This window comes from Cheilinus undulatus, linkage group 1, assembly GCF_018320785.1.
Source record: "Cheilinus undulatus linkage group 1, ASM1832078v1, whole genome shotgun sequence".
NCBI classification, from domain to species: domain Eukaryota; kingdom Metazoa; phylum Chordata; class Actinopteri; order Labriformes; family Labridae; genus Cheilinus; species Cheilinus undulatus.
Genome location: NC_054865.1, coordinates 30,174,176 through 30,299,934, shown reverse-complemented (window position 1 = coordinate 30,299,934; position 125,759 = coordinate 30,174,176). Strand labels below are relative to the sequence as shown.

At 39.6% G+C, this 125,759-nt stretch overlaps 4 protein-coding genes across 12 annotated transcripts; 1 reads left to right on the top strand and 3 right to left on the bottom strand.

Moving 5' to 3' along the window:
• Positions 1-45,824: 45,824 nt before the first annotated feature.
• On the bottom strand, positions 45,825-86,665 carry LOC121509998 (protein mono-ADP-ribosyltransferase PARP6). 7 transcript variants are annotated; one of them, XM_041787864.1, is made up of 25 exons: positions 86,569-86,665; positions 84,812-84,931; positions 83,151-83,248; positions 81,573-81,730; positions 80,433-80,510; positions 75,093-75,202; positions 74,776-74,836; positions 74,497-74,587; positions 74,258-74,324; positions 70,266-70,415; positions 66,119-66,269; positions 65,667-65,798; positions 65,235-65,330; positions 64,896-64,988; positions 64,623-64,748; positions 63,752-63,817; positions 63,384-63,451; positions 63,005-63,053; positions 62,769-62,881; positions 61,298-61,370; positions 58,480-58,549; positions 55,157-55,236; positions 54,332-54,395; positions 50,455-50,539; positions 45,825-49,699 (listed from the first exon to the last, which is right to left on the bottom strand). In XM_041787864.1, exons 4-25 carry the CDS (start codon positions 81,573-81,575, stop codon positions 49,597-49,599), a joined length of 1,929 nt encoding a protein of 642 aa, XP_041643798.1. In that variant the 5' UTR covers positions 81,576-81,730; positions 83,151-83,248; positions 84,812-84,931; positions 86,569-86,665; the 3' UTR covers positions 45,825-49,596. The 7 variants fall into 7 exon arrangements, 6 of the variants coding, with proteins under 6 accessions (XP_041643798.1, XP_041643806.1, XP_041643823.1 ...); XM_041787872.1 differs by having other exon boundaries at positions 63,752-63,814; XM_041787889.1 differs by having other exon boundaries at positions 65,667-65,720.
• A 234-nt stretch (positions 86,666-86,899) lies between these two features.
• On the top strand, positions 86,900-104,003 carry pkma (pyruvate kinase M1/2a). Of its 3 annotated transcripts, none has more exons than XM_041808020.1 (11): positions 86,900-87,051; positions 94,015-94,199; positions 94,640-94,731; positions 96,596-96,727; positions 96,837-97,023; positions 97,149-97,419; positions 97,591-97,741; positions 97,993-98,145; positions 101,033-101,199; positions 102,109-102,290; positions 102,697-104,003. In XM_041808020.1, exons 2-11 carry the CDS (start codon positions 94,043-94,045, stop codon positions 102,801-102,803), a joined length of 1,599 nt encoding a protein of 532 aa, XP_041663954.1. In that variant the 5' UTR covers positions 86,900-87,051; positions 94,015-94,042; the 3' UTR covers positions 102,804-104,003. The 3 variants fall into 3 exon arrangements, with proteins under 3 accessions (XP_041663954.1, XP_041664033.1, XP_041663877.1); XM_041808099.1 differs by lacking the exons at positions 86,900-87,051; positions 101,033-101,199 and adding exons at positions 87,170-87,189; positions 100,490-100,656; XM_041807943.1 differs by lacking the exons at positions 86,900-87,051; positions 101,033-101,199 and adding exons at positions 89,218-89,489; positions 100,490-100,656.
• Positions 104,004-104,158: 155 nt separating this feature from the next.
• On the bottom strand, positions 104,159-110,537 carry dhdh.2 (dihydrodiol dehydrogenase, tandem duplicate 2). Its single transcript, XM_041808227.1, has 7 exons — positions 110,409-110,537; positions 108,901-109,012; positions 107,983-108,146; positions 107,625-107,877; positions 107,063-107,187; positions 106,677-106,827; positions 104,159-104,432 (listed from the first exon to the last, which is right to left on the bottom strand). Exons 1-7 carry the CDS (start codon positions 110,496-110,498, stop codon positions 104,323-104,325), a joined length of 1,005 nt encoding a protein of 334 aa, XP_041664161.1. The 5' UTR covers positions 110,499-110,537; the 3' UTR covers positions 104,159-104,322.
• Positions 110,538-113,041: 2,504 nt separating this feature from the next.
• On the bottom strand, positions 113,042-117,521 carry LOC121513714 (trans-1,2-dihydrobenzene-1,2-diol dehydrogenase-like). Its single transcript, XM_041793647.1, has 7 exons — positions 117,432-117,521; positions 117,206-117,317; positions 116,962-117,125; positions 114,612-114,864; positions 113,890-114,014; positions 113,539-113,689; positions 113,042-113,151 (listed from the first exon to the last, which is right to left on the bottom strand). Exons 1-7 carry the CDS (start codon positions 117,519-117,521, stop codon positions 113,042-113,044), a joined length of 1,005 nt encoding a protein of 334 aa, XP_041649581.1.
• Positions 117,522-125,759: the final 8,238 nt, after the last annotated feature.

Here is a 125,759-nt window from a genome sequence, read left to right as displayed (position 1 = left end):
GTCCAATATGTTTTCAAAGCCTCTGAAACTAAGTTTCCTTCCTTCCTTTGATTAATTGACCCACATTTTTTATCTAGTAGAAGTTTTATGTGAGTAACAAAACCAACATACCCACACAAAAATGTGCTTGCATGCACAGAAAGTTGAAACACACCCTTCAATACTAGAGAGACAGTTTTACAACAATTGCATTGCAGTTAACTAACAAAGATCATGCCTCAGCAGAAAGCAGTTAAAGCTTTATTGTTGTGTGAAGCAGACGGGTGAGAGGAGGTCAGGGGACGATGGAATGTGAGGGGGAAGAGACTCAGGGCGCCAGCAAAATCTGAACCCTGAGTGAAGACTATGGAAAGAAAAAATGAAGGCAGTGGAAGACTTGTTAGATTTTGGCAATCAAAAGCTGATGTTATGCGCCTTCATTTAGGTTGCAGAAAAAGTTTGGCACCTGTAAAAGTAATGGTGGTACCACCAGTTTTATCTTATAATCAGAACACCAATAATAATAACAAATAATGAATAACTAAGGGATTTTTTGCAGTGATAAGGCTCACAATAAAAATTTAAACTGATTTATGCCATTTTAATGTAATAAGATCAGTTTCAATCAGTTTTACTGTTGTAAAACTGACAATAATCACAAATTTCACTATTGACACTTTTTTTAAGAAGTTTTTCTTTATAATTCCACCAGAAACGTAAGGAGTATCACCAATATTAAATATCTAAATTAATTTCAGCAGAAATAAGGCTCACAGTAAAAATCTAAACTAATATTATATCAACCACATATGTATAACGAAAAATTTATAGGGCTATAAATTATACTGACCAAAAATCACATCTATATTACTGTTTTTACCTTGAAAATATCTGTCAAATGAAAAATCCCTAACCCCTGTAAAAATTACCACATCCAACTACATTTGAGTACTGTTATCTTACATTGTGATAAGTTATTGTCAAGAAAATACCCTTAGTATGGTTGCTAGATGAGTTGACCACATAGACACATTTTACACCCGTAAACTGGTATACCTTAATGTGGTTCCTCCATTTTTCACACTAAAGTTTTAGTAATTGTTAGCCATCCTACGCAAACGAACCTATCATGACAGGTATCACTACTGTTCATCTCTATAAAGTGAAGGTTTCATCAACTTATCATGATTAATTATGATTTGAGGGCTGTTTGTTTTGGACCAAAGGAGATGTTAAAAAACAGGATGTTTAAGATCCTCTGGGCCATTGATGATTGGTTGAATGTTGTGGCGTCACTGATTGGCTGAGAACTATCATTTTGGTTCTATTATATCTCAGAGAGAAGGGGGGAGGCCACGAGGGAAATCGTCTGATGCAGCCATATATGGTTCCTTGCCCCATAAAGGGTTAACAGTGATTGGCTATTTGACTTGTCAGCCATTAATGGAAACCTGGTATAAGCTGTTTTTTTTAAGCTGAGCATATTTGAACTTATACTGGATTGGTTTACTATCTGTAATACTCTTAAGATGAGGTAAATCAAAATGTCCTTTTATTTTTCTACATGTGGCCCTCGGTGAAAAATGTTTGGACATCCTAGGAATAAACAAATAAGCCACTATTTACAGTGCATTATGATTCGTCCATAGGCTGCTTTTCTGCCTGTTTCCAATCTTTATACATAATTAAGGTTAAGGGCTGGCTCTGGCTTCATTTATGCACTTGAGAATGATAATGATCTTATAATCTTACTCAAACACAGAAAAAGGTTTTATATTTAAAAAAAAAAAAAAAAAAAAAAGCTCAATGAAAGCAAATTTAGCTAAGCTAAAAAATTGCAAGCATATGTTAAAGCCTTGGTGATGTCTGTACAGCTACAGGACAATAACTCATCAACATAAGATACAAAAAGCTGTTATAGTTTGAAATGCAGAGTCAAAAGAAGGTCTGCACAACAGACTCCATAAATGTCAGAGCAAAAGTACAAAGTATGCATAAAGTTTATGAACCACATTCCTATAAGTGGTTATGAAATCCCACTTTGTGTGTGTGTGTAGAGATGTTATCTGATCTGAACCCACCCCAGGAATGACCTTTATTTGACAGAAATACAATTGAAGATTTAAATATCTTTCTGTTGTTGTAGGAAAAGACAACATAATGACTATACGCACTATAAAAGTTATTGGAATTTCAACAGCTTGGAAAGAGAAGACTTTTCAGAGCTGTACCCAGAATTATCTTTAAAATAAACACCCCTCTGAGCTTGTCATTACACACAATAACATCAGCCCGATGTCATCAGCGTCTCAAATCATCAGACTGAAATTGCTGTTTCAATTTGCACTAGCTTGTTTGACAGATGTTTTTTGTATACATAAAATTAGAGCTGACTGAAATACACATGCACTGCAGTGTCCTTGGATTTCACATCAACATAGCCTAGCTAAGGAAGGGTTCCTGAAAGAATGGAGACCATTAACATTATGGAGATTAGTATCACTTATCTGTTCATAATCATCATGACACAATAAAAAATCTAATTGTGCAGATGCGTGATTGAAAGATTAGCTTGGTACAATGCCAGTAAAGAGTCTGCCCTCGTGCTTTAATGGTAAAAAAGTAATGTTCTTACCATGGTGACAGCTATTTTTCAGTAATGTAGACCCAGACTGCAAATAAATGTACAGGGATTTGTCTTGGTGACATTGGTGCAGAGACAGTGACAACTTACACAGCATCATGGTGCATACTGAGACAACAATGGCACAAGGACAGCTGGACTCAATGCACTGTGCAATGCAAAAGACATTGAAAGATGAACTTTGGAGAGTAGAATACAAATGGGTCATTACAGACTTGAAGAGTACAAGAATAATGGAGAGAGGAACGCTGCTGCTGAGGCTGCCTGTATCCATGAATTAGCTTCAGTTGTGATGTTGAGACCAGTGTGCAATTGGTAAGTTGCACAGTTTAGTTATCTTTGAAGGTTAGATAACTCAAAACGTTGACCATTACATGTCACATGCGTATTAGATAGCACTACACAGACTAATCTAAGTGATTGAATAGCAACAGGGGCATATTTGTATAAAGGAGATATGTTTTCTTTTTCTTACATAAATGTTACATAATGAAGATTGAAGATCGTGGTTTGAAACTAGAAAAAATTAGCTTTAACTCCAAAGTTGCCTAATCCACACTTAGAAAAACAACTTCCCCTGGAACCAGATAGTAAGATCAAGGTGCAAAAGCATTGGAAATAGTACATGCACAACATCTGAGGTAGTTTTCCTTTCCTGTTTTGGACACATTATATTAGGTTTATGTGGGGTTTTGAGTTTATTTGTGGCCACTCTGTGTCCCTGTGTAGCCATTTGCTCATATTCTTAATAATTCTGTTGCATATCTTTTTGGTCTTTTTCTTTTCGCTCAGTGTTTTTGTCCACCTGCCATCTTGTTGACTTTTCAAAGAGATATTTTTAAATATCTTTGATAGAGAGGCCCTGGTCAGATGCTTGTGACTTCATGTCTGTTCATTAATCAATCTGGAGAGCCATGATCAGAGTCTGATGGGGGAGGGGGCACACCAACAGAGGGTGTCAGATTCAACGCCTCTGAAAGCCAGATCAGACCACACAAATTTAGACAGATTTTAGCCCAATTGGCACATCATCAAACACTGGGCCTGAATATGAGCATTGCGAGTGACAAACACTATTCTAGTGTTATGTTATTTGTAATGAATCCAGGACCCCAATTTAACAAGACTGCAGTTAGACAAGACCTGCGTGTCAGGATTTTTCTTGCATCTTTGAATTAGTTAGACACCTTGACCTGAAGAGATGTTGCTGACCAATAGGTCAAACATATACTAGTATTTAACTGAGCTAACTGGGCCATTGTTCCTGTATTTACAGTAAACTGCGTTTTTAAGTTCTGTTTGAAGGATACCCAGTCCATGATGTCCTCTTCCTGACATACACGACCAACCTTTTTGTTTTTTTATCATTTTATTTTTAATTATTTAACCTTTGAGCTTCCACAGATGCAAAGACAGCAGATACCTGCATTTGTCGGGATCACACTTGTAGTCTGTTGGCCGAGGCAGGACAAGATTTTTGTTGCGTATAGTCTTATATGTTGTGATGGTAAAAGACAAAGATATATATGTAGCCTAAAGCAGCCACCGTAATAACCCCATGATGAAAAATGGTCTTGTTCTCAAACTGATATTAAGCTTTAATTTGTAAAGAAGGTCCTTAAACACACCATGCTGAAACACTGTAAGAGCTAATAGAAAACAACAAAAAAAGCATTTTATACATGTATAATGACAAATATATTAATTTAGCTCTTATAATGGTATTAAATGTGTAAACCTTGACTTTAATGTTATGTATTATTAACCTTTAACAGCAAATATGTTCAGTCAGGAACACTCGTCATTTTTTTCATTGCATAATGGATACACAGTTTTACTTGGTGAAGAAGGCTCTGCTGAAAAGATGCTTCTTTGGTTAGTCAAGCAGCATGCTTTCACTTTCCAGGGAGTGCATAGATGGAAACATAACTGACAATGTGTACTAATTACAATGAAATTAGTTCACAAGCAATTAATATATAGTAGCATAAATCTCAATATGAAGGAGGAATGAGCTTTATACTATAAAGGAGGGGGCTGGGGTGGAGGAGGTTAAGCATTGCCAGCAGCAGCATGATGCATCATAAGAATGGGCCACTGTGTTGAAAGAAAGAGCTGTGATTGGCTGTGGGAGCTAGGGGGCAATAATTGGGATCAGCTGGCTGTCAGCTGATCACGCTGGATGTATGACTACCATGTCCGAGAGTGTTCCTGACTGAAGTGGATTTATTTTTCAATGTCTACACCAATGTAACAGATGTGATTGAGTATTTGGGAAGTGATGGTTATATCGTTGAAAATGCACAGGTCTATTTTTGTACATAGCCCCATTTTCCACTGGTCCCACCCACGGACTGTATAAAATAGGGATGTAGTGTTAGTTATGTCACCTGTTAGTTTCTAAAGTGCAGTGTTGAAGCTCATCAATGGTGGTCAGCATGTTGGAAATTCTGTAACTATTGGCCAACCTGGTCAAGGCTAAAAGCTGGAGCTGAGGCATGCTTCAAGTCACTGTGTTAGAACTGTGCATTAAATCAAAACAGGTGAGTTATTAAAGGATCCACCCTGTGAAAAAAAATAGCTATTGTTAATTTCTGCTGGCAAAATGGGTATTTTTGAATGGGCGGTTCCTGTATGCGATATTGCAGCCAATGTCAAGTGGACACTCGAGGAACTGCAGTATTTTTGCACCCCCACTGGCTTCATGCTTTAATCACAAGGTTGCTGCTTGGTCACAGCACCACAAGTTGCCCTTTAATTCCTAAAAAATAAACAACACAGACTCAAACCTTTCCAATTTCCCACATTTCTTGCACAATATTTGCCGTATTTCAGTGAGTCAGATGAGGACATGTTGGATCCTCATGCTGTGCAGCTTGACAGAAAAAGTGCCGTGAAGCTTACACAGCACTCAGCCATTGTCAGGCTCAATGCCATGCCTTGCACCAACAGCTTGCACTCTGTTTCCATCAGATGTAACACACAGTCTGGAACTGCAGCCAGTCAAACCCTGTTAGTTGCTTTAGCCCCTGTTTACAAAGACTGGGCATTTTGTCATGTTGGATTTTGTGCATCTTATATGCAAAAGGGAACGTTAAACCAAAGAAGGTGGGTGTTGTTGTTGTTGTTGTTGTTTGCTGTAGGCTGCAGTGACAGCTTGAGGTGAGCTAAACTGGAGCCACACATTGTTAATGGGCGTCTTTACAGCACCAAAGAGTTGTCATCACAGTCTATTTTTACTTTGGTGGAGACCCGGCAGGATCAGCAGCGTGGCATTTGAAGCTCACGCCCGCCGTTGACTCATAAACAGCGCGGCTTCACAGAGCCTACACAACTAGTTCACAAGCTGTTCTGTCGCACATGTTGCCTTCCATCACGCCGTTTGGAGCGGCTTAAATAAAGTAACATGTTCCCTTCGAAATCTATTTTTCATTAGCTTTTAGCAGTGTTGTGCAAGCTGTTTGATTTCAGCAGTGATGCCTTTGGAGCTTTGGCTCAACACATCAAAACATCTCCCCACAACTCCTGAAACCTTTGGAGGATCCTGTTTTGTATTTGGGATCAGAAACATGGAGTAGACACAGTGAAACCCCAAAGAGACAATTTAATAAAGCAGGTGCATGTTTTGGTTCAGAGCTACAATAAAAATGGAGTTAAATGGGTATAAGGTTTGAATGTGAGAAAATGAAACTTATTATTCAACCAATAATAAAAAATGCGTACGACATTAATGCAAAGCAAAACTCTTGTTTTTCACCTCCTGCACTTGTCCTCACTTCTTTCCTCCCGCTGAATCTTTTTCAATATCCCCACGGGGCTCTGTATGTCTGAGTGTGTGCGTGTCTCTATATGATCCACACACACGCCCAAGTGTGTGGCAGAATCGAAGCCCACCTCTCTTAAGATGTCTGAGGACCTCAGGGGCTCAATATAATATTGTTGTTTTCTACTTATTTTCTAAGAATGTTCCATTCCCAGTAGTGCGCTTCCATCCAATATAATGCTGTTTATTGTGCTGCAAGGACAGGATGTGTTTGTTTTGCTGTCTAAAGGATGTGTTTTGTGTCTACAAGCACTCAAGGTTGTACATTGAATACTGTATAACAGTGTTGACACAGGGAACAAATAAAGGTCTAACTGCTGGATGTTTCATCTCATAAACTTTTTATATATTTAACTCTTTATAAAACCTTTTTCTTTTTATATTCTCAAACCCCAATGGAGACCGCAGAGCAAAACACACTGTTTTATAATTTAACTCTACTTGTCACACAAGTGTTGCTAAATTACTTATTGTTATTACTCGTCTTATATCGAAGCACATTGTCTCAGCAGCAAATTAGAGACAGATTGTTCCGTTGAGAGCTTTATGAACTGATCAGCTAATGCTGACCTCCGGCAAAAGCTGCATTACAAATAACATTTAGTTACAATTCTGTTCTTGAGTGAGTACTGTTAAAAGATGTTATTTTGTTGAGCAAGCTATTTGAGAACTGCAGGCTTCTCCTTTCAGATAGTTTGAAGCTGTCTTGAACTTTCAGAGTGTGGGTCAAACATCCTGTACATCCTATTCAGGGGTTTTTCTCTCTGTATGTGCCTGTATTTTTGAGCAATTTGAAGATAGAGGAGACCGGGGCAGCTGCAACAAGTCTAGTATCTCTAATAAAAAACATGCTATAGAGATGGCACTCATTCTGCACCTGACCTTATGGTCAGGATGATAGGAAATACATTCAGGAAATGCTGGACTATTAATAATGTTGCAAAACAGATGACTTGCCAGACACCATGTCTGTCATTAGGCAAATCTATATTACAGCTCCAATCTGCAAAATTTATGCCAGACTTGAAATCGTTTCAGACCAATCAGCTTTGTTTGTGGAAAGATGGTGGCAGTCCCATTTTCAGGCTTTGTGTCCCGAAACTTGACAAAAATCTACAACATGCCAATATGTCCCACTTTTTAATAAATTTTACAGATTTTAGCCAATGGAAAGAAGGAAATTCTAAAACATTGCCACATGCCTGCAACACTTTCTCTGTATTTGTCTGTACATAAATATAATTGTCTGTATGTATGTCATAGCATACTACTGCTCATCCCACAAATGCATGTTCCTTTCAAATGTGGTACATTTAAAAGGGAAATAAACAGGCCCTCCAATGGTATAAGATTTATTGCCAAGAAACATTGTTACAACAAAAAAATAATCTACCAAACACAGATTTCCTTAGTTTTTGTGAAGAGTTTATATGGATCCATGTCTATGTAGGACTTTAGTTCATTCTAAATACTTTGCCACGATTCATGACCCACTGAAAATGTCTTTGTGACCAACTTTTGGGTCAGACCCACCAGTTGAGAACCACAGGCTAACAGGACATGCAAAAACAAACAAAACTGACAATTAAAAAAATGCATATTGCTGACGTCCAGTCAAAACCTCATAACTCCAAAATCATCACTTTTAAGGAAAAGGAAAACACAGCATTTTTTAAATATTTGACACTGAATGTTCATAGTCAGCATCTTTTTGACACTTTTTATAGGTTTAAAGTTCATAAAGTGCATAAAGTATTATGCACAGTGAGACAAAAAGAAAAAAAAGTTCATTAACCATATTTAATGTAATTGATTGAGTCATAACCTTCCTTAATAAATGTCGCAACTCTCTTCAGTGGTGTGGTAAGTACCAACATCTGTCTACTTTGATGTGAATGAATAATGGGAAAATATTTAAGCAATAAGTTATCTTTAAACAGTATCAACAATCAGCACACACATCTACGTATAAATGAACAAAATTATAATATCTTTAAATCTGGATAGTAAAGCTAAGCTGGTCTCTGAGTAACAGAGATATGAGAAAAGTGTTGCACCTGTCCCCAGTCTCCCCTTTATTTTCCTTCAGTTGAGATCGGAGTGAAAGCAGAACAATGGGAAGAATAGTTTTTGATATTGACCTCTATACATCCATCAAAGTTACAAACATTATTCAGGGGATGCAAATATCAACAATTAGTATTTATTTGGCCCTTTTCTAGAAAAAGAGATGCTCACTGCACCATACTATATATAATGCTGAAGAACGTTACAGGAATGTATAACTTCTTAAAAAGGAATGCCTCCCAAAAATCTCTCTTCCTTGTTTTGCTATCTCGCTTCATCCTACAGACTCAGAAGGCATTAGTGAAACTGTCAACCGGTGAGCTGAATTGCATCCATTGTTCTCCTCTGATGGATCATTTGCAACAATCCAGAGATAAATCTGCTTTCTATTTTTGGGCTCTGACAGCTTCTACCTGTATCCAGCCGTCTGCTGTATCCCCAACCCAGACAGTGACTGGCCTAATGTCTGGTCGCAGTGGCTTCCTTGAAGTGCTCCTGCAAGTTAATAAATTCTGGGCCATCTGTTTCCATACAGCCCCTTTCCATTACCAGGTGCCCCCCTTCCCTGGACCTCTATCTAATTAACTTTCCTCTCTCTGCCTCTCTTTGTGCCCACACTCATACTGTGGAAAAAAAGAGAGGACAGAGGGAGTGAACGAAGGGAGAGGTAAATTTGTTTAACCTGATGTTTTGAAGCAAAGCAAACAGTGCGGTAACCTAGTTTACAGCATTGCTTTTTTGTGCAATTTAGACATGATGTTATTAATAAGTGTGTGCGTCTAAAGGGTACTTAACCATGCAATAAAGAGATGGGGCATCGAGTGCCACTGTTCTGCAGTTTCTTTGGAGAGCAACACTAATTGCTATTCGGGAAATCTAATGAAACCCTCCAAACAAATGACAAAGCAGACAGTCAAGAGTGTACCGAGCAGAACAAAGGGAGGAGAGCAACATGACAAAGACTTAATAATAATTATAATAATAATAATTGTAATAATAATGATTATTATAGATGCTGTTAAAGGTTGCAAATAGAGTCAATCAAGGAGCAAAACAACTGCAAGCCATGTGTTAAAAAAGATATTTGAAACCATTAAAAAAGCATGATCCTAAGGACAAGAAAGGTTAAAAAGATGAAGCATTTCTGCAAGAGATTTTAAAGCTATGAGAAAGGGACATGAAATGATCTCATTTTATCACTGGATGGCTTTCCATCAAATAAACACGAGCAACATGTTCTCCTCTCGCAGATTTTGTGTCCTTTCTTTGGATGAATGCTGTTTTCAAGAACAGAAAAGGCTGCGGGAAGAAAACAGCTCTCAGACACTGAAAAGACTGGCGATGCTTGCAGCAACATAACGCTCTTAACTACTTCTTGCTGCCACAATCTTACTGAAAGCATCAACCATCGAGCCATTAGGGTGCCAGAGTGCCCCTGCGGTTTTGCCATTAGCTCGTAATATATTGGCAACAACATGGCACAACAGTACTAACATGCATGCACTGAGGAAAAATTTGGCACATAAACAGCCTAGCTTAAAGAGCTCCTCACAAGGTTAGGATACCCCGTTGTTGAGGAAATGTAACTTATGTGTCCACATTAAGCAGTAATGTTTTTGGAGAAGATGATGCTACTTTTTTATGGAAAGGCTGTTGACTATTCATGAAATCATGAAGGTGGCTGTAGGAGATTAGATTCCTGCTGTTGCACGAAACCCTCGTAAGTCCAACTAGTAATTTTCATGTTTCTACCTAGTTTATGTGGTTCTTTATAGGAAGTGCCAGCTGTGTGACCCCAAGGCCCACAAAATCTATTCATAAACTACAATATGGATGCATGGTTGTCAGTAGGAAAATAAGGCTGCTTTTCAAAGATACAAGCTTCCTACCCAGTGGCAGTGATATTTCTGACACATTTCTATTTGCATGAATCCCATGCATATTACATCTCTCCGACCTGTTCGCCACCACAGGGATTGTCATCATCGGTTGCAGGCAATAATAGTAAGTTACTGCTGCTTGTCATATGCCATCCTGCTTCTGCCATAATTTATGTGCACGGGACCATTGTCTTCCAGCCCACAGGGCATTTTGTGCGCCTCCGATTTCAACTTTATGACGCAATGAGCCGAGAGCCTCTGCCAATGCCAAGCGAACCAAAACCTGGCACATGCCGGGAAGCTCCTCTCCAAATTAATGTTTCCCCTCCCTTCCCCAAATTGAATCTGTGAGATGCAGAGGGAAATGCGTGGCCTTCCTGTAACTTCCGAAGGAGAGCGATCAGGATGGTTTGCATCTCTGAGGGGCTCATCAGGAAGGGCACGTCCCTCATTACAGCTGTTTGGAGAGAGGTCTCACTTTGCCAGCACACTCCTCTGCGTCAGGTAGGTTAGGGAGGGAGAGAGAAGTATCTGACATGACCTCCAGTGAAGTGAGCATGTCGGGAACCGCTGGAGATTTGGGGGCGGAACCAATGTCGAGGAGAGAGAAACACATGCCTCGCAATCAGCCATGAAATTCAACCTGGCACCAATTGGACCGGGCCTGCTGGGAATCTCGACAAACCAGCGCCTGCTGAACAACGGGAGAGAGAGAGGGGTGGGGGGACAGGTAGGGGGTGAGGGGTTGTGGGGTGCGAGGTCATTCTGCCTCACAGGGTGCTTTATTAATGTAATTAAACAAGGGCGAGCTCTCTGGCTCTGCATCATACCTGACCTCCGCCACAGCAGAGGGAAGGGGGCGAGGGAGGGAGAGACACACGGATGAAAAAGGGAGGTCGAGAGAGGAAAAGGGAGAGAGGTAGGGATAACAAGGACAGGAGATTGGCAGGATAAAAGGAGATGAAACAAGAGAGGACAGGGCTAAGCAAGAGGGATAAAAGGAGATAGATGCAGTATGATGCATGAGTAGGAGGGGAAGACGTGAGTTTAGACAGAGAATTAGTGCATGGGACAAGACAAGTGAGCCATGGAGGAGTCAAGGCCAGGGCATCTGAGGAAACAGAGATCAGCGCCAGGGCAGAGGAAGGCCTCTGGGTCTGGTGTGAAATCTAAGGAATGTCTTGTAATCATATTAGACACAGTTCAGTGGTCTAGCCAAACACATAGCTGCTCTCTCTCTCTGCATAATGGCAATGTAAATGATCTTCTTTTAATCTTGTTTTAGTTAAGGTTTTTATATTAATGAAAGGGATCATGTTCTACCTATTGTACATATAATGAAGAGAACAAAATAACCAAGAGTGCTTTCACATGTAGATCGTACAAAGAGGTTCTGAATCAAGTGGGCATTGCCTCTTTGGTCCATGTGGACATGTGTGAACAATAAAATCACACTGTTTCAGGATGAAATGACAAAGCTGAGATAGCTCAGAAGAGGTGGTCTGGGCTGGCTTTCATTTGAACCCTGGAGCAGTTTGTCCACAGTAAGAACACAATCAGGTAAGCAACTGTAATAACTGGCATTGACAATCACAGTATTAGTAGTGGTCATACAGCTACCAGGCAATTTTGCTTACAAGTGATAATAAAAAAAACAATCTGCAATCAATTAGGGTCTTCATGCGGCGTCAGTGCTCCAGCATTAATCAGCATCAAAATAGCAACAGGATGACCAATCCGTGTATCATACTTTCATTTAGTGTTTGATTGATAATTGAATCACAAATAAATGAAAAATTGCTCATTGTTCACTTTTCTGTTTTAAAAACCTAATCAAATAATGAAAATACTGTTCATTTTGTAGTTTTCATTTCTGAAACGAAATGAAATAAACAGGAAATGATGTGTCTTTTTCACTTTTGCTATTTATGTTGGGATCAAAGAATGTAATATGAAAAAATGGGCGTAAGCAGTCAATTTGATTGCAATATTGATTTGTGTAACATCGTGCAGGTGTTGTGCTCAGAAAAGCATCCTGAGAATCACATGCCCATTGCTGAGGAGTTCACGCTTCCTGTAATGATATACAGGAATGCAAACGCTGGCACAGAGTTAGGTTGCACTCACAAGCAATCTGTACTGTGCCTGGGTACGTTTGAGCCTAAAAGTCCAGTACATTTGACCAGCATGAGTGCGTCAGTGCTTGGATGCAGCATGCTACAAGGTGGACCAAAGCATGGCACAAATGCAAATGAAGGAGCACAACTGCAGGAACATGACTTAACTTGGTGCCGGTGTTTGTGTTCCACTTATCATTCCAGGAAGCGTGAACTCCTCAGCAATGGGCATGTGATTCTCAGGATGCTTTTCTGAGCACAACACCTGCACCAGGTTATGCAAATTAATATTGAAATCATACTAACTGCTTACACTCGTTTTTTCATATTACATTATCTGATCCCAGCATTAATAGCAAAAGTCAAATAATTTTTTCCATTATTTGTTATTCAATTATCAATCAAATATTAAATGAACGATTGATGCACGAAAGATTTTCGTACTGTTGTACTTTCTGTCTTTTTATTCAAATATTTCTCAACCAAATTTAGATTGGTTAAGGTGCTTGATCTTAACTTATATTTGCTGAGTTCTGGGATAAATAGTTAATAACCAAGTGTTGGTATCCTGTTACATTCTTTGTGAAGACAACCTAAAAGGGCTTCATGGGTTCATACCCAGTGTTGCATTTCTACTGCTCATGCTCATGAACACAGAGTCTGCTCTCATGCACTGTCAGCTGTTGTATAGTATTATTATTGTGGCTTCAAATACGTTATAAGTATAGGTTTTCAGTTAACAAATATGATATAAAGATACACTATATTGCCAGAAGTATTCCCTTGCCTGCCTTGACTGGCATATGGATTTAAGTGACATCCCATTCTTAATCCATAGGGTTTAATATAATGTTGGTCAACCTTTTGCAGCTATAACAGCTTCAACTCTTCAGGGATGGCTTTTCACAAGGTTTATGAGTGTGTTTATGGGAATTTTTGACCATTCTTCCAGAAGTGCATTTGTGAGGTCACACACTGATGTTGGACGAGAAGGCCTGGCTCTCAGTCTCCCAAAGGTGTTTTACCGGGTAGAGGTCAGGACTCTGTGCAGGCTATGGAGAAGCGCGATTTGTCACGCCAGAGAAGGCGTCTCCACTGCTCTACTGTAGAGTCCAGTGGCGGCATACTTTACACCAAGCCGTACATCACCAAGTGCATCCGACCCTTTGCATTGCACTTGGTGATGTACGGCTTGGATGCAGCTGCTCGGCCATGGAAACCCATTCCATTAAGCTCTCTACACACTGTTCTTGAGCTAATCTGAAGGCCACATGAAGTTTGGAGGTCTGTAGTGATTGACACTGCAGAAAGTTGGCCACCTCTGCGCACTATGCGCCTCAGCATTCGCTGACCCCGCTCCGTCATTTTACTTGGCCTACCACTTCGTGGCTGAGTTGCTGTCATTCTCAGTCACCTCCACTTAGTTATAATATCACTGACAGTTGACTGTGGAATATTTAGGAGTGAGGAAATTTCACAACTGGACTTGTTTCACAGGTGGCATCCTATCACAGTACCATGCTGGAATTCACTGAGCTCCTGAGGGCGACCCATTCTTTCAAAAATGTTTGCAGAAACAGTCTGCATGCCTAGGTGCTTGATTTTATACACCTGTGCCCATGGAAGTGATTTGAACACCTGATTTCAATTATGTGGATGGGTGAGTGAATACTTTTGACATTATAGTGTAGCATGTTTGTATGAATCTTCTCACTTCAATAAGAACAGCTGATCAATTGATTACATTAATACGCTGGTTTAACGTGGATGTTTGACCATATTCTTTTGCCTAAAATTAAATTCTAAAGCAACAAAGGTTTTTGAAATGAAATTTAGATGAAGAAAGGATCAACAATACTTTTGCAACTTAAATAGGTTTTTTTTGTTTGTTTGTTTTTATCTGTCACGTTTTTCCTTCCTTTGGCATGATTAAGTGATCACACATCAAACTTTTTTTAAAAGCACGTCTGTTATCTTATTGTCATCACATCTGTCATCTCAACTGCTTTTCATTGCCAGGGTGCAAGGCTAGAGTCAATCATAATAAATGACAAAAGAACTTACTTATTGTAATTTTCTTCATTTCCTGATAATGACCTTTAGAAGAAACTTAGAGGCCACAGTCCTTCAAAAAGTCCCTGGAAAGTCATCCAAGTTCCACAGGGTTGAACCAAAACTGACAAGTGATTAAAAACAGATGCCCTCATGTGTCCTTAAAGACATTAACATTTCTGATTTAAATGGGTTTTAAGTCTAGCTGTGAACATGTTTATTTCTGCTGTCAAAATTGATCCTTGTGCATGTTACCTCCAGTGTTTCTACAGCCAGCTTCAAAGTGGTAACTACAGTTTTTGCACTTCCTCACTGGTTTCATTTTTTTAAACCATGCAGGCTAATTTTTGGTAAAAGCAAGCCCCATTTCAGTATGTTTCTCCCTCAAAATACCCCCTCTGATTTTAATACAGGCCACTATCTTTTATGGAAGATTAACTGACATTCAGCTTACAGGCAGGAAGAGGCTCTTTTGCCTCGAAAGTGACGGAGCTCTGTGAGAGGTGAGGACTTTTAAAGAGTGGTGCTGTAAAGAAGAAAGGTTGGCGCGAATTCACTACTGAATGTGACAGCTTGAAGCACACCCTGTCACAATCCATTCCTCATCTCCGTGGCCCGCTGTAGACGCCTTGTCACAATAATTACATTTCTCTGTATTAATTGATGACTTATAATGGAAATAAGAGCTGTCGGGGAATGTATCAAACTACAGCAACAATAATAGCAGAGGCAATAAGCAAACAAATATCAAATGGACAAGTGAGGGAGAGCATTAGACGTGATTGATGAGGGGAGCAGGCCCAAACACACACAGACACACACACATATGTGCTGAGAAACTTCTGCTGCTGTTCATCTGATAGGCTTGCTTGGCTCTGTGTGCGATGTGTCTTTACATGCATCATGTATTCACTTTTATTTTGGACTGCTTGCAGGAAAATTATATCAACTAATAGAACAGGAAAGAGGAATTTGTAATCCTTGTCAGAATTGAATTACTGTCCAATAATGCTTATTTCAATACACAAAGACATAATCCCATTCATCTGTGCGCTTTCCTATTGTCATCAGCGTTTACACAGCAGAATATCAATGCAGAAGCACACAATCATTACATTATTGATATGAAAGCTCATTCCTCCTTTGCCCCTTAAGTTCAGCATGGCTTAATGAGGTATATCTGTTTTTCAGGTGTAAATATTTACAGCTGCTGCATAATGGTTCTGTGCAGAATGTCATTAGAAAGTATGCTTTCCTCAAGTGTAATGAACTGAGAAACCATCACACACAGTTAACGATGCAAGCACAGAGCGGCCATGTATACAATTAGTAATGCTACAGTGTGCTGTGATCGCACGCTTTGAATTGGCCATTTATCTTTTTTTGTCTCTCAGAGAAACATCTCACAGCTGACATGAAGAGAGGAGGAAAGGCAGTCTAGTGTAGCAAAAGACTGACAATAAACCTGACATGAAAGAGCACTGACCTTCCTCCCATAAACCTTTCTTTTCATGTTATCCATGAAACTGCAGTCTTTATAAAATGGCTGTGGTATTCTGTAGAATGTGGGATTTACAAATTGCATATATCTCATAGTCATAATAACCAATGCCTGGACTTTACCAAAGTCTGTTCAAAAGTTTCAGTTTAATATGTACAGACAGAAGCATAATTTATCTTTTTGGACATATCTAAGAGTGCCAAACTTAATGGTGCCATTTAGGGCTATGCAGTTACTTAAGTGCTGTGACTGGAACAGAAGAAAATGTTTGCAAATTGACCTCTCCTGAAATTGCTCTGCAGATAACATGTGAAATTATACTCTTATCTGCATCAAAGGTTCACCTCACTCCGGCAGAATGAGGAGCATATAATCAAATACCAAACATTTGAAGCCCTTAAAGTAACAAAAATTCTTTTAAACCTGTATAGAACAGGAAGCTAAAAGTAATGGAAAGAAGCTTTAAAATCAGAGCGATCTGCAGAGAAAAATGTGTTTTATCCTGGAGATTTGGAACAGGGTTAAAGATCACTGTATGTGCAAGTTACAAGACAACAGTATTCTATTAAACCCTAATTAATAATTATTGGGGAATACAATCGATAGGTTTTGTTTTGCAAGTTTCAACGTTGCTTTTGAAAAATCCAAGCATTACAGCACTGTATTTGTTTGCATCAGAGGTCAAGGCCAATGCATAGTGCATATGTAGAAGAGGACCTGTGTCACACAAACATCTCTATCTAATTTCTCTTTAAAGAGCTGTAACTTTTAGCACACTAAACCTAAACTCTTTCTCACCACTGGCAAACCAGACAAATACAGACAAACAAGGCAGTTGCCCAAAGTAGCACTGTGGGAGGGGCAGCTAATATGCATGAGAATAAACTACACTTTGACCTGATCCAACTACTGAACACGGAGGAACACCAGCTTGAAGTGTTAATATGAAATAAAAAAATAAATATGCTTTCCTATGGTATAACATTTATTACCATTGTTAGAGCAACAGTACAAGATTTATTTCCAAGAAGCATTGTTACTACTACAAAAAAATCTTCCAAAAACAAATTTCCTTACTTTTTGTGGTACTCTTATAGTAACCAATTGCAATTCAGCCTACTTGGCAAAGTATGCATTCTGTAAGCACAATAAACAGATAATGGAAATGTCAATCAGTCTGCATATGTAGCCTCATTGATCCCTGCCACCATCTCCAAGCCTGTCCAATGCATGTCCAAAAGATCAAAATTATCTGGAAGTAAGAACAAAAATTGAATTGAATTGACTAACTTCCTCCGTGCCATTTTGAGGATTTAACTTCCCAGCTTCTAGTGTCTACTATTTTTTCTCTCATTTCTCAGTGGCTGCTCCATATGGTAAAAGACGTGGACATCCAGTTGCCCCTTAGATAGTCGTGTGGGTTGTTTATGTGCTGCAGGTTAACTCCAGTTTTTCCTCCAGTTTATAAGTGATTTTGAAACATTGCAACCCTGTCAAAGCCCAATTGAAAATGATTCAAATCAACATGAACATCCAGAATTTTCCACTCAGCGAGACTATCAGTTTATTGGAGGGGCATAATCAGTATTGTATAAGGTTGTTCCAAGGTTATACAAGACTAAACAATCCATCCATGAAGAAATCAAGAAACAAATCTGAAATAACATTCATTTCCTAAGACAATGGAATGGAAATGGAAACTGCAATTTCTCAGATATGCAAATACCCTACAGCAGTTTGTACAGTTTAAAAAATACCCTTTCCAAAACTGTTGGAATGAATTTAATTTCAAAATTGTACAAATTTGTATTTTTTCCCATGCTGTAAGTATCAAGGTCAGACCATTTCAGCAGCCCACCTAAAATATCTGGAACTCATCCAGATGAAAGAGAGCTGTTTTGAATAGAAAGCAAACCAGGGCCTACAGCCCTCATAACCTCTTTGAATAAATTTTCGGAATACTATCGAGGGGACGAGAGCCTCATATGTGACACAATCTCAGCCTAAGTATGCAAAGAAATAAGCCCAAAGCAATTCCACAAATTGGGCAAAGGAGGTCCGCAGCAGAAATTAGAGGAGTAGAAGGAGTGATATTAGTCCTTCCTCAGACTGAGCAAACCTGGGGAAAATATTTCAACACTCTTTTCATCTCCATCAGATAATGCAAATATTTGGAAGTCATTTCAGGGTCCCAGGGGTATCGCCAATATTCTGCACTCTCTCTTCTCACAAATTAAGCTGCACATGCCATGTCAAGGGGTGGATTTTGAGTATATGATTGGTGGTGATACATTAGCTTGGGTTAGGGTATTTACCCAGCAACCCAACAACCTATTAGTACAGAAGCACTTAAAGGACATTTGTCCTCATGTATTTTGCTTGGTGTTTTTTCCTGGAATCTCAAAAAATGAACTATCACAGGAAAATGAGCATTGCTATCTAAGATTGAGATCTCTAGAAACAACCACAAGTTACCCATTTTCAAGGGATAGCGTAGTAACAAAATATGTACGGACGCACAGCAGCTCAAGGCATTTTTATGTCAGACCCAAGAGAAATGCATAGAACAGAAATGTTAAATATTTTGAACTGTTTAAGACCTCAAAACAGCAGCCAAAAGAGAACCTTTAATTAGTAACTATGCTAATGAGATAGTTTTATTTCACTTTAGCACAGTGAACAACAACTGTTGTTGTTTCTGGTCATAATCCTGGTTTCAGTGTTGTGTTTGAAGAAAATTCAAAGCCTTGTCATCACACAGAAGACCATCTGTACTTCAGTCCACAAAGAATCTTGAGGATTTACTGTTCGTTCATACTGAATTATTTTGCATATCTGCTAATTAACGGCCATTGCCAGTGTTCAGTGGCATTGTATAAAGGTGCTTTAGCTCAAATCTATCCACATTTGACTGGAATATAACACAAAATGCTTCCTTGTTTATTGCTCTTTTATGAGACAGTAAATCTGTGATACATAAAGACCCAGTCAGGGAAGCATTATTCATAATTAGAGAAGTGGTGGCATTTCTTTCCATGAGTACTTTTGATTAATCCATTAGTTTAACATGCAATATTTTAATGGGTGAAGATAATTATTTATTGAGAAGTGATAGCTGTGGAGAAGGAAAAGTAAGAGCTTTTAAGAGAGGGAGAGAAACAAACAGTTTAGGCCAGCTCAACAGGTCAGTGACTGTTTGTCCAGTGCAAAGTTTGCTCAGAAATTCAATGCCAAACAAAGTTTGGACAACTTGGTTAGCCCACGTATCACAGTGCCGTTAACATATTTAAAGTTGATAACAGGCTACTAGTGCTTATTTAATTTGCAAGAGGCTGAGGCTGCTCCTTCATTGTGGTTTCACCCCCTTAGATCTGTTGCACTTTAATTGCTTTTATTAATCAATCATGGCCATATAATGTGGCTTTTTTGACAGAAAAAAAGTACAAAAAACCCTTTAATGTTAAAGTGAGAACTGACAATGACATTACTTTTACAAAGTAATGTCAATTCAGCAAAAATATATAAAAGTGACCACATAAATATCCTCCCCCTTCATGTAATACATTTTCCCTTGGCTGCAGTGGCACTGAGTCTGTGTGGATAGGGCTCAATCAAGCTTGCACACCTTGACGCTGCAATTTTACTCCATTCTTCATTGTAAAACTGCTTAAACTCTTGTCAGTTTGTACAGGGATCAGCTGTGCACAGCCTTTTTCAAGTCCAGCCACAAATTCTCTATTGACTCTGCCACTCCAGAACATTCACCTTGTTTTTAAACCATTTCTGTGTAGCTTTCACTGTATGCTTCGGTTATTGTCTTGTTGGTAATTAAATCTTCTCCCAAGTTGTAGTTCTCTTACAGACTTAATAAGATTGTCCTCCAGGTTTTCTCCTTATATTGCTGCATTCATTTTACCCTATATCTTTACAAGCCTTCCAGGGCCGGCTGCCAAGAAGCATTCCTACAGCATGATGCTACCACCACCCTACTTCACAGAGGGGTTGGTGTGTTTTTGGTGATGTGCAGTGTTTAGTGTTGGCCAAACATAGCATCTTTTGACTGCCAAAATGCTCCATTTCAGTCTTATCAAACCAAAAAACTTTCTTCCACTTTAACATTGAGCCCCCTACATGCCTTTTGGTGAACTGTAGTTGAGATTTTTAAGATGAGTTGTCATCAACAGTGACTTTCTCTTTGCTCCTTTCCCATAAAGCTTTGCATGGTGAAGCACCCGGGCTACAGTTGTTGAGGATCTCAGCTGCTGAAGCTTGTAACTCATTCAGAGTAGTCAAAGGTGTCTTGGTGGCCTCTCTCACCTCCTTCTTGCACAGTCACTCAGTTTGTGAGAATTGCCTGATCCAGGAAGATTTACACATGTTCTATATTCATTCCATTTCTTGATGATAGCTTTAACTGATCTCTGGGAGATCTCTGGTGCCTTGAAAATTTATATTGTATCCATGCCCTGACGTGGACTTTTCATTAACTTTTTCTCTGATTTGTTTTGAGTGTTCTGTTGTCTTTATGGTGTAATGGTAGCCAGGAATACCGATTAGCCAGTGACTGGACTTTCCTGACACAGGTGTCTTTATACTCAAATCACTTGAGACACATTCAGGTGATCTCAATTTCACTAATAGTGACACTACTAGCACCAACTGGCTGGACTTCTGTTGAATTAGGTCAGTCATTTCAAAGGGAGTGAATATTTATGCAGTCATTTATTTTACATGACAGATTTTGTTGAATAGAAATTACTTTGTAGAGACCTGTTTCCACTTTGACATTAACAAGTTTTTTTGTGTGTGTTTTTTTTTTTGTTTGTTTGTTTGTTAAAAAGGCAAATTATATTGATCACTTTTGATTTATAAAACCAATAAAGGGGTTATATACCAAGAAGAGAATACTTTTTATAGGCATTGTACAGATGAATATGTAATTTAGCTGGTACTGGCCTTTTTTCTTTTAAACATGGAGTCTGACCATCCTTAAATTTACACAATACTTTGTCTTCAGTTATTATTGCAATGAAGAGTTAATGCAACAGTTTGTGAGATCGTATAGAGTGAATAGCAATGCATAAAACCCCTTCCCTTGTCGTAGCAGGTGATGAGCTCCATAATAAAATGTGCTTTGTATCATGTATATTGCTCAGTTATTATTCATCCATCTTGCGTACCTTTACCACCCAATGGCATGTTCCATAATTGTTACTGCCTACAGTGCCACTTAACAGTATGGCTGTTTTACTACATAAATACTGTTGTGTTGAAGGTTGGAGCACACAGGTGGGAGAGTGTAAAATCAAAAAGAAGGTTAATATTTTCTTTCATATCCTGGATCAGTATGTTGTGGCAGTAAATAAAACTACACTCCTATCTTGACCTTAGGTGTGACCCCATTTGGTGGAATATTCAACCTGTTATTGCAAAAGAGCCTCATTCGACTGCTTGGCTCACAGTGGAGCACCTGCTTATGAAACAAGGATCATTCCATTCCAGCTATATGGGGGTGTTAAAAGTCTAATTATGCATAGATGTGTCTGTTTTCTCCAAATAAATCATGACTCATTACCTAACTTGGTATAAATATCAACTTATTAATACTTATTCTCTGAGGTTTATTTTCAGGCTTTTATGCCTTTACTGTAGAAACAGAACAGTGGATCAAGTCTAAAACTAGGGACAAAAAAAATGGTGGGGAATGGCATGGGGGGGCTATCCCAACTGTCACTGGGTGAGAGGCAGGGTACACCCTGGACTGCTCTCCAATCAATCACAGGGCTCTTGATATTTATTAGTGCAATTATTTAACACTTACTTTATTTATCATTGATTTGGCAATTCTCTTTTCGTGTAATCCAAAATGCCATTGTGCTTTTTATTCCACTTTGACTTGTTGTTGCTCTATACTTAATGACATAAAAATCATGATGTTTATTCCTCATTACTGTTGGTGAATAAATATAATATGTTAAATTGATGTCTGACAACTCAATGCACTTTTGCACTGCAGGTCATACGTACCCATTCATTCCACATTCACACACTGATGGGGAAGCGAAGGCTGCTATGTGACCATCAGTTTCAGCTTATCCCATTAATATGCATACAGACACATTTACACACCAATAACACATCACTGGGACCAGTTTGGGGTTAAGTGCCTCGCTCAAGGACACGTTGACCTGTTCAACAGGAGTCTGGGTCTTTTCGAGGTTGTTGCCTGTTAAAGGAGTGGTTTTTCTTGCCGCTGTAATGTTGCTAGTGCTCACTGTGGATTAATATTGGGTCTTTATAAATAATATATCAGAAAGTATAGTCTAGACCTGCCCTCTTTGTAAAGCGTTTTGTGATAACTTATTAATATAACAGTTATTAATTGGCACAATACAAATAAAGATTGTATGATTAAATGATTTATTGCAAAAGCTGGAGATTGAATCCCCAAACTTCCAGTTGTGTTTCAAGTGATTGTAGTACAAGCATGCCTGTGTCTGGAAAGTCCAGTCACTGGTTAATCAGTATCCCTGGCTACCATTATACTATGAGGACCACAGAACACTCCAAGCAACTCTAGTCTAAGTCAGGGGATGGATAAAAAAATCCAAGGCACCAATGATCTCCTGAAGTTCAGTTAAATCCATCATCAAGTGACTACAAGAAGGAGACTAGTGAGAGAGACCACAAGATACCCATAACTACTCTGAAGGAGTCACAAGCTTCAGCAGACTCAGTATACAACAACTGTTGTCTGGGTTCTTCACCAGTCACAGCTTTATGGGAAAGAGGCTAAGAGAAAGCCTATGTTGATGACAACTCATAAAATCTTGACTAGAGTTCACCAAAAGGCATGTTGGAAACATCAAACATTGCACATCACTGCAAACACATCATCCCCGCTTTGAAGCATGGTGGTGGCAGCATCATGCTGTGGGAATGCTTCTCATCAGCCACACCTGGATGGCTTGTAAAGGAAGAGGGTAAAATGAATGCGGCAAAGTATAGGAAAACCTTGGAGGACAATCTTATTCAGTCTGCTGGGGCTTGGGAGAAAATTTATTTTCCAGCAGGACAATGACACAAAGCATACATTGAAAGCTACACAGGCATGGTTTAAAAACAACAAGGTGAATGTTCTGGAGTGGCTTAGTCGAAGCCCAGACCTCAATCCAGTAGAGAGTAGAAAGGACTGTCCACGTGTCCACGCATGATCCCTGTGGAACCTAAAAGAGCTTGAGCAGTTTTGCAGAAGAAATTAGTAAAATTGCAGTGGCCAGATGTCCAATCCTGATTGAGAACTATCCACACGGACTCTGCTGTGATTGCAGCAAAAGGTGCATCTACTCAATAATTACTTGGGGGGGGGGGTGTTATGCAGTCACTTATTTTACATTGCATATTTTTGTTGAATTGACATTATTTTGTAGAAATTTGTTTTCAATTTGATAGAATTTTTTGTCAAAAAGCCAAATTATATTGACCAAAAAATATATCAGTAAAAGGGTAAAACATCTAAGTGGGTGAATTCTTTTATAAGCACTACATAGCATCAAGGGCTTTGTTATAATTTGAAGAGATCCGAGGCATATGCAAGCACGTTTGGGATATTTGTTTATTTTACAGTGAGAGGTTTTCTACCTGTAGTTAACAACTGGTCAACTATAGACCAAAACTGACCAGTCAGATTAAACTTTGACAAACCTTAGTTAGAGACAACTGTTCTTGGCTCATAAGTGTTTTTCATTTAAAATTATTTAAAAACAATAGCTTTGAACAGAAGCACAAAAAGTATACTCGAATCTATCTTGTTGAATACATTTAATGCACTGATGCATTATTTATGACACAAACCTCAATGTAGAGTTTATTAGATGACTGATGATCAAATGTCTTTTGATTCTGGCACTGTTTCAGATACCTGAGATTGCAGGTCATTAGGTTGTCGGCATGGAAATTTGAGTAGCTCACAAACTCACTGTACAATTGGGAGGCTGTAAAAATCAATATTTACAGGAAGAAAATCAATACAAAAAGAAAGCAAGATGTTGGCAAGGGATACATCAGACTTCTGGCAGCAGTTGGATACAGTTACAAAACAGCGAAATTCAACACAGTGCATAAAAAATGCTCATTACCAGACACAAAATTTCTCTTCAAAATATGCATGAAAATTGTATGTTTTTGTCATAGTGGTTGTATCTTTTTATGCAGTCACTGCTGCAGAATCCACTGAAAACACATGAGGAAAATAACACATTTGCATGTATTGCATGGATTTTCTCTTGAGACTGTGGGCCAGCACTCTCTGTAAAAACGGAGTTTGACAACTTGAACATCTGGAGAGCTGAAGGTGACGAGGAGACAAGTTAGGAGTTAGAGGGACATCTGTTTGGCTCTCCTTCCTTCCTCGTTTCCTTCCCTCCCCAGCCCCTCTCTTGGAGCAAAATCTCTCCTTCTTCCTTGTTTCTGGCATCTTTATCCGAGGAAGACAGATGGATTTGCTTCTCCCTGGATACATCCTCAATGACACGCACGCACGCACATACACACATGCATGTACTGTATATAAGTAATACACAACCAAAGGCAGAAGTAAGTTACAGGGGGAAGGCGTAGTGACTTTGACAAACAAACAGACTCCAGCGGGCACACACTCACACACTCAGCGCTTGGGAGACGGACAGCTGTGCAAATATGCCCGGCCCTCATTCTTGGGATCTGTGCGACGTTCCAAACACAACAGCAAATATTTCCCCTGCTGTCATCTTCTCTATTTTCTCTCCCTCATCCATCGGACGCGTGCCCAGGAAGTGGCAGGAGAGGTTCAGGAGCTTCTTTGTATGGCCAAGAACCAACACATCCCTTTTTTTTCTTCCTCTCTTCATCCTCCAGGAGCCAGATGCTGATTGGTGGGGGACAGTGGTGCCGAGGTGGGACCCTACCTGTCCCCTGGGGAGGATGAAATGTAAATTTTGCGACGTGGGCTCATTTGCTGCAGTCTGGAGCTGTCTGATAGGACCTGACTGGAGGCTTATTTGATTAGCTTAATTCCTTCCTCGTGTGGACCACCACAGCAATATTCCTGGAACATTTGTTGGAGCATTAGGCGCACACTTAATGAACAATTTGTTCCGTTGAGCAACGAACCTCACGAGCAATCATGGGACGTCCTTACGCACTGAAGGTTTTCTTAGTTGTGACACCTGCCAAGAAATTAAAGTGGAGAACTTGTGACTGTAAAAAGTTCAGGCTTATTAATTTTTCTGTGTTAAGATCATGGGAAACTGCTTTGTTAATTTCTCTGTGCTTGAATGATGCCTTGATTTAATGTCTTGTAATATTTCAGGCCGCTATAATAGAAGTCCAGTTTTACCATCACCCTGAAATTCTTCTAATGACAATAAAAATGTTTTTTTCTTTTTCAAAGGTTTATTTTTGAGCATTTTGTGCCTTTATTTGATAGAGGAGAGGACAGTGGATAGAGTCAGAGACGGGGAAGAGAGCGGGGAGGGCCATGCAACGAGAGGCCTCAGGCTGGATTCGAGCCCGGGCCGCCCGCGTACATGGGGCGTGCACCTTATCCATTCTGCCACCTGTGCCCCAGTGTTTTTTTCTTAATGTTCTGTTTATGAAGGGAGGGTGAAACATCAGTGCTTCTTGGTGTGAATGTAGACATCACATTTGAAGTTGTTGTTCCACTGTGCATCGTTCACACCTTCTCCATATGTTACATGTCAGCGACATCACCATGCCAGAAGCAGCCTGAGTCATGACATTTTAGCAGCAGCAGTAAAAAGGGTGACACATTACAGAGGTGAACATACGTTACACTTTCTAACACAAATTATAGTGACGTTTTAAAAGCATAAACTGTTATTTTGATTTAAAAAAATTATTGTTGGAACAGCCTACTTGTGGTTGTCACACCAAGTCACAATGCATTGTGGGGAACAAAACTGACAATATGGCAGACAGCATTAGCCACTAGCTTCAGAAACACTGGGTTATGGGCGTGAATTTATTCTTCAAAGTCAACCAACTTCCAGGCTCACTAGAGAAGCCTCCATAAGGGCTACAAAGGCATGGATAGTGCCACTAGAATGGACAAACAGATAGCTTCCGGGGGGTGGGGTTTTACAACCAAAAGTCCTGTTTGGTGTCGAGGAGCAGACACAAGCATAGTATGAAGCAACAGCCAATCAGGAAGCTGACTGAAAGAGGAAGTAAATGAAATCACAGCCATGGCAATGAGAGTCAACGAAAAGCATAAAGTCAGATGGATGACAAACATGAAGGAACAACTTGTTGATTTATGGCAAAAAAAAAAAAAAGTTTAACAGTGTGAAGACATATTACAATTATTATAAAACATATTACAGATGAACAAACAAGGGCAGGATAAGCCCAGAATGCCCCACCGTAAAGGTCTGCAGCCAGATGCCTGTCAGGAAAAAGGGGGGATGGTGGAGGTGAAGCTTGTGCAGGGTAATAAGCAGTGTTGATGCAAGGATCAGCGAGAAGGCTGTCATATTTAAAGGGACCACCTTCTTTTGACAGCTATGACAGCTATGATCTCGCCTGTGAGAGCTGGGAGACAACAATGTAGGAGTCAGCTGATTGCAGCTGGACTTCTGTGTCCTGCATGGACTAATGCTAAGCTTCATTAAATCTTCATCAGAATTTCAGGTAATATTAGTCAAAAGCACCTTTCCAGGAACACCCTAATTAAATTGAGTTCCCCCTTGAAAATATTTTTCAAGAGGCTTGACATAAAAAGTTTAGGAACAACTGAATTAAGCTAAGGAGCATGTCTTTGGACTAGGGGAGTAAATTGCATGAGATCATGCAAACTCCACACAGAAAGGCCAAGGGGATTAAAACCACAAACCCTCTTGTGGTGAGGTGCCAATGTGAACCACTGTTACATTATACAGTCTGTAGGAAGTGATGTAAGATCATTATTGGCCGTTCATTACCAATTAAAGGCACTTACACAGTACACAACATGGAGAGAGTTAGGAAACATTTTTTGTATGCACTTTTTTCAACCTTACCTTAAATTGTGCAGCTGACTCTAATTTGTGCAAAGAAATAGGTGATAAAAGTCAAAGGCACAACAGCCTTTAAAACCTCAGCTAGTAACTAACCCGCTTACGTAAAAGCTGTATCAGTTATCTCATCCTACAGTGGACATGAACGTGATGATAAATTTGCAAAAAAAAAAATCCAACTCAAACACCTTTCAGCATAATTTCCTGGCCAAAGACTCTAAAAAGTTCTAACACAATTTTAATACCTTTTCTGGATTGATTACACCTAGCAATCAACCCTGCAAAAGCAGACCACTATGGGATCTAGGCATCCAATCTCTCTCTCTCTCTCTCTCTCATTTCTGCAACTCTGCCTCCATTCTCCTCATAGATGTGCATCTTGCTCCCTCTCTTCTTCTCTTCCTCTCCCTGCCCTTCCTCCTCCGGCCTGCCACGCTCTCATTTGTCACATTTACAATGGAAACATCCAAATTTACAGATGCTATCAATTAATCACCTCCGCTCTAATTACAATCCAATTAACCTCTGTTTCCATGCACCATGCTGCAGGACGGCCAGCACCCTCCCTCCTCAATCACAGCACTCTGAGAGAGACAGACAGAGACAGACAGAGTGGGGAAAAAGTGAGAGTTAATGGAAGAAAAAGTAAGTTGGGGTCAGGAACTGAAGAGAGACAAACAATGTGGGCAAAAGTATATGGACACCACAGTTCCCATATAGTCAGTCTTTACCAGAGCTACAAGGGTGGGTTAATTAGACAATAGATTCAACAATTTAGGGCCTAGTCTCACTGGTGTGCAACGTTACCCTTCTTGTACATGTCGACAATGGATGAGGCAAACTTTTGCTGATATTTGTGCTAAAGTTAGCATACGCATGCATATAAACACAGTCACTACTTTATTTAAAAGTAGTTAACAAGGAAAACCTCACTGAAATTAAGGATCTTATTTACAAAAGTGTTCTGGCCATGACAGGCAGCAGCACATTTAACAAACATGAAATTTTAAACATAAAACACACTAGAAACACAGATTAACCTACCACTGAGTCACAGAGCAGAAAGTCAAACATCTCCAGCCTGATGTATCCTCCTCCTGCTTCATACATTACAGTGACATCCACCTTGCTGCCAATGCAGAGCAGTAGTTTCTGGAGAGACCAAGGTTAGGTTGGCAGGACAACATCAAAAATGAAATGGTTATTGCAGATTAACAACAAGCAAGCAAATGTTTGCATTTCGAAGAGAGAGCTGCTTTGCCAGCGAGAGATGAACTACTGTTGACAAACATGTTCATTACAGCATGTAACAGCATGTGCAGTCCATTTAGACACGTCTGTGTGGTGGCTCTTGATCCGCTTACTCCAGCTTCAGTCCTCTCCTTGTGAAACTCCCCCAAGTCCTTGAATTTGCTTTGTTTAACAATCCTCTGAAGGCTACATCCATCCCTGTTTGCTTGTGCACCTTTTCTTGCCACACTTTTCCCAACCGGTCAACTTCCCATGAATGTTTAGATACAGCTCTTTGAGAACAGCCTGTCCTTTGGGCAATGACACCCTCACTTGTGGAGGGTGTCAGTGATTCTCCTCTGGACAACAATCAAGTCAGTAGTCTTCCCCATGATTGTGGTTGTGTGTACTGAACCTGAGTGAGAGAATGACGGCTCAGGAAATAATGTAGTATTTTGAGATTGTGGATTTTTTTTGGTTGATTTTTGTGTGCTGTAAGTCAAAATCATTAAGATTAAAACAAAAAGTGTCATGAAATATTTCACTTTGTGTGTGACAAATCTATAATTTATAAAAGTTTCACTTTTCAAAGGGGGAAAATTTGCTTTTACATGATATTCTAACTTGTTAAGATACACATGTAGGCCTTAGAGAGTACCTCTCCAAATTCAAAATAATTAATAATAATTAATAACCCACAAGTTTGCGGTGAAAGAACTAGCCTGCAGAGACCCCTTACCCAACATTGTCAGTTTGACATTCACTAAAACATCAGTTCTGAGGCCATGATACTTATAAACATACATGATACACAAAGATAAATGGACCAAATGTAGGAGACAAGAAGAAGAGAGGGGGTAGGCAGCTTAGACAGCGTAAAAATTAGAACAAAATGAGAAATAATGGGAGAGGGAAGAGAAAAGAAGCTTAGCTCAAGAGCTGATGTCTCGGTGGAGGATCACAGGTGTGACTTGTGCTGTGACAATGGAAGAAAAGAAATGTAAGGGAAGGAAGAGAGAGATAGAAGGCTAGACAAGGAGGAAGGGAGGGAGGGATGAAGAGCTGTTGCTGCTGTTGTCAGGAGGATTGAGGAGAGGAAGGATGTGTCCATTACAGACAAGACTGTTCTCCCTATGCAGCAAGAGAGTAGACTGTCACCATGAGCCAGATGTGTGTGAGAGTGTGTGCAGTGTCTACATGCACATGCACACAACATTCATGCACACATACCTAGGCTGAATCTCAAACTCCTCCCTAAACCCTAACCCCTGAGCCCTTATTGACTTAACTGACTGCACCTGGAAAGTGATTGAATGCAAGAGGCTGCAAGTTCTTGAAGTGATAGAAACAGGAATAGGACAGCCCTTTGTTTTTTGTTGATAGTCAGCATCTTGCAGAGCTTAAATCAAACATGAAAACAAGCGTGTCTCACTTATAGACCTAATTTCTCAGTGGATGAAAGCCATTTTATATAACATACTCACTGGAAAAATACTTATTTTTTGCAACGTCCAGGCCTTTTTGCACCTCCCATGTTTGGTTTACTATTTCGCTCTTTTCACTTTACTTTTGTAGCATTTACCAGCCGGCATCCCCCGAGAATCTCTGTCATACGTCACAATGCAATGAACTATGGGTAATTCCCTCATGCTAAGTCTGCAGAGATTCCCACTCACGGAAAGGGTGCATGAAGGGCTCAAAAAGTTAGCGAGAGATCCCTCACGCACTTTATGATTTGACAGTGGGACAGCCCTAAGCCCTCACGGACTTAGCGGGAGTGTGCATCAAAGTCAGTGAGTGTGTGAGTGTGGACATTGGGATTAGGTCATAGTATGTGTTCTCTCATGGACAGCACCAACGCTTTAAGAAGCACATTCATGCATTTGGATGCACGCACATGTACTGAACATGCATTAACATCTTGTCTGTGTTCAGAGCAGGCACACACATACTCTGATCCAGCTCTAACACAGATGGATATACAGCAGCACTATTAGCAGCTCTGGATTTACAGTGGCCCGTCAGCCTTCAGCTTTTAATGCCACGTGGGGCCTGTTTTACAGCTCTGCCCCAGGGCTCCAATCGGCTTTCAATTAGCAGGTGAGCTGCAGCCCTGTTCCCAATCAATAGCCCAGTACAGGCAGGCTGCAGGCACCCTGGGGCCCCCGGCTTGGAGGGAGGAGAGGGGAGAGGGGAGGGGAGCTGGCAAGAAAGGCTGAGGTGGAATGATGCCATGCTGCCCGGCCGGAGGGCTGTTTGGATGGGTTGGACCTGACACTTCCTCGCTCTTTTTATACACACAAACACACACACACACTCACTAACACAAAGTAAGAAAGGCATCAAGGCGCAATTTGTCTACAAATTCAATCTTCATGTCTTGCTTTCCTTAAACAACAAGGAACCAGGCTAATAAAATCGACAAACTTACTGAGAACTGTTGACACGCTGTTGGCAACATCGAAGGTAGAAGCTTGGAAACAAAAGCAGCGTTTTGTGTAACTTTACACTTTATTCCAGTTCCACAAGTACATATCAGTATACATAAAAACATACAATACGAAAACAACAACAAAAGATTAAAATCACAGTTCACAAATTATCAGTCATTAATACACAAAGAGACATTTGTACCAATGTTTCCAGATGAGAACCTTTTGTTGCTCATAGTGAGCTGGGCAAGCGACATCATTATTTCATTTCTGAATCAATTAATCGACCCATGAATTTATACATAACATTTCTTAGTACAGCATGAAATGTGGAAACATTATTAGTAACAAACATGTGACGAGCACTCGTCCATCTAGGCAATTTAAGAGAAATTCTAAATGCATCATTATAAGCTACCTGTAACTTTTTCATTTTGCTTTACTGTAGTTGCACCATAAATGAGCAGTGAAGGACGGAGCTCGGCATTGTTGAGCAACGAGAAAATAATATTTAAGGCCAATCTTTTATCTGTTTAAGAGCAGACTGAACATTACTTAACATTCCCAGATCCTATATGATAATAGGTAATTATGTCTCAATTTAGCTCTGAAGGAGGGGAGGGAAGAGAGAAGAAAAGAGCACATGTCTGTGTAGAGAGGAAAAAGAAAGAAACATTGTTTGCACCTGTGTCCTGAAGTAACTCTTTACTTCTATGATAAACATGCTCACCTGTTGATCACTTCCAGAGCTCCTGTAAACATCTCCCTATTAAATGTCCTTTTTGTTTGAGCTGAAGCGTTTTGATAAAGTAAATAAAAATGAAGGGCTTTAGAGGCATCCGCTCTGCTTATTCACTCCAACAAGTGCTTTTTTTTCCTCCTTTTTTGGGGGGGATACCTGGAGGTAATACTGTGTATCCAGGTAAAATTTGGAGAGGGTATGACGACATTAAATAATGGCTACTGTGCAGTCCTAGTCTGTGTAGGCCAACTTCTTGTCTTCGCATTTCAGTGAGCGTGCTTGTGTCTATGTGGAGGAGAGATACATGCAGGCTGTCTTATTGTCAATCCTGGATGTGCTTCTCTTCCAGATAAATAAAATAATAAAAATCAAAGGGTCATGACATTCTTAGCTTGTTTTATTCTTCAGGATTAAAGAGCTACAGCAGATGGTATTTAATTTGTGTTAAAAAACAGTGTATTAAATTTTTTGTGTAAATAGTAAATGGAAATTAATGTGGTAATTTGACGGCCCTAGTTTTTTGTCTTTTTTGCAGATCTGTGTGCACAGCAGTTGTTATAAAAAGTACCTGTCACAACTTGCTACTTTTTTGAAACTGCAAACAAAAAGCATTTTTGTTATCAGTGGATCTAACCTTGCAAAGCTGGTGGACCTGTTCCTGTGTTTCTTACTGGCGAATCCATCTTGCAAAGCTCCCGTCTGAACCATTTGGGCCTGGTTAGAAAGTGACAGGACCAATCAGCGTCGAGGGGCAGTACTTTCTGGTGCAGCAGAGTTGTAACGTATGCAAGCAGCGACAAGAGACTGGTGCAATCATGGAGGAAGACATTAGCATGAATGCTGCTAAAGCACCAGTTTTATCAGGACTTGACAACATTTCTTCGTTAAATGAAGAACAAAGAACAGCAGTGAGTTTTTTTCTTTTCAAAAACGACAAAAGTCGTGTACTGACATGTCTATAGTCACCATGGTTCACGTTATGCAGTTCTCTATGGAGTTTACTCATCAATAGCGGAGACCTCCGTTTGGGGCTACGACATCATGTGTTTTGTTGCTCTGATTGGTCCGTAAAGATGTGACAGACAGTTTATCCAATCACCCTTCGAGTTTTTTCTCAAAGGCTCTGCCCTTTCCCAAATGCCGTCTATGGAAGGTTTACCATCCATCTGGCGTGTCAGGTTAGTGGTCTACAGCCTCTGTGAGGAATTTTTTGGGTGGGTTGACTTACCCAGGACTTCCACTGGGCCTGTTTGTGGTCCATCACAGCTGCACTGCACTTTGACTGCATGCCCTGCAGTCCATCAACAACCACAGACTGTGTTTTCAGTGCAGCACAGCCAGACTGCTCAATCCACGAGACTGATGAGTTTACACAGAAATTACCGAATAATGCCCGGCCATGTGAGAAAGATACAACTAAAAGGCTGTAAACACATAACAAACACACATCAAGTTTTTGTTCTGAACTGCAGGAGTTTGAGAAGGGTGGACTTGCTTGGATTTGTCTTTTTTTTGTCCTTTCATGCAAATTTTTGTGGTTCTACTATGGATAAGTAAAGTATTTATAAATAAATTTGCTTCCTCTTGTCCCTCTGACCTGTTGATTCTGGGCTCAGCTGCACCTCATATGACATTTTGTCGATGTAGAAAAATGAAATTTGATCTAGAACCGTTCTGAATTGATACGCAGCGTTCCAGCATCTGGCAAAAATAGAGGTGCTGTGTATCTGCTGTGCCAGTGGAAGCACTCTTCATTGACTGAAATTGAAACCCATCTGCTCCATTCCACTGAAAACGCATTTGGTGTGTTGATAGACGGTGGGGCACACAGTCAAACTGTGGAGCAACTGTGATGGACCAGATATAGACCCAGTGGAAGTCCCAGGTAAGGCTCCCCCTGAAAACAATAAGTGATTAATCACTTTGTATGTGCTGTTTCCTAACAAAAATCAGCATAATAACTCACTTTAAAGATGCAGTGAGTACAACTGGGGAATATTAGCACCATCAAACAGTCAGATTCCAGACTGCAGTGCTCACTTCTGGTGATACCTTTGAGAACCAGTGGAATTTTAAAAATGGGTTTTGGTTTTTGGGCTCTTCTGTGGTGCTGTAAAAACATGAAAGATGCAAAAATCCAAGATGGTCAACTCTGTAGAAGGGACCCTATGCTTGAATAAAAGACTTACTCTTAGTTAACAAAAATAATAGAACTGTATTTTTTGCAGGTGATTAAACATTAGTTTTGAAATGCCTAATTACACTGCTCAAAAACATAAAGGGAAAACATAATCATCTCAGTGTAACTCCAAGTCAAGTCGGGATATCAACCTGCACAGTTAGGAAGCAACACCTGTTGTGAATCAATTTCACCTGCTGTTGTGCAAATGGGACAGACATCAGCTAGAAAAGAGAGGCGATGAGCAAGACAACCCCCATAAAGGAATGGTTTTGTGGGTGGTAGCTACAGACCATTTCCCTCCCCTCATCCTTTCTGGCTGATTTTTGGTTACTTTTGCATTTTTCCTGTGCCCTCCACCAGTGGGAGGGCACCCAGACCCATTGTCAGACCATATGCTGGTGCCTGGGTTCTTTCTGATGCACGACAATGCTTGGCCTCATGTGGCTGGAGCGAGTCAGCAGTTCCTGCATGATGAAGGCATTGATGCTATGGCCTGCCCGTTCCCCAGACCTGAATCCAATCGAGGACCTCTGGGACATCATGTCTTGTTCCATCCGCCGCCACCATGTCGAACCACAGACTGTCCAGGCGCTGATACCCTGAGCCATTATTATGTAATGAGTAAAGATTTTCAACTGGAAAATTTAATTCATTAAGATCTGGCATGTGTTTTTTAAGTGTTCCCTTTATTTTTTGAGTTGTGTATGTTGTTTTTTTCTTGTTTGTTTGTTTTTTACCAAGGGTGTTCTGCTAGATGACACCAGGCTAAATATTTCACACTGCATGGAAAATGTAAAAAAAAAAAAAAAAAAAAACAGTGTTTCTGCAGCGTGTTGTTCATGTGTATTACACCTACCTTACAGCAGTGTTGGATGGTATAAAATTTAACCGCATACAAAAATAATTAGTGTTCTCTCTGATGGTCTTTTTTTTGCTTTTGTGAGTCATGGAGAGTCATCAGTATTCATTTCAGTCTTTTTAATAACCAACTAAAAATTCCTCACTGGAGCTTTAACAGGATGAAATATTGGAATTAATTTTGCTATACAGTGAAAATGTTAGCAGTACACTGATAATTTTAAATGTCTCCCATCTCATTTTTCTTATGTTCCTCTTCAAATAAGTGACAGAATCTTCAAAGGTGGCGATAAGTCTGTGCTTTTCAAGGAAAACCTCAGCTCATCCAAAATTAAACTGACTGACTGAGTTTCCTTAGACAAAAGTGAATTTGTAACACAAAAGCTGGGCTGCTTTACTGTGGAAGACGGCTGATGTAAAGCCTGATAATAGGGTGAAATAATACGAGCTGAGCATTTTTGGCAGTATATCTTTCATCAGGGCGTCTGGGGAATCAGTCTCCTGCTTCTCTCCAGGAACGTCAATAAAACCAACATGACTCAAGTCAAACTCAGTTGATAAACTGCCTGACAAGTGCACCACAATTTCTACACTTTGTGGTCAGGACATTTTAATGCTCCTGCGTTGGATGTGGAATTATTTATGACTATACGACTGAATACAAATTAAGCAACTTATTAGATTTTTTGACAGTGCGCACACACGCTCACTCACACACACAAATAAGCATCTCTATGCATGCACAGCTGTCAAATCCACACTCCCATCAAGGCTCGGCTCTGTCTGTCTCTACAGAGAGGAAGAACCAAGAGAAGCAGAATTAAGTGTTTCAATTCTTGTCCACCTCTCCGGGACACCATCACATGGCAAAATAGCCAAGTCATTTTAATTAGACTCACAGAGCAGCACATGCTTTGGTCTGTACCTCCAACACATGAAAAAAAATCCATTTCCCTGTGTGACAGCAGAGAGAAAGAGTGTGAGGGAGAAGGGGGGGGGGGTCTGCCAAAGCTGGCAGCTTGGCACAGAATCGTCATTTGCTGAATAACAGAGTGGGGCGCCATTTTTACATGATTGTCAGAGGAGCTGTCACTATCAAACAAATTCCTGTCTCTGTATCTTTTCTAGTTTATGTCTCCTCTTCATTTTGTAACCTTGCAAGAGGCTGGCTAAGGGAGAGTGGTGCTTGGAGGAGAGGTTAGAGAGGATTGGAGGGCATGGAGGAAGAAGAGGAGGAGGAGGAGAAGAGCTACAGGGCTGGAGGAGTGACATGGGTGGCTTTGAAGGCCACACAGCATGGAGAGATGGGTGGAGGGGGTTGGGTAGATAGGGGAGAGGTGGGAGAGATAACCGGGTCCCCTCCAACAATATAACCTCCCATCTCTCTCACTGCTCAGTTTTTATCAGAGGGGGGCAATGAGGGTCTTTGAAGACTGCCCAGCAGGAGGGCTGTATGCAAAAATCACGTTTAGGTGCAAAGATTTATCCGTGCACAAGAATGTTTCCAAGCACCGGAGTAAGAGAAACTAAATAAATCAGTTGTGCATGTGTTTTTTGTGCATGTGTGTTGAAATGCAGCCCCGCCATACAGTGAACATCTCACTTAGAGCGTTTGAGAGGCAGAGCTGGAGCTGCTGGAAGGCGGAGAGACAGGCAGGCAGCTCTTCCCTCCACACATCTCTGTTCAAAGGCACCATCAAAGTCTGGCAGAAATGTCAGTGCTGCAGGCAGGGGACCGGCCTCTGAATGTCAGTCCTTCTCAGGTCAACACGGAGAGCCAGCCTGCTTCGCATAGACAGACAGAGAAAGAAAGAGAGAGAGGGTGGGGTTGGGGGAGACAGAAAGACACGGGGAGTAGATGAAGATATAAAGAGGCAAAACAGGGAGACAGTGATTAGGGTAGCATGATAGAATAGTGGAGGATTGAGGGTGTTAAGGAACAAGATGTAGATAGCAAGGAAAGGGAAAAAGTAGATTAAAATTTGGCTGTTTGTGAAGAGTTAGTCGCTTTCTTTCTGCCAGTGTGTTTCTGTGGGTGCATGCAGGATGTCACGTAACCTAAGGCCAAAGATCAAGGCGGGACTTCAAGTGAAAGAAGTAATAAGAGAAGCAAGAGAAATGAAAGGCAGCGCAGACAATGCAAAAAAGCATCCCTGCTCATGGTGCATCAGAAAGGCTGGGATACACTCGTAGAGGCAGATAGATATAATAACAGACAGGTACACACATGCACACACACATCAGTGATTGTCCCAGCGTAGGCCATGAGGAGCCTGTCAGATTACAGGAGGGTAATTGAATGGTAAGGGAGCAGACAACACATCTAGCACAGCCGGACTCCAGAGGCGGCCGCCACCACACCAGAGCTCAAGGGAAATTCAGGGCCCACTTAATAGTGAATTGGAGATGGGACATTGCATGTGTGTGTATGTGCTGGGGAGGTGTGGGACAAAGGAGAGCGCCCATGGCAGCGGCAAAAATTGGTCCCTAAAAATCTGAGGAAGGCTGATTTTAGAAAGTACTTGACATGAGCAGGGGAAAAAACTGACTGAAAAGTATAGAAAGGCATCAGAAAGTATGAAAAAAAGATGAAGAACAGAGGGAAAAAGGGAGAGAGGCATAAAAAGAAAGAAAATCAGGGACGAAAAACTGAATGATACAGATGACTCAAAAACAGATTGTAGGGTGTGAAATAAAGGAAGGAAAAGGGAGGAGAAAAGAACAATAAAAGAGAAAACCGACAAGGAAGTGTTGCGATTGGTTGGTTGATGAGAACCAGCTACCTAGCTACCTAGCTACCTGCTTGCCAGCTCTTCCAAAGCTTAAAGATTATACATTGATTATACATTGAAGCATGTTGCAGATAGGAGAAATGTTTCATGCTTTGTTAATTGTGTATAGAAAACAACCCTGAATCATCAGGAGACAGGTGTCGTGCTGGGGTGTACATTTTCAAATGAGGAATGGGCCAAATTTGCTTCAAGGTTAAAAATGGTACAATATAAGTGGTTTTTAAGAGCATATTCAACAATGTAACCTTGCAAAGCCGATGGACAGGCCTGTTTAATGTCTATCATCAGGGAGATCCATCTCAGAAAGCTCCAGTCTGAATTTTTTGTGCCCTGTCTGAGACTGAATGGACCAATCAGCATCAGTGAAGGAGAACAAGATGGTAGCTTTTGGCAGGGTTGAGTTGCACTGCAAGGTGGTAAACAATGGCTGCTTTACTGTGGGGCACATTTCTTTATAAAAAGAAGAGCCAAACCACACTGAAAGCTTTTCCTGGCAGAAAAGATGCTAAGATGTATGAAACCATTTAACTGGCATGAGAGGTTACAACATCAACTCCATCACTTAGATCCGGATATGCAAGACATTTGCTTCAAATTTAACAGCAACAGGAACTTATTTTTAATGCTTATGGGAATATAAAGTAGTTAAAAGCTTCTTGGGGGAAGTTCATGATTAACAAAACAACAAAACTGAGTATTTATGTTGTTCCAAAGCAATACATTCTGGGTATTCATCCAAGATACTTTACAACTAAAATGGTATGAAGATGCATGAATAAACGTGTGTCTCTAACAAGCTAAAAGAGTCAATAGGACAGGAAAAGGTGAGCAAATGACACATGAGCCAATACATTACAGAAATGTGAACAGAAAAACTTTGATTTAGAGTAAAAGTATGACAAGACATGTTGAATTAAAATGATTGAGGAGTTAAGAGGGTAAAATAAAAACCTCTGAATTAAGGAACATGGTGGGGGCACAAGGAAATTTGGATGTGATGATGAAAGTAGAAGACCATGTATTAGAGAAACATTTCTACTGTCTTTGATTTAGCAATATTTTTGTTGGCCTGTCTTTTCTGTTTATGGATCTCTGAGCCTGCTGTCAAACTGACTGCCACATGTACCTAGCTATTTTATCCTACTCCTTATCTAAATTTTTGCTGGAACTATCTGCTGGATGCAAAAGCTCCATCCAGCAGGGGAACAGTGGACTAATAGACTGAGTGTGCTCATAATGGAAGAGTTGACCGCACAGTTGCAGATGAGAAAAGACATATTTGAAAAGAGATTGTGCCAGTAAATCTGTATCAAGCTGACAAGACAATGTAAGTATGACAGGCTTTTTCTATGTGTATGCAATAAATGTGTTAGTATGGGAAAAAACATATTTAGCTTTGTTTACTTTTGGATTTTTTAAAATATCTTTGTCTTTTCTGCATGCAATGGAGAAAAGATGAGTGACAAGCACATGTCAGTCTTTCTTTGCTAATGGTTTCAAATAACACTGTAGAACAAATGGTTTGGTGTTGCACACTGAAGATTTTCATTTTGGTGGCTATCTTAAATTCAATTTAATCTTTAGATTAACGTGTTAATTACTTTTAGTCACATTTTAGTCATTTTCAAGTTTTTGTCTAGATTTAGTTGACAAAATCTTGGAAACATTTAAGTCCAGTCCAAATCAATAAAAAGTCCTCAGATTTCCGTCATTACTTTTAGTCAACACTGTTATTTTCTCTGAGCTAATTTAGCCATTAGCCATACTCTAAAATTAACATTAATATAACAGTTATATTAATGCAGTATTAACACTTTCATCCATTTGAAAATAAACTAGGAAAACGTCTGACCGCTCAGCACCAACATTTTAGTTTCTAAAATAATAAATAAAAGGTAGTTGACAATTCTAGATATTGTTTACTGGACAAAATCACCCATGTTTTGGAGTGAATTTGCATTGTCTAAAAAGACAGTGTTGTTACATCTCCTCTTAGATACCATGCATCTGTTGACAGGGGGTGGTGAAGTGAAGAAGCCAGAACCATGTCATCTGACGAGGTACAATGGTGTTGGCTGATTAGTGCAAAGTAGACTTCTAGCTTCTACAGTCCTTTGGGCCAATCCCATTTCTACCCCTTAACCCTTTGCCTTAGCCCTTCCCCTTGCCCCCTGAAACAGAGTAAATACCTTCCCTTAAGAAATGAGACACCACTTGCTTGCTAATCATATCACAAATTGCCGATAAACAGTGCATCATCAGAGGTGACAATAAAGCTTCCACCATCTTGTTCATACTCTGTGTTGATCTTCTTCACATATTTATACAGTTAACAGCCATCATTTACACATGTACATACCAAAAATACAATAAACTCCCATCCCTGGTAGCTAAAGATTGATATTATGAGGAAACATGAATGTTGTATTATCTATCATCACAGCTAAAATTATGCACCGCCTTCGTAGTCCACTTGTCATATCGCAAGTGAATGCAGTGCATGGTGGGAAAGTCATCTTACCCCTTGGTTTCAAGTGTGGTCCTGAAAAATCTTTGTTTCAAGGCCTATGTAGCCCTTAGCCCTTAGCCCCCGCTTCAAAAGAGAACTGGGATACCCCTTCACCTGACATGAGCGTGAAAACCAAGGGAAAGGGCTAATTGATTGACCTTTTATTTGCAAAGTGTCTGCATGTGAATGTGTATTTAACTGTTGTAATGATGTCTATAGCCAATGGCTAAATGGCCACGATGGGGAGGGTGAATATGTTTACAACCCTACAGTATTTCTTAACCATTTTGCCTCACCTGGGCTTATTGTGAAATTAAAACTCAAAGATTTTTATGTGTGACACAGTGAAAAATAATGAGTAAGACTTTTTTGTGCAAACTTGCTCTCTCTTGGGGACTAAAAAGTGAGAAAAATAGTCATTCTGTGACAAAAAGTCTACAAAATAACATATTTACAAAAAAAAAAGTACCTGTGCTTTTTTGTATTGGCTCTTTTTATGTCATAATTAGTCTGCAGTGACACAGAAAACCACATCACAGGTTCTGATAGAATCTGTCTCTCAACCTCATAGTGCTTTATTGGCATGAGCAGGTGCATCATGTTGTTGCCAAAACAGTACAGAAAAACAATTACACTGCTACAATAACACGCAATCTTAAATTAACAACTATATTAAAGATATTGTGACAGACAATAATAAATTCCAAAATCAAAGATTTCTCATTTTTGGTTGGGAGGAGACTGAATGGTTTTCCCTCAGGCTATGACAGGATCTGTTATATATATTTAGCAGCATCTATGCAAACGATTCTTTGTTCTCCTAATATGTATTTCATTTTGATTTCATCCTGTTGTGAAAAATGTATCTACAAACAAATCCAGAATCTCTCTTTCTCTCCATTATGTGCTATTTAGGCCGTCTTCTGCATGATCTGAGAGTAAAGATGTGCAGTCTTAAAAAGTATGACCCGATGACAGAATAGCCTGCCATTGGTTGTCACAGCCCATGTGACAAACAATATAGTGGATAGTGTTAGAAAATCAGCCTAAATATTGATACAAAAAAGGAGAAGTTCAACATCGGAGTTACTGGTGTGGATTTAATCTTTGAAGACCCTGTAAAGTCACCCAAGTTCCAGGCTTACTGGAAAAGCCTTCATTAGGGTGACGAATGCATGGATAGTTTCATCAGAATGGCACGGTGGCTGGCTGCAAGAGGAAAAAAAGTATGTGGCTACAATTTATGGTTCAAAAGTTATTTATTTAACTTTAAATAACCTTTGTCTCTTCTTGTCATATGTGACAAGATTGGTCTCAGAAGGTTCCAGACTGACACAGCTGATCTGAGGATGGACGAAGCAAGAGAGACATTTTTTGTGTATGACGTATTTATTTGTTTCTACTGTATGTGAACCTGAGTTATAGCATGGGTTAGAGGACTTTCTGCACCTGGTTGAGCTACCAAACATAAGACAAGGCCTTTGATAACATTACAGCCTAATGTTACATTGTAATATCTTATGAATAATATCTACAGGGATGTGCACTTGGCTGTCCTTCTTAGTCTGGCTTCTTGTTCAGTCACTTTCTCTTTTTTTCTCTTCCTGGCTTCATCCGTCACCATCCTCTGTCGTCATTTCGCATCCGCCATTGTATCTAACACTTCTGTAATTGACAAACTTGCTTCTTTTTAGTAAAAAGTTGGTGTGTAAACTTATGCCATACAGCCATACATTTTCAGGAAAGAACAGCGGCTTGCTGCCAAGGCTACATAGAGCTAAAAGCAGGCAACCAGGGGGCTTTGTGCAAATGTGGTGGACACTATTATCCCGTGTTATGATATCAGTAGATCAAACTACTAGTTCAGGGTGGAAAAGTAGCTTGAACTGGTGCAATGAAAAAAATGTCCTATTCCCATAACCTGTCCAGTGCACACTGGCATATTATGATAGGGATAGAAGGAGATGGGAAAGTACTAGACAGGCTGTTGGAAGCCTCTCTCTGTGGATGAGAGCTCAACATCTGGGCAGAATCTTCACTCTAGGGAGGGGGCAGCTCAGGGAGCATGGACAGATTAGTACAAAAAGAGAAAACTGAAGTGAGCGAATTAAAAAGGGAGAAAAATGAAAGGAGGGTGTGAGCGAAAGAGGAGGAGAGAGACAGAAAAAGAGTAGAGAAAACAAGCAGGTCTGCTGGGTGTAAAAGTTTCCCCTGGATATGATATGTGGATATGGGGATGTCATGAAGCCTGTGAAGTGGAAATAATAAAGAATTAGGATTGTCTCTGAAGACAAGGGAATTAATCCAAAATGAATTACGAAGAGGAGGGAGGAAGGGGTGGGGTGGGGGGATCAACATCAGCTATTTCCTTTTCCTCTGCTTGGAGGCAGATAGGGGGCGGTTTGTGCAAGTACTGTGAATCCCATAAAAATTAAATTAATAACAAAGGGAAAACACACACACACACACAAATAGAAGCAGAAAAATTAGTAATGCGGGGGCGGTGGAGATAGTTGAACAGAGAGCAAGGGTACAGATAGAAAAAAAAAGACAAGAGAGAGAGAATTTGAGGGGAGCTGAGGGTGGGCACTGTTGCTGCCAGATTGCACTGCTCTTTTGTTCCCCCCTCTTCGTCTTTCTGGAAAGTGCTGCCGGTGTTAAAGAGGAGATGCCACGGAGGCCATTGTAATAAATGCCACTTGTAAATTGCGGAGTGGAATTATACAGCGTGCAGATGGATCCATACGCCTGAGCAAAACGTGGCCAAAAAACCGGGAGCGATAATTAAGACTTAGGGGGTGAATGACAGAGCCATTTGTGACGACGGAATATGGCGTCTCCCAGCTCTCTGGGAAACAGAAGGGCTCGGAGAGGCTCGGTGTCACAAAACATTACCCACACAGCTGTTGGCTTTATGAGCAGCAATGGTGTACTCCCTTTTCCTCCCTCCTCTCTCCCTCTCATCCCCCTCTATCTCTTTCAACCTCTCCACCCACAAACACCCATTTCCCCGTGGTCACCACACAAAGGTGCTGTTTTTTTGTGCCATTTTAAAAACAACCAACCCTGCCATCAGTTCCTCCATCAATTCTTCACCTCACACCACCCTCTTTGCCATTTCAGAGGGACTAGACAAGGACTTGTACTCCATCATTCATATCCAGGGAGATGGAAGAGGAGGAGGAGGCACTCGGCATGCACACAAATACAGTGAAACACCCTGGCTGAAAATTCAATAAAAAGCACTGACACTGACAGTGGTTGGTGCTGTTTTGAATGGGAGTTTGGGCTTACTGGGACTTTGGGCTGACTGTAAAGTAGGAAAATCGAATTCAGTTGTTTTTTTCTCCTCTCTCATTGTTAAAAGAAAACATTTTTGTATGCCATCCCAGCTCTCACGAGGTCCGCACAACTCCACGCAAGGTTCAAGGATCATGTCTGTCTGCTTATTTCAGGTTTTTCCATCTAAAAATCAAAGGACAACATTTCTGTGAGCTCTCCTGGGATTTGCCTCACCTCCTTATCAACAAGTTCTCCTTTCATGAACCTGAGTATCTCTTTTGTTGCACAGCATTGTATACTATCTCTGTGTGACTCATGATTGAAACTTGTGCACATACTTAGCAAATTCCAGCTCTCTGTCCCCTAAACTCTGCCTTTTAGTCCCCTGATTCTCTACAAAGTCCATCTATTTCTGCCTGACTGGCCCGGCCTGTCTTCTGGTCTCATCTTCCTCTTTGTCTCTGTCCTGGGGGCCTCATCTTGAGCGTGCAGAGTAGCTGTACGAAGTCTTGACTCAAACAAGACCCCCTTCGCGCCCCGTTAAACCACCGACCTTTTCTGTCACTCCTGTCGCCCGCTGCTGCAGACAACAGGGGCCTGACCTGAAAGCTAAGAGACCCCTAGCTCAATAAAAGTGTGGGTGATTAAACAACTCCCTGTAATTGCTCCTTTTGTGCCGGAATCAAACAGTCACACTTATTACAGTGAAAGGGTGGGAGGGGTCGTTTCCACTGAGGGCGAGACACCCTCTGTGACCTTCTGGCCTCCCGTCAGTGCTCCTTTATCTGACCAAACAACCCTGTGTAGTGTGTGTTTACCTGCATGTGTGTGCTAATGCTCATAATGTGTATGTGCTGGAGCATGTGTTAAGTATGCAAAGAAAGAAGGCAAAGTAGAGTAACATCAGAGCTCCCCACAGTGGTGGATGTTGGAACTACACAACAAAAAAGCCCCAATTGTGTGGCATCAGCCAGCTGGCTTTGGTAATGGGGGACAAAGCCAAATCAGGGGACCGTGTCCAACATGAGGGCCGGGTTTCAGAGATCATAGTAACATGTGAACCATACACATCATCTGCTAGTCGCACACTCACACAAACATGCAAGGATATGAGTACAATGGGCCCAGCCACGGGCCCTCGTCAAATAGGGTCAGCTCATGAAGGGAGGAGCCCAATTACCGTAGCCACAAATACACACATAAAGTGCCTTTCAAGGGTCCATGAGCGCTTCAGCTTCCCCGTGATTACACTCACTCGCTACACACCCAGCACTTGTCGTACACATGGAGCGCCTCCTCTGCCAAAACAGCCATCAGACTGGACTTCTGCAGCAGAGGGGAGATGAGTTTGAAAGAGGAGAGTTTTCTGTGGAGGGAAAAGAGGGAGGGCAGAGTGAGCAATGCGCTGCTCAACAACTATTAGTGATCTGCTCTCTTTGGGCTGAAAGCACACCTTGTCATATTCAACCAGCAGGGACTGGATGTCAAGAAATCAATGTAAACTTGGACGAATTTGTGATGCAATAAACTGAAAAGTTTTAGCTGGATTTTCAGTTAGCCTGTAGCTGCTGCAGTATATGATATATAATAGTCTGTCCAGCACGCCTTCCTGCAGAAATAAATCAATAACCTTGAAGGAAAATCTGCTTTAAGACTGAAGAACTATGTGAACTGTTACATCTGTTCCCTTTATATCTATAAAAGTAAATATGAAATTGCTTGTATTTCAGCAAACTTTTTGCAAAGACAAACCTTTTCCATTTATTTAAGAAAATGTCATTAAAGGACTACTTACTCTTTGTCTTTTGTCTCTTTCAGTAAGAATGCATGCTCCAAAAATTATTACTGGCATCTGAACTGCAAAAAAAAAAGGCTTTATAAATGTAGAACTGCTAAGGCAGCATGCATGGATGCAGCAGCTACTCTTAGTCTAAGAGAATGTGGACTTTTTATGTTTTTATGCCTCATTTTAAATTTAGCACTGTTCCCACTCTTTTGCATTGTTCCTATTGCTATTTTAAGGCATTATAGTTATGCTATTTAATTCCTTATTTGTCTTCTTAGCACACTGGAGTAACATTTGTGCAATGAAAACAAAATATGTTTATTCTACCGAACAATTTATTTAATTTATATGAATTTTATATGCATTTTTTTTCTATTTTTATTTAATTTCAAAGGCTACTTTGACATTTTCATTATAATTCAGATAATTTTTAGTTTCAGATACTTGAAGTTAAATTACATATCTATGAAATAATTTAAATATTTTTGCTATTTCATAAAGGTAGGACATGATTGCTTTATAAAAAGATTGCACAGATATAATTCCTGCCACAACATGACTCTAAAGGAATTTGATCCATTAAATTACATTATAAAAAACACAACACTTTGTTTATTATTGTAAAAACTTTTTAAAGTAATTACATCATGCGAGTTATACAGAAGGGGGGGGGGGGGGGGGATCAGTCTAGACTTAAAATAAAGGACTCAGGGGGTCTTTGTGTACGTCAGTGGAGTAATGGTGCCCCCTTCTGCCCAAAAACACTCACAAAAAGCCTCAGCCACACCAGACAGTTTAGCACTCAATACTCAAATTATCTCCAGCAGAGACATCAAAGAAAAGGAGACATATATAAAACTGTGCAAAATCAGGCTTTATTCTTTTTTTTCCTCCTGCATTTTTGCTTTTCATCATCATCATCATCATCATCTTCATTGTAATCACCATCATTGTCATTGACATCATCTTTGAAAACATCAGTCACAGACAGCCAGAAAAGAGATTCTTGAAGAGACTCGCAGCTCAAATCTCTTGGCAAAAGATAAAATAAAATAACAGGCGTCAGCTATTAGCACAGTCCCGCAACACAAAGAGTAAGCTGTACATGTCCACGTCTTTCTGGGCCATACATTTCAACCAGGTCTCCAGTGTCCGTATTTACAGTTTTTATTTCTTTCAGAGCCTCAGAGTCCATTCAGGAGTCACGTTTTATAGTCCCAGGAGATATTGAAAGCCCATCTCAGTACAGACATGGTTAAGATGTTGAATATTATAGTCTTGTTGTCTCCATAAATACTTCTCCCCTTTTTTTTCCAACAGTACCTGTCTACTGCAGGTCCGAGCACAGTCCATTTCTCCAGCTTAGGCAAACTTTGAATAAGTGCAATGTCTAGTATAATGTCAAGAAAATACAAACCCACACAAACATACGTACATACATACAGTACATGAATAGCTGATAAACTTGATTAGCTATACAAGGTTGTCATTCTTCAAGGTGAAACCACACAGGTGCAGATCTTTAACATCCAGTGTCCTTTGAAGGGGCAGGATTGATGTGAGTTCACCTCGACTGGATCAGATGAGAAATTGGTTGCATTGCCCATGAATTTTCTGTACAGAAGGTTTTGTAAATTGCAAATCCAATGACAATTGTGAAGAAAATGTTGAGAAACCATAAAACTTCAATTAATAGCCCAGGCTTTTATTAATGCCAGTCTATAACATAACCCTGCCTTTATTTGAGAGAAGCATCAATATGAGATGGACCTGTAATTATTTTTCAACAAAACTTGTGCAAAGAAAAGGGGGAAAAGACTATAAGATTGTAATGATGCACCAAAAAGAATGTGTTAATGATTAACAAATCAAATTAGGTAATCACAAATTTAACCTTGCTATGCAAGTTAGTAGGCCAACCTGCTGCACGGCAGTTAAATGTTCTAGCATTATTCTGTCTTTCTGGGACAGATGTTGAAGTTCATATTTATTTTAGTGTCTTGCTGCTTTTTTTTGTTCTTCAACCTACGAGGTATGGCTGTTAAATAATGAGACTGCACTCATAAGGATAACCATGTGGTTCACAGTCACACCAAGTTTTCTATATTAACGGTTTGGTATTCACACAACTGTGAGTCTCCAGTAAGTGACGTCTTTAGTTCACTGCTAGCAATGGATTGAAGTGCATGTGTTTTTGCTGAGGCATCGGGAAATGATTAGATTAAAAGTTTAGCTATGAACTGACATTTTTGGTTGAATCAATCAATACAGCAGCCAAATCTTTTTGTACATTAACTGAGGTGTATGGGGAACACTATATCGAGTGCACAGGTTTGAATGGATGAACGTTCTGGGCACCCAAGCACATCAAAAACTTCTGGAAACATTCAACAACTTGAACAAACCTTATGAAATGTTGGACATCTCAGTGTAAGGACGACAGCAGAAATGGCCTCCATTGATAAAGTTTGGCAAATTTTGCATGAAAACTTGAACATGACAAAAATGTGCACTGAAGTTGTCCCTGAAGGAAAAACGCAAGCAAATGTGTGGACACATTTTGGAACAAAGTGAGAGAAACCCACATTTTCAGTAATTACATGCAATGACACTTGGATCTTCCAATACGATCCTGAGACAAAATGTCAGTCAATGCATTGGAAACATCATCGTCACCAAGGATGAAGAAAGCACGACAAAGCAAGTCCAAATTCAAGGCCATGTTGATTGTTTTCTTTGACATCAAGAGTATCATTTTGGAGCAGTGGGTTTCAGAGGGATCAATGGTGAACCAACACTATGAAAAACAAGTTCTAGAAAAACTGTGAGAAAAAGTTTAAAGAAAGAAATCATGATTGTGGAAAAATGGTTTCATTCTCCATCAAGTCAACTGCCAGCTCACACTGCACTCTTGGTAAGGCAGTTTCTGGCCCTAAAATAAATCAGTGCTTGATCACACTCCATATTTACCTGATCTACCGACCTTTGTCAGTGACTTTTTCCTTTTTCCTAAGATCAAATCTGTGCTCAAAGGAACATGTTGACATGTTGGTGCAGAAGCGGTAGTGTATTGAAGCAAAAAGACATTGACAAATGTTTATGTTCAATTAAATTGTATTACAGCATTAGTCTTGTTTTTTAATTGCCATACCTCATATTTTAGCACTTAATGCCTCTAATTGAGACCTGCTTTTATTTATCAAAATGTGTGTCAACACCAGGCTAGTAAAAGAGACTGGGCCTTAAATCTGGATGGGCTTTTAATGGAAGTTTTAAGGAGGATCACTTAAATGAAAATGATTGCTTTACTGAAATGATGGCAATCAAGCAAATATGTTGGTCATTTTTAACAGTGAACATTAACAACAGATATGCCACCAGTTTAAACCCAACAACAGTTTTTTGTTTTGTTTTCAGAAAGAAAAATTATGCATTACATGCACACAATTTAGTGTTTGGATGCTGATGGATTTAAGTAGAGAACCTACTAGATTAACCTGCCCAGTTTAAGCTTTTTGTCTAATTTAGTTTTCAAATGTCAACTACTAAACAGCAGAGAGACACCAAACCAGCTTTCACACATGCACCCCTTCAAAGAATTAAAAACAGAAAGCTTATGAGCACAGTAGTTGATGCAGGAGAACAGAAAAATCATTTTACTGTCTCCCTTCAAAAAAAAACAAAAAAAAAAAAACAAAGTTAGCCTTCAGTTTTAGGATTCAGATGCTCACACACAAACAAATGTTAGGAAGATTGAAAATCAACTCAGTAGAGGCAAGAAAATCTGGATGAAATCATTTCAGTTCACTTAAAGTATCCGAAAGGACAGAAGAGGGTCAGACTTGTGTGTTATTCTCGTGGTATTGGCAGTTAAAGCAGCCCTTTAAAAATAAGTTTCATGAGCCTTGTTTCTGCCTTTTCACACTCAAGTTCTGTCATTATGCTAATCTATTTGTTTGTATCTGGTTGCTTTCTGGATAAAGTTTTCAAAGTGCATCATCAATATCTTAATTTCACACTGCTAATGGCAGGATTCTGGACATTTCATCATTCCACCAAAACAAAGAGCCTACAGTGTATATAACTGGACTTCAACCACACCTCCAACAAGAAAACATAAAGCAGCACTTTCCCCCCAAGACAACATGTCAAGAAATATCAAACAAATAAATATAGGATCATTTCTTTGCAGAAACATTATAAGGACAAACTTAACACATGGAAATCCAACACTTGTCTCTGACCAAGGATGTCATTTTGACTTGGAAATGTTTTCAGAGGATATTCACAGAGAGAAATGATAACTAGAGATAATTCTTCTGAAGGATAAGTAAGGGTGCAGTAAAAAGGAGAAAGCCAAGTTATCTCTTTAAAGTGTTTTATAAGTGTGGACAACTTCCTTCTGTCTTCATCTGTGGGTTATGGTTTTTATAAATGACTTCAGCAAGGGAAAAAAAGAGACAAACTTTTACCACTTTAAACTGTGAAAATGTAACGTGTGACACTCAGAGGAGAGAAATAAGGAGATAGGGGAAACGGAACATTAGAAATAATGTGCTCGAGAGCTCCCTCAGCCATCAGTGACAGGCCTGAGGTCAGCTCACCCAAACATTCACCGTCTGCCCGCCTGTGTGCCTCCACCAGAGAGACTCCTGGAGAACTTCCATTAGCTGGAGTAGATCTGGGTCCCAATCACACGCATGATCTCCTTCTGCACCTTAGGCTCCTGGGTGTTGATGTTGGCATCTCCTACTTGACCATCTTCATACCTGAAGGCACAGACACAAGAGTCAATGTGGAGCTTCTTTTCTTTCTTTTTTTTTAACCCCAGCTGCTTTAGCTATTTATCGCCCTTCATTGCTGATTACCTTAATTTTTGGTTAGCTTTTTGAAAGTTGAATTACTTCCCTATTTATGTTTATTATACCCTCCTGATGATAAAAATATTTTTTCTTATGAGGGATGAAATTAAATTACAGAAATTTAAAAGAGTTCCCTGTTTGGGTCTTGTTTTTTTCTTTGACCTTATAAACCATTTCCTCAAGCTGTAAAAACATGACCACACACACTCAGCACAAGTTCCAGATTGAATTATATTTAGTTGTAATTTAAATTTGATTGCAGGCCATCTCAAATCTAATTTCCAGCTCAGAAAACAGCAGTAGATATGATAATAGACTTTGCCATCTGGTAAATGCTTGAGTCCAAAGCTTGGACTAAAAGCTCTTAACATCAGCAGCCAGCCAGCCTGCTGTGTTTTTATCTGCTAAGCAACAAAACACAGTTTTAAGTATTATATTGAAATGCTTGGAGCTCAGAGGAAACCTCTTTAGTGCTGGCATCATTTAACCATTACCACAATGTCTTAAAGGTTAAAACCAGCCTGGGCAAATTAAACTATCCTTTTTTTTTTTTTTACATAATTTAATATGCACTTCTTAGTTTCATAATAATACCAGACTAATGTGTTAATTTATTTTTAGTTTTACTGTGGAAAAATCCCCTAAGAGTTGTCAACACTCACACAAAAAAGAAGCGAGTACAGACGTGGTCGGAAACTGGACACACCCAAATGTTGCCATGTTTCTGCAGATCCTTGGATGTGATCACTGTTGAAAATAGAGACACATGTTAGTTTAAAAATGAGTTTTGACTCTCATTAATATTGCAAAGCAGATGGATATTTCCTTGTTTCTCACTGGCGAATCCATCTTGCAAAGCTCCCGTCTGAACCATTTGGGCCCGGTTAGAAAGTGACAGGACCAATCAGCGACGAGGGGCAGTACTTTGAGGCACGGCAGAGTCGTGACATATGCAGGCAGCGACAAGAGGCCGGTGCAATTATGGCGAAAGACAATAGTGTGGATGCTGCCAAAGTGTCAGATTTATCAGGACTTGATGACATTTCTTCGTTAAAAGAAGAACAAAGAACAGCAGTGAGTTGTTTTCTTTTCAAAAATGACAAAAGTCGTGTGTCTATAGCAGGGGTCAGGAACCTGCGGCTAAGGAGCCGCATGCAGCTCTTTTGCCCCTCCTGAGTGGCTCTCAGCAGCTGTGCCATATTTAAAATAAAGGAAACATTTTTTTTTTTTAAATTACACGAATACTTTTTGTAATGCTTTATTGAGATAGTTTTGTATATTTTATCCATAAAATGTGTAGCTCTTTCATTCTAACTTCATTTTTACAAATAGGTCTATTTTATCAACTTAATATGTGTCATATCATGCCTCCATGGTGCAGCGCATACTGGTGCTCTCCTGTCTTGGGAACAAAGGTCTGGCCGCGGTCTTGTCACAAATGACACCTGATGCAGCAGTTTTGCTCATCACGAAAGTGAAGTTTTGAATTTCTGTAATCTGGTTTAGCAGTAAGAGGGAAGGTCAGTATGTGACGACGACAATCAACTTTGATACGTTTCATACTAAGCCGGTGCGTCCGTTGGACTCAAGTAGTGTCAGCGGAGAACGTGAATGTTGATTACGTTAATAACAGCGTGAAAAATGAAGACAAATTCACCCTTAACAGCATCAGGCAGGTAAAGAAAGAGAGAAAGGAGGCCAAGGGCTCATTAGAGCGCTGTTTGAGCAAAATAAACAGGTAAGCTCATGTTTTATTGTCATCTTCTACTCTCGGTTTCGGCATCATGGGTGGGCATTTGCAGGCCATGCCCCCCCACCACCATGACACACTGTGCCCCCCCCAACTCCACCCACTGTACAGGGCTGTGATGCGGAGTTCAGTAACGAGTGGGACTCAGCCTTAACACTCGTCTTCTTGAGCTTTTGGACCCACACTATGCCTTGCAGTCTCGACATTACATTACTGACACTGCTTTACCGGAGCTGTACAGCAAAGTACGTGATAGCATACTAGAGAATATAAAAAGCAACGTCACTGCCCTTAGCTTCACTACAGACATTTGGAGCTCTGACGTTTGCCCCATGTCACTGCTGAGCCTCACTACACGGTCCTCAACCTTCGAGATAAAGTGTACAGTTTTTCATGCACGCCAGTTCAGAGGGTCTCACACAGCAGAGCATGTAAAGCAGGCTATAGAGGATGGTGGTTTTTTCTAACAAGAAGCTACACTTCATTTTAAAGTAATAGTGGTTAAAGAAATTAAAGTGAGGGAGGAAAAAGTGATGTAGCAGCTCCAGTTGCACTTTAGAAATTGCACTGTAATAACGAGACTGCCTTGTATCTTATTTGATATTTGTGTTTTATTGCAATGTTGATGTTTTGATTCATGTCGCAGATTAAGCTGCAACATTTTAATAGAGATTGTTGTTTTGAATCTGTATGATTCATATGTTTTTGATCCTATTCAAGTTAAACTGTTTTACTACTTTAAGTGGAGTTAGGAAGTTTTTAATTCATTTTTTTGAGTTCAGTTTTTGCTCTGACTAATTTAGTCAAGTTAATTACCCCTTCCAAGTGAAATTATAATATTTCAAATTTATTTATTGAATTAATTTGTTATTGTGATTACTGGCAAGGCTTTCACCACCTCTAAGTTGAACTGAGGCTATTTGAGTTCATTTTTTTGACTGCTCACGTCTGTCAGCTGTTTTGACCACTTTTAAGTGGATTTTTGACTGTCAGCTTTAACTCAAATACTGCACTAAGTGAAAATGTTACTTCATTTTTTGGACAAATAATTAAAACGAAAAAAGTAGCTATTACACCATTCTGAGCAGAAATGTGATTTTATGTTTTTTACAAAAATATTGGCTGTACTGAGTTTAATGGAATAAGTTTGAGATATCTAGTAGTTATTCAGTTTACTTCAGTTATTTTTTCAAACAAAAAAATTGAAACTCTAATCTAGGTAATTATCAGTATCAGATCGGGACTCGGTATCGGTAAATGTCAATATTAAAAAAATTGGTTCAGGATCGGAGGCCAAAAATGCTGATCAGGACAACCTTAGTTGTAACCCTTGAAACCAGTTTTTGCTTTTTTGGTCTGCCTGTTATTGTTATGCAAAAAAATGCCTGTAGAGTCTCAGCCCTTCGAAGCACAATCAAGTTATAGACGTGTGTTTTTTCAGGACAACCTGGACTATCAGAATATGTATGCTGAAATTATGTCAGATGAATGAATCAAAAGTTATATGACCAGAAAGACCAAGTTTAAAGAACAAAATGGAAAGTGAATCTCATAAAACTTTACACAGATTACAAATAAACAAGCCCTTTTACATCACCATTTAATTCCCACAGACCTTGTCTATCAGGAGAAAGAAACAACTTTCTAACAAAAACACAAAAGAAACTATCACCATCATCTACCCCCATAAAAACAAATTCACAATTTGTGCACATATGGTTTTCTTGTGCATAAATGTGCATGAGTCCCATTTTTCGGAGCACAAACATCCTCTTTTCATATTTGGGCCACTTTTCCAAAACTTGCAGATAACTATCTTATCCCTTGTTGATCTTTGGCAGGTACTAAATGGTCACTGCCATAAAGAGAAAGCAATAGAATGCGAAATTAAAGCATTCCAATTGGCCGGAAGGCAAAGAGGAATTCATTTTCTTTGACTTCCAACATCAAAATGGAGGACTGACAGCAACACTTCTCAGTTTTTCATTCCAAAAAAAGGAAAAGTTACATTATCATAAATTTAGCGATGTAGAGTTCAAGTATCAAGGCTCTGATGAAACACTACGCTTTTGCATGGATTAAGAATGTTCTGGAAGGGAATCATCTGTTGATCAACTAAAACATTAAACTTCTAATCACAGTTTACTCAGGAGGGACCTGCATATGGTTCCTGAGATAATCTAAACAATGCATGCGCTAATGCATGCACTAATGCTTTGGATCATCAGCAACAAGCCAGTTTGGAGGGTTAAAGAAGTTTCTAATTTTTGTCTTTACGTGTTTTAAGATTGAAGTTTATTAGTTTGAAAAACATTTAATTATCAGTAGATATTTCTATTGGCAAAAACACATCTGGAAATATCAGCTCATCGGATGAAGCCAAAATCCAATATTGTGCATCCCTTCATGAAAGCCTTTTTTTTCTTTTGATCATCACATAATTACTCTCAATTAAAGATAAATATTGGCTGGATTTGTTGCACAAGCCATAAACAAGATAAGGAAAGAGAAAAGAGGCACCTCCTTGTCCACAGGAGGCAGCAAAATTAACATAATCTTAAGTGTCTTTTATAATAAATGTATTCAATTACAGACAAATACAAAGTATATTTTAATTTAAAGCAATACTCTGTACTCTGACATTTTTTTCCTCCCAAGACTTCATCTAGAATACTTTAACTCTACCAACGTTTGCCCCTTTTATCCACAACATAGAAAACTGTCCAACCGGCATTGACATGTATTCATTTTTAGCTTTGAAACATAACAGACCCTAAGTTTGTCATTACCTTCACAAAGAGCGATGCAGTTCAGATTTCGACTCTGAAGAAATCTTGATTGTATTGGGCGGCTCTGTAGACAAAAAAGGCGAAAGCTGTATTATTATAAAATATAGTTTTTTAGGCTGGAAATTAAGGTATATGGGTATGTATTAGTATTGCTGATCAGTTAGAGAGTAAATGTTAAAATTTGAGCAAAGTATTTAAATTCTACATTTTGTGTCAGAAAAATATGCAAAGCAAATGTTTAACAGGTTGAAACCAGGCTACTGTAACTTAATTTTTCTACTGGCTGATCTGGCATGTATGTGGTGGCAGCTTTTGTCATCACAGAGCTCAACAGTAACCACTCACTCTTGGACAGGTAACAGTGGGCTCTCTAGTCAAAGATGGTGCTGCAATACTTCCATGACAGTTCTTTACAAAACATTGATTATACGTAAGATTGTGTATTCTAAAAAGCCATAAATCATCTTTCCCCATTTAAATTGTCTGTCGTTAAATAAAACAACCATTTGATTCAGTAATAGTGGCTGAATGTGGAGGACTGTAGGTCAAAACCAGCCTCACCAATCAGAGAAAACTGTGATATTGTAGTATGTTGGTAGTGTTGTTCTCTTCCCCAAGATTGTAAATAAATCATGATTTTCTTAAAATGATGTTAATGAAGGAGTTAGTGGGCATGTCTTATCCCTCCACCCTCCCAGTCCTGTCCATGACATCCTAATGGCATTTTTCAGACTTCTGGCGTAAATATACCTCAGCTGAAACTCTGGGGTTTAGTAACACTTTAATGATCACCAGTTACTACTGTAAAATGTCCAGTTCTCTCACCTGTGGTATAGTGTTCATGCGGTTGTAGCGCTGCACCAGTTCATCTTTGGTGGGCATACGGTGCTGTCCTTTCCCCATTCCTGCAGGACACAGCACACACAGAGCAAACAAGTCAGAGACAGAATGACCTTACCTCCAGTCACTCAAGCTGTGAAAAAAAATTTTCTCCAGTGGTCTTAATCTCCTTCTAGAGAGAGAGAGAGCATTACCCACAGTGATAACCTTTGGGTGAAGGTTGTTGTTCCAAAATGCTAGAATATTTCAACAAGGACTGGAAGTGTCACATAAAAGCAATTAAGACTACTTATGATGATGTGGTTCATCTGCTTAGGTACTGTCTTTTATTTAATCATTCTGATTCAGCAAAGACAGTACAGTCCTACTGACAGCAGCCTTTCTATTAGTTTTTACTTCGAATAGATCCTTTCCTGGCCTTAGAACTGTGATACCATGACTAAGCATCCTGTTGATAATGACACCAGTGTGCTCTTAAGAAACTATCTTACCTTGCATCAGGACAAAACTAGACTAATATACAGTGCTTGATTTTTTATGTTTCTACAATGGTAGTAGAAGCTCTGTAGAAGCTCTTTAACCCAAATGATATTTTTAATGCTAAAATATAATTTGGGTTAAAGAGCTTCTACATATTGGTGTATGTAGAAGCTCTTTAACCCAAATGATATTTTTAATGCTAAAATATAATTATTATTGTTAATTTCAAATTTTCAAATTTACTGATTTACAAAAAAACGGAAAAAATAGTAAAGCACATTATTATTTCTTGATTCATATGTCAAATTATAGTTATTTACTTGCATTCCTGAACAGAAAAAATAGTTTTAGCGGTTAAATGTTACGCTTGATTAATTTCTGACTTCTCAGAAAAGCCCAGTGAGCCAGCTCAAATTTGGGTGAATTCAGTTTGAAATCCCTCATTCCTGTTCAAAATGGTAAAACTTCGAGAACTCACTGAAAATGAAAGAATCCACATTAAAGCACTTCATGATGCTGGATGGTCTTTGAGACAAATATGACAGGTGGTCTAATAAATTTGTTAAGCACTGTGGTTATTATGTAATCTGGCACAGCAGATGGATTTCTTTTACTCATCCATCTGGAAAACCACTAATACACAGCATTTGGGAAAGGGCAGAGCTTTTGAAAAAAAACTTTGAGGGTGACTGGATGAACGATCTGTCGCATATCTACGGGACAATCAGAGCAACAAAATACGTGACATAGCCGCTAACGAGCTGCGCCTGTGCCCCTACCAAAGGCGTAAACTCCATAAAGAACTGCGTAACATGAACCATAGCGGCTGTAGACATTTCAGTACACGACTTCTGAAGTTTTTGAAAAGAAAACTCAATGCTGTTCTTTGTTCTTCTTTTAACAAAGAAATGTTGTCAAGTTCTGATAAAACTGGCGCTTTAGCAGCATCCATGCTATTGTCTTCCGTCATAATTGCGCGGGCCTCTTGTTGCTGCTTGCTTACATCACGACTCCGCCACGCCTCGAAGTACTGCCTCTCGTCGCTGATTGGTCCTGTCACTTTCTAACCGTGCCCAAACGGTTCGGACAGGAGCTTTGCATGATGGATTTGCCAGTGAGAAACACGGAAAACGGGCGTATTCATCTGCTTTGCAATGTTAGGTAACATGGATATCGATTGTAAATTGTTATTGATATTAATACCAATATTGTTACCCCTTGTTTAACCAATTCCTTATCAGTACTACAATCAATCCTTTTCTATTATTTTAGGTAAAAAAGAAAAAATAGTATGTCGTGTAGAGCTTGAGTAAAGAAGGTCATGATTCCATTTGTTGTATCTATTTTATATTGATGAAAATTACACATTCCTCATCTTTACAACTGTGTTTATTCAAGTTTCTTGTCAAAAACTGAATTTTCATGTAGCTTGATGTGACATTTTATTTATATTTGCCTTACAGTAACCCTACTGAGTTTATCTTGAATGCTTGTCTACGAAGTAAACCAGTTAACTCCAACGCAGTTGATTTCACCACTGATTTTAACATTTGATTAAAAAAAATTTTTATTGACAGGACTTTATGCAAAGTTTGGGAGCACTTTTCCATACTGGTCTGAACAGATGAGGAAGAAATCTGTCCTGTAGCACCTGAAACTAGTGATAGGATTGCATGCTACTCTCAGTGCAGCCAGTCTATTTTCTTTAAACTGACTGTTGAATGTACTGCATTGATGCACGATGCTGATGTGCACTGATGTTTTAGCTCCAGTGACAGGATAAAACAACATTATGTCAAAGAATCTGAGACTTGATGGTAGTATTGAAAGGTTATAACATTTTTGATTATACAGAACCTGGTCTTTCCGTACCCAAGTGTCGATTTCCAACCCTCATAGTAAACCTAAATATCAACTAAAGCCGGGCAGTTAATTGATATTAAAAGACATGTTGCGATTCAATTGCAATATGTCCTACTATTTGTTTTTTTAGATCGCAGATGCTGCAATATTCTATAACCTGAAATGTGTGCCAAAATATCCGTTTTTTTTCTAGAATAGTTTGCAAAAAATCCTTCTTGCCTTATTTTTGTATAGGTTTTTCTTATTAAAAATAAGAATGACACAATCATTCCCTTCAATACACCAACTCACATTGCAATTTTGCAATTAGATAGTATTCAAAAATCACTTAGCCCCAGCTGTGATGATAATTGGTTACATGGCTGCAAGAAAAAGAATCGGTACATTTGGTAATGTGACTGAAGTATATAAATCAAAAATTATATCAATCATATTCATTCCTACATCCTCTAATTTCATCCTAACATATAGTCCTAGCCTACAGGCAAGTACAGTTTGGGTTTAATCTATCTAATATTGTGTTGGTTATAATTTAGACTAGTTTATTCCCCGTGTTTGTTGAACAATTCATAAGATGAGGAACTATGAAATTGTGAATCAAACAAGTAAAAGTATGTTGGTGCAGAAAGTGTACTTTAAATTCCTCAAAATCCACAACAAACAAAAAGAAAATAATATATAAAGTCAAGAAAGTCCAATGTAACACTCACAGATCCACTGCAGTCCCATTTTACACGGCCACATTAATAGTATGGCATGGTAGGTACACAAGCTTGCAGAAAAGATCCCCAATGCCCAGCTCCCAACATGGACACAACACTGAGCAACACAACAGGACAGCATTGAACAGCTCCCACATGTAGAAATGAAGTGATCCAAGATGATAATCAGGCCATGATACAGACAAAGAGCGAACGCAGTCAACATGGTGGGGGACCGAGTGGCAAAGAATGAGCTGTTCCTACCTGAGTATCCAAAAGATATGCTGGAGATGGGGCTCAGATAGATGCCCTTTCCATACGCTGCCCCATGCAGCTTGGGTTTGAAAAGAGCAGGAAGGAAGGAAGGGTCACTGAGCAGTTGCAACCTCACACAGCCACACATACAGACGTACTGTCACACAAAGAAATAACCTACAAATCCAACTTTTGCATATCTACAGTACCTATAAAAAGTATTCAACCCCTTGGATTTTTTACCCTTTTATTGATTTTGTGAATCAGTCATGGTTAATATAGTTTGGATGTCAAAGTAAAAACAGATTTCTTCAAAGTAATGTCAATTAAACAAAAATATTGAAGGAAAAACAAGTGACTCAATGAATATTTGCCCCCTTTATAGTGGCCGACTTAATTCTAAAGAGGTCTAGCTAACTGGCGCTAGTAGACTCACAATTAGTGAATTGGGGATCACTTGAATACAGTGAATGTGACAAGTGAGTGTAGTATAAAGACACATGTGTCTGAAAGGTCCAGTCACTGGATTATCAGTATTCCTGGCTACTTTTACACCATGAAGACAAAAGAAATCCAAGGTACTAAAAATCCCTGAGTTCAGTTAAATCCATCATCAATAAATGGAAGGAATGTTGTAATCTCTATGTAAATCTGCCTAGATCAGACCGACCTCACAAAGTGAGGGATCAAGCAATAAGACTAGCGAGAAAGGCCACCAAGACAACTGTTACCTGGATTCTTCACCGAAGCATTATGGGAAAGTGGCAAAGAGAAAGACACTGTTGATGAGTGTCCGAGTCAAAGCCCAGACCTCAATCCAATGGAGACTTTGTGGCTTGACTTTAAAAGGGCTGTTCACGCCCAATCCCCACGCAGCCCGACAGAGTTTGAGCAGTTATGCAAAGAAGAATGGAGTGAAATTGCAGTGTCCAGATGTGAAAGCCTGACTGAGACCTATCCACACAGACTCAGTGCTGTGATTGCAACCAAAGGTGCATCTTCTAAATAATGACTTGAAAAGGGTGAATATTTCGGCAGTCACACATTTTACAGTACATATTTTAATCTTATTGACATTGCTTTACACAAATCTGATTTAATTTCTATATTGATTTTTTTTTTTAATTATTTTTTTCACCAAAACAGCCTAATTCTAATGACCATGATTGATTTATAGAATCAGTAAAATGTTAAAAAAAAAAATCCAAGGGGGTGAATTATTTTTATAGGAACTGTATATACTGTATGTATTTTGTTAAATTTTTCATAAATGTTTAGCCTAAATCTACATCATTATGGAAATTAATTACAGACAAAATCCCAAACACACAAATCTAAAGATGAAGAATATCAAATAATCATATTCAAGAAAGGGAGACTGACTGATGTAAGGATTATTCTATACTTCAGAGTCATACCTATAAACTCTAAACACAATTTCTTATTACGGTGTAATGTGACACACACTGTCTTATGTAATGATCTTAAAATTTGTACGTGAAATGTGTGATAATATCTTCAGGCTAACAAGGAATGACAAAGTATGCCGCAGCGCCAAAATAAAGATAGTAGGGAATAACGATGTCTTACAGTGATGATGTGCTCTAACAATAAGAATGTGAAGAATTGAAAAAAGAAAGGACCACACAAGCCAAAGTGAAGCAAGCCAGGGCCATGAAGAAAAACAAAGAACTACCCAATAGTTTGGGAAATAAAATGTGAGCGAGATGAAGTGAAGGACGCAGAACATTTGGAAGAAAACAAAAGGAACAATAAATGAGAGGTTTTGTGTGATGGCAGGAGCTGGAGACAGACCCCATCCTCCTCCAACTCCTCATCCTTCTGCGAAACACAATGACGGGGGTGGGGGGGGGGGTGTCAATGCGCAAGGTGAAGAGGAGAGGGAAAAAGAGGAGGCAGACGAGCACTGAGGCGAGATCAAAGATGGAGAGGTTCAAAAAAAGTTGGAGAACAAAGCCGGCATAAATGAAACACATCAGCATGATAGAGCAATCAGGGCCGACGTGAAAGTTTCAAAGATCCTTGAGATTTCAGACTTAATTGTGTTTCATCTTTTCTTTCAGGACGTGCCGGTGTGTCTCCAAGCAGTCATTACCATCTCGATTGTGCAATGAGACAATTCTGCACCCTCTAGATCTATTCCTGTTTTATTATTTATCTATCTTTTACAGACTCGGGTCACAGATAGAATCTCCAACCACTGCAGACTAACATAAAGATGCAGACATGATTGAAAAAGAAAAACATGATGAAAGGAACTGTTTTCTTTTTCTGCCCTAAAACCATAGGCTTAAGGGAACATTTTTAATGAATAAAGGATATTTATGTACCTTTGTGGACTGATAATGAGTTCTTCCAGTTACTGACCTTCAATGGAACCCCTTCTTATTCACCCCATGAAGTCTATGAGCACTACCTTGGAGTTCTTCCTCTGCATCCTCCAGCTTCAGACCTAACCTACTCCATGCTCTAGGTGGTTTAACCCCACAGGGCACAACCGCAGTTTCCTGGCACTACAGCTGACACCACAGCCCCCTCCCTTTGTCCCACAACAGGAGGAGACATGCTGTCTGTTGCTGCTGGCTAGCTGAGGAGGCAAAAATCAGCCAGCATGTGCCAGGAAATCTCCTGTTGTGCCCCGCTCTCTAAAATGTCAATAATACAAAACTAACGCATGGGGGACTGGCATCCATTAACTGCAAAAATGAATCAGCCGGACAGCAAGCCTGCACTGTCCGGGAACAGGATCACTGTCCGAAGAGAGGGTACATTGTAAATATCCCAGGCAACTGCCAGAGTTACATACCTGCAGTTTGGTATAAGAGGCATTGACTAGTCCATTTCTCAGAACGGAGTGCCAGTTCTCTATATGGGAACCACTAGAGCAAGTGTAGACAAAGAAGAAAGAAAAAGAGATAAAACAAAGAGCTTTGTGAATATAAATGGTGTGGATCTCTAAGTGCAACCACTGCTGTGAAGCAGCCAGATCCGTGATGTTAAAAGCAATGATGTTAAAAAAAAGGCACTTTGGTGCAGTGTCTGCACTTGTCAGCACTTTTGCTGTTTTAATAAACTTTCATGAATTATTTTCAATGATTCCTGAATCTTTTTCTCTTGGTACATCTGTTTTTCATTTTGTATACCCTTGATGTATAAATAAGTTCTTCACATGAAGCTGCTCTGCCTTGCCAGTGTCTATGATGATTGGTAAAAGTAAATTTACTAGTATTTAACTTACTTTAATCACTCACTGTTTTAAATTCATCACTTAACAGTGCAAAATGTTTGCAAAAGTATTAATTCAGTCTTCTAATAATACATGCTTATGCAGACATTTTGCTGCATCATCTTGGTTGTCTTCGTTCATTTCATTAATGATTAAAAAAGTCGAGCAGATGAAGATCAAAGCTGACAACCCATCACTGTTCACTTCTCGTACAGGACGGGTTATTAGAGTACATCTCCCTGGGTGAATATCTAAAAATAAAACACAGCGGTCATTGCAGTTTCATTAGTGCTATTATTTTTAACTAGTTTTGAATCAGTAGGTCATTGTTTCCAAAAATGAACAGACAGAAGTTCTTATAAATGGTTCCAACTCCTGCAGCTCGTCATTAAACTTGATTATATTTCATTTCTGTTTATATCAGTGTAAATGATGATAGCCAAGTGCTCACATTTGGAGTGACCTGCTTAAAATGATTAAATTTGTAGTATTAACCAGCACTGCTTGTAAGTTGGTTGAACCCTATGAGTTCCCAGATGGGTCCTGTGTATCTAAAATATTCAGTGAAGCCCCATCTGCTACAGTTCAAATCTCTATCTCACAGACAGTACTGGCTCCAAGTGCTGGCTTTGCAAGGTGGTTTCTCTGTCCAAGAGAGCAGCCGCTGCCCTGTGCTTTTGTTTGTTATGGTTCCATAAAAATCTGCAAGAGTGGCATCTTGGTCAGCAACATAATGACCAGGTGTTACACCGACACATGTTCATGTTTGACTGTTGTAATGCTAAATTATGCATGCACTCAGTGACTAGGCTTGATTTGTGATCAATTATTTACAGCAGGTAATTTCTCACATTATAAATGTCCAACATCCACAAGCTGGACCATATAACCTTAATCTATCTTAGATATTTTATTAAAAAAAAAAACAAAACAAATGATTTTGACACCTAACCTTTACAGGCTATAAGATTTAAATAGGTCATTAAATGGAAACAGAGTTTTGATTGTGTAAATGCTGTATCAGCAGATGAGAGGAACAAAGTGGACTCACTGGAAGGCGAAGGTGCTGCCGTAGAGCTTCTTGGCAGTGCGGAAACGAGCCTCCTTGGCAGGGGGGCTGCTGAGCAGCAGGAACTGGTGGGAGGTGTGCATGAATTTCAGTTGCTATCATGATGAGGTCATGATGGACAAGTGGGGAAGAGGAAGAGACGCAGAAAGAGAGAATAAGTATTTAGCATTTAAAAGAGAATATAGGATGAAGAACACGATGTCATTCTGGCTCCCTACCCTACTCAGAGGCAGCTTGACAATATGAGATCTGTTACTGGAAATAATCCTGCAGAGAGACAGAGAGAAGCACAAGATAAATTAAACAACAAAGTTAAACTACAAGTTTAACTTTTCCAGGTATGCACACCAGCGCAGCCATGAAACTGAATGAATGCTACATGGAATTATACTATTGCTATTTTTTGACTTACCCCTGCTTTCTCACATAACAAGCTGAAAACATGACTATCAGCTACAGCTACTGTTCTGTCAGTGAACAACTACCATCCATTGTGGGTGTGATACGATGACCTGCTCTTAAAATTATTTTTGAAATCAAGTCAAACCCTGTTTTTACAGAGAGGGCTAAATTCTCAAACAGATCCTTTCTACTCACCACTGAAGCAGGGGATGGGCCAAAGGGTCAAGTTTGTCCATCTGTTTCTTGATCTCTAGATATGAGCCCTGGAAATAAATAGGCAAGGATGTCGTACTTTGTTTTTCACACATTTTTTTTTTTTAAACAAACAGCTAAATAAGAAAATCTCTACATACAGAAAAGTAGTATGCATTAAAGACATATGGGATTGACCAAAGTAGAGCCAAGAGTAACAACTATTTAACTCTTAAAAAATTTAGACTCCATTCTAGCATCCTCAATATCATAGTCCTCTACATAAGAGCTATGTGATGGAGTATTTCTATCATTATAAATATATACTTGAGGTCCAGCTGTGGTTCCCACCCCCCACACTCTTCTTGTACCTGGGTCATTTCCCGAATGGACATGACGCTGTCCAGTGCTTTCTGCAGTCTTTCATAATTCTTCTTCTGTGTTCATCGGTTGAACCAAACATCCATTGTATGCAATGAGAGAGGTAACAACATACAGGCATGTAAAATCAATCATAAAATGACAAGTTTGTAACATTTTATTAACACATTACCTAAAATATTGGCTGATTATGAGCCATTATTCAAAGCAATTCCACCCTCTCAACTAGATAGAGAATTTAGATGGATAACTAATCCATCATTGTAGCTTTTTTATCACTAAACAAGTAGGTAAAACTAAACTGATATGTACTACATTCCTGTCTGCAGTGACACAGAGGGCCACATCAGAGGCTCTTTTTTTGTTTTTCCTCTCCATTATGAGCCCCTCAGGCCCTCTCCTCTAGTTTGTCAGTGTATACACATGCGCTCCTTGGCAAAGCATGATGTGACGATGGAACAGCATACCATTGGTTGTCACAGCCTATGTGACATCCATTTTGGAAGACCTAATGGTAGCTAGTGCTAAGTTAGTGGCATAGATGGTCAAAAATGGATTAAAAAAGGATATAAAGAAGTACAGTATCTGAGTTACTGGTGTGGATTTAATCTTTAAATGCCCTGGAGAGTCGCCCAAGGGCTATGAAGGCATGGATACGGTCATTAGAACAGTAAAAACGGAGGGCTTCCAGGGGAAAAAAAATTAAGTGGTTACTAGTCCAAAATTTTTTATAATCTGTGTCTCTTCTTGTTGTATACAACAATGTTCTCACAGGGTTAAACAGGGTAAGAGCTGTGTCAGAATGGAAATTTGTTTTTGATTTAGTTAATAATTCACAACCATAGCAGTGAAGATGCTGACCTTTGGGTTGAATGCCAGAGTCTTAGGGTCATTGGGGTCAACGACAGATGGGTAGGGTTCAAAGATGATGCTTTTACGGGGGGACTCCAGAGCAGCTCGACACATAGCAACAAGTAGATCCACCACCTTAAGAGAGAAGGGTTTTACATACATGCCACGATTCCAGAAAAACATCTAAAGTCACCACTGAAATGGTTTGGTACTCTGATCTTTTTTCTTACAATTAATTGAACCTTAAAATTAAATTCTAACTGTGTGTTGTGTTGTTGTCACCTCTGCTCCAGTTGCCACCTCCTCTGCTGCTCCAGACATCACACCCAGAGTGTAGAAGGAGAACACACAAAGCTCCCTGGTGCAAACAGCAGGCTTTACAAACATACATGAACATAAACCGAGGGAGAAGAAACACATTTATTTCAATATATCACATTTTCACAGACAAATAGGTCTGCACAATCATATTGAAACACACAACATCTCTTTTCCACCCTCTCAACTAGATAGAGAATTTAGATGGACAACTAATCCATCAATGTAGCTTTTTTTATTACTAAACAAGTAGGTAAAACTAAATTGATGTATACTACATTTTTACTGTCTTGTGTGCAGTACCTTCAGCATGGATCCATTCTGAAAGACGTGCTGTTCGTCACAAACCACACAGTACTCGTTGAGCGTTGGGATCCTCTGCTCTGAATATTTCATGATCTGTCAGTAGAAAAACACGGTGATGTCTCTACTTATCACTCACTTTAGTGCTACCAGACACAGGGATAAAAACTGGTTTGATGGCTGAGTTGTGGCAAAACTGGAGTAAACAAAACTAGCTAATACACTTACTTACCAAATACTTTTCTGATCCTATGTGTTGCACTCATAAACATTCAAAGAGAACTACTATTTTGTATACATTAACTACTTAGCCAAATGTAGTTTTCTTCTTCTTCAAAAAAAAAGATTTAATTCCATTGCTAAACTGACTTTGGGCAGCAAAAAGCAAAGCACAGATAGTATGAGTATGCTCATAAATCCTCCAGGTCTAACCTGCACTAAGAAGCCGTACTCCAAGGTAGGGATGTTCTTGCAGTGTCCGCCCGCCTGGGATGAGAAAAACAATTCAATCAGCTGCCTCGTGGTAATCTGCGCTGGGGCCCTGGCCGCTGGGACAGCCACAGTCTGATGAGTCAAGTGAAGACAAAGCATTATGGGAAAAGGGCATAGCAGCCATGTTACGGTAGGGGTAAGGAAAGGCTCAGGTGGGAACAGTGCAGGTTGCAGGTGACTGAGAAGAGGGTCTGAGTAGATCACAGTGCATTACAACAACATAAAGTGAGGTGGAATCAACAAAACAGAATGGTATAGCATTGCGATTTTTAAGTGGTTCTAACAGCATCCTAATTTTCTAAGTTTGCATGCAAGTAAGTTCAATTAAAGGTGTAAAAGGAAAGACGACGGTCTACAAATCTAGGTGCTGATTTGCTCAAACTGTCACTGACCTGGCTGTTGGGTGGATAGCTGAAGAGCTCCCCTTTGGGGTTCTTCATGGTACATGAGATAGACCGGTTCATCAAGCGTGTCACCCTTAGCTCAGGGACGCTAAGCTTCCCCTTTAAAACTGTGTCCTGGATCAGAGGAAAACTTGGAGATCTAGGGAAAACAAGACACACACAAGATACACATGCGTTATTTAAAAAATGTAAGGTTCAGTTCTTTATTCGAAGCAATTTATATATAAAAGCAATTACAGAAAGGCACAGTAGCTTGCATTCATAATGCTGATGTGAATAAACTCTTAGATACTTCCTTGGTAAATTTATAGTGGCACAGTTATAGAAATGCAGAAGAAACCTGTCACTTGGACCAGAGTCAGTTTATTATCTGTGCAAACTTCTGCACTGAGACTCCTGTCAATTTTTTGAGATGTCATGACAGTCCAGTAGTAAGTGAAGCTAACCTCCTTCCAGTCGGCCAAAACTCAATCCCAGAGCACGAAAAACTGTCAAAATGTTCAGAGTACGACAGAAGCAAGACGACTTCGCTCTCCCAAGGGAAAATTGGTTGAGTGTGTCAGATTTTGATTTCAAGCCAATCTGCAGCATGCTATGTCAGAACAACCTTTCCCTCACTTTCTCTCACTCATTTTTCTTTCTAAAGCGTCTTTCACAGACCCACCTCATAATTTGTAGATAATAAACTTAAATGTTATCTATCCCTCAGATATCACATAGATTTACTGAGGTTTGTGGTCTTATTCATTTTTCTTTTTTTGTTTTTTCAAAATTAATTTTTAGGGGGAGTTTCAGTCTTAATACTTAAATCTGTATTGGTTTTAGCCACATTTCAGTCATATTTACAGATGAGGACAGAATTAGTTACTCCTCTATGGAAATTTCATTTTTAAAAGTTTTTCCAAAGTTGTGTTAAACAGAGCAAGGATTTTTTATACAGCTTTTCCCAAACCTCCTAGTTTTATTTTGGATGCTTACATTATTTTACTTTGTCCACAGAAACAAAATCCTTTCACAAAAACCAAAAACTACCAGGGTCAAAATTAATAGCCCTCCTTTAGAAGTGACCTTTTTGTTAAGCCATAGCACAAACCACTATTGTACAATGAAGTGCTTTAACTTCTTAATGCTCAAAGCCTGTAAAATCAAGTTAAACTTCAGATTATCTTCCAAATTACACAAAGTCCAAAAACGTCCGTAAGGGTTTGAGCTGTCACTGGAGAAGGCAACATGACAAAAACAAAAGAAATCAGTTTAGACTTGAGGAAAATATATGTTGCTTACAAAGCAGGAGAAGGGTATGCAAAGTTATCACAGTGTTTCCAAGAGTCAAGAACTAAAGTGAAAAGTATTACCAAGAAATTCAAAGAGAGCAACACAGTACAGAATAAGCCTGGCAAAGGTAGAAAGAGAACGATTTCAATGATTCTGAAAAGAAAACTGGTGGGAGATTTGTCTAAAGACCCCAGAACAACTGCCAAGACACTGGTGAATGGCTTAGCCAAGTCAGGATGTAGTTTCAAAGAATACAATCATTAAAGCCCTGCACAGGAATGGACTGACCAAGAAAAACTCCACTTCTGCAGAAGAGACACCTTCATGCCAGGTCTGCTAAGGACAACCTGGAAAAAGAAAATGCATACTGGAAGCATGTCCTTTGGTCAGATGAGACCAAACTAAACACATTGCTTATGTTTGGACAAAGGAGGCCGAGGCATATAACCCAAAGAACACCATCCCTACTGTGAAACACAGTGGTAGGAGTATTATGATGTGAGGATGCTTCTGGAATATGGAACTGGGGATCTCACAAAGGCGGTAGGAATCATGAAGAAAGAAGAATATGTGGAGATTTTGAAAGAAACTTCAAGCAGTCAGCAGCAAAACTGGGTTTGGGTCGTTCGTTTGACTTCAAACATGACAATGACCCAAAACATATGTGGCTCCTGGTGAGGAACTATCTCCAGATAGCCAAAATGACTGTCAATGTTGTGTTTGTGTATTGTGTTATGAATGTGCAAACTGTATTAGTTAAACATGGACCCCAGTGAGAACAGACTCTAGCATGTGCTGAAGTTAATGGGGGCAAAGTAAACAAAAAAACAAATCCTCTTTAAGTGTTTCTGTTGTGTCTTTCTTTCTGTTTTAAAGGAAGACACAAAACTGAAGAAATGAAATGATTAACAATATCAATACACTGAAGGGACACAGGTATACGGTGTCTGAAGAGTTATTAACTATACACTACATCAAACCCTATACCAGGCGTCACCAAATGGCGGACCACAGTCCGGGCACGGACCCAGACGCCATCCAATACGGACCTGGACCCAGACCTACAATCATTAGAAAGACAAAAAGAGTAGACGAAAAGACGAGTGAGCTGAGACAAGGAGTCTAGGACCCTATGATTTCTGCTAACGTGGAAATCATAGGGTCCTAGAATCGCGGAATTGGCCAATAAAAACGGAATCTAGTATTTAACGTTGAAATCACGAAAATTTGAATGAATTTGACTGAAATGCTGTGTTTTTTATTAAGAGGAACATAAATCTGAGGAATATGTTCAGGGGGAACACTAAAGCAGGGCACTTCACAAACACTCACTCTGCCCCCTCCTAAACAGTAACAGCATGCCAAAGCATCTGCATGAAACACCGGCAAAAATCCCACAGCTCAACGCAAGGTAGTACAGGACGACATAATGTTGAACCTTCAAGAAAACTCATCTGTTCTTCAAGTTATTTTACCTCACCACACCAGAGAGTCACAGAGCGACTCTGCGAGAGGCACCTACTCACCCCTCGAGGGGTTCAAACTCGAGTCGGATGGACTCAAAGTCCTGCAGTCTAAATGATGTTACATTCGAGTAACAGCTTAATAATTCCTCCCGTAGATAGTGTAGTTCCCTTTGGTTGCTAAACGAGCCAACATGTGTCTGCATTAACGCAGTCTAATATGAAGGAGACAGACAGACAGCGAGGATGAAAGTTACAGTCAGGAGTAGAACAATGCAGCATGAAACTGCATGCACTGTGACAGACTGTGAGAGTTAAAAAAAAAAGTTTAGGAAGTAGGCTTACTTTTAACCATTTAACTTTAATATTACTTTCTTATTAAGTCACTATCACTCTGTGTTTGTGAGAACAGAAGGATTTCTTCATTTACATTAGAAACATCAGTTAGGATGTGATTATACACATGGATGTGTAAAACGTTGGAAATATCTGACTGTTACACTGGTTATAGTTATTTTATGTCAAGGTTATCAAAACTGTGGCTCCTGGGCCAACTGTGGCCCTTTTTAGATAAATTTAAGGTTATTTCTATTTAATCAGTGAACATTTTATTCATTTACATAAACAGGACAATTTTTATGGTAAAATTAGTGGAAAGGTTAAAAAACTGAATTCCAAAATATTAAAACCGAATTTGGCAAAAAATAAAACGGATTTCATAGGGCCCTAAAGGAGAGATTCACAGACGGAGAAACTGGTGAGCTGTAGACAAATTTTCATATTTTATCAGCGCAACAAGTCCCTGAAATCACACCCAGATTTACATATCACACTAACTCAAGTTAGACATTATGATGTTCCGGACCTTTGATTTAACATATTTTCTCTGACTGGACCTCTTTGAATTTTAATTGATTACCCCTGCCCTATACCTACTTTTAATTCATTTGCTGGGAAATGACTGTAAAAGCTGTGTAAGAATATCGTTTATCACCAAATGTAAAATGGTTAGTGCTAAATATCAGTTTATTAACATCTGTGATAACTGATATGAACATAGAAAATAAAGCTCATGAGTGATGGAGCAAAAGCATTAAAACACATTTTTTACCTGGTTAAATGTTCTTTGGAAATTACAAATATATTGTCCCTGGAGGAGACTGTGTTGAAAATATCCTAAATACCCTCAAACAAAATGACCTGTACCTGGTACTTTTCTTGCATCCCTAAAACTGTTTAATGGTAATTATTTGAAAATTTTACAAAATACGTTTCATTTAAAATTTGATTGTACTGGATGTCAGTTCCAACATAAAATATACAGCATGCTAAACATGAAGCCCAGACATTGTTTTGTACATGCCTTGAAGGATAAATAAAGAAAGCGAGAGACCTACTTGGGTATGGGGGAGAAGATGCTGAGCCCAGCACGGAACTTCTTGATGGTTCCCCCAGCTTTGAACCAGCTGTGCCTCTTCTCCTGCTGTGCCTTGAGGAACTCATTACTGAGGTGCTTCCACTGCTGTGAGGTGAACGTGCTCAGGATCCTACCATAGGACATCAAGGAGAAGTATGCATGATGAAATATGAGTGAATTGCTCTTTAAATCGTAAGGTTACATATGTAACCATGCTTCTATGAATCCTGGATGACCGCCAGAGGCAGTGCTTCAAGCACTGGATAACACATTGCGCATACCCAGGTCGAGTAGCTATACCAACAAAATCGCATGTGACACTGCTGACCCAGACAGCCTATATCTTCTGGTGTCATCAGGGAATCAGTTCCTATGGAATCTTCTCGCGAGATCACAAGGATTCCGAGTTACTAAGTGCTCTGGCGGTCATCCAGGATTCATAGAACCACGGTTATATACGTAACCTTACGCTCTATCTTATCCTTCCTGACCACAAGAGGTAGTGCTTCAAGTACTGGATGACCTATACCACTATGGTCATAAGGAAATCCGATACGTACCAAATTACTGCATTGGGGGCTTACTGCATTGGGGTTGATCCTTTTGCCAATGCAAAAGGATCACCCCCAGGGAGATGGGTGTTGGGGATGTTCACTTTGTAGAACCTCGTGAATGTGTTTGGAGTCACCCAAGAGGATGCATCACAAATGGCCTCCAGGGATACCCCTCTCATGGCTGCCCATGACGTGGATATACCCCTTGTGGAGAGGCACTGCACACCAGATGGCAGTGGGCGACCATCTGCCTGATATGCCTTGTTAATAATGTCCACAATCCAGTGGGACAAGCGCTGCATGGAGACAGCACTACCTCTCTTAGGACCACTATGACAGACAAACAGTTGGTCAGATGTACGTATGTTAGCTGTGCTATATGCTCTCAAGGCACAAACCGGGCACAGCACTGCTGGCCTATCATTATCTTCCCCTTGTGGGGGATCGAAACTCGCAAGCTGAATCAGTTGATCAAGGTCTGACCTTGACAACACCATGGGCAGAAAAGCTGCATGTGGCCACAAGGTGACCCCACAATCATCTGGGTGCTACCTCAGACATGTAGGGCTGACAGACAAGGCATGGAGCTCCCTGACAAGCTTTGCTGTAGTAATGGCGAGGAGGAAGGCTGTCTTCACCGATAACCACCTCAGCCTTTGCCAAAGGCTAAAAAGGAGGCAAACACAGATGGTCAAGTACGAGGGACAAGTCCCAAGTTGGTACTCTAGGGGCTCATGGGGGACAGAGCCTCATAGCTCCCTTTATAAAAAGGGTAACTCACCTGTGGCGACCAATTGTGCTGTTGTTGACTAGAGCATGACAAGAGGAAATGGCAGCTACATACACCCTGAGGGTAGACGGGGAATGGCCGGAATCCAAGAGGGATTGCAAGAACTCCAGGATAGCTGGTACAGAGCAGCATTCTGGGTCTACATGGTTGTCTGCAAAACAGCTGTCACCTGTTCTCAGACTGTAAGCGGATAGATGGGGCTCTGGCATTGAGGACTGTCTTATGGACAGAAACTGAGCAGTATGTCAACATTGGGTTGGGCCCTGCAGCGGCCAGACCCACGGCTGAAGGCGTTGAGGGTTGGGATGCCAAATCTGACGCCCCATCTGTGACGGGAGATCCTGCCTGTTCGGGAGGCGCCATGGTGGGCTGCAACAGAGTCTGTGCAGTAGTGAGAACCATGATCTCCCTGGCCAGAAGGGGGCCACCAGGAGCATGTGAACCCTACGTCACACCTTCTGAATCAAAGGGAGTGGAGGAAAGGTGTACAGGAGACCCCTTGGCCAGTCGTTTGCCTGGGCATCCTGCCCCAGAGGACTGGACTGTTCTCTGCAAGAGAACCAGAGGGGCAATGGGTTGTGGCTTCTGAGTCGAAAAGATCTACCTCTGCCTTGCCAAAGAAACCCCAGATGGTGAGCACCACCTGTGGGTGAAGATGCCACTCCCCTGGGGAAGGCTTGTCTCGTAACAGGAAGTCTGCATCCTGGTTTCGCTTCCCAGGCAAGTACATCGCCCTTAGGCTTGCTAGGTGTGGGGCTGCCCAAGTCAGGAAGTCCAGGGTCACCCGCAGTAAGCGTGCAGACCTGGTGCCCCCTTGATGGTTTATGTGCGATATTGCTGTGAACCGGCTTGAACAGGCCACTGTCTCTGAGCTGTTCAGTTTTGCCAAACTGCACCCCAGCCTGTGAGGGAGGCGTCTGTCGTGACAGTTTTGTGCCGGGCCGAAAACGAGCCCATAGTTACACCTTTCTGCAAGACCTCCTTCTCCCTGGGGCAAGGAGGCACTGCCGAGACACTATAATTGGTCTGTGTCTGTGCGACAGTGTGTCTATATGGAAGCTGTTCAGCCACCTTTGGAGGGGGCACAGCGACAGCAAACCCAAAGGCACGACTGTTGAAGCTGCTGTCAATTTCCCCAGAAGCTGGAGGTATTTCACATATGGGAGCTTCCTGCTCCCTCGGAAGAGGGGCAAAGGTCCCAGAATATTGTTTACCTGTCTGCGGGATGGACATGCCTTAATCAAAACTGTATCCAGATCCACACCGAGAAATGTGATGGTCTGGGAAGGAATGAGGCAGCTTTTCTTGTGGTTAAGCCTGAGGCCCAGTTGGGCAATGTCAGAAAGTAGAGCTAGCGTGTCCTGGAATACCTGCGACTGGGACGGTGCACAAACCAGCCAGTCATCCAGGTAGAGGAAGACTTTCATGCCCTGGGATTGTGGGGGAGACAGTGCTGCTGCCACACACCTGGTGAACACACGCAGGGACAGGAAGAAATCTGAACTGAAAATGGCAGCCTTGAAGGGCAAAACGGTTAAACTGTCTGTGAGGGGGGAAAACGGGAACATGAAACTAGGCATGTCTTGCCTTCCTCGGCCTGAAGGGATTAAAAAAACAGCCATCATCTGCTGAAGCTCTGCAGATAGCTGGTCCACCTTAGAAACAAGTTCGGACTCCTTGGCCTTCTTCCTCAAAGAGGAGCCACCGGCTTCTGCAGCCCGACATTTGGACCGAACAGATTGGGCTGGGGTCGCCCTTTGAGCTGGGTCAACTGTGGAAGAGATAACTGGTCTGATGAAGCTACACCACCCAGGAGTTGCTCCACCTCAGCCAGCCTGGCAGCCCTCACTGCCCTAGGCAGGTAGCTGTGGTTCATGCAGGGATCCTCTAGGATACACTCAATGGAAAAACGTTGCTAATAACAGCAGTATAGTGCAGCAGGGTTGCTACCTCTATAGCAAAAGGCTATCGTGTTAGCTCAGCTGACCCGCTTGACCTAACACCACGATAAACATAAACACTATTATTCTGCTGCTGTGGGCAAAAGCACACCACCAGCAAGGGAAAACAAAAGCCAATACTCAAGCATCGGGAGCAACAAACCGTAGTTGTGGCAATTCAAAAGATAGCCAAAAGGCTAAGCTGTCCCAGCCCTTGGAGGGCGACTGAAGATGCAGCTCCTACCATGATAGTCAAAGGGCTCCCAGCAACAGCTGCTTGAAATTGCTACTTCTTAGTCCGACACCTGTGAGCGAGAAGATGTGAAGGAACTGGACTCTGATGACATTGGAAGACATAGGCTGTCCGGGTCAGCAGGTGTCACAGGTGACTTTGTTGGTATAGCTACTCGACCTGCGCATGCGCAATGTGTTATCCAGTGCTTGAAGCACCACCTCTGGTGGTCAGGAAGGATGAAATAGAAGATTGTAATGTTGTTTGTTTACTTTATTTATTTCATTTTGATATCTTAATCAAACACTAAAAAAGCTTATTTCTTATGCAGAAATTAATCTGACTTTTGGCCTAGATTAGAAATTAATTTGACGCTGCAAATAAAATACGTTACTTTTTGTACAATGCAGATTTTCCCTAATATAACCAGTAAATACAGCAAATTATATGACTTACTTTTTGAGCTGCAGGCCCAGGCTAAAGCCTTCTTTATTGGAGGGCTGGAACACTTCTACTGACGGCTCTAAATAAACATGACTTGTATTACTACATTGTCAACAGATACGAACAGGCTCTTTCTTTCACTCCCCCTCCTGTGTAGCACATATTGTACTCACCTCCCACATTGAGTGAGTGGCACAAAAACCTTTAGTCCCTCCCAGAAAACCAACATCCACATAGACATTTTTACTCACCAGGTCCGTCGAGATACTGGGAAAGAGAGAAGCGCAGTCTCAGAATAATAGGCTCTGTTCTGATAACTTTCCAAGCTGTCGCAACCTCTTCCTGAGTCAGACACACATACACATAGATACACAGCGTTAGCATCCTAATTAGGGCCATTTCTCATGATATAAATAAATTATGAGTGCAAGATGCATTATAAATGGTGTTACTTTACAAAATGTCAACGTTAGACTAGTAATGGGAAAAGACAGAGGAGGGGTGTGCAGGGAAAGAGAATGCTGACTCACATCCAAGAAGCCAATGTTAATATGAAGATCGATGTCCACGTCATCAATAGTCCCATACTCCCTGTGCACAGACAAATAACAGATACTGTCAATTTATCAGAGCAAATGGGATGCATTACTCTCTAACTCTTTAAAGTGATTTAATCATAGAAAAGGCCTTTTTTATTTTAAAGTATGACATGCCAAGTTAAAATCAGTAGATGATATCCTCATTCCATGTACATAGTACTGCTGGCAGATTAAATCATATCACTTCTCATTTTTTTTTCAAACAGGTCTCAAACTGTTGGACGTGTATGTGTGTGTGGTTGTTGTACCTAACAGAGATAGCACTGTCAGTGTAGATGTCTTTTACTGCCTCTATATCTGCATCCAGTTGAGGGTGGCGGTACAGATCAGCAGCACAACTCCCCTGTAACAAGCAACACTGGACACAATTACAGTACAGAAAATGCTATAGAGCGGTCCTTCTGGAATAGTTTTTGAGACAATTAATCAAACAAGTGTTAAATATTTTACAAAACATTAAAAGCAAATCAGTACACATATTTATTAAAAATATATCCATTAATTTAAACAATTAACTCTAATGATTTACTACTGACATTTGCAAAACCTTAACAAGCCACGCTTGCTACGTAAATCATTGTTTGCTGTTAGCTACAGTGCCTTTAAATAGCATTAACCTCCTTGGATGTATAACCCTGTTACTGATTTAACGAATCAACCATGGTCACTATAATTTGGCTTTTTTTAAAGTCAAGAATAATACAAAAAACTCCCTTGATGTCAAAAGTGAAAACATATTTCTTTAAAGAAATGTCAATTAAACAAAAATATTGAAGGGAAAATAAGTGACTGCTTTAATATTCACCCCTTAGTCAACAGAGGTCCAGCTAATTAGTGCTAGTCGTCTCACAATTAGTGAAATGGGGATCACCTGAGTGCAGTGAATGTGTCTCAAGTAGGGCTGTCACAATATCAGTTTTTCACTTTACAATTATTGTGGGCAAAAAAATGTCACGATATTACCACGATATCAATAAAGCTGTTTTATTTATTCTGTAGCATGTGCTTTTAAGCTTTTCAAAGTAAAAAAAAAACATCTGATTTGGTTTTTTTTTTTTTCAGTTTGGCATCAAGAATGAAATTTCCATTTGTGATCAGCAAGGTCAATCTGTTTATCAAAATCCAAGATAGTTCTTTTTACATTCATCAGTTATCAGAGATAACATACTTTCACCAGAGTTAAAGATTCTGGGCTTTTGAGAAAACATTTGGGGCACAGACCCTGCAAGCCCCCCCATGGCTCCACCTCTGACTGATAAACTTATCCACCACACAAGATTTACACATCATAATGCCAAAATAGTGTCAGAAACGTAGGGTTATAAACATATTAGGAAATAATTAATTACAGACATATTTCAAGAGCACCTGCAGCAGTTTTTTAATGAGGCTTATCCTGTTAGCTCTACTGAAGAACCAAGTTGCTGCATTAGGATCAGGTCTGAATTTAATTTTTGCTTGCACTAAAACTGTTTAAGTTAGTAAACAAGGAACAGTCTAATTTCTTTAAATGCGCACAGAAGCTTTAACACTTCTTATATCGCTGCAGACATACAGTATGAGTGTCTCCACTGCTCTGATGCGCCTCATGATGCACAGGAAGGGACACTGGCACAGAGATACTGAGCCATCACACTGTTACATGAGGGGAAATCCCTTCTATCCATAAATATTGGTCTCTTTTCATAAAGCGTTTAATTTACAGACAAGGACAGGAACAGAAAGGGGCAAACAGAGTAAAAACGAACTCTCTGTAGGAGCTGACGGAGCGCTGCGCTCTTTGGCACTCGCGAACAATGATGAGGAAAATAATTCCACCTACGGCTTGAAAAACAAAGGATGTAGTCTGTAAATATCACCCTGATGTTACTCTTATCAATATTGTCAAGTTAAATTAGTCCAGGCTGTCAGCTGCCGATGTTTTTGGAGCGTTGTAGCTGACGAGGATGTGAGACTTTTCTTTTGTGCTTCATTCAGTGAGAAAACTTGGTATAGAACAGTGAAAAAACTTTATTTGTCAAGGGCAGTGCTTGAGTGAACACAATATTATCATTTCTAAACCTGAACGCAGCTTCTGTCATTCCGTGTTTTATGTGGATGGTCAGACTTCAGGAGGAATTGGACGCGCATGTTGTGGGTGCAGGTGGGAGGGAGAAATGACACACACGCACCAGCAGGTATTAATGATCAGGAAATCAGGGGGAATGGGCAAGTAGGGTGTTAGCTGTTCAACGTAAGGCTCTATCTCTACATCCTGTCCGTTAAGAGCTGTGAGAATGAGGAAAAAGAAAACCTTTTTTTTCTCTAAACGTCTTGCTGGGCTGCCAGTGTGCGTATGCCAGGGGCACGCATGGAGAGAGAGAGAGAGAGGGGCAAAGTGAGGCTTGACGGTTTCACGAACAAGGGGCGCAGAAGTTAGAGGAGTGCAGGAGTTGATGATTCTATTACATTGATGGACTTATTAAAAATGTTCAGGGCTCGTGACGGCGCTGGAGTAGCACTGGATCATTTACACGATATTATCATATGCACATTTTTAGCATGATATTGAAATTGTATTTTTTATACCATGGTTATCGTCAATACCGGTATAAAGCGACAGCCCTTGTCTCAAGTAATTGTAGTATAAAGACACCTGTGTCTGGAAGGTCCAGTCACTGGTTAATTAGTATTCCTGGCTACCATTACACCATGAAGACAAAATAACACTCCAAGCAACCCAGAGAATGGTAATTGAAAAGCATAAGACAGGGAAAGGATAAAAAAAAAATTCCAAGGCACTGAATGAAAATCCCCTGGAGTTCAGTTAAATCCATCATCAAGAAATGGAGGGAAGATGTCACATGTGTAAATTTGTCATTAATGCAAATAACAGTCAGGATATTTTTCAAGTCATCAGCCATTAGAGCATAATTCAAATGTTTTTATAAAAACTGACCCAGGTTTTTCATAAATGCTCCTGGTGTCTATACTTGAAGTCAGGCTCTCTTCCTCTCAGCTATGAGTGCATATAACAGATCCTACACTTTCATCCTTAACTTCACTGGGCTGCTTTTCATGTTCTCTGTGTAGAAATGAGCTATAAGTCCCAGACTGGATTTACATTTCAATCACAAGGGCTTGAAAAAGAGAATGACTAACTGATTAATATCCTTTATGGGCATGATCATTGAACTTTAGGAGGTGAGATAATGGTAGCTGGGGAAATGAATTTGACAGTATAGCTTAGGAATGATACTTCAGTTTTTGTAAGGTTATATATACCGTGAAACAAAGTACTTTATGTTTTAAAGGACAAGCAAACTTTTACATTTGATACTAGCCTAGAAGTCTGTACATGACTGGCACATGCCTCACATTTAACAGAACACATTGCTGCAAATGAATTTAAATGTTTGACCAGCTTGCAGCAAGGCATTAGGAAGGAAATGTCAAGTCAACTGGCCCATCTGTTCTTCATTACCAAAACAAAAAACTCAGGGAAACGACTAGCCACATGTCCATGAAATTTGGTCCAAATTCCCCAACAGAATGGTTCAAAGTTCAGCACAAGATCTGCGTCTGTTCATTTGAAGCTTTTCTTGTTTACTTACAGGGGGATATGTTGGATATCTGACAGCATTATTCTTAAGGTTACTATTCCGATCCTGGTGATGTGAAAAGTATGATGACATAGCTTATGTCTTGATTTGACACATTTTAAATCAAAATATAATGAGTGGTTGATGTTTTTTAAGTCTTTGTTTATGAGTATCTACTAATATCCATGACTAAGTTATGAATGAAATTATGTGTTGTTTTTTTAACACATTTTAAATCAGAAGGGCTTTCAAATCATGGGTGTCCAAACTTTTTCACTGAGGTCAAATTACAGAAAAAGATAAGGATGACTGGAGGACTTGTATGAATTCATGGTCCGGTAGACGATACAGAATCTCTAAATGTAAACTGAACCAGTTAAAAACTCATCTGTGCCCACTTTCATAAGTTTTTGAATAGTGTTTCTTGAGGCTGTAGCCAGATGAGGCAACAACGCCATGGTGTTCTCTGCCCCCTTATCGTTTACCTTTATATTTCATCTCATTGTAATCTGTCTTGTCCTCATTGTTATTAATTATTATTATCATTTTTTACACTGTTTCTATGAATCTCATGTTATATGGGTCCATGTAACATATGTGGTTATGTGGTTGCATCGGTTTGTGCAACTCTGTGTACATGTGGATTATTGTTGCTATAGTTTTAATTCATTACTTAAATATTATCTGGCAGCTTTACGTGTGCAGCACTTAGAGTCTAGGACAAATTTCCCTGAGGAGATAATAAAGTGTTTCATATCGTATCAACTTTGATACACCTTAATTTTGGATTATTTAAGTTAGCAAAACCACGATAATGTAGCTTAAAATGTCATTACAAATTGAAAGAAATGACAGCCCATGTCAAAGATTTCCATTAATAGCTGGTGAGAAATAAAGACTTTTAACAAATGCATTAAAGGATGCCTAAAACAAAACAGGAGATGTAGCATTTTTAATTACTCTATATGTGCTGTAATTTTATGCAACTGTGATGTAAAATGTTACCCTATAGTCTTTTAATTTTTAGAACAACTGTTATTTTCTGTATGTGACTTTTTATATACACTTGATATTTTCCCTTTTATCTTGCTTTCTTTCTTTTTTCTAAAAGTCTAACTAGGGACAGAAGATGGAACTAGCGATAGATATAATCTCCTTATGTGACATACCACCTACTTATAGCTTGTTTGTAACAGGCCAAAGTTGTACTATGTAATTTGCATTGTCCCTATCAAATAAACTTAATACATAGATAAAATAGATAGGACCAATAGCCAGTAATTGTTAAGGATTTTGGGGTGGTAGATCAGATTTCAGGGGTGACCCTGTGAGAAAAACTATGTGCAGCAAAGAAGGGAGACACTGACTGCTTATTTCAACATTCAGATGCAAACCCAGAGTAATTTGCACAAAGCTATGCAACTTTATAGGGGTGTTCCTGCTTTGAGATGATTAGCATGATGGGCTTTGTGAGCTAGACCTTGAGATAGAGCAGACAGCAGAGCAAAGGAGTACCATTCATACTGCCATTTGCCACTGTAATCCTTTAGTCCGTAGGGAATTAAGAATCAAGGTATTATTTCAATTGTCAGTAGGTTCAACATTTATGCTGTTGTCTCAGTTTAGTCAGTCTTTTAAAAAAAATGTTTGTTTACAGAGCAGCACCACCTACTGTCAAAACACAGAAGCATAAAACACTCAAGCGCAAGCATCATGCTGTAAATTAGGGCAAATTTTGAGTTCTATTTTTACAACTTGCTGAAGAGAAATTTAAAATAGACCATGGATCATATTTTGGATACCTCTGTTTTACATCATTACATCATTAAGTGAATTATCTTTTACATTTTGTCTTAAAATAAAATAATACAATTGAATAACTGATAGAGGCTGTCTTCTGGCAAAATTTTTCAACAATAACAAGGATTTATAAGAAATCAAATGTATGTATTCTGAAAAAACCCAATATTGATATATAGATGTACTGTTAAGTGGCCTCCTCCGTACCTGAATGCCATAGAGGAACTGTTCTGATTCGTTTTCTCCATCCGACTCCTCATCTGTCCAACACTGGCCTTTGATGTCCTGTGGGCCCACACATTGTGAGAAGGCCATTACAGTAGAGTGGACAGAAAATGCAACCTCTTTCTATCATCCTTTCATTGCACATCTTTCCTCACATCTCCCTATTTAGCCTCCCATTCGTGGGCTTCAAAACACTGCTATATATAGCATCTCAAACAGAGAGAAAGAGAATGATTTGTTTCCAAAGGACAGGATACTCACTGAATTTCATCTTCAAAAGAATACTCATGTGACTGTCACAGAAGTGGAGTTCATAAAAATATCTCTCCTCTTTATAAAAATAACCATGATATGTCATTTTAGTAAAGCCTAAAGCTCAGAAGAAGAGTCCGACTTTACCATTAGGCAAAATTAGGCAACTGCCTGGGGCCCCGGCTACTAGGGCCCCATTAACACATAACTAACTTAACCCTTTCTCCTGCACCAGATGGTAATTAAAGGATTAACACAGTCATTAAAAGCACAAATATTAAGGAAACCTGGTCATGTTAAAGTGGCATCAAAGCCAGTTCTAAATGGTAAAATCTAGATAAAAATACTTTTTCAGATTTTTTTAAGGTCTTCCTTTGAGTAAGTGATTGGTGAAACAAATATTCAGGTTAAGTATTACATAGCTCTGATGTCACATTGTGATTAAATTTCTAATTAGAGTCTCAAAAAAATTTTTGACATTTTTGATATCCGCCTGGATATTTAAATACAAAAACATTGCTAAACAGTCATTTTCTTGTTGGTTTTACATCAAGCTACAAATAAAACTTTTTTGACAAATAAGATTTCAAAAGGGAAAACCATTGATGTGGAAGGCCCCATGCCTGCTTTCGCCCAGGGCCCCAAAATTGCTAAATTCACCACCGCTCAGAGGTCCTGTTATATAAATCTATTGTATTTCACTTATCTATATGACTAAACAGAGCTAACACAATATCTGAAATGTAGTTGTAAGGTCCTCTATTCTGCTATTTTTTTAAATAGCTTCTGTACTTCTCTCAAAGTCATCAGTAAAAAAAAACCTTTAAATCAGCTGCAGGGACGAGACCAACAATGTTCTTGCTTACTTACCATTGGGTCTGCTGTTCATAGGGCTTACTCAGACAGCTTTAGGCCTTTGAAAACAACCAACCATTGCAGCGTACTTCCAGGTGGAAAGCAGGAGAATGGAAACCAGAAAGCTTTGACCAACCACCCTTTTTTTCTACCACACCTGGGAACTGCAGAACCTTGGAGAAAAAAAGAACATTAAATATCAGTAAACGGAAGAAAACATGAAATAAAAGAGTACATCTTCAGTGATGCCATGCTTTGTAAATAGTGCCCTCCTCCTCTTTTCTTTAAATGGTCTGCACTTCACCTTGCCATGTATCCTAGCAACAGCCATCTCTGCCTCCTTTCAGAGTGGCATTAATCACTGTGGAGAGAATGAGTGGGAGATATGTGCTGTACGTTCAGTACCCACAATGTTTCCATTTCTTTCTTTTTTTACAGGACTAATGTCTATAAATATTAAAGCAGCAAAGGTTGGAAGATCTTCATAGACACACTGGAAAAACAACATGAATCTGCTGATGTCAGAGCACTGTTAGACTAATTTTTCACTTACCAGGAAAATAATAGCATAGTTTTTTAAAATAGCATGTCATTGAGAAAAGCAAATGTGGGCAACGAACAGAGATTTAATTATCAGACATTATAAGACATGTGTCCTTAGTAGAACAGTTTCAGCTTTCACAATGAGACCTTGAACTGTACATCTTGAGGATTTTGAGGAAAAATTACCTTAAAATCATAGAAAAAAACATAAAACTGGTATAACAAAAGCAACCATCATTTAAGTATTTTCTTAATGCATGTAAATAAAGAGCATGTTGTCCTTTAAGGAAGATGTAAAGTTATAGACATATAACTGCATATTTCCGAGTGTAGCATTAATATACACATTAAAATTTGACGAGTCTACTTTGTTTTGAATTAAAATAATACAAAAATATTTTCAAAATCTGTAACAGTAGTGAATCCAAAGACAATAAAGAAGACCACATAGCTTAGCACCACAGGGGAGACTACTTTGATGAAACCTTAAAGCACAAAGGTTTCTGTGCTAGATGTAGGTCAATGTAATTATTCATCAACTAGGAGAAAAAAAAAAAAAACTTCCCCTTTGTTTGCTGCTCTATCATAGCTCATCTCTGCTACAGATGAGACCATTTTCCACACGTCTAATCACAAAACTGTGTTTCTTCTTCCTGATTATGAATCACTGACCTCTTTTATTGGTTGGCTCCTTTGTTGTCTAAAAAAAATGAGATGTCAGCTTCACTCAAACACGACTCCCTCGTCATCACCTCATATTCCACCCCAGATCCTTTCCTCTGTGTGTTCCTGCTGCCCTGCCATGTCCTCAACCCTGTTAGCATTTACATCCCCACATCCCCTCCCCACCATACCCAGAGCCGCTGTCGTCTCACATACCAATAGAGCCGCCGACAAACTACCCCCCCATCCTAACCCCCCCAATCCACCACCGCCATTACCGTCCCAATTCCTCCGTTTGATAATATTCAACACAAACACAGATGCAGTCAAGCAGATTTTCCCCTCCCCCCTCTGCTCTGCACCCTCACCCCATTCATCCACTCTTACCTCCACAGAGGATGGAGACTGGGATGCTGTCCTTGCCTCAGCTGCTCCTGCTCTTAAAGGGCACACCTGCCCCACTCTCTGTTGGAAGCCGTCTTCCACTGAAATGATGGATGACAATAAGCCCATTAACAGAAGGTTTTAGAGGAATCAGAGCCACAATTCCTCAATTTTGTTGTGCCTTTCCCTCAGTGCTTGTAGAGTGTGTCGGCAAGCAATCCAGCTGGTGTGTTAGTCTGTGTGTTTATCTATTGCAGATCTCTGCTCCTACTGCTGTCTTATAGGCTATTTTGCCTGACAACACAGAGAGGTCTGAGCATGCTCAGTAAGGCCAGGCAAGCCAGTCATGTGACCTGCAGCTGACTGCACTGCTGCTGAGAAATAAAGAGGAAAAATGGAGGAAAAATGGCTCTGCCTGTGTAGTGTGTGTTAGGTTGTGTCAGTAATAACAATGCTTTCTAGGGGGACTTAATTTAGGGGGATTTAATGTTTTGTTCATTTTGACTGAAAAGGTTTTTTTTTTTTTTTTTTTTTTTTTTACTCTTTTGGTACCCAGTATGCTTAATAGTCACTTTTGTATGGGCTCAGGCAATCCAATGTTTGATTATTATGGCAGAACAGATAATAAGCATCTTCATAACTGAACAAAACGTCACAAACAATGACACATCCTTTGTTTCTATGTCACACACTGTCACTGGTTGCATGTCTAAGACAATCATCATCAAGCTTTTGAGCTAATCAGTCTTTACCCTCATTACCTCAAGGTAATGTATTTAAGAACTGACCTAAAGATTGGAGAACAGATGACAGGCTATCCAGGCTAACCTAGCTGTCAGCTTAATATGCGCCGAGGAAGTAATATAGGGAAAAAAGATTATTTCAAGACTCCTTTTCAATGATGGTTATACTCACTGGTTGTTCTTTTTATGTCTGATTTTTCCAAGTTCAACTGAGAAATTCACACCAGTAAAAGACCTAGAAAAACCTCCTACTTGGCAGCTGTCAGCTGAAATTTCATTTCAAGAGACTGAGGCATAAATATACTTTATGGAATTTTAAGTATCTCTCTTTTATTAAAAAGTGTTAAATGTCACAATAATTAGTTCCATTAAGAAAAATCTAGTTTGAACACACTTTGCCTATTTAAAATAAAAAACAATTCAATATGTAATAATCAGTGTAAGGAAAAGTGAATTATGTTATTTTTTGTCACAATACACAGCCTTACAAATTAACTCTGCACAATAAGCTTAAATGTTATGTTTCCAAAATGCAATGTGTCAGTTAGGAGCTATTTCACTCAAATACTAACAAAAAAGAAGACAATTATATTTGATATTAAAATTTTGAGTGTTCCCCATAATATTATGCCTAATCCTAAGTATCAATTGCTTCATTTTTAATGGTAATATTATGTTAATATAATTAGTAAAGAAAAAATCGAATTCTTCCTTATGTGTTTAAACATATGTGTGCTTTTTTGTTGGATTGTTTATCTTTTTCCATATCTATTCATTCATTGTTTAAGTCATTTGATCTCCTAAATCCTCACATATTCCCTCAGTGCCTCTCTGTATCTCAGGGCCCAGACATTGATACTGACTGACAGCCAGGGGCTTGGCCAGCAGACCAGATGACTGGACAGCAGATCTGTCCCTCACCTGTACAGGTGTGTCTATTGGCTTCTGGTGGAGGAGTGGAGTGGATCCAGTCAGAGGCTGCCAGCAGCCAGTGGGACACAAGCATGGGCAGTGGAGGCAGCAGTGCCAACACCAAAACAGCTGTGAACAGGTGAGAAAAGAGGGGGGAACAAAGGGACAGAGACTTGGATTAGTAGATTAGATGTACTGTAGATTAGTGCACCTTTCAAGTGGGTCTATGTGATCCAAAGTTTTCTACATCTGCCTAGTAAATTATACATTGACAAGCATCTTTTCTAAGCTTTCTTTTTCTAATCATTTTGTCATTTCAATTTTAGTGTTACAATGTTAGAGTTATAGTTCAGTTAACAGTTGTGTCTGTTTCAAAGACAAAGTTTCTGTGTAGCCTCTCTTTGGTTGGAGGAGTTCATTATTACAACAACAATTTTAATCATCATAGGGAACGTTATGATATGGCTGTTTCATGTGTGCTGGAAATACAGGCATTATGCCTTTTTACAGATATGACACGCAACAGCCGGGAAAGTGGATCAACAAAGAAATATGCTTAGTACTACTGTCAATAAATTTTGATATACTTTTGAAGATTTAAGGAAATGATTAGCACTTCAGTTATTAACTATAGAAAATTTGGCAGCACAGAACTAAAGTAGTGCATTTAAAAAATGTTATGTGTATAGGAATCAAGGTTATAATAGTTTGGGATTTTATATTAGTTTTTTTTATTTGGCTTTTACTTTTTGTTTTAAATTTCAGTTTAGTTTAATTTATTATTTATATTTTTTATTTCTCAGTTTTTACTGCTGGTTTGTTATATTAGTTTTTGTTTTGCAAAAATTATTTGTTTTAGTTTAGTTTTAGTTAGGTTTTTTTTTTCAGTCATATGGGATACCTGTCAGGGCCAAGACCCAAAAGAGACAGAAAAAATAAACGTCATACAATTTTAACACATTTAAACAGACTGCTCTTCACTTTTAATTTTAATTATTCAAATCTGAAATTAAAATCCAATTCAAGACCTAAAAATAAACATTGTACGAAGTCTTAATCAAAGCAGGCCATTTTACACTCTCCAGATTTGGGTGTACACCCTGCTGTCAAAGACTACAATCGAAGGAGATTTTGTCCTTAAATTTAGTTTATTTGTATGTACTAACATTAATTAAGTTTTTTTTTATGTAAAGGTTAGTTTTTTTTAGGTTTAATTTAGTTAAAATTACTTTTTCTTAATTTAATTTTTAAGTAATGTTTTAGTTATTCATGATAACCTTGATAAGAATAGCCATATTTTTTATTTTATTCATTGTGGTTGTGTTTGAAATGTTAAATAAATCAAATGAAAGGACATAACATGAAGTACTATGTTTGTAATAGGAGAAAACATGTTTTCTAGTAAGTCCTATTCGTCACAAGAAATCAACACCCAGACATGCCTTAAAATTAGTTAAGATTCTGAATAAAGGGTATGACGCATTTTCACCGCTAGATGGGATCATTGCCTAAAACACTGTACAGTAACATAGCACAAGCTTTTTTTCCAGGTACTTATTCAATACTTAAGCTTACATGTTTTTCAGACACTTATATATATTGAGGAATACGTATTGAATCAGGCTTTACAAATCTAGGAAATCGTTGAAAACAATTGTCTTACGGGAAGTCCTACACCGGAGCACGTGGAATGATGCTTCCCATGACATGTTTCAACAGTCGTTGATTTGCAAAGTTATACACAACTGAGCCTTAAACATACTTACATCGTGAATAAATTTTCATTAAAGTGGATTAGGGCTAATAAAAAAGATAACAGCAGTGGAAATGTCGATTACGTCTATCAGGAAACTACTACAGCACGCCATCTGTGGTCACATGTCTCACTCGTCTCACTTCGTGCTGTACTGATGCTTTCCCGCGTTCTGATTGGCTCCCTAACTTTACCAAGCACTTCCACGACGAATTTGCGTATCCTTCCGCGCCGTTCTTTGTTTTTGCTGTTAAATTATATTCCACCCAAGTAATCATGTTATACAGCGTATTTATTTGATCCCTGAGAAAATAGAAATTGACACGCAAGGATTACGACTTTTTATTATCTTAAAGTAGGTATGTTTTCTCGGATGATTGTCTCTCAGCATCCCTAGGAAGTAGTTCCGCAGCGTGAGGGACTAGCGAGATCACCTTGAGCTCAGCTCAGTGTGACGGCAGTTGCATCGGTCCAGTTACTTCCTTCTCCAAACAAGGTGGGTATCTTTAACAGGAGCTGAAAGTGAGGCCACGACGGTGCAATTGAATGACCTAAGGGGCGCTTGAGCTTTAACATAAATGCCCTGTAAACCATTTTGTTTTCTCCTGCAAGTGTAGCTTCCTCCTGAGAACTGGTGAGTCTGGGAATGTGGTAGCTCGGGGCTTGTTTCCTCATTTACTATTAAGCCTTTTTATTTAATGGAAAACACGTTTTAACTCGCTAGTGCGCATGGACTTAATTGGTAAGTGTAGTTCAGTCATATTCAGTCCTGCTTTGCTGCGTGTTCACCAAAGTTATGAATGAAAATGCAGTTTATGTAAGAGATAATCTAGGAGGTCTGTGGGCATACTGCATGCGTTTCGCTGCGATTTGAAAACAGACTTTTTTTTTATTTTAAAGGTTATTTAAGCAAAACATGGTTTTGGTCTTTTAAATTGTGAAGTTAAACGTGATGCTCCAAGTAAAAAGCATTGAAAGATCGCTTCCTGTTGCCTCCTTGTGTGGGTGTGGCCGCTGCGTCTTCTCGGCCTCCTATTGGTCAATTTCTGTGATGTTCTGAGATCAGGAAAATATGACGCAGGATGAGAACGTGACCTCTGGCGCATCGACTGCTCTGTATTCATTTTACCAGGTTACCTTCATATCAAAGCATTAAAGGTTCTAGAGCTTAAATTCTTATACTTTTATGTCTGTTGTGCAGTGTGTCCGTATTTCTTAATTTAGCTGTTAAAGTCAGTGAGACATTTCATAACGTTCATCCTTTCATTCACCCATATCTCTTCCGTTTATTCCTTAGAAACAAACTCGAGCCTCGTCCGTTATCCTGTTGAAAAATGTTTTATGGTAACTGCGACTGCATATGTGCCATCCGTAAACAGGTACACTGCAGTAGTGTTCTGCAGTGTTTCCACAGATGGAGGCCTTGTTGACTGTGGATACACAGTATTGACCCTTACGTTGTCAAGGAGTTATGGCTTTAGCTCAGGTTGAGCTTTTTTTGTGCTACTTTATTTGAATGCTGTGGCTGCTTTTAACATTTTCCTGCTCTAGGAACTGGAGAAGTAGTGACCAATGAAAAGTACTTTATACTGAAATTCTCAGATTCTTTGTCAGCTACATGTGCTGTGACATACTCATGATTCACAGGGTTTGAGTTGCAGCCTGCATAATGCTTTGTTTTGCTTTGAGTAAGTGTTTTGTGTAACAAAACTCGAGGGCTGCTGTCAAGGCTATGTCCTCCTTGGCTAAAGGCTGTGACAAAATGGAGTCTTTATCCCAGTGGGCCTGTCAGGTTATAATGTCAAGCAAATGGGATTTTACTGGAAATGATGACCCAAAAAAGGTGAAGTAGTGAGTTTCTTTTTCTGTTACTTTTAGGAGCAGAAAACTTTGTAAGAATTGGTTGCCCATATCATCTTAACTGTCATTGTTTCAAATTATTCCCTTCATCCCTGTACAAACACTGTAACAAGAACAAATATCTTTAAAGTCCTACAAACTTTACACAAAAGCTTCTGACCTGCAATGCTGCACATCTTAAGCTAAGAAGTGATAGGGCATTTAACTCAATCATTTAAGCAGATACTGGCTTTTGACTATTTTGCTCTAAAATATGAATTTTGTCAGATAACCATCAAATCCTTGAATGGCTGTTGAAGTTAAGCTAGTTGAGCTGCTGGTCAGTAGAGTAGATAAGGCCTTTTGCAGCTGGTACCGCTCCCATGCTGATCCTCACAATAGCTGCATATCTGCTGAGTAATGCCACACAGGGCTATGAGGTGGAACCCGGCCAATTATGGGTATTCCTTTGCCACTGCAGATGTGCTTATCTGCAGCTTCTTATCTCAGTTTGATACAAGGTACTTTGGTTAATGTGTTCAGAACTAGTATAGCATGATTTTTCATATGCGTGGAATATGCAGAGCATTCTGTACCATTCAAGCCCATTCAGCACTATGTGAAAGTATTGTGTTGGAGTTTACATGCCCACATAGTGCAAGTGCCATCGTACATTCTGGCAGTATTACATTTCTACAGACAGACTCAGCATGCTGTGAGTTATATTTAGCCCAGTCTCCATTTTTAACCCTTCAGGGGCTGTATGACCTAGGTTGTTGCTAGTAACATTAATGGGACAGTGCTGTGCCGTAGTGGTTGTCCCATGTACACACATGCTATCAGGTCGTGGCGATTGCTTGGTCACAGCAGACGCTCTCTATGTCCTTTACCCTCATTGAAGGGATTTACTCTTGAGCTCCTGGAAGTGTCCTACGTATGCACGCATGCTGCAGCCGTCAGATCCGCCTGGACCGCTGTTGCAGGGAGAGGCTGGCTCGTTGGCAGTGAAAGCTACAGCACTCTGGGGTTGTTTTGGAGGACACTGCTTTCAAGGTGCCTGTTTGTCCCTTTAAAGAGGAGGAGGAACTATCGGGGGTATGTTAAGATAATCTGTATTCTCTTTGAGTGAGTGTGACTGATAGCATCACATTCATAGTAGATGGTGCTAAATGTCATGTCACCCTGGCAGCAGAGCCTCCATGGCAGTTATGATTGCACAGACTTATTTCAAGATAAGTGATAAGGACACCGTTTTGGAGAGGCAGGAGAAATGGTGGATGTGTGTATCTTACACTGAGAGAGTGTGTTGCTAAGGTAGAAATGGTCCAAAGGGATTGAGTGAGATTACTAGCAGTCAACTCTAAAGTTAGCTGTGCATCTGTGTCAGGGTTACTCTGGCTGCTGTTACTCTTGTGGTGGCTTTCCTCAGGTCAGACATGGTATCAGCGTCTGCCAGCTGCCGATTACAATTAGTGATGTAATTTGGTTTAACCAGGAGTTGGCAAGCTGGGTCAGACAGATCATGACATTGCTGATCTTAGAAAAGGAAAGTCACGGCACTTAACTTTCAGGTATTGTATCAGGAAGTGATGTTTCTTAAGCTAGTTATCTTGTCATTAATTGCTCCAAAAATAAGATCTCCCCTGATAATACTCAAATCATTTAAGGTTGAGTGGACTTGCAATGACATTTCATTTAATTGACAAAGATGAAGGTTATGTCTTTATCATGAACATAATGCTGAGATTTTCAAAAATCTCTTTAAATTGTGCAGAGAGGAAAAGGTTCAATATAATAAAACAATGCAAAAGCGTGAAGATGCAGAAGCAGAAGCAATAAAATTTAGCAGAAGCAATAAAAGGTGCAAAGAAAATTGTTTCTAGTCTGTCCTTTTACTGTAGCTGTATAATTTTTTTTTTTTTTTTTACAAGTGTTTTAATTAATGATAATTTTCTGTCAGTGCAGTTTTTTGTTTTGTTTTTTGGACATACATCTAATGTGTGGGCCAAATCTGTTATCAAATTAAGAAGAGATGCTTAAAACTGAATCTCAAACCATCCCTTCAGACAATCTTCTTTGAGTTATTTTGTCTTCAGATTTACTTAAAACTTAAAGGAATAACACACTAGTTTTGACAGAACGTTCATCTAATGACATTCATAAGCATGTGTGCATTATTCACTCCCAGTTTGTAAATTTAAACCAGCAAACTGTTGATATGTGTTACGGAAAAATACTTTACAGTCTATTGATCACTTTCATCGTCAGGACTTTCCCCCATCAACATTGGGGTAGATACTGGAGTGGTCCATGTGTAGGATACTGCTTTTTATATGAGTGTTTTGTGAAAGTGCCTAATTTGAAATATATAGAATTAAAAAAACATTGGTGTTATGTAAAATATGTCTATATATGCATGAATTATAGAGGAGCTTATCTAGAAATATAACAATTTACTGCATCATTTCAGTCCCTTTTCTCCCCTCTGCAGTCTTTCCCTGTGGTTCAACCCACTCAGACCCCACCTCTGTGTGGTTGTATGTGTGCTGCAGTGGTGTGATGTGACCATGCTCACGTACTGCACTGGTCTGGCACTGGTCTGCCCCACTGACTCAAGTGTTACATCATTAGTTAGCAGCTTAGCTGAGGGAGCATGCTGGTTTAGAGTCTCATCCTGGAATCCCCCACCATGATGCATTGGTGATGTGATGAGTAAGAGGAAGGAGCGTTAGTGGTACTGTCGAATGCAACAGTTGCACCACCCACTTTTGCAACTCCTGCTCTCCATTGTGTGTACAGTCTTGCAGTTTGTAATGTCATACATAGAGCTAGGCAGCTATTGAGAAGCAGCTTTGATACAGTGAAGTAGTTGGCAATTATTTTTTATACTTCTACAACTGTTATTAAGTCAGGACTTGTTTTGCTTTTATGTTAAGGTGTTAAAGAAGAGATAGAGGATGTGCCCCCCAAAGAGACATTCATTTGTTATCTTGTTTGGCAAAAAACAACTAGCGAGAGTGCTCTTTCTGTCAAAGCACACTTCAATGTATAATTCAAACCCTGAGAACATGAGCCATCCACTAGTTGGTTTGGGCTGAGTCTGTCAGAGCTAGTCATTATATTTTAGGGTAATAAGTTTATTAAAAATAGAGCCGTTCATTTCTATTTGAAATCCCCATAATTCAACTTTGTTTTATAAATGTAGTTTTTGTTTTGCAAGCTTATTTTATCATATTAATATTGCTTTGTTTAACCTTTTTATAAAGCCATTCCCATGTGTCCTCTATTCTACCAAAGAAGTATGATCATAAACACTTTTTGATACAGTACTTATCCATATTCTATTTCTTTTTCAATTTTAGGGAAAATAATATGGACTGCACTTCCATTTCCTAGTGGGTGCAGGTGCATAATTTGTTCATGGTAAATAAAACAAAGTTTGAAGTCTTGATTTATATTTACAAAGCATTTAAGAAACTAAATTGTCTGTCAGGGTTGTTGAAGTTGTCAGCACTTCAATTTAGTGATACCATGTTTAAAAATAACACAATCCACATATTTTAGTGTTATACAGCATAAAAAAGTAATTATTTGAAAACATCATTGGCAAATTTTCATTGCTGAAATTTTCCAGTATTTTTGTGCACTTACAGGTACATCTCAAAAAATTAGAATATCATGAAAAAGTTCAATATTTTTGTCACTCATTTCAGAAAGTGAAACCCATATATTGTATAGACTCATTACATATAGAGTAATGATAGGTCAGTAGTTTTCAACTGGTTTTGCTTCAGGACCCACCAGTCTCTTTAATGACAATTCACAACCCAGATTTCCAAACATATTCAACAAAGCATGATTAGTTAATTTATCATGTTGCAGTTTGTATCATGGATGGAATAAAATATATGATAATCAACTTGTTTTACAGACCCTTTCTCTTGAGATTATGTCGATCTTTGCCATTTTTTTTGAGATCTTGAGAAAATACTTAAATATCATTGGAAAGCCAACTTTTTATGGCAAGAAATGTAAATGAATGAGTTGCAATACTAATAAAACATAACAATGTACCCATTAATAAAATTGTAAAAATAGGTCTACTAAAGACTTTAGTACTTCATAGACATTTTGCCACCATTGTATCCAGACACATTTGCGACCCACTGGAAACTACTCCTCAACCCACTTCCTGGTCCTGACCCACCAGATGAGAACCACTGCTTAAGATGATATGCAGGAATTGTGAGCAGTTTTTGACATTTATAAGCAAGAAGTCATCCAGTACTGGATGACTGGGACTTCCTTTTTCTTTATTGCTCTATTATCAAATAGTTGTATTGGTATTGCTCAGCTTTTATTTGCTTGATATCTAAGTTAAAATTCTGGTATTGTGACATTCTTAGTCCAGAGAAATTTTTGCCATCATGGCAAAAGGAATATTTCACAAAATATAGTACTGTTCCTTCTTTATTAAACCTTGACACAGTGTTTGAATTGCACAGATTTATACTAATGACTGTGTCACTAGACTGTCTGTTGAAGGAAGCATATCAGGCTCCAGTAGCCGTGTCGTAGTTATGTAACCAGAGCATGGTGCTATAGTAAAAACCACATTCCTCATCAGTGCCTCACAGAAATGCTACACCTCAAACACATCCCCCTTGTTGGCTGCAGGTTGAGTCATGTCTTGATGTTAATAAGACTTTTATAGAGACAGCATTAATAGACTGAGGGAAATAAAGGGAGTGTCGCAGGCATGGTGCACATCCATGCATCCCGTATGCACATCCAGGACTGCACAGGATTTGATGTAATACCTTTTTAAGCACTACCATGTACTGTGACTGTTATGTTCGGTTTTGAAAGTCATTTCAAAGATTTCAGCTCTAATGATGAGCTACACGATGGTGCCGTTGCCATGGGTGACTCATGAAGAAGTGGGAGGGGGGTACAGAATGTACAATATGGTGTAGCGGCTCAATAAGCTACACTGCTCTCCTTTGGTTGTGGAGTAAGGGGGAATTGCTGTGCATCAGTGATGTTTCTAAGCATTTCAGGTGGACAATCATGTAATGAAACTGCACACCCGAAAGCTGCCTGGATGGGTGGGAGTTGTGCTTCTTTATTTCCTCAGCTGACACAAGAACGCATTCATCCACAGGAAAGCTTTTAATTTTGTAACCTGAGTGGGAAAATAAGATTGTAATGCCTCATTATTTAAATGGATCTCCACTGTAAGCCTTAATCTTTGTTATTTTTCTAAGTAGCTGAGGTCAGTTTAAAATAGATGTGTGGTCTATTTATGACGGTGTGCAGCACTTCTAATTGATTAATGCAGAGCCATTTTTACTCCCTGATTTTATTTGAACAAAGTCCACCATAGTGAAGTATGTAATTTGATAAGGGAAAGGGAAACAGCACTACTAAAACCATCAGGCTACAGTAGATCACTCAGCTTGTTTGTATTATACATTTGGGTAGTTAGTTTTTGCTCCTTCGATTTTAGCGGTATAATGCATAAAGGGGGATTCTTCATTTGGTTTTGGTTAGCCATAGAAAAGCTCTTAACTTCATACATGATTCTCTGTGTTAACTCTGTTTTCATATTTTTCTGCAGCACTTCTCCAGTTGCACCAGCAAACGAAATGCCTCATCCAAAAACGCTAGACATGGGTTCTGCTTTCATCCAAACACAGCAGCTCAATGCTGCCATGGCCGATACTTTCCTAGAACACATGTGCCTGCTGGACATCGACTCTGAGCCCACCACTGCAAGAAACACCGGCATCATCTGCACCATCGGTTTGTTGACATTATTCATCAACATTAAAGCCTCTGAGATATGGGGAAATTTGATGCTTGCTATGGGTTAGGGGCTTTCTGTCTAGCCTTAGGTCAACATTGTTAGTTGCTTTAATTATCTTACCTAAGGACAGTCGTACCCCATATTCACAGTTTTAACGGTCTTGAATCACATATCTGGTTCATCAACTTGTTAATAAGACCAATGGAAAGTGCTCGTCAGCCTTTAATGTTTGAAAATATTTTATTTTTCCGAATAGTCAGTTTTAAATGCAAGTGAAGCTGAGCTTGCATATAACTAAATAAAGAGCATACCTAAACTTAGATGGAAAAAACATATCAACTGTACTTCTCCTGTTCCTTTAATTTTTAGATATAGTGAATATATTTTATATTTTAAAGTTTTATCTGAATCCTTTCCTGTCAATAACTCTGTCCAGGGCCGGCCTCTCGTTCTGTGGATACTCTGAAGGAGATGATCAAGTCTGGAATGAACATTGCTCGCTTGAACTTCTCTCACGGCACACATGAGGTTTGTCCTTTATCATTTCTGTGTGCAGTGCAAATGAGTTGGGAAAGTCCAGCTCAAAAGTCACATTGTTCCAGGTCACATTTAAACTTAGCTGATAATTTCCAGCACACATGATTCTGTGCTTTATCACAGATGGATGATGGTTGGAAATGTTGATCTTTGGTTCAGTTTTAGCTTTTTCTTGTTCATTTTTGTAGATTTAAAAGCACTGTTGTAACTCTCTAAATGAAATATCTGTGATGAAAGCTCAACAACACTTAATATGAACCATCACGAAATGTATTGTGTACTACAGTCAGTTTCCCATCAGCCTCACTGACCAGACAAATATTAGCTGATTTGAAATTACAGGGTTGGTTAGCTAGCAAGGTTCTGTTGATATGAAATGTATCTTCTTTAAGTATTTATACTTTTAAATATCAGTGAAAGCAGATAAATAAAATACTGTCTTACAACTTAAGGTCCTACCTAAAAAACTTCCTTCAGTTATTTATCATCTGTTTAAAGTAAGATATAAAGTAAATGAAATTCAGAATGATTTTTAAGGTGTCATAGGTAAAGCTTTTCTCTTGACATTCTGTGCCTTTATCTTTAAGACTTGGATAAATAATTTTGTCATCTTTATTATAACTTTAAGTGTACAGCTTGGCTATTTTAAGGTTTATTTAACCTAAAACTTTGTCGATGATGTATTTTAAAGATGCCATGTTCTTTGTAATTGCTGTATGCCTCAACCTTGGCTGGTAGGACTAAGAGGGATCTTGACTGCAGAATTTTACATTAAAATAAAGTTTGTTTTTACATTACAATGAGTAAAAAATTACACTAATAATACAATACCAAACTAAAGGATCCTGAAATAAGGTAAATTGGCTGAGTGCCGCCTATTGTAATGAACGTAATAGAGCAGTCAGTCCAGGTGAGACTGCGTCTGTCTGGACTCTGTCCTCCAGACTTACACAAGGACAAATTAAAGATGCTCATCCCATTAATCAACAGATTATCACTCCAAATAGAAAATTATCCAAATAAGAGAGGTGGAGCTCTTTGAATATATATAAACTTCTTTAAACTGTCTTTGGTGCATAAGTATATCATATATAGCTTCCTGTCCTCCTTTAGCAACAATGAGACTCTTAGACAGCAAGTTCAGGCCATAACTGAAGTGGGAAGTGTAAAGTAGATTATGTTGCAAATCCAGAAAGTCAGACTAAAAGAAAATCAAATGATGAAATCAAAAATAAGAACTGACCTAACAGAACTGTTAACCAGTTTCATTTCACATATTGTAACAAATCCATGATCGTTGGGTTTCAGGGTTTTCTAAAAGAATTTCAGTCAAGTACCATCATGACAGAAGCATTGTCCAGGACAAAACTTTACTGTTTTCACCATCCTTTCAGACAACTGTTTTTGAAGTCTGTTTACAGTTCACATGCAAATCATCCAGTTTTACTGCGTTTCTTGTTTGTGAAATTTCCTCCAGAGAAACTCTACACTTCCTCATTCTTACCTACCCACTACATGCACTTGAGGCTTAGAACTTCAGTCCTTGAGAAGGGCTTTTTGGGTTCATTATAAAGTGTACTCAAGCACACAAATACAGTTGGGTCAACAGAAATTTTCATCATTTTTCAAATGTTAGTAAATGTGGTGAAATTATTGGAATAATCTTGCAACAATGCTGACAGTATGACTCAAGTTTATTATTGTTTGAGTTATCCTTATATCATCCCAGCCTAATAGAACCACAGATAACCAGCAATTCTGCAAAATCTCATGTTCGAATGGATGTGTGCAAAATAACGGGAACACATTTGTGTAGATCACTTCTAATTTCTGTTTCTCTTCTTTCTTCTTCTAGTACCATGCAGGTACTATCAAGAATGTGCGTGAGGCATGTGAGAGCTTTGAGCCCGGCAGTATTCAGTACAGGCCCATCGGCATCGCCCTAGACACCAAGGGCCCTGAGATCAGGACTGGCCTCATCCAGGGAGTGAGTTTAGCATTGCCTGTTCCTGTTTTACTAACCTAAGTTTTAATGACTTCTGTTATAAGCCCCTTTCGGTTCAATCAATTTGAAAACAACTTTATCTGTTTGACAGAGCGGCACAGCTGAGGTAGAGCTTCAGAAAGGCAACATGATCAAGATCACACTGGATGATTCTTATCAAGAGAACTGCAGTGATGAGATCCTCTGGCTCGACTACAAGAACATTACCAAGGTGGTGGAAGTTGGCAGCAAGATCTACATTGATGACGGACTTATTTCCCTGCAGGTCAAAGAGATTGGTGAGAGGAGGATTGTAAAACGGGAATAAAAACGTCTCCTATAATCCTTGTGAATGTTTTAAAACTCTGCATCCTGTAAACCCCAGCAAAATGCCTCAGCTTTTTATATTTTCTATATTTCTCAGGCTCCAATTTCCTCAACTGTGAGATTGAGAATGGTGGCACCCTGGGCAGCAAGAAGGGAGTGAACCTCCCTGGTGCTGCTGTCGATCTGCCAGCTGTTTCAGAGAAGGACATCCAGGACCTGAAGTTTGGTGTGGAGCAAGGAGTCGATATGGTCTTTGCCTCCTTTATCCGCAAAGCAGCTGATGTACATGCTGTCAGAGCAGTGCTGGGAGAGAAAGGCAAAAACATCAAGATCATCAGCAAACTCGAGAACCATGAGGGTGTACGCAGGTGTGTGGGGGTTATTCATATCTGATGTGTTTATCATGATAAGGTTCGTGCAGGACTAACACCTGTTTATTTACCCTTTATATCTTTTACTTGGTCAGGTGAACAGCTGTGCTGTGAACTAAAAACTGATTTATAGTTTAATTTTGTGGTAATTTTCTCATTTTGATGCAGATTTGATGAGATCATGGAGGCTAGTGATGGCATTATGGTTGCACGTGGTGACCTGGGAATCGAGATCCCAACAGAAAAGGTCTTCCTGGCCCAAAAGATGATGATTGGTCGATGCAATCGAGCTGGAAAGCCAATCACATGTGCCACCCAGGTAAGATGAAAACAAGCTACAAGCTATTTCTTAGACTTAATTTCAACAAAGACTTGTTTGTCTGTTGAACACAGCCCTGCAGATGAACCACAGCTTATGTATGTGTAAAAATCTGCAGCTGTGTGAATTTGTGAAATGACAGTCTGGCGAAATCTTGCTAATAAATGAGCATTGATTTTGTTTATATGTACCACTGTAAACACTGATAAGATGAGTGCTATTGTCTAACTCCTCACCTGGACATGTTTCAGATGTTGGAGAGCATGATCAAGAAGCCCAGACCTACCCGGGCTGAGGGCAGTGACGTAGCAAACGCTGTGTTGGACGGCGCAGACTGCATCATGCTGAGTGGGGAGACTGCCAAGGGAGATTACCCTCTGGAGGCAGTGCGCACACAGCACATGGTGAGCTAATGTATATGCAGTGTTACAATATGCAATGGTAGAACCTTCATCATAGTAATGATTTTAGATTTTTAAAGAGTTTTTTTAATTGGAGAAAATCATTAAGATTAGGAGATGATCTTGAATGATTCATCCTTTTTTAATTTGTTTATATGTTTAAGTCACAAACTGGGAGATTCCTCCTCTTGTCCTAATTCTTGTATCTACCTGATCTCATCTATGGCTCTCAGTTTCTCAGTGACTCCTCAGCTTATTTCCACTTTGCCTAACGACTGGTAAAAAGTGTCAGCAGGGTTGTTAGGCCAACTGGAAGACTATCATTGATTTATCTTTCCATCCACCTACTGTCTTTCGAATTATACAATGCTATTAAGTAGGGCTGTCAAAAGATTAACATTTTTAATTGTGATTAATCTCAGGTTTTCTGTAGTTAATTGTGAATATCTGCACCATTTTGTCACATTTTGAAATTCCACAGTTTTGAATTGAAAATAGCTATTTTTTTGTTTTGAATTTTTCTACTGTCTAAAACTAAGGGAGGGCTGACATCCTGCTTGGATACCGGCCTGCTTTTATAGGTAGATTAAAGCAAATTACATGAACTTGACCATAAAAAAAAGAACTTGTTATGGATCGAAAAGAAAATAATGGGACAACTAAAAGTTGCATCTTTGACAACACAAGGTCCAGATGACTTTCGACTTGTCTACTGAGCTGTCTGAGTTTTTGAAAAAGAAATGAAACATTAAGTAGCAGTGGCAGACAAATTTTACATCACTTTGGATGGTGCGCTCATAGTTAATCACAATGAATGCAATTAATCTTGACAGCTCTACTATTAAGATATCCTTATAAATGCCAATCCACACAGTTGTGATCATTATTTTAACTTCAGTAAACTAAATACAGTAGTAGGACTTTGGCTGAACCCCTGCATATCTTTTGAAATTGCAGTGACAATGGTTCTTCACAAAGTTTAGGACACAGAAACAAGTATAACTTACATAAATGACATATTTAGACACGTGAGTCCATTAAATATGGGGAAATGTTTATCCCTTTACTTTTTCAACAAAGAAGACTGTGCTGTGCTGCCATTCTTCTAGGGTTAATATTCCTTGCTAATGAGGAAGCAGGAACTGCAGATTTGAGTGATGCCAAATTTCCTCATAAATGTGTTCATTGACAAAATAATGTGCTTTTCCATATTTGATACATTTGAACGATCAATCAATTATTATTGTCAGATATACTTGAAATAGTTTCTGAAATAACGACATTGGCATGTTCTTTGTTTCATTTTTTTGTTTTGTCAGTCAGGGACAGACAGTTTAAAGACCTTTTATGCATTTTGTATTTAAATCTTGATAAATTCTTGCACCAAAAAAGCCACAGATCAAGTCAAAGTTGGTACTGAGCACACATAAAACAACCTTAGTTGACCAACATCATGCACTAGCTTTAAGCACAATAGAAAGATACAGGTCTGAGTTAAATGAGCACTAAAAACACAGTTGATAGAGCACAATTAAAAGGTAACGCTTTCCTGGCTGCTTCCCACTGTTCAGACCTTCCTATGCTAACCTACACAGCTATCAGCAACACTGTTTGCACTGCTGTGCAGATGCGTCAGTGACTCAGCAGCTCCTGCCTTATAGTTTGCTGTCCATATGCCCAATTTGCATGGGGAGCTTTACAGTCTGAGGCTGAGAACTTTTCTAGAGCTTTAACTGTGCATATTTGAAAGCATGTATTCACTTAAAAATGCTTGGACTAACTATGCTTCCATGCCGCTTTTTCTTTAAACCTTAATCTTTTAAAGACTTTTCTTCTTTTAACTTCCTGTGTTTGCTCATTCAAGTGTGTGGCTTTTTACCTACTCACTTTCTTTCAAACTCCCAAGTTGACCCAAGTTAATCTTTTTTTTTTTTTTTTTTTTTTTTTTTTAAACTTTAGCTCGGCTTAGTCATTTTGGTTCTTAATTTTTGTCAGGACAGTTAACTGCAGATTGACATGGGTTATACTGCTCTAGTATAGTTAGTGAAACTGTACCTCTATTTTACAAGTGATAACCTCATGTTGATAATTGTCGTAAAATATGCTACATTGTTGATGATTCCCACACACTAACTGCAACCCTAAACACTGCTGTCAACTGTCCACTTCTCATTCCCTTCTGTCCACTTTTTTCTGTAACATCATTACCTCAACTTCTTTCTTTTCTGTTTCCCATATCCTCCTCCTCTCTTCTTTTTTCAAATCATCTTTTCTCAATTTTCCTTATCCATGTGTGTCTGGTGTGGGAATGCCTTTGCGTGATGCATCTTGCCCCCACTTATGCCAGATTGCTCGTGAAGCCGAGGCAGCCATGTTCCACCGGCAGGTGTTTGAGGATCTGCGCCGCTCCACGCCACACTGCAGCGACCCCGCTGAGGCAATTGCAATTGGCGCTGTTGAGGCCTCCTTTAAGAGCTTAGCTTCTGGGATCATTGTGCTCACTGGCTCTGGAAGGTAGGGAGGTAATCTTGCCCTGGCAGGTCAAGATAAACAGTGACATCGGAGGTTCAGGAGAGGGAGAGTAGGGCCAGACAGGGCGTCTGAGGAAATGACTGGGAGAGCCTGGCAACATGTTAAGTAGATTGCTGGTTAATTTTTTCCCAACGTTAGCAAAAAGTTTGAGTGAAAAACACAAATTTGCCCCGTTAAATTTGAATGATGTGCTTTAGTTTCTTTAAATTCACGCTGGTGCCTGTGGGGAAACCAAAACACTCTACTGTTAACCAGGAGTCTAGTAATACATTTGCCGATCTCTCCGTGGTGTGACTGATTTTGTGTGAGTTGAAGTAATCCCACCCCAACCCTTCCCCCGTGGTCCCTCTGTGCTCAGATAGCACGAGAGGCTGAGGCAGCCACCTTCCACAGACAGCTGTTTGAAGAGCTGAGGAGACACTCCCACCTGACCAGAGACCCTTCAGAGGCTGTAGCTGTCGGAGCTGTCGAGTCTTCTTTCAAATGTTTTGCTAGTGCCTTCATTGTTTTAACCAAGACTGGGAGGTAAGAAAGCGATGGGTACAGGTGAAACGGCTGTAAAGGTAAGATGCAAGCAGATTTAACCACAACTGGAATGACAATGATGATGATTCTACCCCCAAAACCAGATTTCCTCTTCTTTGATTGTGTGTTTGTGTCTGACTGCTGTTGCACAGGGTGAAGGGAGACTGCAATATATTGTAAAAAATTAGGCTGCCATAACCAAGTCCCAGTGTCCATGTCTCAAAGACTTGATTATCACATTTCATTGAAGAGCTTGCTGAATAAATCAAAAACAACCATTTTATGTGAAATAAATTTGTGTAGCTGTACACAAAGCGTTGGCTGCTTCATGCCACTCTGGTCTGAGTTGTGGTTGAGCCCAGGTCTGAGCATGTGGATCTTTGGACTGGGTCATGGCACACTGTCAGGTATTTTTACTGATTAGATACCTCAGGGTTGTTTGGGCGTCACCAGGCTGTGCTCAGATTCTCTGAATTTTCTACTGTAAGGGCACGGCCATTGTGAAGAGCATGTCTTGTGGGTGCTGGGTGTTTAACTGCATTTAACTGCTTCTTCAAAGGCTCATTTTGTTTTTGACTTAAGTGTAATTGTGTCTTTTTTGATAATAATTTCATAGTTTGTGCAATATGAAAAAATATTATTCAAGTTAAAGTCTTAATTTACAATGTATTTGAATGTATCTAAATTATCCTTAACCTTTATGTCATCAGTTAAAGTTCTATCAGCTTTGCCTATTACCCTTTGTAACACAGATGTAACACTGTATAGTCTTTAGTGTATTCATAAACTACTTCCCACCCATAATCATCTATTTTAATAAATTGAATGGAATAAGTTTGCCATGTGTTAAAAAAATGAGTGAAAGGGAAACCTTAAAACGTACCTTTATTTATCTTCGTGTCTGTGCAGATCTGCCCACCTGCTCTCCAGGTACAGGCCCCGTGCACCCATTATCGCCGTCACCCGTAACGCTCAGACAGCTCGCCAGGCTCACCTGTGGCGTGGCATCTTCCCTGTTCTGTACACCAAGCCCCCCCACGATGTGTGGGCTGAGGACGTTGACATGCGTGTCAACTTTGCCATGGATATGGGTGAGTTTGCATCCTATTTTTACAGATTGGTAATACTACACAATAACATATAAAGGGTTCCTGCAGATCCTTAAAAAGTCTTAAATTGGATTTCATAAATTTAAGGGTAGAATAAGCCTTAATTTGACTGGTGAGTGGTCTTAAATCTTATAAGGCATTTTGACTGAGATGTGTCTTTATCCAGTCTTTTCTGTGTCCTATGGCAATAGGCATTTCATTTGCATTAAATTCAGCCAGATAAACCAACTTCTTCCAGTGTACAGAGAAATCCCACATGCCTTTCTTTTTTGACCATTCGTGACACATATGGTATTAATTTTTCTCAGGTCTTTAAAAGTATGTAGGAACCCTTTTATATGACACAAACATGAAAATAACACTTCCTCTCTGTTTGGTGTAATTTCAGGCAAAGCCAGAGGCTTTTTCAAAGAGGGAGATGTTGTTATCATCCTGACCGGCTGGCGCCCTGGCTCTGGTTACACCAACACCATGCGTGTGGTTCTGGTGGCCTGAACAGTCAGCGTAGCTGCTCCGCCTCCTCTCTCCACCTTCATTTTTATTTCATAGCGCTCCACCCCATGCTTCTCTCCAGCTTACAGCCCTTTTCATCCAAGACGTAGGCTCACAGACTCAACTGCTAAAGAATTTAGCATTTAGCCAATAACTCAAAGAATTTGATCATTATGGAGTGTAGCCTTCATGGCCAGAGAGCTGTTGTTGGGAAAAGCGAGGGATTGTTCCATGCTATTCCAATTTATGTCTCCATTCCTTTCACATAGATTCTTTCAGTCCGGTCTTCAGGTTCTCAGATTAATACACCCTGACCAGTAACTGCTGTATTTATTCACTCAAACACTTAACAATGTTAAAAGTGAACCACACAATGAGTGAATACATTCTGGTCTGTGTGCATGCGTGTACCGGCTCTTGATTTGGGGCGAGTGGAAGGGCAGGTGGATTTTCACAGAGCACCTTTAGTACTGTAACACTTAACACTCCTCTGCCGGTATTTTGAACAAACTTGTGACATCCTAAATCCAAAAGGGCTCGTCTAACAGTGCAGCCTTTGCTCCACCTCTCCACCCAAACAGAGCCTTGTGTAGTGCTGTCTGTATGAAGTGTCCTCTCTTAAAAGCCAGATTTCACAGTGTTTATGTATAGCTGTCAGTGTTGCACTCCTTATCTGCTCCAGACAATGTTACATTCAATATTATACTTGACTTCTCTGAAAGGTAAAATTTTGTCTTGGGACATCCAATACTACTTATATTTTGTCTGACTTTAGAGAAATGTTAGTTTTGGATGTCCTCTTCAGAGCTAGTTACTGTGTTTGTGTTATTAGGTGTCATAAGTCTTTAGGTCTATTTGCATTTGGATCATATTTAAGTTAGCGCTTATATGAATCGGGTATGGTTCACTAATGTTGACTGATGTGAATGAGCACTTTTAGGATTTTGTTCTTGCAAGGGACCTGATGAAGGGGCGAAGCTCTGTCCTTCACAACCCCAGTGGGTGAGGGGCCACACCCTCTGCTTGTATTACTCCTTCTGTGTTGATTACCCACTGTAGCTTTCTTCATGTGTCTAACATGCTTTGGATTGTAACGCTAGAGTGTAAGAACTAACTATATGTAAAGGGGATAAATAATGAGAAGCTGGTGTACTGAGCATCTTAAAAGATGGGATTTCCATCAATAAAAGAGATAAGCACTGAGCTTTACTCTGCCTTGGATTTTTTTTTTTAAATGATCAGTATTGACAGGTTGTACTGCAGTAAATGTAGAGTAAAGCAGAGGATTTAGATTAAGAAATTCAAGACTGATAAAAACAATTCTCAAAAAATGTGATTATCAAAGCGCTTTACACTGGTTTAGTGTTTGAACATGAGAACACTTTATTGTTAGAGAGGTAAGAAAAGTCCAACAAAAACTAAGTTCTTCTGCTCTCAATCTATCAAATTATGAATTTCTTTGACAAAAGTTAAACTTCTCATAGCCTGGTTATTCACTTAGAAAAATATCCATCTTTAAGGTCTACTGGCAATCCTGGCTGTAAGTCACCCCCACCTGCCTGCGGATCTCGTCCTCCACCTCAGCCAGCAGCAGAGAGTCAGCATGGGACATAACTGCACTCTCCTTCAGCCCTACGTGCAAAAATAAAATACTGTCAGAACAGACATAATGCATGTTGGAGCGTGGTACAGAGCCTGTAATGTTTCAGGATTTCTGATGCCACCTAGTGTTGAGTTTGTACATCACAAGTCTTAATACTGAACATTCAAAAACTACAGGTCTGATAGATTAACAGAGCAGCTCTGCTGTAAATCTTCTAGATGAGTAATTGCTGTTATTGTAAGATGATTATTAAACGAAGGAAATCACCTTTATCTGCATGATAATGAAGCAAACTTAACACACAGGGAAAGTCGTGTGTATGTGATGCTATTGAAAGATGATGGTTTACAAAAAACATTTGAAAAACCTCAACAAATTGTTAAATTGAAAGAAACTAATGAGATTATCAAAACAATAATGACCCAAACTGAGCAGTTATTCACATGTTTTAGATGATCCTTCATTCTGTTTCACAAAAATCTTCCACTACAAATGAAATCTATCCCCTCCTCCCACATTGTTTAGTGAAGGAACTTGCTTAACTGCTAATTCAGACTATTCCACATAAACAATAAAAGGATATTTATTACCAAAACAACTGCGCACATCTTCCATTAATCATTTGAATACAAGTGGTACTCTAAGGAGCTTCTGTCAAGTTTACATTTAGTCTGTAGTTCAATAAATAGTACAGGGATGCTAGATTTAAATTTCAGTCATTCATCTATTGCAGTCAAAGGTGGAACAGCATTTTCAAACCTCATTTATTGATCATATTTCATTCATAATCTTTATGAACAGAAAACAAAGATGTTAAAGTCTAGCTTTAATTTGTCCTTTTCATTTTTATTTATGACAAATTATTTAATCTTAGTTTGTAATAAAGCTTTTCATTCATGTTATCGGGATCATGGTGAATAGCTGTGTCAGTATGAAACAATCGAGCTTTCTCAGTTCAAGCCACCATGTTGCAGATGAAACAAAATTTTGGCTACAATCACATTGCAGCTATGTTCATTTCTAGTATTTTCCTTTGATCTGTTTTTTTATTTGTTTACATTATTTTTTTTAGTAATGGCACTTATCCAATTTTCCCTAATCATTCTAATAATTCCACAGACTAAAGAGTTTCAAATAGGATTAGAGAAAATTTCATTATTTTTGTTGTTCAGACTGTAATTTTAAAAAGTAAAAATCCAAGTAAACAAGGGAGAAAAATTTCATTTAGGTCCATAAGTGGAGTAAGGGGTTGACTTACAGGGCTTAAGCCATGAGTGTTTTCTCCAAGGTCAGTAAAAAGTATGTTACTGCTGAGAATCATGATATTATATTTATGATTAAATATTAACATTTTCTGCATTTTCACAATTGTATCTTTTTGTATCCAAAAAGCAAAAAAACATTCGAGAGAAGCATGTTTGGGATATGCTCCAGATATTTAACACTTCTGACTGTTTCTGTTGAGGTCACTTTAACCTGGGCTTTATATGTGCGCTGTAGTAATGTCATTTGAATTCAAAAAAAGTTTTGGGACAACAAAGACAGAAAAAAGTTAAATGGAAATTAAAACGCAAAGATTTTATGTGTGACACACAGTAAACAAAAATGATTAGAACCTGTTTTGGGCAAACTTGTCCAATCTCTTGGGGACCAAAAAGTGAAAAAATAATAATTTTGCAAGAAATTTATCTTCAAAACAATAAATATATTTACAAAAAAAGCGTAGCCAAGAGGGGCCACATCATAAGCTCTTTGTCTTTCCCTCCATTACGCGCCGTCATGATCTAGACGGTCATAGTTGCACAGTTTGTCAAAGTATGATGCAACAACAAAAAAGCCTGCCATTAGCTGACACAGCCCTTCACAAAGAACTGTGGGAGACAAAACAGTATTAAAAATTAGCCACTAGCGGCAGAAGCGATCAAAAATTGATTAGAAAATGGACAAAAACACATTCAACATTGAATTTACTGATGTGGATTTAATCTTTACAGACCCTGGAAAGTCACCCAGGTTTCAGGCTTGCTAAAAAAGCTTCTATAAGGAATTTGAAGGCATAGATGGCTTCACTGGAACAACACGATGGGCTAACTTCTAGAGGAAAAAAGTAAGAGGGTACGATCTATGGTATGTCACTTCTCGTATACAACAATGTTAATTTCAGAGGGTATGAAGGTCCACTGATATTTTTGGTCCTAAAAGTGTGAATTTTTGATCTTTTTTGTATTTTACTAATGTTTGATTAAACCCACACATAAGTAATTCCGTAGTACCTTTAAGCAAACACTGTCGAACTTCCTCTGCTTCATAACGCATCCCTGTACTGTTCAGGAAGTTGAGAGGCAGGTAGGGCTCTGGCACAGGATACTGAGTCTCTTTCCCATTCACCACCAGTGATGTGGGGCACCACATATGTTCAGGGATCTAAAATTACATGCAACAAACTTTTCTGTCACATATATAAAAACACATGTATAACCACTGAATTTACCAATAAAGCATGTTCAGTTAATGAAAATCATTCAGTAGGTTTCTTAACATCATTAACTTCTTAGTTTCCTTTATCTGATTTTTATATTTCACTTACAGATGTAGACTGTGCTGCATAGCAAGCTGTGTGACTTTTATTTGAACATGCGACTTTGCTGTGATGACTTACCCTGATACTGCCCTTTGTGCCCACAATTATGGCATCATTAGCCATCTGCATACCAGCAGAGGCGGTAAACACTGCCATCCTGTTCCTGGAGAACTTCAGAGTAACAACCACAGTCTCATCCACTCCTGTAATAACACACATAGAAACAGTTAGAATATCTCTTTTGAAAAAGGAAACCCTAAAGTGGCATGATTTCAAACAGTACAGATTCTTTGAGTGCCTCTCATGCCTTCTGTGCAAAAGTGCTGAGTCAGTTCATTCCAGTGAGTTCCTGATGAAGAGGATTACTGTTTATAAAAAAAGCGCGGTGACATTCTGATTCGGACCATCAGTGCTTCACCTTTACAGTGCCAGTGAACACAGAAATGAAGTGAGAGAAGCAGTAAAGTGTTATCAGACAGGGACACTCCCTGGTTAAAGATTGTCATCTCACATGAAGAATGAAATCACAGCAGCAAAAGACTCATAAATTCTAATCAAATCATATAAAGGAGCAACAACAGGAGTGCTAATGCTGTTTGTTGGCCTGAATATCAGACCCTACTTGTTTCTTATTCATTACCTGTTTCCAGGCACACCCCCATGGCTTGGATGCACTCTGGTTTCTCTCCATTAAACACCATGCAGATGAACTGTAGGCAGTAAACGCCAATATCCAGCATTGCTCCTGCACCCAGCTCCTTCTGGGTTGATCTCGGTATGTGCAACACTGGCACACAAAACTCAGCTCTCACCATTTTCACCTCGCCCACCTCCCTCTGAGCCAACAGCCGCCTTACCTCCACAGAGGCCGGGAAAAATCGAGTCCAGACAGCCTAGATCAGGGACACCAAGGCATTTCATGTGGTGTGAGTAAATGAATAAAGAAAGAACGGCTACAAGGAGAAAGGCCATGTTCTTTTGTTTTGGTCTAGCTGTACCTCCATAAAGAAGACATCATTGTTCTTAGCAGAGGCCAGGATCTCCTTCGCTTCCTTGGCGTTCATGGCCAGTGGCTTCTCACACAGAACGTTTTTCTTGGCGTTCATAAAGAGCAGACACGTTTTCAGATGGTATGGGTGGATAACTCCAATGTACACTACATCTGCTCTCACAAACAAACAAGGGGATATTCTTTGAGTCAAAATTAATTTCACTGTAAAATGACAAGAACTGTGGATTAAGATGAACTGAAGATTAGTTGAAATATTAAAAAGCAGCTGGCATTTGTTGTATTGTTTATCTTACGTTTATGTCTAAAGGCACAAGCCTCTTTGTTTTGGTGATGGAAGTAAACAAAATGCAAAAGTACATCATACAAAAAACAGACATTATTCCTAAATGTGGTTGGTACAAAGAGATGCTCCAACTGATGAAATTCTAAGAAAGTTAAAGAATTATGACACTTTCTAATCATCTCTCCTTGAATTTAAAACTGTATCCTTGAAAAACTATTTATGCAAACATTTCAGTCCATTTTGGCCTCTCTTAGGCATAAGGGGAGGTTGCATGGAGAGACTGTCAAAATACAGTTTACACCACAGGTGCATCTGATCTCTGAGTTAAACACTTCACATGCTGATAGATTTATTTTATAGGCTTTTTACTTTAATATCAAAGCTTACAATTTAATTTTAATAATAGCACATTGTCTGATTGGACTCTGTGATGCCATGCCTCCTCACCAAGATAAAAGTTCCCTCTATTCTTTGCCAAAAGTTGCTTTAAGAATATTCCTAAATTTCTTTAAAGCTAAGAGTTCTTGCTAGGAATTTTTCTGCTGAGTTGAAAGCTTTCTAAGGGAGACATGAGGCATGAAATGTTTGTGAATACAGGGCCAGGTCTGATCCTTTACTCACCTATGTCTGAGTCCCTGGCCAGCTCCTCATAGCTGCCGTATGCTTGTGGGATGCTGTGCTTTTTGGCAAACTCCTGGGCATCCTCTAACTTGCGAGCTGCCACAGCCACAACCTGTGAATAAAAGGCTTTAATACAATATGCTGCAACACATTGCTCCTGCTGCATCCAAAAGAAATACCTATCATTAAAAAAATACTTATTCTTATAATCTATTATTAATCTATACTGACTTAATGTTAATGAATGTTAATGCTGTCTGAAAACTTATATTAGAACTTAGGGAGCTAGGCATATATTCTGCTCATTACTCCTACACAGAACTGAAAAACCTTAGGAACTCTTAGGCAGGCCTGCCCACAGAATTGGCTCACCCATTTTTGTGTCTTGAAACAATTTTTTATTTTCTTTCCTTTAAGGTTGTCTCAGTTTCTTCCTCTTGATTTTCTGGCTTCCTGACATTTGTGATGCACCTTATGGCTTAGCAATTAAGTCCGACAGTACTTTCCTAATCGTTAATTTCAGTGTGGCCATGCCTATTGTTACCAATTAAAAGGTCATTTTAAGGTGAGGGGTTTACACTTTTAGACGTCTGTATTGTTCTCCAGCATTAATGTAAAAACATTGTTTGTTGCTATAATAAGAGTGATTGCTACTGGGTTACAATCAAAACATGGTTATCACAGCTTAACTTTACAATGGGCCATGATTTTGCTGACCCCCATGGGCCCGCAGTTTTGCTGGGCCCCAGAAAGCTCTCCCCTTTACACCCCCCCAAATGGACGGCCTTGCTTTTATGTCTATTTGGCACCCGAAAAGGCTGCGTCCCTACCTGGGTAAGTGTACAGCAAGTAGCCTACTACTAAAATGTAAATAGGCTATACAATATTGTAACCTTTACAGTTGTTATAGAAATGGAAATACTCAACTAAAAGCAAACCCGTTGCTGCACCTGTTCACATTTGCTGTGAGGTCAAGTATTTTAATATAAAGCCTCTGTCATGATCTTCAGCCTTAGGGATTATTGGAGGAGCTGCAGCATTTGGCACTTCCGCCTTTAATGCTGCCATTTGATTAAAAAAAAAAACACATAATTTATAGAAATGGCAAAAAGTTTAACAGCACCAAGTATCGTACGTTTTGGTTCCGTGCTTTTTAATTGTTCACTGGTTTGCATTAGAGTTGAATGTCAGTACATTTCGACTGTGTTCCGCAACATGTAATCATTTTAGCCTCAAACGTACCGTAATGCCCACTAGGCTACTTTACGGTGAGAGAATAAAGTAATTAAGGGTTAACATTCCTGTCAGCTTTGTGGCGTTTAGCAAGAATAAGTTGCAGGTTTAGAACCCACACCACTGAAATAGTACCTGCAAGCATTAGTAACTTTTGGACTGTCGTGATTAGCAGGATCCTCTGCAGCAAAGACGTATCTCCGGCTCGTGACGAAACGTCTCGGCCTGTTTGAAACACGGATTCCTTCCGTTTATGCATCTACTCATACTGATACCTGGTGGTCTTCAGGTGGAAGAGTTTTCAGAGCCACAGTGAAGTCATGGCTGATCTTGCCCGCGCTGCAGATTCCCCACCTGGTTGCCATATTGGACACCAGACTGCCTGTCCTATGAGAGACGATTAACAGGGCTTCCAAGATGAATACTGTGTCACAGCCACAAGAGGGAGATACAGTATTACTTTTCAGTTTTTGGTACTTACAAAAATAGCCCAACTTGACAGTGATGATGAGTCATGCTAACGGAACAAAAACATGACCTTTGGATAGTGATCATAAGACAACAACAGAACAATGAACAAATATGTGCTCATTTTTGGGTTGTGTTGGATTATTTTTGTGTTTTAGGCCAAAACACCGAGGTGCATTTTTGGCTTCCTGAAATTCACCTCTTTCTATTTTCTATCCAAATAATGGTGTGATATTTTTGTATTGCGTTAAATTTTCTCAAGAATTTCTCTTGTGATGAATCAAGCATTAATCCCATATCTAGCTATGGTGCTCAAAAGAAAAGAGTGGCAGAAAAGGGCATTATAATATTAATTGATATTCATTTTTCCAGTGAATTGGTTGTTCTACTCTAGAGGGGATTTTTTCATGTAATCAGCAGGAGTGTCAGAGGTCAGAGATAAAACAGGCCTCTAAAGAGCTGGCATCGACAGCCACAGTTTGCTGGAGCCAATTTTGAATATGTTGCTTTAGAGCAGGGGTCATCAACTACATTTGTGCAAAGGCCAGCTTTGATCCAAGCGGATGCTTTGGATGCTGGACTTTCAGATAAACTGAAATAAGATAACTATTTTGGTCTCATTAGCATACACTGCCTAAAGCCAATATTGCAGCCAGCTACAAGGAAATGACTGAAATATTTCAGCTACAGATTTCCATGTTGCCCATCACTGAGTTTAATGCTCTATGCTGCTTCCTGATGGGTAAAAACATGTGTTTTGATTCTCAGGCAGGAAATTTGCTCACTCTAAAAACCTGACGGAGAGAGATGGCACAGAAAATGGCAGATTTTATCAGGACTGGGCTGACAACTACAAGTTTAGCATGCATCACAGTTACTAACAAAAACTAACAGGTGGATTTCTGTAAAAGAAAGAAAGAAAAAGAAAAACACATTCAAATATTAAGTCATTCCTGCTGTTGCAATGTTGCTAGTTTAGCCTTGATTTAAACTAGTGGTTTTCAACTGGTGGATTAGGACCCAAAAGTGAGCGGTTTTCAGTTGGTTGCTGGAAAAAAAAGGTGGCAAAACTTCTATGAAGTACATGCATCCATACCTTTTATTTCACTCTGTTTTATTGTGATAATGGGTGAAAATAAATGTTTTATAAACATTTTAACCCAATTATTTCCTTTTCTTACAATTAAAAAGCTGCTTTTCCTCTTTTAATGAAGTAATTTCTGAAGATCTCTGAAAATAATGGCCAAAATGAGTTAGACCAAACATAAGCATGGTAAACATTTTCTGATTGGTTAAATAGTCAAAAGAAAATAATTTACAGAATGGCAAAAATAGGCCATGGCCTTCTAAGGGTTAATAGATAGCCCATTAAAACCAAGGCATCTTTTTCCTCCTCACATTTTATGAATGTAATCATTATCTGGGCCAGATGGGGAGCCATTGGGAACTGATATGGCCCCCATGCCACCAGCTGATAATCACTGCTTTAGAGATTGGTCTACCTGTTATTAAATGTGAAAATGTAATAAAGTGAACTTGTGGCAAGGAGAAAAATAATTATATTTAGGTTCTTTCTTGCAAAACAAATCTACCTACAGATACAAATAAAGTAACCTGAACCTTTCTTAGTATCTGCAATTTATATTATTCATAAACATGCAAAAAAGGGGGTGAAAAATTACTTCAAAATGACTTCCTCCAGTTTTAGGAGTCCTTTGAGCCCGATAGGTTGAGAACAGTTATTAAATGAGTCGTGCACTTTGCTGACTCATAAAGGCATTTCTCTGTCCCAACCTTGAGAAGCAGACAGTGCAACAGCCTATTTTTGTATGGAGAGCATGCATCTATTTGTGCACGGCTGCTGGGGTCAGACATGACAGAACACTCTGATTCAAATGTGCCACTCCAAGTCTCTCCTCTCTGTGCAGTGGATGATATCTGAAATGAAACAAGGCTTTCACAATCAGTGTTTTATTGGATTCATCAATCACACACCTCACAGTGACAGCTGGGTTTGTCTTTAAAGGCCCAGGACTTGATTACACGAGGGTTACACATGACATGGTTGCTCTATTTGTTTACATTGGGATTTACTGGTTTAAGACATGTTTCCAAGCAAATCTTTTTTAATCTGACAGCGTTGCCATGCGCTGTATTGCACGGACCTACAAGGTGTTAACATGCTGCCTGTATGGTAGCAAAGATCTGAAATGCAAAGAAGAATAAATGAAGATGCAAATTCTCCATAAATTGCTGATTGTGTCTTAATATAATCTGCATCATATTTGGTGTTCTGTGATGCTTGCTCTGCTCAGCCTTTGTTGCTCAGTGCCTTGCGTGATCTTCTTATACCAAAGATCCAAAGCCAGCCTGCAGCAGCTCCCTCCGTTCTGCCTGAGTAGGTTTAGGTCAGGTGAAACAGACCAGCTTTGGAGTGATGTCACTGGCTGTCCTGGCTGAAGGCAACTCCCACCTGCTTCCTGATTTCATCCATGATCTCTGTCAGTAAGACAGAGTCCGCCAGAGGCATCCGTGGGCTCTCCTTAAGCCCTGATGATGAAGAGGAGTTAAAGAGGGAAATCAGGCCAATACAAAGTCTCTCTATAAGCTGTTAAATTATGCACTCATACACAATCAAACATGTGTCCAAGCAGGGATTGTAAAGATTATGTAAATTAATATAGGAGATGAAACAATAGGGGGTTTTATTCAGTATATGCTAGAGGACATTTCAAGGACTAATAACCAATCTGACAAATGCAAGTAATTTTTTGGGATTTGAGTAATCATATGAATTCTAACAAAAAGCCTGATGAAAGCAGCATTTCTTTAAATTGCATGGTCTGTCTTTCACCTTTCTAATGGAGCTTTCTGGCTGTTCAAACAATTCCATCTCTTTGAAGACAAATACACAACTTTCCTTTTATCGTGACCTACCTTTAAGCAGGCACTGCCTCACTTCCTCCGCCTCGTAGCGAAGCCCAGTGCTGTTGGTGAAATTCAGAGGGAGGCAGGGTTCAGGCAAAGGGTATTCTGTCTCTTTGCCGTTGACCACGAGCGTTGTGGGGCAGTGCATGGGGCCAACAACCTAGAGGGAAAAAAGAAATGCATCTGTCTTCTTCCAATCACTGCACTTGTGAGTTCTGAAAAACTATGCGAAAATATCTGAGACTTGATGCTTTGATTTAATTAAATGTGAAAGTAATTAGCAGTCAGCTCACTTTTTGCATGTCTCAATCATTTCTTAATTAAGCCAAATGTTCCTGTTACAAGACTGGCATAGCATACTCTAATGGAGCCCTTGGTGCCACTGATGACAGCATCGTTTGAAAGTTTAGTTGAGATTGAGAAGGTGCAGAAGGCGATCCTGTTCCTGGAGAACTTCATCGCCACAACCACAGACTCATCCACCCCTGCCAAACATTTAGAAAAGTCAATCACTGTAACATTGAAATGAATGCCAGGAATATTGCAGTGGATATCAGTTAAATTCCCTTTCAGCTCAGTTCACTTTCAGGTCATTTCAATGCATTTTTGATCAGCACACTTCCATTAGGTCAATCAGTTCAATTCTGTTCAGCTTTACTGGTATGAATTTTTGATTAAAAAGGGAGGAGGTCACATAAATACACCATTAAATTGTCAAATATGCTGAATAAGGGTATGTTAAAGATAAGAAATGCTCATTACATGCATAGTGTGATGGTCTTACATTGAAGGATATCTTGCTGTGAGACATGCAGTTACAAATTCCCCTGCCAGTTTTACTGTACTACTGTATTCTCGGGGGAGGATTTGGATTAGTCTGACATTTTAAAGATAAGTCAGGGATTTTCTGTGTGAAGAATTCTTCCCCTAGGTGTTTGCGTTTTGGAAAGTTCATAAAAGAGGTGATTTCCAAGTCTCACTAAGGGTTTTTATTTTCTACTGTTTCGTTTACAAAGAGTAGTTTCAATATCAAGTTTGTAATCACAGAGTTATACAGTGTGGTTAATGATACTAATGAATACCTGAGTCAAGAAGAACCCCTGTGGCCTGGATGGACTCTGGCCTCTCCCCATTGAACACCATCAGCACAAACTGAAGGCAGTAAACTCCTATATCCAGCAGCGCACCACCACCCAACTCCTTCTCCACTGAGCGGGGGATGTGGAGCTGGGGGGAGCCAAAGTAGGCCCTAACCAGCTTCACCTCCCCTACTGCCTCCTCTGCCAGCAGTCTACACACCTCAACATGCAGGGGAAAACAGCGGGACCAGATGGCCTAAAAGAGAGACAGAGCGCACAGCCTAGAGCGACTGCAAATGTAAACTGTTCATAGAGCTTCACCTGATTTGCAGTTTATTATTTGTTGCTTCCTCCACCTCTTATGAGTCCCTAGCTTTAAAATCTCCTAATAAGAAATGCAAATCTACCTAAAATGTGCAGGGATAGTTTTTGTTGACCAGTGGCATATTTCCTGAAAGGTACACCAAAGAAAATTATCGTAAGAAATATCCTGCTTGTTTTCCTCTCGGGTTAGCAAATAAAATGGGCACACCCCAAGGCTCAATATTAGGACAATTGCTTTTTATCCTTTTTATTAATAGTCTGCCTGAAAGCTGTCCAAGGGCTGGTCATCAGCTCTATGCTGATGATACAGCATGGGAAAACATTTCTTCTGTCACGGAAAGCTTTCAGTGTTGCTCTGTGCCCTTGTTTTAGTAAAGACACGTTGTCGTGGCTAAATCTAAGCTAAGCATTCCACTAGCGGCAGTGTTACTTTTGACAGTTATTTTCAATTTTAATGATGTTTTGTGCAGCACTTTGGAAATGTTCAGTTTATAAAATGTGCTATATAAATAAAAACGATTGGATTGGAATGGAATTTTTGTCTCAGTCTTAGTCGTTAGATTAGATGCCTTTTAGTTTTAGTCACATTAAGTCATTTCTAGCCTTTATAGTTTTAGTCTAGTTTTAGTTGACAAAAATTCAAAAACATTTTTATCTAGTTTTAGTAGAAAGTCCAAGCATTTTAGTGTTGACTTTTAGTTTAAGCATTTATTCTCTTACCTAAATCTGGTATCAGTTCATGGTAGTGTGTTCTGTGCACCCTGCCAAACCTGGGGTCCCTGATTTCTACAGCTAAAAGGCAGAATAGCTACATATGCATTGTATTTTGACAGATTTACACACACAGGAGAAATATCATGGACTTTTAACATCCGACAAAAATTAAATTACATTTTAATGTAGTTCTAGTCATCTTGACGAAAACTAAACTTACTTTTAGTCAGTTCTAGTCATCAAATATCTATTTTTGGCTAGTCTTAGTCTAGCTTTTATCATGGAAAAAGGGCTGTTAACCAACATTTTTAGTCATAGTTTTATTCGACAAATTAACACTTACTAGTAGGTCTCGTATACAACCACTCGCAACTACTAACCCTTTCCCTGTAACTATTACATACTATTACATAACAACATGAAAAACTTTCAGATTTGTTTTAATTCTTTATTTCATACAGAAATGTGGTCCAGTTCTAATAAAACGGACACAATGCCAAAGCTATATCTTACATATTTGGAGTTAGAAGTAGCCATTACTGAGGGTTTTCAGTACAACTTAACCCCCACCCATAGCGCGACTCCGTACGTATGCTCTATTTACCACTGTGGAGCCATTACCGACAGCTTTCAGTACAAGCGAACCCAACTGTGTATGGTATGGCTCTGAAAGTAGCCTTACTCAGTCACCCAGTCAGTCAGACAGAGTCATCTGTAGGGCTGGCCTCAGTGGTCAGCCAAAAATGACCAATATTAAATTGCATCAAATATTTTAAGCTTAAGACTAAGACAAAGACCAAATTTAAAATGGCTGCCAAAATCAACAATGCAGCGCATTAAAATGCTGTTTATTCATCTGCTACACTCATTTCTATATCCAATGGCTTTACATTTTTCAAGAAACAATGAATGTCTGAAAAGATTATTTCCTTTAAGTTATTTTTAGATATCCACTTTGCTGATAGCTACAACATAAGCCAACACCAATATTTAAATCAAGTTTAGACCTAACACTTCAGCACACTTTAAAGTGTAAGAATGATGAAGACTAAAGAAAGACTTGGTAGCTGAGGTAGGTCTGTTTGTCCAGCCCTAAACTTATTGGTTCATATGGATAATATTCACTGCTGATATGGGCAGATTTCATAGCCAAAATATCGGTTGTATATAAAGGCAGAAATTGTCATATCTGCCAGTACTGATATACAGGTAATACTCTGCATCCCTTCTTAATATGTTGGTGTGCACAAAAGCTGCACTTCTAATAAAAATAATACCTGCAAGGTCTAAATGAATCTTACACTGCAACCCTTACCTCCATCAGGAAGACATTGTTTTTCTTGGCTGAGGCAACAAGGTCCTTCACCTGTCTTAAATTCATGGCGAAGGGTTTCTCACACAACACGTTCTTCCCAGCCTTGAGAAACAGCTGACCAACCTTCCAGTGCTCTGTGTGCAGCACTCCTACATACACGATATCTGTAAGGACACACATTCAAGTCTCAGCTTCAAAAAGAGGAGCAAACCCCCAGTATTGCTACTCATAGTTCTTAACTCACCAATATCTGGATCGTTGGCCAGCTCTTCATAGCTTCCATAAGCCTTAGGAATTTCATGCTTCTTGGCAAAGTCTTTGGAACGCTCCAAGCTCCTCGATGCAATGACTGCTATCTATGAAACAGAAAAAAAACAAACATATCTCAGGGTTGGCTAGCAGCTGTGTTCAGAGCAGAGAGACATCCAGAGTCACAATACAGATGTAGTGAGCCTGCTCTTATTGAGTACCTGGTGATCTTCAGGCGGCAGAGTCTTCAGGGCCACACTGAAGTCATGGCTGATCTTCCCAGCACCGCAGAGTCCCCATCGGGTTGCCATGTTGAATTGGATGGTAAGTGACAAATGAGCAGGATACTGCTTTAGTAAAGATCTGAGCTGCTGGCAAGGTATGACCTTGGAAAAGGTTGCACGTTCACGGGGAAGAAGCACACTAAACTGTTACGCCCCAGAGCCAGCAGCAGCTCAGCGAGAAGGCTCTTGCATTTATATGCTGGGGAGGCAGGATGTGTCACCTTCCTTCTGCTGTAACCCTGAGGTACAGGTTGCAACACACACAAATGAACACATAAACAGAGCCATGCTGTTGTGTTGTTGCTGGCACAGGCCTTTCAATCCGGGTTGAAGTGGTTTACTCTGGTCCTCTCTAACAATCTATAACAGGATCATGGGGGACTCTTATTATTAACACGCTAAGGAGGAAAAGTGCACAGTTTAATGTGTACGGGGCAGGGGGCTCACCTTGCCCAGAGATCAGCTCCCTCCCATACAAGACAAGTTGAGTATTGGGTCCAGGAGCTGCTTTGTTTCCCACTTAGAGTGGCACTGATTAGCCTGCGATGGTGTGACAGCCCCACAGAGGCCAATGATTAAACCACAGTCTGGTGGGGGTAAATAGATCTGCAGGGTTCACAGAATGCTCATGGAGCCCACGGCAGTGCAATTTAACCGGCCGGTAAGCTGAGCCAGGATGACTATGGAAAAGCATCAGCTCAGTTGCCCTTGAGCTAAATATTATCCATTTAGGCAGACAGGCGGGTGTGTAAACTTCCTGCCGTATGCTGCCAGTAGAGGACACTGTGTTGTCAGCAGAGTTTACTCTCTCTCTCAAGCTCTGAGGATTTGGCATGGCTCATTGGAAGGAATTATATAAATGTTTGCAGAAATAGGTGAGCCAAGAAGAAGACATATGCACTTTGGAAAGTATCAGCCATGAGTCATGCACAATTTGTTGATCTATTTGTGAGGGGAAAAAGTATTTTCTGGTGTCATATTTGACAATAAATTAAAAGTTGATTCAATTTTGAAGCATCATTTCTCTTCACTGTAGACACATACCCATGTAGCATTGCATTTATAGTGACCTACATTTAAATGTTGTTATAGTATATGATTTTCTCATTTCCTGCAGGTACTAATGATGATTAGATTTACAAGAGAACATAGTCTCAGTGTCAGCATTGCTTCATTTTGATGGAGAAAAAAAAATTATCAATGACTCCCCTCGCTGGCTTTCCTTTTGTATTTCACTTCCAAATGAATTCTGGGAGCTGTGTGCCGTTGTCATAACAACAAGGTGCCAGCTGGGCAATTTGTATGCAAATGGCATTGGGCTTGGCCTGATATCCCTGTCTATACCACAGGACCTGGTTGCCATGGGAATGCCCAACTCCAGCTTCAATAATTGAGACTTTTTCTACTTTTTTGGTGAGAACTGGCACAAGGACACAGATACATGGTGACATCATCACAGGTGTTAAGGAAAATTGTAGAGGTGTGAAGGAGGAGGTGTAACCTGACAGGGCAAAAGTGCAACTAGATTTTGAATTGGTGTGAAGCAATGAATTGGTTTTGAGCTGCCAGCAGAAAGGCACATGGTGCAGAGGCTCAGGTGGACTGAAGATGGCTTTCTGGACAGGACTAGGACAGAGCTGCCTGAGAGCTGTGCACTGGGACCCAATCCCTGTCATCCCCAGATGAACCATGGATGCCTGCTTCTCAGCAGAGAGACTCAAAACCCAAATTTCCTGCAGAAAGCAACCCCTCCTCTGCACAAGCTCAAGGTCATGAGGAGAACCAGCCTGTGGGCTAAACTGATCTGTCTTTCAGTTTTAATGAAGAGTGGGTATCACATGCTGGAGTTTTGGATGCTTCAAATCTGAGCCGCCTGGCCCCCAGGGGATAGAGGCGGATGGTCAAGATGGCTCAAGAAAGAGAACAGTGATGAGCCGAGTCATTCAAAAACTTGGCATGCGGAAGGAAGCCAGCGCCTCATTAATTCAGCATGGCCAGGACGATTGCCTTCCACTCCTATCACTTCTCACTGTCTTTATTTGATTAAGAATTCATGCATCATCTCTTGTCTGCATCTCTTTTCCACCAGGGCATGGAAGAATGGCATCTAGTGGGTCACGTGAGCGGTCACAGCAGTTTCCTTGGAGGGGGGCGGATCACTTTGCGTGTGAAGGTGGTTGATCACAGCAGACAGTTTTGTTTCACACATTGTCATGTCATTTGATCTGCATCTCTTGCTGTCAGAAAAACTCTGCCCCTCTTTGTCAATTACAATGGCAATGCAGCAGTGTTAAAATACAGCCTCTAAACTCACATTACGTTAATGATGGTGATAATATTTTTAAACTTTATGTTTGGAAGGGAATACAAGAGAGCTATAAATCAAGTATTTAAAACTTGTAAATGAGTATGGTTTTTATGAAGCTAGCTTGTTATTTGGAAATAATTCTGATTTTATTTAGCTCGTTTTTAATTAAACGCAATTACCGGAGATAGTAAAAGCCACAGCGAGGCTTTGCAATGCCAGTTACTGTTAAACAGCTCCATATTTCATCAGCAACTTCAAGTTAATGGGAAATAAAAAGGACCAGAGAGAGGCACTCTAATCCTGTCTTGATTGATGTGGATATGCAGAGGCTTTTTGCCCCCTCCTTCAGCTGTCAGTGTAAGTGAGAGCCATCTTTGCTGCTGTTTTTTCCTCTACATTGGTGGGGGAGAAGAACTGTGTTGCAGCAGTTATGGGAGCACCATCACTCCTTCATCTCTCAAGGTCACTGCAGAGGAAGGGTGACAGGCTAGACAAGCGCCAGGAGGTGCCAGCCATTTTGAGGGGAGGTTAGTAGTTTGATGAATCCAGGGAGAGGGAGAGAGAAGTGTGCAGCAAGGAGTAATAAGTCATTTTATCAATGCTACAGCATGTTCTGATGTGTGGGCCGGGTTATTTTTTTCCATCAGAAAAGAAGTGAGATACAGGGAGAGTGAGAGGAGTGAGCAGAAATGGGAGCTTTTGAATCGTCCAGCATTGTGGCGGCCCCTTTGAGAGTCCTATCTTTGTGTGCAGCACACACACGCTGGGAGGCTGAGCTGTGGAGCAGGAGCATGCTGCTGGACCAGAGCTGACTTAGCAGGCCTTCATCTGGATGTTAGTGATGGAGGCAGGGGGGAGTGAATACAGCCACACATAGAGCTATTACATCAACTTACCATTCTGCATTTGGAACCACTCTCCATGCTTTTTCATGCATCTTGTCAGCTAAATCCTTGTTTGCCATGCTGAGGCTTGTTCTCTCTTCATGCTTCTATGTGGCTGCAAACACTCATGCAAAGAGACAGGGATGGATACATTATTCTGCAACATCTCTGCAGGGGTTTTATTATTATATTTTATTCTCATCAAGATTGTGCATTCAGTATGAGAGGATTGGTTGCCTATTTAAGGTCTATATTAATTGCACAGCTCTGAATAAGCCAGCACCACGCCTGCATATTGCTACCCAGAATGCCTCCAAGCCATGTGACCTAGTCCTCATATCTGTGATACACTGGGAGCACATTTTAAGCTAAATTTCCTCTTATGTAACTCCTGCACTGTCTCAATACTGTGTCATCTTTATTTAAACCAACTTAGTACCAGTTGTCATCACTTCTGAGCAAAGTTGCAGCCAGAAATACAGTGCTTACCCTTTCCCACAAATCTGCTTGAAAAGGAAAGATTTAAATATGGATTCTGTAATAGCAGAACTGTTGTTTCCCCTCTGGATCATCTAACAGTTGTTTTATGGCTTTAAACAGCCTTTCCCAAAATTCAGTATGCTGCAGCCTAGTTTGAAACCTAAAGATTTTTTGCGGCCCACTAAAACCCTTTTACAACCATAATATATGACTCAAGGTATTTACCTTGACAAGCCATCAACATTTGCATCTGCCAAAGTCATATGTATGGAGTGCAAAAGCACTACAAACAGTATTCATCCCCATGGATGTTTTACCTTTTTGATGATTTGAGAAATCAATTCTGGTCAATATAATTTGGATTTTTTTTTTTTTTTTGACCAAAAAAAAAAAACCCTTCTCTAATGTCAAAGTGAAAACAGATTTCTACAAAGTAATCAATTAATTGAATCAAAATATGTAATGTAAAACACATGACTGCATAAATATTCACCCCCCTCAAGTCAGTACTTACTACACGCACCTCTGGTTGCAATCATAGCACCAAATCTTTGTGGATAGGTAAACCATTTCTGTGTAGCTTTTTCACTGTATGCTTCTGCAAGAAGTTCTTCTGCAGACAGAATAAGATTGTCCTCCATGATTTTCCTATATTTTGCTACATTCATTTTACCCTCTACCTTTACCAGCCTTCTAGGGCTGGCTGCCGAGAAGCATCCCCACAACATGATGCTGCCACCACTGTGCTTCACAGCTGGGATGGTGTGTTTGTAATGATGTACAGTATTTGGTGTCCATGGAGTCAAGACACCAACTGTTTAGTCTAGTTTGGTCGGTGACTTGGACTGGAGTTGCACTTAAGTCACACACATCAGTGGCTTGAGACTGGACTTGGACTTGTTATTTGAGACTCAGGCACAATCTTGGGCTTTTAATTTATCCATCATGATCAGGACCGTTTCTTGCTATACATTAAAATGACCTGTCTTTATCCCTTATATGCTTTAAAATAAAAGTATGAGTTAGTCTCAGCTAGCCTCAGATAAATGCTAGTTAGCTGGCTAGTATCTGCATGCTCATAAACCCAGTTTTAGGGTTTGCTTCATGAAGGATGTCTCCAATAAAATTAACATGTCACATGTGAATGGACTGTGCTATCCTGCCATGGGACTAAAGGACTGAAGTGAGTGACATCAGTTGTATTCTTGCTTTTAACTCACTGAGTGCCAGCCCTTTTATAAAATGGGAAGTGCCTTGTGCCAGTGTTTTTGGCCATTTTGAGTCATCTTTGAAGACCCACAGGATATTTTGTACTATGACTCTGAAAACACAGAATAGCTCAAATGAAAGAGCAAACCCTCTATTTCATCATGGGAAAAAAAAAAGTTTTTTTGCAGCTTGTTCCGTTCTTGATTTATCTTCAGTTGAATAGAGGCTAGTTCCACCAAAAAGACCACTTTTTTTCTAGAAAGCTGAGAAAAATGCATTTTTGTGAAAGAGAGTCTGCCAAGCAAAACAATGATTTGAATGTTATAATTTTTGCCTTAAATGACATAAAAGACATCTGAAAATTGTATTACAAATGTTACTTTATTGTAAAATAAATACAAAGTACAAAAAAAAAAACAGCCTACAACTGGACAGGACCCCCTGTACATATACGTCAATGGCACTCAGTGAGTTAAAGTAAACAATTTTTAAAAACACCAAACATCAGTTGCACCTATTCATAGTCAAAATTTTAAAAAGATTTACTTATCTTTATTTTTAAAATGAAAAAATCTATATCCAACATTTTATGGTCAAAGAATTAAATTGCAAGTATAATATTTATTCATAAATCAACTTCAGTCTTATTTATACATTAAAATTTGTCAAACAACTATCACTTGTATTTTGAATCCAGTATTATGACAAATATTTTATTGTCATTTGTATGTACTGGCACATCCCTATTCTTCTCTGTTTTAATTTGAATGTCTGTTCGCACTGATGAGTAGAAAAACTATTTCAAGAAGTGGCACAAATGGAATCATTAACATTTATTTTAAAACTTAGCTCTACCCTTTCAAAATAAAAGAAGGAAAATGCAGTCTTTTAAACAGGGACGTTGTGTATTTATAACTTAACTTCACAAGGACAGTCTTCATTATAATACTTCTCTTAGTTTTTTTTAAACATCTTGTAGTGCTAAAGGAGGTTCCTAACCAACAAATGAAGCCCTTTGAGAGGATGTTTTCCGCCTGTTGTGTTTATTTTTGCCTGAGTGCTTAACAATGACACTATTTTTTTTCAATGCCGTTGTTCCTTTGGTATGTGTACTCACCGTCTCCATTAACGTCAGCCTGAATCAAAGGAACATGGGACAAACACTCCCACCGTTTTTATTTATCATACGGTATATCTGTCTCAGTCTCTCTCACACACAAAGCCTAAAAAAAGTTTGTGTCTCTATCAAAGTCCGCTCTGGGGCCATTTTGTGTCATGTAGCTGAGATTGTGTGAGGTGTCGTGGGGTCTGTCACATAGTCGAAGTGAGTGGCAGATACCAAACTGTATCGCACAGCTGATAATGTCCATTTATGTGGAGAAATGCCCATTTTAGGAGGTAGATCCATCTCCTCTAGTCTGGAAGTGAAGTGATACCAGAGGTCTGCATGCCCCAGGAATGCAGTTGAGATCCCTGTGAGTTCAGGTCATAACTTCTGTCCTTGTGATAACAAATGCAGTGTAGGGTTTTCTAAGGACACTGAAAAGTCAGAGTAGCATAAGAGTTTGGTGGAGACTGAGAGGATTACACATTGTTTGCATTTACTGCTCCACTATATGCTAGTGGCCAAATTAAGTCCCTAGGATAATAAAGCATGACTCATTCAAAGTTTACTAAGATGATTTAACATTTTCTGTCATATAGAAAACCTGAATCATCATGTTTCTAAATGTGTTTATTCTAATTTCAACAACTCCTAAGGTTAAAAGTTTACTTCTTCAATACATGGAGAGACCTCCCTCAGCACCTCTCAGAAAAAAACAGTTCACTGAGACCAGTATAGCTGCTTCAGCCACCTTCTGGTTTCCCCCTCCATCAGTGGTCCATGTCCCCCCTGTTGGCCGGTCACACTGCTCCTCTGAGGAGAGGGAGGGCTGAGGCCATTAAGCTGCCAACATACTCGAGCTGCTGTGTCTCCCTGTTTAATTGCCTGATAGGGCCTGTGATATTTTTATCATCTGTCCTGTTGCGGATGGCTGCCGAGAGGGGAAATGTGTGCGTGTATGTATGTGTGTATGTGTGTACGTGTCATGCCTCGGTACACCTCTGACAAGCGAGCTGCCTGCTTGCTGCAGGAAACCCTGCGCTTCTGTGCACCTGCATATCAAACTGTGTGACCCAGGCTCTCAGCCATGACATAACACAACATCCATACCTAAATTCAGCTTTGGCTTTGATGCCCCATCATCATCATCATCAGGCTGCAGGCAATGAATTACATCTTCAGCACTGTGCTGCTTTGTTCTTTAGACTACAATCCAAGGCAGGCAGGGGGAGTTGCTTTTTCATTCTGGCCATAGTGACGTTTAAAAATGGCTTCTGAAAATAAGGTGAATGGATTTATCACTCCAGGCTGCTATCGCTATCAGATAGGGTATTTTTTTCCTCCCCGAAGACCCAGGTTACCCTCCCCTCACACACACACACATACACGCACTCCTATAGGTAACTGTAGCACTCCCTGCCAGCTGTTTATTAACAGCATGCTTGTCCACAGTCAGAGTGATTTAGGGCTTTGGAGGGAGGTGAAAGGAGGTGGAAGGGTGACAGCAGGAAAAGGGGGGGGGGGGGGGGGGGCAGTATAGGATCTTTTCAGGAGCTCCCGAGCCTCCTAACAGCCGACCAACATAATGCCAGGAAGGAAAACCAATTCTCCTTCTTTTTCCATCACAGTTTTTGGCAGGGGATTAGGAAGCTGATTTCACCTCACTGGGATCTCTTTGAGTGCAAGCTCTGTTTTATGTGGGAATTATTGAATTCGTTCAGCAACTCCCTCCACGCGGTTTAAGACATTTCACTGCACTCACTCCACACACTGACTGGATTCAGCCAGTTAGTCACACTATCTCACAAAGCAGCCACAATTTCTCCCCAAATAGGTTAAGTGTGAAACTCTAAAGCCTGGAATTAAAGGGAGAGAAACTGCACCAATTTTCACGTTTAGTCTTGATTTTTCCTGAAACAAAATGTATCTTATACCAAGCAGTCATAATGCAAATGATAAAATGAACCCAAATTTGTAGCACTTGGAAAATAATCCTTTCAGAGGAATATAACCCAGATTTAAATGGTCATTTAGACTCCTATAAGCACTGCTATGGCTCTTTATGCTCTTTAATGGCCCATATGCAGTTAGAAATGTTAACTGGGGCAGATGTTCCACTCAAAAATTCTTTATTACTACTGATACAATAAAATCTACCCACATTTCTTGCATGCTAAAGTCAAATAAGTGGTCTGAATGATGATAAGTTACCAACAGATAATATCAGCGTAGCTGGCAAGCTCATTAAGCTAACTCCAGGAGTCAGAGTCTCCAGCTGA

Excerpts from the sequence above, each read along its gene's own strand:
- LOC121509998 (XM_041787856.1), bottom strand. The coding sequence starts at position 80,540 with ATGGCCTTCTCACAATGTGTGGGCCCACAGGACATCAAAGGCCAGTGT. Across the intron at positions 75,188-80,432 it reads AGTTCCTCTATGGCATTCAG|GGGAGTTGTGCTGCTGATCT; the intron begins GTACGGAGGAGG and ends TGCTTGTTACAG. Across the intron at positions 64,749-64,895 it reads AGGTGGCAACTGGAGCAGAG|GTGGTGGATCTACTTGTTGC; the intron begins GTGACAACAACA and ends TTCTCTCTTAAG.
- pkma (XM_041807943.1), top strand. The coding sequence starts at position 89,218 with ATGTACACACATGCTATCAGGTCGTGGCGATTGCTTGGTCACAGCAGA. Across the intron at positions 89,490-94,014 it reads AGGAGGAGGAACTATCGGGG|CACTTCTCCAGTTGCACCAG; the intron begins GTATGTTAAGAT and ends ATTTTTCTGCAG. Across the intron at positions 102,291-102,696 it reads CAACTTTGCCATGGATATGG|GCAAAGCCAGAGGCTTTTTC; the intron begins GTGAGTTTGCAT and ends GTGTAATTTCAG.
- dhdh.2 (XM_041808227.1), bottom strand. The coding sequence starts at position 110,498 with ATGGCAACCAGGTGGGGAATCTGCAGCGCGGGCAAGATCAGCCATGAC. Across the intron at positions 109,013-110,408 it reads TTCCACCTGAAGACCACCAG|GTTGTGGCTGTGGCAGCTCG; the intron begins GTATCAGTATGA and ends TTTTATTCACAG. Across the intron at positions 106,828-107,062 it reads GCACAAAGGGCAGTATCAGG|ATCCCTGAACATATGTGGTG; the intron begins GTAAGTCATCAC and ends ATGTAATTTTAG.
- LOC121513714 (XM_041793647.1), bottom strand. The coding sequence starts at position 117,521 with ATGGCAACCCGATGGGGACTCTGCGGTGCTGGGAAGATCAGCCATGAC. Across the intron at positions 117,318-117,431 it reads TGCCGCCTGAAGATCACCAG|ATAGCAGTCATTGCATCGAG; the intron begins GTACTCAATAAG and ends TCTGTTTCATAG. Across the intron at positions 113,152-113,538 it reads GAGGCAGTGCCTGCTTAAAG|GGCTTAAGGAGAGCCCACGG; the intron begins GTAGGTCACGAT and ends CTTCATCATCAG.